The sequence below is a fragment of the Panthera uncia genome, chromosome B1 (assembly GCF_023721935.1).
Source record: "Panthera uncia isolate 11264 chromosome B1, Puncia_PCG_1.0, whole genome shotgun sequence".
Taxonomy (NCBI): domain Eukaryota; kingdom Metazoa; phylum Chordata; class Mammalia; order Carnivora; family Felidae; genus Panthera; species Panthera uncia.
This window is the reverse complement of record NC_064811.1, coordinates 147,710,942-147,855,120: the sequence shown is the minus strand read 5'-3', so window position 1 is coordinate 147,855,120 and position 144,179 is coordinate 147,710,942. Positions and strand designations below refer to the sequence as shown.

The window sequence follows — 144,179 nt, the reverse complement described above, 5'->3', positions numbered from 1 at the left end:
AAGAAAATATAGATTATCTATGAAACCTCCACATCAAGAGGAATTCCCTAAACAAAGAAATCAATTAAAAAATGATACATTAGGGGTGCTGGGTGGCTGGTCCATTAAGCATCTGACTTTGGCTCAGGTCATGATCTCACGGTTTGTGAGTTTGAGCCCCGCATCAGGCTTTATGCTGGCAGCTTAGAGCCTGGAGCCTGCTTTGGATTCTGTGTCTCCCTCTCTCTCTGCCCCTCATCCACTCATGTTCTGTCTCTCTCTCAAAAAAATAAAAGAAAAGAAAAGAAAAGAAAAGAAAAGAAAAGAAAAGAAAATATAATAAAATAAAATATAATATAATAAAATAAAATAATTAAAAAATGATACATTAAAGAGGATCCTTAGTAGCTTAGTGGTTAAGTTCCTGACTCTTGATTTCAGCTCAGCTCATGATCTCACAGTCATGGGATCCAGCCCTGCATTGGGGCTCTGTGCTGACAGTGCAGAGCCTGCTTGGAATTCTCTCTCTCTCTCCCTCCTCTCTCTCTCTCTCTCAAATAAATAAATGTTAAAAAAAAAGATACATTAAAAAATTCATCTCTAAATTTTCACATTATAGAATTAAAAGAAAAGCCAAAGCCTGGGAGAAGATGTTTGTGAACAGCAAAAGATTAGTATACTGAAATATAAAGAAATCAATAAGAAAAAGGAAATAATTTAATGGAAACATGTGTAGACAATATTTATATGGAATTCAAAAAATAGAAACCTGAAGCTCAACTAATAAACATATGAAAAAATACATTCAACTACTGTATCTTGGCATACTATTTAGCAATCATGCTTTTTGGTATTTACCCAAAGAAGTTGTAAATTTGTGTCTACACAAAAACTTGCACAGAGATGCTTTATAACAGATTCATTCATAGTTGCCAAAATTTGGAAGGAACCAAGATCCCCGTCAGTAGGTGAATGAATAAATAAATTGTGTTACACACAGAAGAAGGAATATTACTGAGCACTACAAAGAAATGAGCTATCAAACCATGAAATGATGAGGAGGAAACTTAAAAGCATATTACTAAGTGAAAAAAGCCAATCCGAAAAGGCTCTGTACTATATGATTCCAACTATATGACATTGAAGAAAAGGCAAATCCGTGGAAACAGTGAAAAGATCAGGTTTCCTGGGGTTGGGAGTAAGAGGCTGAATAGGCAAGGATTTTTAGGGCAGTGGAAATACTCTGTATGATACTATAATGATGGATGCATGTCATAATACATTTGTCCAAGCCCAAAGGATGTATAATATCAGGAGTAATCCTAATGTAAACCATGCATTTGGGGTGATTTTGATGTGTCAGTGTAGGTTCATCAGTCCTAACAAATGTACCTCTCCGGGAGATGATATTGACAATGGGGAGCCTTTACATGTGTACGGGTAAGGGATATATGGGAAATCTCTGTATCTTTTGCTCAAATTTTTGGAAACCTCTAACTTCCCTAAAAAAGTCTTTAGAAAATATATCTGTATATACACTGCCTAGAAATAAAAGTACAAATTACAACCACTATAGCATTTCACACTCCTCTCTAGAATGGCAATTGTTGAATCCCTGACAATGCCAAGTGTTACCAAAAAATGTGGAATTATAGAGCTCTTATCTGATGCCAGTTGAAGAATACCTGGGAAAAAAGATTTTAAGTCCAATTTGTCAAAATCTAGTTAGTTTGGAAATGTAATGCACCCTATAACTGAGGAAATTCCACCCAGGAAATATCTCCCACAGGTGCTCTTAGAACTGTGCACAGGAATCACGGAAAGGAAAGCTTGTATCAGCAGTGAGTGTAATAGCAAGGAGTTGGAAACGAGCTAAATGTCTAACAATGGAATGGATTAATATATTTTATTTTGGTGTGTGTGACTGTTCACCAGTAAAACAACAGTAAAACAGTGAAACAAATGGTCTAGTCCTTCGGGTATCAGTATGGTTGAGTCTTACACACACAGTATCAGGTTACAGAAAAAATACGATACAATTTCATTTAAATAAAGTTTAAAGATGTACAAAATTGTTATACATTTTTAGCGATACTTACCCATGTCATGATGCAACTCGGAGGGGGGAAACACAAACCACCTTGGCAGTATTGGTAAGGTATTGTTTCCCAAGCTGGATGATCAGGACATGGGAATTCACTGTATTATTTTCTATACTGTTTGGCATGTTTTATTTCATATTATTAACTTTCTCTCCGTTATATGTGTTGATATATCCAAAATATATATGCATACGTACATATTATTTTCATAATTTTTCTTTTAAATAAATGAAATTGTAAAAGGTCAACATTCTGATTTAAGTATCATCGCTACATGTTTAAACCAGAGAAGGATTCTGGCAATGGAACATGGAAATAAAACCTCCCCAGCCTTTAAATGATACTGCTCATTTTCTCTGTCTTTCAGATTTACCATCAGAGACAAATCTGGACACCTGATTCTTAGTTTTCCACTGTGCACTTATAATTACTACCAAACCTGTTATACTGAGGGGTTCAAAATGCACTGCCTAAAGCTTATTACTTAGTGACTTACTTTCTATATCATTTGCTCCGACTGATGGATCCTCTGAGAGTCAAGGACACTTTTCAAAAAATGAGATACTCAGGAATTCTCTGCTTGACCACTGGCTCCAGCCCGAGCCAGTCCTTCCGATCTTTCTCTTACCTCTGCTAACAGGAACTACATAGCCCTGGTTGCCATGCGGTCCTTCTCCACGATGTCAGTCATCAGCTCACCCGCCTTACATTTTACTGTGAGGTCTCTAGGAGCACGCTGAGTACCGGATGCTTGCTGGCTGTTCTAGTCCATACCGGGCCAGAAAAATTCATCATAATTCACTGAAACATACAGGGGAAGTCAAGCTGTTATTTTTCCTAGGAGATGTCCTATAAATGATAATCTCTTTTTCCAATAAAGTTTTTTAAGTGGAGGTTTCTTTCTTTCTTTTTTTTTCCCCCCTAACTGATTCAAGTATATTATGTTTCGATGAGTCATTCGGTCATTAGCAGTCCATATTTTCTGAACTGAACTGCGCGGTGAAACAGCCCATGCAAACCTACTTAGTACAGCTGGGATTTGTAGATGCATAATGGCACTCTCTGATGTCTCACTGTAGCATTATTATGTCATATTCTTCTATGCTGGAGGGCAAAAGTGACTTAGGTATTTTACTCTTTTTCATGATCAGGAAAATGGCAATGAGCCAGTTCTGTTAAGACACCTGAATCTATTACAAGTTTCCCAATTAATCCGAAGGAACAAGTTCGCCATGTGTGCAAATATTTAGCTGTTGTTGTGACTGGGCTTGGACAACTGTGTAGCTGTGTTTGCAACGTTTGAAAAAAGTATGGCATGTTCATAGAATGGACTAGTAGGCACCCATTTAAAATTACGTTTGAAAATAATATATACTAGTATGGAAATATATTCACAACAGACTAAGGGAAAGAAGTAGACCTCAAAGCAATATAATCTGGTTTTATATTTAAAAATAGCAATAATATGAAGTCAAAGAGACTTTTAAAATGGAGATGAGTAATTACCCCTGTGCTGTCGAAATTACAAACAACCTTTCTCTTAACTTTTCCTTATCTGTATCTTTCAATCATGTCCGAACAATTATATAGTATCTATGTAATAATAAACAAAGAAAGAAAAGAAATCCACTGGATTTAAAGCCACTTAAATTAAAATATGAAATGGCAGATTTAACCAGAAATCAAGCTTTGGTTTTTAAAGAGGGAAAAACACTTCAAAAACCGTGAAACTTCAATGTTATTTCTGCATTGAATACATGAAAAAATGCTGGTAGCTGAAAGCAAAATCACAAGGAAATTCTGTCAGCCTTTTGCAAAAGTAACATCAAGCTAGAGCCAGCTAAAGAAGGACTAGGAGAAATTAATCCTATCGAGGAGCTCCTAATTAACTTAAGGACCAAACTTCCTTATCAGTGAAAATTACCAACCAACCAGCCAGAAAAAGGTAAATCCAAAGACTTTGGCAAATTGCTTCAGCTGTTATCAATGGGATTGGCCCCTCGGGCATGCCTGAGATAAGGGTGGAGCCTTGGGCCTGAGAAAGAAGAGTGATGTGTCTCTTAGTCCTATAGAATTACTTGCATTCATTTTTAGTTCCTTGAGAATATATGGCCTGGGGCTCTGGGTGGCTCAGTCCATTAAAGGTCTGACTGGCACAGGTCAGGACCTCATGGTTCCTGAGTTCCAGCCCCGCTTGAGTCTCTGTGCTGACAGCTCAGAGCTTGGAGCCCGCTTCAGATTCTGTGTCTCCCTCTCTCTTTCTGTCCCTCCCCGGCTCACACTCTGTCTCTGTCTCAAAAATAAAAAAACACTAAAAAAAAAAAAAACCAAAAAACTTTAATAAAAATAAAAAAGAATACATGACCTTATCCAATGTACTCCATTACACATGTTAAAAATATTTATTATTAAAGTGATGAATCGCTAAATTCTACACCTGAAATTAACCTTACCCCGTATGTTAATTAACTGAAAGTTAAATAAAAACTTGAAAAAGGAAAAAAAATTATTATAATTTTTTTTTTTTAATTTCTTGGAATAAATGTTTCCTTCAGTGGGAAGAGATGAAGAATTCTTTGCAATAGTGGTTTGTGGGCACCTGGGTGTCTCAGTAGGTTAAACCTCTGACTCTTGATTTCTGCTCAGGTGATGATCCCAGAGTCACGGGATGGAGCAAGCACCACTCCACTCAGTTTGGTGCCTTCTTAAGATTCTCTCTCCCTCTCTAGAAATTAAAATAAATAAATAAATAAATAAATAAATAGACTAGTGGTTTGATATCAAAATGATTTGACATTTATGAAAATGAGGTTTGCCTTTCTTCTAGCACTTTTTTATTAATAGCACAGTCATCTAGGCATCTTGGAGTAGTATTAAAACCTTTACATATAAATATACTACTAGAATTATTTTTGAAATCTCTTTTTTTTTTTTTTGAAATCTGATCTTTTCTCAATTAGCTTTTGCAGTTTCTACTATAATAGTTTCTGGAAAGCCTCGAAGCTTCCAGTCACTCACCTTTGTTGGAGTAAATTTTGAAACACAAAACACCAATGGGATCCCGTCCCTCCCACCAAGTGTGCTTTTGAAAGAATTAGTTGGGTTCCCACTGTTACACCGGAAATTCTTAACCTTGCAGTGAGGTTGCAGATGTACTCACGCTACATACAGATACTTAAAAGAAAAGAAAAGAAAAGAAAAGAAAAGGAAAAGAAAAGGGAAGGAAAGGAAAGGAAAGGAAAGGAAAGAAGGAAAGGAAAGGAAAGGAAAAGAAGAGGAAAGACAAGAAAAGACAAAAGAACAGAGAAAAGAAAAGAAAAGAAAGAAAAGAAAAAAGAAAAAAGAAAAGAAAAGAAAAGAAAAGAAAAGAAAAGAGACAAAACCACTTTGTTTCCTAGTAATTGATCTGGTATTACTCAAAAGCTCTCATCCTAAAGGGCAGTAAAAGGAAAAGAATCTGAAGAGTCAAATGAGGGGAAATTTTGGAGCATGCCCATTTACACAGGTTCAGACTGTTTGGATGAGTCAACGAAATGCTAAACCTGAGTTCTATCTCCTGTCTTAACCTTCCTCCCAGGCAACAAGCAAGCTTATGGAGAAGTAGAGGTAACCCACGATATTCTGGGGGAAGTGGAGGGGAGTGGAAGGTAGTAAGGGGCTAAGGTTATCTGAAACTCCTCAGGATTCTTTGGATCCTGGCTGGTCTAGGCCATGAAGTGGCTATTCTGGGACCCTCCTCCTTGTCTCCCTGCTCCTCTGCCCCAGCATTGGGAATGCTACTGATCTTATTGACCGCTTTTACAGGTTTTTTGCTAGCCTCAATCCCCATACACTCAGTCCCCATATACTGTATCATCCTTTCTCCATTCTGGGCTCACCAGGCTCCCCAGCTCACTTAGCACTGTCTCATACTCTTAACATAGTATATGGATACTTCTGTGTCCCTTGCATGTCACATCCCACCCCCAGGCAGATGGGTGCCCTAGGCTGACATGTACACATGACATGACATGACATGTCATGACGTGTACCTGAAAGGGCTAAAGAGAAAGGTGCATTAATATTTTCCAAATTAGATCAATATATGATGTGTTCCCAGTCTACTCCTCTGGTCTCATCTGGCTGCATATAATTGTGGCCACACAGACATTTTGTTACTGTTTTTCCAACTTCCACTGCCTGTCAAAATGGAGTAAAGAATAACACGGACCAGCTTTACCCTCCCACCTTAAACAACCACAAAAATAGGTAAGATGCAAAACACTGGTTTACAGACATTGGACAACCAGAAACACTGGACTGTCATCCCTGAGAGAGAGGAAGCAAAGAAGGAGAGCCCTACATTTGTCCCAGCTTACTGCCTGGAGAGTTTCCAGGATGCAGCCCAGGGAGAAAGAGCCCAAAAGTTTCTCGGGTGCCCTGAGTGGACGAGGTGGAGCTGAGAGCTCTAGGTGGCCAAGGCAGCTGTGCGGGAGAGGAACGACTTACACAGAGAGACAGCTTCAGAGATCTGGAGGACCTTCCTTAAGTCTTCAGCTGAGTGCCGATTAGCACATGTATGTGAAGAAACTACCGATAACTAGAGAAAGAAACACACAGAAGGAACAGACACCACCCCTGGGGCTCACCCAAAGCTGGGAACGGGTCACGTGCCCACCGGCGAGAACAGAAAATCTCGTAACACAAGGGCCATTGGATTAAATACGCAAAAGATTATTGCCTTACTAGTTAGCCCTAGACTGAAGACTGTTCTGGTCCCACTAACAAACCTTGAAAAGGTAAAGTAAAGCTCTATACTCTTTCTAAGTAATGTAGTAGCCTCCTAGAACAAAATTCAAGAATATATAGAAAAGCAAAACTATCTAGCACTCAGCAAGGTAAAATTTACATTCTTTGCCTACAGTCAAGACTTACCAGATATACAATGCAAAAAAATACCTCCATGATGAGAAGAAAAATCAACCAATAGAAACAGACACCGAAATTACAGATTTTGGTAGATAAGAACATCAAATAGTATAATTATATGCCATGTGTTCAAGAAGCACTGAGCATGTAGGGACATGGAAGATCTCTTAATTTTTTTTTTTTTTAACATTTATTTATTTTTGAGACAGAGAGAGACAGAGCATGAGCAGGGGAGGGGCAGAGAGAGAGAGGGAGACACAGAATTGGAAGCAGGCTCCAGGCTCTGAGCCATCAGCCCAGAGCCTGACGCGGGGCTTGAACTCACAGACCGCGAGATCGTGACCTGAGCCGAAGTCAGATGCTCAACCGACTGAGCCACCCAGGCGCCCCGGAAGATCTTTTAAAAAGACTCAAATCAAACTGCTAGAGATGGAAACTGCGATTTCTGAGAATTGTCTGAACACAAACCCCTAACACATTCTGTTCCTCTTCCGGGAACACTCTTCCTCTCCCATTTTGTTGGCTAAAAGTTATTGTTACTCAGACTTCATCTCTATCATCACTCCTTAATGAAAATCTGCCTCATCTCCAAACTAGATCACATCCCATGGTTGGCTTCATGATGATACGAATCCAAATACCACCAAGTTACTCTCTTTATCTCAATATACTTTAGGAGATTATATTAAATATTATCGAGGCGATAATGTGATTAATCCCTGTCTCCATCTCCATCCCGAGAACCGTGCTGACGTGAGTCATGTTTGGTTTTGTTCATTATTGTCTCTAATGCTTAGCATAGTATTTGGCACATAAAAAAGATTTGACACTTGCAGAAAAGGGGAAGGGAGTTGGGGGTGACATGGGGGTGGGGAGGGTAGTGGAATCACCGAAGGAAAGGAGAAAGTCCATATCTTCAGAAATGTTTAAAAGCAGAAACATTATACATACGATAAAGTAAATCCAAAATTGGAGACAGTTTCAAATTTGACAGCTCAGATATACAAACCTCGATTGATGTACAAATCCTGTTAAGAAAAACACAAAGTGTTGCCTTTTCTTTAGCTATAGGACCCCAAAGATACACAGAATTAGATTTCTGGTTCAGACACAGATATCCCCAATCTTAAATTTTATAATAAATTGACCCTTGAACAACACGAGTTTGAACTGCATGGGTCCACTTACATGTGGATTTTTTTAATAAACGTATCTACGGTAAATGTATTTTCTCTGCTTTACGACTTTCTCAATAGCATTTTCTTTTTGCTAGCTACTTGATTGTAAGAATACAGTATTTAATACATATAACATATAAAATATGTGGCAATCAACTGTTAATGTTATCTGTAAGGCTTCTGGCCAACCGTAGGCTATTGTGGTTAACTTTGGGGGGAGAGTCAAAAGTTATATGTGGATTTTCAGCAACATCAGTGAGATACTCACAAGTACTAGATGTTCACTTGCTGCTTTGATTCTAATTGAGACCTCAGATGGTAGAGGAGAAATCTGATGGAGACTCTAAAATGAACCGTTTGCAGCAACAAAGTTGGAAAATTGGACCAACTCTATCCCTACTGATTGAGGGTGACAGAGGCCACAATCTCGGAATACCAGGCACACAGAGGAGCATGAGTTGTCCTGGGGCAATAAGAGATATGGACAGCTTTTCTCTTACACTGCTTCCCTAGGCGAATGCTTTCTTGAAAGATAATTTTAGTAGGCCTGATTGTTGTCAGAAATTGGTTTTCAGGAGATTATTTAAATTTCCTACTATCGTTCGTTGAATATTCAAATGGATGAGGTTAATTGATTTCAAGGTGCATTTTCTTTTGAGATAATGTAATGACTGCCAGTGTTGACTCTGCGGCTTAAAACGTGTGATTAACAGGATTCAAATGTTTAAGTGTTAACATTAAACATTTAAACATTTGAATTGGAAGTTAAAAATGTGTTTAAATTAGGCAAAGATAATTAATGTCCCGGTTAGCCCTGTATGTCCCCTAAGCAAAAAGGGCATCCATTAGCACCCTAAAATTCTACCTAAGTAGTCATCCAATTCTTTTAAAATGGGACAGTCACTTTGCTCTCTCTGTCATTTAAAAAGTACAGACTACCCCTGCTAGAAAAATGGGATCCTTCTCTTCTTCCCAAGCTATAAATCTGATGCAGGACTAGGAGTCCATGACTGTCATAATATATCTTCCTAGATTTTTCTCACGATAGGAAGATAAAATTGCTCATATCTGAAAAAGTAGTGTGTTGTGATGTATGTTGTGCAAAATCTGTACTCGTTGGGTGATGCTGTTATGCTAAGGTAATGAAGGTTACACTACACATCATTTCCACCCACAACCATCGACCAAAACTAGCCATAAGGCTCTGCATAATTGCAAAGAGGCTGAGAACTTTGAGCACCACAATCTCTAGTCCAATCCTCATCACATTCTTTAAGAATATGACACTTGAGAAGAGAAATGCCAGCAATTGTGTGTGTGTGTGTGTGTGTGTGTGTGTGTGTGTAAATGTTCATCTGCCCCTCTTAAATCACTTTCTTGTGGTGTCACAGAAACTGGGGGCTAGGTTTTTAAAAAATATATATTTTTTAACGTTTATTTATTTTTGAGAGAGAGAGACAGAGCACGAACAGGGGAGGGACAGAGAGAGGGAGAGGGAGACACAGTATCTGAAACAGGTTCCAGGCTCTGAGCTGTCAGCACAGAGTCTGACGCGGGGCTCAAACTCGGAACGGCAAGATCATGACCTATAGGACCCAAGTAGGACACTTAACTGACTAGCTCCAATAAGAGAAGAATAGTGCCTTGATGGTACTGTTAAAAGATAAACTGAGACTATTAACATTTTTTAAGAGTTTAAGTTTGAAGACAGCAAACTTAACGGATAAATGTGTGCCCTGACTGCTCCACTCTCCAGTCATACCCCTGTCTCTCTCCCTCTCTTTGGACCTCCCTATTCCCTGAGACACACAGTATTGAATTTAGGCCAACTAATAACCCTACAATGTATTGTACAACAAACCCTAAGTGCTCAAGTGAAAGGAGGAGTCATGCATCTCATACTTTAAATCAAAGCTAGAAATGATTGAGTTGAGTGGGGAAGGCATGTCAAAAGCCAAGATTGGCCCAGTAGTAATCAAATATGCCTCTTGTACAATGTTAGCCAAGCTGTGAATGCAAAGGAAAGGTTCTTTTTTTTTTTTTTTTTAACTTTACTTGTATGTTTCGAGAGACAGACAACACAAGTGGAGGGAGGGAGGGGCAGGGAGAGAAAGAATCCAAAGCAGGCTCCACACTATCAGTGGAGAGCCCAACACAGGACTCAGACTCACAAACCACAAGATCATGAGCTGAGCTGAAATCAAGAGTCAGTCCGTTAAGGGAGCCACCCAGGCGCCCTGCAAAGGAAAGGTTCTTGAAGGAAATTAGAACGGTTACTCCACTGAACACACAAATGTTAAAAAGGTGACACAACCTTATTGCTGGTCGGGAGATAGTTTGAGTGGTCTGCCTAGAAGATCAAACTAGGCACAACATTTCCATAAGTCAAGGTCTGCTCCAAAGCAAGGACCCAAATCTCTTCTCTTCGAGTCAGGCTACAGGGAGGTAAGGAAGCTGCAAAAGAAAAGTTTGAACTTTCAGTCAGCAGCCATCAGTATCGAGACACGACCCTCCACCAGCAAAAGATTATGACTCATGGAAACCTCAAATGTGGTTAGAAATTTTTAGAAATAAGCTATTTTTTAATTAAGGTATATAGTCGGCTTTTTTTTTAGACATAATACTATTGCACACTCAATAGATTGCAGTATAGTATAAATATAACTTTTTTTACAATTTTTTTAAACATTTATTCATTTTTGAGAACCAGAGAGACCGTGTGTGAGCAGGGAAGGGGAAGAGAGAGTGGGAGTCACAACATCTGAAGCAGGCTCCAGGCTCTGAGCTGTCAGCACAGAGCTGGACTAGGGGCTCAAACCCACTAACCTCGAGATCATGACCTGAGTCGAGGTTGGGCACTTAACTGACTGAGTTACCCAGGCGCCCCTAAACATAACTTTTATATGCACTGGGAAACCAAAAACTTCATTGACTCACTTTATTGAGGCCATCTGGAACCAAAGCCACAGTATCTCTGATGTATACCTGTTCACACTCCTTTCTTTTCACACTCCCTTTGTCTTCCCCCATTCTATCTTATACACTAATCTCTTCCAGTCCTGCAGAAATAGCTGCCTTTAACTTTGCTGCAGGTAAAGTGTGGGCAAAAAAGGGCTTTGAGTACAGTTTTGATACTACTTGTTAGTTACTAGATTTCTAGTAAGTCAAGGAAGTGATGTGGGAGATTCAGGGTTTGGTTTCTGGCAAGAAACTCCAATCCTATGACTCTTATTGGACTTAGGGGAGTAGAAACAGCATAAGCCCATAAGTCAATCTTGGGTCAAGCTGGAGAAGATTGGGTTATATCTAGAAAGAAGGGGGTGACAACGGGAACTGGAGGGGGTGAGGGAGTTTATTAAAGATGTTAATATCAGTAATAATATGATGATAACTTAAACTCATTAAAAACTCATAGGCCAAGTACATTTCTCCATAAAAACCCAGGACATCAACAAATACTTTAGAAACAATGGTAATATTTTAAAACATACATATCTGCAACTTCCAGAAAATGGTTTGAATGTGGACAGATTATTTTATTTTCCTGATTGTTCAATAAGCATTTGCTAGGGGCGCCTGGGTGGCTCAGTCGGTTAAGCGGCCGACTTCGGCTCAGGTCATGATCTCGCGGTCAGTGAGTTCAAGCCCCGCGTCGGGCTCTGTGCTGACAGCTCAGAGCCTGGAGCCTGCTTCAGATTCTGTGTCTCCCTCTCTCTGACCCTCCCCGTTCATGCTCTGTCTCTCTCTGTCTCAAAAATAATTAAACGTTAAAAAAAAATAATAATAAGCATTTGCTAAATAGTTTAAGACACGCACTTCCTTAGAAATCTCTTTTTTTAAAACAAAAACTGTTATATTCATTGGACAAAGTGATTTAAAATTCCAGGTATTGCCACAAATCATCTTTAAATAATTTTTTTTTTGCATGAGGTATTTTGATGCTGTGCTTTCTCATGGTATAAAAGGAAGGCTACTGGAGCCATTACTTCATTTTCAAAACTTACTGCAAAAGTATTTAACTGGAGGATGCCGAACTTGGTGGTAAGTTTTCTGGAAGTCACTGTGCTATTAACATCTGCCTCTTCCAGGCACTCCTAGTTACATCAGGAATCTCCAAACACAGTCAGCTTGTGGTCAATTTGCTTAAGTCAGTGATCTGCTCTAACACAGACGTCTGGAAGAAAGGACGTTCAACCAAGCTGGCATTCCAGGGAAGTTACCAGAAAGAATATCTTAATTGCTGATTAATTCAACCAAACTTGAATAGACACCCAAATTTTCTGTTATGTTCTCAGGATAAAACTGAGTAAGATATGGGCATCTGGGTGGCTCAGTCTGTTAAGTGTCCAACTCTTGATTTTGGCTCAGGTCATGATCTCACAGTTTGTGTCATCCAGCCCTACATTGGGCTCTGCACTGTCATGGAACCTGTTTGGGGTTCTCTCTCTGCCTCTCTCTCTGCCTCTCCCCCTTCCCCAAAAATAAATAATTTTTAAAAATGAGTAAGATACAGCTCTGTCCCTTGAATAACTGTTACTCTCATTGGAGACATTCAATCCAGAGGGGAAGAGCTATGATCCTTATAGCACACTCTAAATCAACTCTTGAAAACACTTTTAAGGAGCACAGTGCTGATTTTCCTACCGAGAGGCCACTGTTCTGTATTTCAATTTCTCCTAATGTATATATTGTATATTATATATATTATATATGTGTATATACACATGATATATACAATAATATATAATATATAATGATACAAATAATATATAATGTAATAATATTCTCCATATATATATATGTGTGTTTGTGTATATATATACACACACACACGTATACATATATATACATATATATGTGTATGTATATATATATGTGTGTGTGTGTGTGTATATATATATATATATACACACATATATATATGCTGTTATATCTTGTTTCCGTATCTTGGCTATTGTGCATAATGCTACAGTAAACATGGAAGTGAAGATGTCTTTTCAAGATACCAATTTAATTTCCTTTGCATATATATCCAGAAGGAGGATTGCTGGATCCTTCATACTGTTTCCCCCAGTGACTAGAATTTACATTCCCACCAACAGTGTCCAAGGGTTCTGAAAAGGACTAGGTCTTGAGGAAGACAAATCAGGGCCTAAAAATATGTTCTACCTTGGGGCGCCTGGGTGGCTCAGTCTGTTGAGCATCCAGCTTCGGCTCAGGTCATGATCTCACGGCTAGTGAGTTCAAGCCCTTTCGTCGGGCTCTGTGCTGACAGCTCAGAGCCTGGAGCCTGTTTTGGATTCTGTGTCTCCCTCTCTCTCTGCTCCTCCCCTGCTCATGCTGTCTCTCTCTGTCTCTCTCTCTCTCAAAAATAAACATATATATATATATATACATATATATATATATATATATATATATATTCTACCTGCTCCAAGCTGCGTGATCAAGGTCACCTCACCTTGCTAAATTCCTGTTTCCTTGTGTATAAAAGGAAATTTCATCACAGGGTTCTGAAGACTTGATGACAAAACCATTTTATAGTGCCTAGCACAATGTCAAGCACATACTAGTTATTAAAGCAATTTTGCATCTCTTTTTTCTGCTTCCTTGCCTGATTCTACAAAAGTTGTGAAATTGGTAGCACAGCTTGTCCACTAGCAAAAGTAAATGCACTTATTTGGTGTGTATAACCAAGCTCTTCTAAAAGGTTTGGGAAACATCCTACTCCAGCATATTCTAAGTCTCTGTTTTAATATTGGCATTAATAAAAATGAAGTGATTACCTCTTGCTACTTTGCTGAGACAACCGAGATGGGGATGAATATGATGTTTAAGACTCAATCTGAGCATTTAAAAATAGGTTCCATGTAAACAGTAAGTCATGGTAATCAGGTCACTTCTGTGGGCATGCTTAGAGGAGAAAGCTCTGACTTATCTATTACTATTCTAAAGCATAAATTACTGACGTCTGCAGTGAGATTAGTTCCAAAGGACCTCTTCTTTATAATGCAGTGGACAATTTCTTTTATGCAAAGATTCAGGCAATTTCTCAGGAATGTGCTGCTTTGGAGTACAGATGCTGAGCACATGAATCAAATTAACTCTTATAGTAAAACATTAATCTATTCCCCTTGGTGCTTTTCCCAAAAGTATTAAAAGGAAGTCACTTAGAAACTGTTTCTAGGAAATTCTAGAGACCAACTTCAAGAAACAAAATGCGACTTCCAATCACCTGGGCAAGGTCAAACAAAGCCTTTTTAAATTATGATGATATGTTACCCTATAAGGTTTAGTATATATTCATCTTCATAGAAAGTCATACCTAGATTCTGAGCCCCAGGACCACATTCTCTGACTGCCTGTCTGAAGATATCTGTATTACATATACCCTCTGAAAGATTCCCTTGAATCAAGGATAGATTTTTCAACTGGAAAAATCACAAGCAAAAAGACAAACAGAGAAATGTAGGGGTTGAGAGGCTAGGAATTGGAGAGAGTGAAGAGAAGTGAAAACCCTATTTATGCAAAATTATCAAGTGCCTTACTTAACATGTGTGAAGTTTTTAAGAAAAACAAACATGCTAAAAAGTATATACCCCCATGGATTCTTAAGAAATACTATTCATTATTCACCTCTCTTCATTAGCCTTGGTGACCCCAGAGAATTTTCTTCAGAAACGTTTTTTTAAATTTTTTTAATGTTTATTTATTTTTGAGAGACAGACAGACAGAACATGAGTTTGGGGGAGCGGGGCAGAGAGAGAGATGGAAACACAGTATCTGCAGCGACTGTCATCCGAGCCATCAGCCCAGAGCCCGACGCGGGGCTCGAACTCACAAACCGCGAGATCATGGCCTGAGCCGAAGTCAGACGCTCAACCAACTGAGCCACCCAGGCGCCCCATAAAAAACTTTTTAATTTCAAAATCCAGGATCATATTTATTATCAAAGCTGAGGAAAAAGTAGGTAGTGATAAACACTGACGAGGTGAGGACATTTTAATTGCTTTATCTCATTACCAAACGATTTGTGGTCAACTTACTCATATTATTCACGAATTAACTATTTTATTGCTGACTTACAGAACTACAGAGAAAATAAACAGTTTTATTCTTCTAGTGAAATATGTAACCGAACCAAAGCAGAGCTCATCTGCCCCACGTGCAGCAAGCCAATAAAAACTGACACCAAGATTTTGCAATGAAGAAAGGCAATTTATTAACAGGGTGCCACCCAGGAGAATGGGGAGCTAATGTTCAAAAATCTCAAATTCCCTGGAGGTTTGCAAGTGAGGGTTTTTAAGGGCAAATTTTGGGACAAGGGTTCCTCTGAGGAGGTTGTTGTCCTTAACTGGAGGCCCATGAGGTCATGTTAGCCGATGCTACTTAATAACTTCCGGTCCCATTTTGCCTGGTTCCCCATAGGTCAATTCCATCTCGAGGGACTTGGAATCTGAAAGATACCTTTATTTTTTATGTTGGAGATTTCATTAGGCCCGTCCGGTGATTATATCTTCAAGTACAGTGCTGATTAACTACTTATAAGCTAGTGGCGTCTCATTCCCACATGTTCCTGTAAATGATAATAAGCAAGCATTTCCCATCTTTTGAGCCCAGGCCTAGCTCTTCCTTGGCCAGTCCAGCCATGCCTGGTGGCGGTATGATCTCTACCGTGTATTCTTTCATGTGAACTGACAAGACGGGTGCTGGCCTCCAAAATAAACCTTACAGACATCCACTGTCCTCAGAAAGCTCATTTTGGAATTTACGGCAAAGATGATTTACTACGCCATGAAAATCAGAAGTCTTAAAGGTTGCTGATATGACTAAAGTAAATGAGAAAATATTAGATTTTCCCCTCTTCTAAGGCATTAATGTTAGCTCTTTATTTTAAAATAGCCCACCCTGAGAGTCTATTATGCCTCAGTATCTTGCATCCTCCCTGAGGATGTCTTGCTATAGACATTCCATTCCTCCCTCATTGTCTAGCATCCATAAGGGGTGCCAGCACTCAGGGGGTGCTTGGGTGACTCAGTCGGTTCGATAAACATTAAACGCATAAATAAAAAAAAAAAAAGGGCAGACTCAAAATAGAACCATTTGCTTGTAAAAATCATTATAATGCCTGACTCATGTGGAAATTTGTCTCAACTTGACTACGAATGTGCAAATGAGATTTTGAATGGGTCCCAAATCTAATATCCATCATTTCATTCCATTTAAAGGACACAATAGAACAGTAACATATGCAAATATGTTATACCTCAAATATGCAAATGCTTCAAAAATAGCCTTCATGACAATATATATTTAGATGAGATGTATAAATAAATTAACCTCAGTAATTAAGAAAACATAGGATCTCTTGGAGCTTGATATTAAGTCAATGTATCAATTTGCCCCTAGCAAGTAAATTTTACCGAAAATCCAGTAAGTGATACAGGGATTTTTTCTCAGCTTTAATAAGATAAACGATATAGGAGTATTTTGGGACTCTTGCGTGGCTCAGTCAGTTAAGCATCTAACTCGTGATTTCGGCTCATGTCATGATCTTGTGGTTCATGAGATAGAGCCCCTGGTCAGGCTCTGCACTGGGCATGAAACCTGCCTAAGATTTTTTTTCTCTCTCTCTCTCTTTGCCTTTTCCTCTTCCCTCCTCTGCTTGCTCTCTCACGTGCATGTTCTCTCTCTCTCTCTCAAAAAGAAAAAAAAGATATAGAGTATTTTGACATATGATCTTATAAAGTCAGCAGAATTTTTTCCTCTGCTTCATACACTGAATTGCTTTAATCTATAAATCTAGAAGAAGAAGGCTTTTTCCCAGATAAGAAATAAAGTACAGATGAAGTTTGTGAAATAATTAGTAGGCAGAAATAAAGGAGTTACTTAAAATTTCTGAAAGTCGTTAAGACTTTGAAGCAAAAATTCTTAATGCCATCACAGAGTTCAATGCCAAATGTTTTCTCTAAAATTGTTTGTTTCCATCCTAGACAGCCCAAGATTTATTTTACAGTTTTACTCGGCATGTGGTCGCTTGCAGTGTTGTATATTATAGGTTTTAACTTATAGCAACAGTAATTTCTTTAAATGAGTGGATTTGGAGCTTAAACCTTACTAATCACCAATAATGTCTATCATTATGGATTTTTTATTTGCTAAGAGCAGAACCAAACTTGTCCCTTAGTTTTTTCGAGTGAACAAAACCCCAAACCTCTACTGCCATCTAGTGGTTCCTCTGAATTTTTTCAAATAAAAGGATTCCTCACTGCATCAAGCCATGATTAACATTTTAAAAGGAACTTTCCCCTTTAAATTGCTAGAGTGTTTTAGGTCTTTTAATCTGAAGCAACTAAAAGCAAGAACTTTAAAAAATAAACTATACATGTCTATTATACGCACATTATTAGCAATAATGTTATTTTTACCATTACCGCGAAACGATAAATACAAGAATAGCCCATTTACATCTTGCTGTGTTTCACGTGCGAGTTCTTTAACGTTTTATTATGAAATAATCGAAAACTCGTATGCAAAAAGAGTATATAGATTCCCATGAAGCAACTGCCAAGCTTTTTTCAGGGTAGTTGGACCATTTTAGATTCTCACCAGCAATGTAGAAGCAATTCAGTTTGTCGGCATTCTTACCAGCATCTGCCGTTGTATTTTTTATTTCGGCCATTGTTATAGCTGCATTTCCTTAATACACACACATTAACGAATGATCCAGAACATCCTTGCATGTGCTTATTTGCCATATACATCTTCTCTTTGGAAAATGTTTGTTTATGTCCTTTGTCCATTTTCTTTTTTTTTTTTCTGTTGACTTGAGAATTCTTCATATCCTTTAGATGTAATTCCTTTGTCAGATATGGGGCTTGAAAATATTGCCTACTAGTGCATAACTGGTGTTTTTTATTCTTTTAACAGAGTCTTTCACAGAGTAAAAGTTTTTTTTTTTTTTTTCAACGTTTTTAATTTATTTTTGGGACAGAGAGAGACAGAGCATGAACGGGGGAGGGGCAGAGAGAGAGGGAGACACAGAATCGGAAACAGGCTCCAGGCTCTGAGCCATCAGCCCAGAGCCCGACGCGGGGCTCGAACTCACGGACCGCGAGATCGTGACCTGGCTGAAGTCGGACGCTTAACCGACTGCGCCACCCAGGCGCCCCTCACAGAGTAAACGTTTATTAGTTTGATGACATTCAATTTATCAAAATTGTAAATATTCCTTAAATGTTTATTTATTTTGAGAGAGAGAGAGCATATGAGCGGGGAGGCAGGGAGACAGACATGGGACTCAGTCTCACGAACGGGGAGATCATGACAAAATCACAGGTCTCACGCTTAACTGACTGAGCCACCCAGGCACCCCTATCAGATTGGGGCGCCTGGGTGGCTCAGTTGGTTGGGCATCTGACTTGAGCTCAGGTCATGATCTTGTATTCCATGAGTTCGAGTCCCATGTCTGGTTCTGTGCTGACCACTCAGAGCCTGAAGCCTGCTTTGGATTCTGCTCCTCCCCCGCTCATTCTCTGTCTCTCAAAATAAATAAATAAACACTAACAAAAATATACTTTTGATGGATCATGCTTTTGATGCCATGTCCAAATCCTAAGTTGAAGATGTTCTCCTTTGTCTCCTTTGCTTTTTTCCTGAATGTTTTATAGTTGCACATTTTGCATTTACATCTATATTTTAATTTTTGAATAATTGTGAGGTTTAGGTTGAGATCCATTTTTTAGGATGCCCACTGCTGCAGCACCATTTATTGAAAATTCTTCCATTGGATTTCTTCTGTACCTTTGTCAGAAATCAGTTGGATGTGTTCGTGTATAACATAGGATTTTTATTTTGCTTCATGTTAAACACATTGCCTGATGAATCTCGACAACAATCTTTTGATGAGGCTAATATAAAAATATCAATAAGAGATAATTTTGTAAAACTGAAAAAGAAAAGCTCAATAAAATTAAATGACTTAGCTAGGAAAACACGGAAAATTATTCAAAGTGAGGAACGGAATCTCGTATAATAGTCACGTACTAAGTTAAAGCCTAATTTTAAATGAAAAGCTGTATAACAAATCAGCAGAGAGCAGGGTCTTTGAAATGACCTCCATGGCTTAAATCCTAGGTAAGCTTTTTATCAGCTGTAGGACCTTGGGGCCCTAGTTACTAAACCTTTTAATCTGTGCATTTTGCATCTCCAAAATATAAATAATAATCCGCCTATCTCCTTGTGTGTCTATGGGCTAAGTTAACAGATGTAGAATACTTACAACAGTGCCTGACATATTAAGGATGCAATAAATGTCAGCTATCATTAATCGAATCTGATAAAATGTCTGATAATTCCAAGGAAAGATTGAATCAAACCTATCTTTTAATATAAAATATATTCATCCTAAATCTTAAGCAAGTTCCTAAATCCATTTCCTCACAGTAAAATGGGATTATTGTGAGGAACAAATGATCTAAAGTATTAGAAGAATGTATCACAGTGCTCGGATACATGGTATATAGTCCTTTAGTAAATACTATCTTTCTAAAATGTAAGATACAGGGACGCCTGAGTGGCTCAGTAGGTTAAGCATCCGACTTCCGCTCAGGTCATGATCTCACGGTTTGTGAGTTAAAGCCCCAATGTCAGGCTCTGTGCTGACAGATCGGAAACTGGAACCTGCTTCGGATTCTGTGTCTCCCTCTCTCTCTCTGCCCTTCCCCACTTGCACTCTGTCTCTGTCACTCTCTCTCACAAATAAATAAATATTAAAAAACTATTATTAAAAATAATAATAATAAAATAAAATATAAGATACAATTTGCTATATTTTATCATTATCAGTAATATCAAATGTTTCTGGAGCCTTTATATATATATATGTTTATATATATGTATATGTTTATATATATATATACACATACATATATATATGTATGTATGTATATACTCACACCCACAAGGGTTCAAAAGCAATAAAGGTGGTCCTTAAACTAGATTGCATCTTCCAGTACACAAGCACAACTAGGGCATACAAAATAAAAAGGGGAGGGAAGCTATTGATCTCAGTGACTTCTGAGACTAACCAGTCTCAATACCCATAATAAGCAAGGTAGTTTGAACGCTGGAGAATTCCAACACCAATGACTCTATCGACCCAGTATTTAAAGGGAGGGCCGACATTTAGCAAACTCATGAAAATTATGTTTCTCTGATATCCTAAGAGAAAGAAACACAGATTAAGGAAATCTGCTACAAAAGGACAGCAATTTGATCAACTTAATTAGCATACATGAGAATTGATTACTGACAAAGAAAATTCCAAGTGGGGCATTAAAGCACTATGGTTACTTATCTCTAGGAAGATAATGATCTCATTTGTAATATCCATTTATTGATATTTATTGATAAATATTGACAATCTTATTTTTCTTAATATATCACTATTTTGAAACCAAAGTAAAATAGGTTCCTTGTCTACTAAGTTCACAGATTCTCCTTTGAATATTCTGTGGCGAGTCAAATCCCTGACTCCCACCCCACTGCTATTTCCTGTCGACTCAGCGACTTGTGGCATATAGAGAGGGACACCTTGTTGATTCAGCCCATTTTACAGACTACAAATACCTCACTTGTCAGGTAGAAGTAGAGAAGCAGTTGGCTCAGAGAGGCCAACTGAACCTGTTACAAGCAAAGCCAAAGGCTACACAGGGAGGTAATTGCTGGCAAAAAAACAAACAAACAAACAAACAAACCAAGTTTAAGATTAAAAAAAAAAAAAAAGCTGGGCACCTGCAGTTGGCTAAGCATCTGACTTCAGCTCAGGTCACGACCTCACGGTTTGTGGGTTCGAGCCCCCCCTCAGGCTCCACGCTGACAGTGCAGGGCCTGCTAGGGATTCTTTCTCTCCCCCTCTCTCTCTGCCCCTCTCCCACTGTGCTCTCTCTCAAAATAAATAAATAAATCTTAAAAAAAGAAAAAAAAAACCTGTTCGGATTCAGGTCTGAAACTCAAAACTTCCTCTCGACTTCATGACGTCATTTTCTCCATACTATTTTCTTAGCCATTTTTGAAAAATAGTAACACTGTACTCTTTTTTCTCTTAATTACTCCATTGTGTATTTAATATTTTGAAGACAATAAATGTTAGAACTGAGATATATATATCTTTCTTTTCAGGGTTATGTCCATGTCTTCTCAAAAGAAAAAGTCTTCATAACAGAAACAAGACCTGAATAGTTCACTGAAGCTGAAGCATCTCTGGCTAAGGAGCAGGAAAGATAGCCTGCTCACTGGTGCGGTACAAATTCAGAACCATTCTGAAATTCTCCGGGAATGATCCAAAACATTCATGCATGTGTCTTTTGACCAGTGACAGCTTGTCTCTTTTTTCTCCTCCCGTGTAAATATCGTTCACAAACCCGAGGAAGTGTGATCATAACCAATCTGGAGGGAGCGCGGACATAGGAATGGAGTCCAAGATTGTCGTTACCCTATGGAAATGGAAGGGTGTTGTTCACTTTTGGCATTTTGAAAATAGCTCATAAAACAAGAGCATCTGTACAAAGCTTTATAGTGATCAGAGAATGTTCTCAATATTCTCACCTATATTATTTCCATAATCTAAATGTAAATGGCAAAGATATAATTGTAAAATTATCAGTAAAATTGACTGCATAGCAGGGCTTTTGGTTCTGTTTTGTTTTCTAGGGAGCTCTGAATAATCTTTGAAACAGAATTATCTTTCTCTCAGGTACCTTATGATTGTATGCATACAAAGAAAGAAAAAAAAAAGTGGAAAATTATATTAAAGTTAACCTAACAGATCCACTTATATGCAAATAACAACCAGTAGAGCAAAGTAAACTTCACTGGAAAATCTTACAACTCACGGCCAGCAAGCACTAAAATGTGAGGCAACTGAAGTACAAACGTATATTCTTAATCTGCTAAAGTAAGCAGTTCTGCTTTTCTGAGGAAGCTTACATTGCCTGAAGAATTGAGCTCTTATTAGCCCTTTTCTCTAGATAAAGCATCATATCGTGTATTTTTCTGTGATAAAGTATTAAGTGGTGTCAAGTCAGCTTAATGAGAAACAGTATTAGAAGTCTTAAGAAGAGAAAGAGAGGGGTGCCTGGGTGGCTCAGTTGGTTAAGCGTCCGACTTCAGCTCAGGTCGTGATCTCAGAGTTTGTGAGTTCAAGCCCCACGTCGGGCTCTGTGCTGACAGCTCAGAGCCTGGAGCCTGTTTCGGATTCTGTGTCTCCCTCTCTCTCTGACCCTCCCCTGCTCATGCTCTGTCTCTCTCTGTCTCAAAAATAAATAACACATTTAAAAAAAAAAAAAAAAGAAGAAGAAGAAGAAGAGAAAGAAAAAGGAACATTGGCAACGTCCAGAAGGTTCAGGAGAGGGGGTGGGGAGGAGTGAAACGGGTGAAGGGGCGTAAAGGTACACTGACAGCGAAGAGCGCTGAGTCATGTAGACAACTGTTGGGTCATTGTCTTGGAGACCTGCAACTATTATAGCACTGTATGTCAGTAAAACTGGAATTTTAGAAACTTAATTTACTAATTAAAAAAAGAGAAGGGTCAGAAGAATGTACTACTTAAACTCTGTGTTGAGACATAGGTAGAATTTGGATAGTTAAACTGATAGTAGCAAGCAAGACGTTTCATGTGAAGGGAAAGCCTGTCAGGGACACTCTCAGTAAACCAGCTTGAAAAACGTGGAATGATCATCCCCTTAGGGACAGATAGACATAAAGTTAGCGGGAGGCTAGACCAGCCAGCCAGAACCACAGGGTCCTGGACAAAGGTTAGGGGCCTAAAAGTTTATTTATCCTTTTGAAAATGAGAAATCATTGGTGGCTTTTAATAGGAAAATGACAGAATGAAAAGCACTGCTTGGGAAAATCAACCTAATACAGGAATGCAGTCTGCATTAGGGAGAGGCCAAGTGGAGGCTGGAGGACTAGTTAGGAAGCAGGAGGACCAGTCAGGAGGCTGTAGCAACAAGTCTCCCAGGTAGCAGTCAAGGCCTGACCTTCAGCAGTGGGCGTAGGAAGGCACGATGCTGACTGGGACAACCCTGAGAACTTACTACGTGCCAGCTACTGTCCAGAGTCATTGAATCCCCATAACAGCGCTGTGAGCCGGGCACTAAACAAACGGCCCCAGGTCAATGTACTAAGCATTTGACAGGTATATTACATCGAATACATCCACTGTACAATTACCTCCACAAGGGAAGCTTGGAGAAAGACCAAGGTGGAAAGAAAGAAGTCTTTTACCACCAGGGTATTTCGCATGGCCTTTGAGCGAATTCCAGACAGAGCTCAAAATTCCTGGAAAACTATGCCCACATTCCCTCTGTTGAGGCTGGTCCCTTCTCTGAATTACCCAAAGAAACGCTTCTTAGAAATTAAAAAAAAAAAAATAAATATATATATATATATATATATATATATATAGTAAATGTTTTGTTGTAAATATATTGAAAGAAGAATTCACACTGAAATTTCTAGAGGGCCTCAGTACTCAGACCTTGGCTCTCGTTCTTCACATTTGATGTACACAGGCCTCTGTCATTTGCCTCTTTTACTAATAAAGAAGTGAAGCCTCAAGAAGGCAAGCAGCTGATCCAAGGTCAGATTGCTATGTTATAGCGATCTGAACAAAATTACTGTCTTGTCAATTAAACCCCCGATTAAACCTAAGAGATACAACACTATCTCATGATATCTAAAGATGCCTTTATTTTTACTTAGTGAAAAATAAGAAAGATTATTGCTGTTAATTATGAACTGTCTCTACTGTTTTATACTTATTCTGCTATAAGTTCTTCTGAATACTAAAATGTCTTCTAAGATTCTATCATCAAACATTTATCTTTATCTGAAAGAATGGCTTTGATCTTCTTTCTCTGTATATCAACAGGATCGTTTTTCTGACTTTCATCATCACAAAGAGGCCTAGGCCTCTTTTAAAATCAATGCTGTCCATTTCATTGTCCATAAAGATGTTGCACCATTCTGGATTCTTCAAGACGTAAGGGGTAGAAACAACATAAGTACATTTCTTTCCCCATTTAAGCTTAAACCACACATCTTATGTATCTCTCTTTAGACAGTTTTTTTTTTTTTTTAAGCTTCTTTATTTTGAGAGAGACAACACAAGTATGGGAGGAGCAGAGATAGAGGAGCAGAGAGAAAATACCAAGCAGGCTCCATGCTGCCAGCACAGAGCCAGACGTGGGGCTTGAACTCATAAATCTGTGAGATCATGACATGAGCTGAAACCAAGAATCAGATGCTTAACCGCTCAACTGACTGAGCCACTCAGGCATCCCTAAACATTCAATTGTGTAGGCAATTTGAGCTCTACTTGTGCTAAAGGACAAAAAGAGTTCAATAGCAATGGATCATTCTTACCACGGTGAGAAGATAGAAAAGAAGTAGAAAAGAGCTAGTAAATTCATGTTATACAACATGAACCATAGAACCACGGTTCACAGAACCATGAATTTCTAACCGAAGAAAATTAGTGTATTTATCATACAGCAGAAACTGTTACAATTAATAAATGGAATTCATTGAAAAGCTAGGTTAAGTTTACACAAAATTGGAATGAGCCAATAGATTATGGACAAATGTGCCTGTAATAAAAGGAAAGAAAATCTGTCTCCAGTCATCACTTCACATTTGTTTGTGGTTTGTGAGATGCCTAAACCATGAGAGGACACAATTTCCTTAAAGGTTTACTTATGAAATAAATTCTCTGGTCTTAAAAACAAAATGATATTTTAAATAATTCTTTCAGATTTGAAAATGTTAAAGCTCAATCACTATGATTGCTTTGGAATAAAGTCTGCTCTATTTAAGAACACCATTGTAGTGCCTGGTGCATGGAAGGATGCTGAAGTAAACTGCTTTTGTTTTGACGGACGCATTGTAAAGGGACAAATTAATGATATCGAGAAACTCTTGGAGGTTTAGATGATTTGTTTTTAATATCTTGGGAGTTGTGTGTACAATGTAAAGCGGACTTTTTATTTTTAAATAAAGAACAAATATACTCCAAGTAATACTCTTACATCTTATTGAACCTTATTGCCAAGTTGATTGACCGTTTATGTTGGGATACGGTAGAAATTCTTGATGAACATGAGCACAAAACCATTTTCCCCATCTATATCTCTATCTGTGAAACAGTTTCACAGAATGAAAAGACCTGAACTTCTCCTTCATGCCACATCTAAAGTTTTACTGATCTGATACAAGACACAACAATTAACCTAAAACCTCAGACAGAATTGGTGTTGATGAGAAACCTATTGTATAATTGTACTAGCATATAAGGATCCATTGTAGAGCCTGCCATCTTACGGTATTTAACATCAGCCCCTCAAATGCTTTACTCAAATATTTTGCTCTGTAATGACTCCTCCCTGCCCCAAACCCATCTAATATGAACATGAATCAGTCAGGATACGTTGTCTGTCTCCTCTAAAGCATCTTCTGAGTGTGTTATGGAGCCTTCAGATGACACTGAAGCTGTACAACATTTTCCTGCAATGTCATCACATGACCACCCATAGGTAAAGGTTGCTTATGTTAGCAAGGCTTACACTATTGCAGCTGGCTCGGACTGGATTTGCTCTGAATGTGACCTTCTCCCTCACCTCCAATTTTAGTTACTGACAGTATCGGAGAAGGAATCAGGAACAGGAGCATAATTTCGTTGGAAGATCTCTGAGAAGAAGGGAGGAAGTGGCCAAAATGAAAGACACAATGTCACTGGGTGCAGGAAGAAACTTTTTCTCTGAATAAAATGTTTAGAAATGACACTTCACTTTGTAGTCAAAGTTGCAAAGAACACGACCCTGAAAACTTAAAACTACCTACATGAGAAGAATGATTCAAAAATAGTTTTATGGGGGGCCTGGGTGGCTCAGTTGGTTAAGTGTCCGACTTTGACTCAGGTCATGATCTCACAGTTCCTGGGTTCAAGCCCTGCATCGGGCTCTGTGCTGACAGCTCAGAGCCTGGAGCCTGCTTCAGATTCTGTGTCTCCCTCTCTCCCTGCCCCTTGCCCTCTCATGCTTTCTCTCTCTCTCTCTCAAAAGTAAATACATGTTAAAAAATTAAAAATAAATAAAAATAAATAGTTTTATAAGGCACCTCCATTTATTTATTTTTTTTTCAATATATGAAGTTTATTGTCAAATTGGTTTCCATACAACACCCAGTGCTCATCCCAACAGGTGCCCTCCTCAATACCCATCACCCACCCTCCTCTCCCTCCCACCCCCCATCAACCCTCAGTTTGTTCTCAGTTTTTAAGAGTCTCTTATGCTTTGGCTCTCTCCCACTCTAACCTCTTTTTTTTTTTTTTCCTTCCCCTCCCCCATGGGTTTCTGTTAAGTTTCTCAGGATCCACATAAGAGTGAAACCATATGGTATCTGTCTTTCTCCGTATGGCTTATTTCACTTAGCATCACATTCTCCAGTTCCATCCACGTTGCTACAAAGGGCCATATTTCATTCTTTCTCATTGCCACGTAGTATTCCATTGTGTATATAAACCACAATTTCTTTATCCATTCATCAGTTGATGGACATTTAGGCTCTTTTCTAATTTGGCTATTGTTGAGAGTGCTGCTATAAACATTGGGGTACAAGTGCCCCTATGCATCAGTACTCCTGTATCCCTTGGGTAAATTCCTAGCAGTGCTATTGCTGGGTCATAGGGTAGGTCTATTTTTAATTTTCTGAGGAACCTCCACACTGCTTTCCAGAGCGGCTGCACCAATTTGCATTCCCACCAACAGTGCAAGAGGGTTCCCGTTTCTCTACATCCTCTCCAGCATCTATAGTCTCCTGATTTCTTCATTTTGGCCACTCTGACTGGCGTGAGGTGATATCTGAGTGTGGTTTTGATTTGTATTTCCCTGATAAGGAGCGACGTTGAACATCTTTTCATGTGCCTGTTGGCCATCCGGATGTCTTCTTTAGAGAAGTGTCTATTCATGTTTTCTGCCCATTTCTTCATTGGGTTATTTGTTTTTCAGGTGTGGAGTTTGATGAGCTCTTTATAGATTTTGGATACTAGCCCTTTGTCCGATATGTCATTTGCAAATATCTTTTCCCATTCCGTTGGTTGCCTTTTAGTTTTGTTGGTTGTTTCCTTTGCTGTGCAGAAGCTTTTTATCTTCATAAGGTCCCAGTAATTCACTTTTGCTTTTAATTCCCTTGCCTTTGGGGATGTGCCGAGTAAGAGATTGCTACGGCTGAGGTCAGAGAGGTCTTTTCCTGCTTTCTCCTCTAAGGTTTTGATGGTTTCCTGTCTCACATTCAGGTCCTTTATCCACACATGCTGACGAGGTGCTACCACCTATCAACCTGGATGTGACACAGCTCCATTATTGTGTTCCTCAAAAACTGAACCAAAGCTTTTGTAAGCATACGTGATTTGACGGATGACTGGAGAGGTGGGGGACAAAAACACATCACTTATTACGCTGTCTTGTTCCCCAGGTTCATTGTTAGCCCTTACCACCTTAAGCTTCTCTCCTGGCTCTTTTTCTCTGCTTTTCTGTTTTGCTGAGTTGTCTCTTCTCTCATCCTCACCCCTTTGACTCAGTGCTTCCCCCCACCCCCATCCCCACCTCCTGTCCCTCTCAGTAGCAAAACAACACATTCCTTCCCTTACACCATGCTTAGCATCTTACTCCTTCTTCTGAAGGGACTAGCTGATAACCCTCTCAGCATTTATGAACATGTTTTCTGAACAGAAAGAGTTTGCAGAGAAGAATTCTGTACCGAACGTTAAGACAATATTCTCTAATTGTATAACATTATGTCTGTGTTTGAATTAGACACTACTTGATGTGATCATGTTGCGAATCACTGGGATGGAACCAATGACTTCTCCACAAGTTTACCTCATTTAATCCTCAGCACGTGCATAGGAGGAAAAACTTTTCCTCTGCCCTCTTAGGCTCAATGACTGGAAACCTGTGTGTTACCCTAACAATGGACAGATTAACAAGAAAAAGAGCATATGATTTGTATTGATGCTAATATTTTTACATGCATGGGGGCTTCACAGAAAAGAAGTGAGAAGCCCAAAGAAGCAGTTCGACTCAGGGACTTATGTATCATATTAACAAAGGCTAATGAACTCTGGAGAAGTGACTAGATAAAGGAAGAAGGTTTGGGGTTCTAAGGCTGATAAACCGTGTGGAAGTGACTAGAAGATATATGGGGGGAGCTAATGGCACATAAAGGATATTTTAGTAAGGATTAGATGTGTAGTCTGATCTTCCTGCAGTTCTCCATCTCTGGCGATAAGTGTTGCTCTCCTCATCGTGGTACAAAAGAGGGAAAAATTTATGCCCTGATTTTAGGTAGAAAGGGTAGGACAGAGGAAAGGACTCTTCTTACATTCACTGTTTCTCAATTACCTTCCAGTTAAAATAATTATGATAGGAAAAGATAGGATAAAATAGGCAGAGAAGGAAAGTTTAGGACTTGAGGTAGCTGGGTGGGGAAAAACACGGATTTGTAACAATGCTGGGAGTATCTGACAACAGCAACCGCCCCCCCCCAGGTGCAAGGTTGCTCTTAAGAACATAACAGACACCCCTTACCCCCCTCAGGTTCCTCTAAGGAATTTGACAAAAGACCTGACTAAAAATATGTAGATAAAATGTATGATCCGCAAGGAACAGTATGGCCATAGACAACCCCTCAAACAATGGAATTGAGCCAGTCAGGAATGGACAGCCCAGCACCTAGAGTTATCCATCCAATAAGGGTAGAACCTGAGAAGGAACAAGAGGGAAGAGAAGGGAGGGGGGCCACCAAAACAAGGACTCTTGCCTACAGTCTGGTGGGCATTCACTTTCAAATTTCCCCTCTCTGTAAAGAGAGCTTTCCTACTATTCTTACGTTCTAATCTTATACTTTGAATAAACATTTGACTGCTGCTCGTTTTGTGTCCATTGCGTCACTCTTCAAAGTGGAGAGACAAGGAACCCCGGGTACTGAGGTAAAAAACCCTGCAACATAATCACTATGCCAAAGTGGCATATTTTGGTAGCACACCCTGATCTCCTTCACAAATAAGTGAGGCATCTTTCTCCCCACTTTACAGATGAGGGCTCTAAGACAATGTTAGGAAACTTCCTCAACATGACTCTGTAGTAAGGGGGAAGCCTGTAAAAATAATCAGTTCTAGTGGTTCCTACTCACATATCTCACAATACTTTTTTTAAAAATTTTTAACGTTTATTTATTTTTGAGAGAGAGATAGAGTGCAAATGGAGATCAGGCAGAGAGAGACACACACACAGAATCTGAAGCAGGCTCCAGGTTGTGAGCTGTCAGCACAGAGCCCGACGCGGGGCTCGAACTCACAAGCTGTGAGATCATGACCTGAATGGAAGTCAGAGGTTTAACCAACTGAGCCACACAGGCACCCCTCACGATCCTTTTTTATATGACAACCAACAGTCACCACAGTTCTCTGAACATCTATAATCCACACATTTTTGAGACTTGACTACATACTATTTTGCATTTTTTCTTGTGAGCCTTTTCTCCCTGACAAGACAATTAGTTCTTCCAAGACCAGCACTAATTAGTGAATGTCTCCTCTCCTATCTCCAAGGTGAAAAACAATATTTAATAAACACGTTTAAATTTCTTTATGCTGACGTTACACTTCTGTGGATAACAGGATAAAGCCATCTTATACAGATCTTAGAATAAAGGTGGTTTTATTGATATCTTTAAACTACCAGGAACAGGATTAAAACAAGATGAAAAAACATTTGAGCAAATTATTTGGAAGTATCATCACTCAGGATTAACCTTTAGCAAAATGTTATGAAATGCAGTTTATGTACATAAGTCAGAAAATCCCATTTTCCTCTTAACAGTTTTTTGGGACATTCTGAGGAGTTCCTTTTTCCAAGGCTATCTTCTCTGATCCTTCTATCTGGAGCCTAGATGCATCTTGTAGCCCCTCACTCCAGCTATCCTTCTAACATGTTAGTCAAATCCAGACATTTCATTGAACAGGATTAGAAAGAAAGAAAAAGAAAGAACGAAAGAAAGAAAGAAAGAAAGAAAGAAAGAAAGAAAGAAAGACGGAGGGAGGGAGGGAGGGAAGGAGGGAGGAAGGAAAGAAGGAAGGAAGGAAATGTATTTAAGATAACAGCTGTAAATCTCTAATCATTCATGGTGGTATCTGATGTTGTTTCTTTTATTTATCTCTCCCTCTTGGGCTTTGAAAAGGAAAAGGAAAAAGAGGGAGTGTTTACTAAGAGAATGTTAGAGCTATTATATCAGTTAACTGAAACATTCTTTGGCTTTTATTATGTCTTTTATGTCCCCTCCCTCCAGTTAGGCTTAAAACCTTCTATTTCAGAATTTATCCTTTTTAGTGCACTTACAGGTTTAGACATCTTTCTCTACTCAGCTGTAATCTTTAGCACAATCAATTGTTTTTTCAAAAAATATCTGTGGAATAACCTCAGCCACAGCAATTTCTTGCTCAACATGTTTCTGAAGTCAAGGGAAATTAAAGCAAAAATGAACTATTGGGACCTCATCAAGATAAAAATCTTCTGCACTGCAAAGGAAACAATCCACATTACTAAAAGGCAACCGATGGAATGGGAGAAAATATTTGCAAATGACATATTGGATAAAGGGCTAGCATCTAAAATCTACAAAGAACTTACCAAACTCGACACCCAAAAAACAAATAATCCAATGAAGAAATGAGCAGAAAACATGAATAGACACTTTTCCAAAGAAGACATCCAACTGACACATGAAAAGATGCTCAATGTCACTCATTATCAGGGAAATACAAACCAAAACCACATTAAGATACCACCTCACACCAGTCAGAGTGGCTGAAATTAACAACTCAGGAAATAACAGCTGTTGGAGAGGATGTGGAGAAATGGGAACACTCTTGCACTGTTGGGAATACAAACTGGTGCAGCCACTCTGGAAAACATTGTGGAGGTTCCTCAAAAAATTAAAAACAGACCTACCTACAACCCAGCAATAGCACTACTAGGAATTTATCCAAAGGATACAGGAGTGCTGATTCATAGGGGCACATATACCCCAATGTTTATAGCGGCACTTTCAACAATAGCCAAAGTATGGAAAGAGCCCAAAAGTCCATCAACTGATGAATTGACAAAGAAGATGTGGTTTATATATACAACGGAATACTACTTGTCAATGACAAAGAATGAAATCCTGCCATTTGCAACACTATGGATGGAACTGGGAGGTATTATGCTAAGTGAAATAAGCCAGTCAGAGAAAGACAGCTATCTTATGTTTTCACTCATATGTGGAACTTGAGAAACTTAACAGAAGACCATGGGGGAAGGGAAGGGGAAAAAATGGTTTCAGAGAAGGAAGCAAGCCGTAGAGACTCTTAAATATAGAGAACAAACTGAGGGTTGATGGGGGAGGGGGAGAATGGGTGATGGGCATTGAGGAGGGCACTCGTTGGGATGAGCACCGGGTGTTGTATGTAAGCGATGAATCATGGGAATCTATCCCCAAAAGCAAGAGCACACTGTATACACTGTATGTGAGCCAACTTGACAATAAATTATATTTAAAAAAATATATCCGTGAAATAATGAATAACTATTAGTCCTATATTAATGAAATTATTGAAGGAAGTTCCTCAGTTTCCCTCTATAATTTATCCTGATATTCAGTCAAGGTAGTTGGTCCCATGAGGGAGACCATTATTAAGTTCCTTCAGAGAAGGAAATGTACTTTTTTCATCATTCTACAGGGCACCTGACAATGCCTTGGCCATTCGGATGCTCTGAGACATTCCCTACAACCAAGATCACAAGCAGCTCTCTTATCCACCTAGTTTTCCGAGCTAAATTGCAAGAGTCGCAGAGAGATGATGAAAACTGAAAGGCTGTTGGTTAGAACATTCACACACAGCTTCTGACAGCTCACGAGGCAGACCACACCCTCCAAACATCACTGCCCTCTCCAGAGGCTCAGCCAGCACTTTCCCGGGTGTTTAGGGAATCCCCCTGAGAGGACACTTGGGAAGAAACAAATTGGAACAAGATGCTGATGTTGGATTTGTTTATCATTGAGTTTGAGTACCTCTTTCCAATGCTGGAAAAGATAGCACGCTATAAGGCTAAGTACTCCTTCCTAGGACTTCTCTGGTAGATGACAAATTTCTTCCACACAGACAATTTTACAATCAGCCTAATCCTTACTTCTATGCTTTAAAGTACAGAAAGGTGGATTAATCTCCTGCCCTGGGATAATCATAATAGGTACACCAACATAATAGGCGAAATCTGGGACAAGTATTTGGATATGCTCCAAGAAGGCAAATTTATGGTAACTGGTTAACAACTTGTGGCCATTGGGAGAAGCTAAGGAGTTCAAGAAAAGAGACATATTGTAGGATGGAGTTCTTTCTGCCTTTAACATGGGGAGGAAGAGGATGCTTCAGAGCAGGAAAAAAAACACATATTATTATATGGCCTCAAGTGCACCATAACAGCAGATGGAGACATATGGGCAGCATATCGGCACCTCCAACAACTGGTCTCCAAATGTATCCTTTTCGTAGACACTGTGGCTCAAAAAGCTTTAGTTTTATGTATTTCTTTAAGAATAGATCCATTGTTATTATCTTGAAATGGAACATCAGAAACACATCAAGTTTATGTCTTTCACTTACCTGGAGTTCAAAGTGCTGTAGCAGCTCTGTTTCTTTTCTGTAAGAAACCGCTCCAGGTTGACCCCGAGTTTTCCGCATATGAAGTAAATTGAACAGTTAGGGGTTTACGAGATTTAGCGCATGAGCTGAATGTCTACATTAAGCACTGTGTCGAGTTGGAATTACTTGCTGTTGGAGAATGAACTGCTATAATAGTTCAGAGCAAACACTGAGTTTTGTCAAAAATCTGTCACTTTCAATGACAATGAAAATCACATTTAAGAAGTCACCCTGCTTCTGGCTTTGCAGATGCGGTTTTCTACGTATCATATAAAACGAATCTGTGGAAGTAATCAAGGAATATCAAATACCCAGTGATGAAATAAAAAGGTTATTTAAGAGTTATTAGTTGATTTTGTTTTGCTAGATATTAGTCAAAAACTGTTCCAACTTGTTTTATTGGTAATTAAAATACTCTATTGACTTTTTAATTTCACTTCTCTGCAACAAGGCACATGATTCTTTCTGTGAAAGTACGATTACCAGTTGAAACCGCATTAGGTTTTTAAGCTATTGAATTGAATTTGGTGCTTTGATGCGGTTAATTTACTAAACAGTTTAACGTCAAGCTCAGGGAACGTGAACACATTTGTCCGTAGCAGTAACAGAGCAAATAGCAGCTCCCGTTTTTTTGTGAACTACAATACATTTTCACACCTGGAGTGGCATAGCCTTTAAAAAAAACACAAATGTTCATCTTCATGAAGTAAATATGGAAAAAGGAGAGAGGGCTATCTTGTAGTGAAAGAGGCCATGAAACTGACTCCAGACCCCGAGGCAGTAGCAAGGAGGTCTCCTTTGCTCAATTCCTTCTCTTCACCCCCACCGTGCTCTTTTATGCGAGAAGGGCAGTCAGATTTTACAAACAAACAGGAGAGCGAATTGCAATCGCAGTACCTAAAGCAATAGGATTTTGGACAGTGGAGAGAAGTCACCTGGGAAATATTATATCCTTGTTGTCAGAATCTTGGGGTCACATAGGAAGTTGTATAAAGAGGCCTACTGGGACACGTGGATAAAGCAGGAATAGAAATAACATACGGTGAGAGCGTGAGAGGAATCAGTTTACCTCGCAAATAATTACTGTCATCTTGTGAACGCAGGTGGACAAAAAAAGCAATAGGAAACTGGTTACTCTGATACATGATAAAGACCTTTACACAGTTGCAATAGCTGCCAAGCTTCTCAATTACCATTCTGGTGCTGAGCACAAATATTTCATTTCAAAAATCTTTTTCCAACTGTCTTAAATCCTCTGTGTAAAGAGGAAGCAAAAAAGAAGAGAAAAACAGAAAACGGCAAGTTAAGCCACTAGGGGTACAAAGAGGAACACAACTTTGTCTGCATGTAGGAGGAATGCAGTCTTTGGAGGAAAATATTCTAGATAGGTAGACAGATGGGTGAATTAAAACAGAATGTGGAAAATACTATTACAGAGATGGGAACAAAATGCTCATGGAGGACGGGGCAGTCCTGTTTTTTGAGGGAAGTCAGGATTCTCACAGTATTTGAGACAGATATTAAAGACATAACAGCAATTTTCCAAGAAAAAAGGAAAAGGGGGCGCCTGACTGGCTCAGTTAAGCGTCAGACTCTTGGTTTCAGCTTGGGCCATGATCTCACAGTTCGTGAGTTCGGGCCCTCATTGGGCTCTGTGCTGGCAGTGCAGAGGCTGCTTGGGATTCTCTCTCTCTCTCTCTCTCTCTCTCTCTCTCTCTCCCTCTCTCTCCTATATCTCTCAAAATAAATAAACTTAAAAAAAAAAACAACTATTGAAGAGAAAAGGAAAATGTAAGTTTGGAATTCTGGCACAAAGAAGAGTCCCGAAGTCTGGCATTTGCAGGATGAGAGAGAAGGTCCATGAGAAACGAGCATGAAGTGCGTGAGAGATACAAATTCAGGAGAGACTCAAAGCCTGGTAGCCAGCAGGACAAAAAGGTTCTTCTCCCAGCCAGCGGAGGCAGTGGTTCAGAATCAGAAGTATCTGGAGGCGGGCTTGTCAAATCACAGATCACTGGACTAAAGAGTTTTGCTTTCAGTAGGTCTGGGGTAGGGTCCAAGACTTTGTTTTACCAACAAGTTCCCCACGGAGTGTTAATTCTGCTGATCCAGAGACCACCCTTTGAGATATAAGGAGACAAGGTGCTCTGATTTCATCCTGACGGCTATAGAGAGACAGTAAAGAGAGACAATGGAGAACTTTATTGGAAAGACATGGAAATCATTGCATTTGGTTTAAGGTGCAAGCTGTCACTAGGGTGTAGCAGTCTGGTAACAGGAAAATAAACTAAGTACTATTAAGTATTCTAATTGAGAGATAAATGAGAGCTCTCTGGCTGGTAGAAGCTGGAAGGAAGAGGAATGGCTAAGAAATATTTCTTAGGTAGAAGCAACAGGATTTGGCATCTTGGATTTGGGAGTTGAGAAAAAAGGAAATGAGGAATGTCTAAGTCAGTCCCGGCTCAGGAGAATAGGGCCATAATAGGGGCATCAACTGAAGCATCCAGTGGAAAACCCAGGAGCAGGTCTCAAGGAGGGGCAGTGTGACTTTTATTTCTGGAAATATTGCTTTATACATACTTTTAAAAACATCCCCTTACAGTGCTAGACTAAAACACAAATCCTTTTTAGTGCAGTGAAAACACGATATTATAAAAGATGGTTATATGTCACTTAGTTTTTGTCCAACCCATAGAATGTGCAACATCAAAAGTGAATTCTAAGTGTGCTATTCCAGTGAGTGACGTTGATCATGGGGAAGGCTGTGTATGGGTGGGGGCAGGGTGTGTGTGGGCAAACCCTGTACTTCCCTCTCAGTTTTGTCTTAAACTTAAAACTGCCTTTTAAAAAAATCTTAGGGGCACCTGAATGGCTCAGTCAGTAAGCATCAAACTCTTGATTTTGGCTCAGGTCAAGCTCTCACGGTTCATGGGATCGAGCCCCACATCGGGCTCTGCACTGACAGCCTGCTTGAAATTCTCTCTTTCTCTCTGCTCCTCCCCCCACTCTCAACATAAATGTATAAGGATTATTTTTAAGTCTTAAAAAAATCAAAAAGTTTTTACATATGGGAGTGACGTACCGTGACAAATGCTACTCAGAGGTTAAATAGGACACAGAACAAAAAGACTTTGGATTTGGCCTGCCAGAGGCCATTGTCTTCCCATAAAAAGTAGTTTTCCTCAATGAAGAGAAAATAAGCCAACTGTCATCCCTTGGGGAGTGTATAGGAGGGGGCACATCAAGTGTGACTGCACTCCTGCCCTCTTAAGAAATATGACAACAAACAAACGGGAGGATAGAGAAACTTGATGGAATGATTGGATCAGGAGAAATTGTGGGTGGTTGTTTGAGGGTAAGAAAGGGATTTTAGCATATTTGGAGGCAGATGCCAGTGAAAAGAAAAGATCCAAAATTCTTGAAATTAGATATAACTGATCAAGCAAGGCCCCTAAGTAGGCAGGAAGTATTAAGAGATGTCAGCCAAAGAATGTTCTTTTTTCTACTTTCTTCCATATTAGTAACAGCTAAATAATTATCCTTAATGACACATTCTGAGTAAGTGTTGGATGTGAATCTTGGTCTACAAGTTAAGTTGCACCTGATCTCTTCATTGTTTATAAATCAATTTAATTTCAGTCTCCCGGCCCTATTCCATTGGGCTGCTGTGAAACTTAGTCCCTCTGAGAATTTGTCCCTGCGCAACCCAGAGTTATGCTCTGGTTCTGGGGTCACATGAAATGACATCAGGGCTTCTGGTCATCTGCAACCATCCTTGCTCTTATCAGAGTTATCCCTTGACCTTGGCTGTGTGGCTCCTTCAGCTTTGCTAGATCTTAGCCATTCTTATACCTCCTTAAAAACTTACAGTAAGCCTGCTTCAGCTCCCGCCATGCCCCACCACCTGCCAGAAGGCTCTACAGTGCCCACCCCTTTGGGGAGTCTTGCCAGCTTTCCAGGTGCTGGCACAAGGAAGGCTATAGACCCTTCTGCTCTCAGGACCCACAAACCCCCTCCTATTCTCCCTCAGCTTTGGGGACCCTCTGTGTATTCTGGAGGAACATTCAATCCTGCATATTTTTTCAAGGCACTCTATCTCTGTCTTCAAATGACATCCCACCCTTCTCCTGCAAAACCCAATTCCTCTGAAAGTTTGAGGCTTTGAAGACATAAATGACAGAATGATTTGCAAATCAGCTTTGCTTTCTGTCCTGCCCCTAAACTGCATGAAAGGTTGGGATGAGGGGTGGGAGACAGAAAGAAAGCAGAAAGTATGGAGAGGGGGAATACTCACACACACACACACACACACACACACACACACATCATGGGCCAACATGTATACCACATTTACATTTATTGGCTCATTTAATCCTTATACAACCACACAAGAAAGACAGTATTATCTCCATTTTGGAAGTGAGAAAATTGAGGCTTAAGGAGATTATTTGTCCAGCTTTTAAAAAGTAGTGCATGGTAGAGATAAGAATCCAGCTAAATAAAATGTCATCCCCAGATCCATCCAACGAATCACTCCGCTAAACTTCTGTCTTTATTTTCTAAAGATAAAATAACGTGGACTTTTATACACATCTACTGAAACAGCAAGGGCCTCAGAAAGGTTTGCCTTTTATTTATAGTTATGTAGATTTTAAAGGCATGGATTAATGGGGGCACCCGGATGGCTCAGTCGGGTTGAGCATCCAGCTTCGGCTCAGGTCATGATCTCATGGTTGGTGAGTTTGAGCCCTGTGTTGGGTTCTGTGCTGACAGCTCAGAGCCTGCAGCCTGCTTTGGATTCTGTGTCTCCCTCTCTCTCTGCCCTTCCCCACTCTCTCTCTCCCTCTCAAAAATAAATAACCATTAAAAAAAATTAAAGGTACGGATTAACTGCATTTCCCAGCGAAATACACAAAAATGAACTTTACCATGAATATAATATCAAGTATTTGTTTGAAAATTATGATTTGGGGGCATCTGGGTGGCTCAGCTGGTTGAGTATCTGACTTTTAGGCTCAGGTCATGATCTCACGATTCGTGAGTTCGAGCCCCACGTGGGACTCAACTGCTATAAGCGGAAAGCCGGCTTCAGATACTCTATTCCTCTCTCTCTGCCCCTCCCCCAGGTTGCACACTCCCAAGAATTAAAAAAAAAAAAAAAATTACTGTCATTAGGCTTTTTGAGGATAGGCTTAATACTTATATCTCCCCCCAAATGCCTAACACATTTCCTGCAAAGAGTAAATAATATGTAGTAATTTATACTCCCACCTATAACTGTTTCTTGGCCGTTACTCACTAAGGCTCATACAGAGCTCAGGGAGCTACAGGTTGACATGGAGACGACAGACAAAATGTCCTGGGAAAGCAGCGTTCTTAATTACTTACTGCAAGGAAATGATGTGTTTGTCTTGAGACACTGTACTTTTTTATTTTAGGGGCACTCCCAAGAGTGTTACTGATTCATAGTGTGGTAGGGTAAGCAATCTGGTACCTATCCCCGCAAAAGGCAGGGATAAAGTGGGAAAACAGAAAAATCGTGATGACCCCTTCAAAAAGGAATTTGTATCCATGTATGTATATGTATATATGTATATGTATATGTATATGTATATGTATATGTATATACATATATATTTTTATTTCATACCCTTTTACTCAGTAATTCTACTTTTGAAAATTTAACCCTGATGATCTTTTGATGTATCAGCTTGGCAAAGCTCCAGTTCCCAGTTCTAATCTAGGTGTTGCTGTGAAGGGATTTTTTTTAGATGTGATTATAGTCCCTAATCATTTGAATGTAAGTAAAAAAGATTATCCTAGATAATTTGATTGGGCCTTATTCGGTTAAAAGGTCTGAAAGCAGCTGAGGCTTCCCAGATGAAGAAATTTTGCTTGCAGACTGGCAGTTTCAGTCCATTCCAGAGAGTTCCAGTCTGCCTTTCCTGATAGCCAGCCAGCTACAGATTCCACACTTGCCTGGAGCCTTCTACAATCACGTGAGCCAGTTTCTTACAGAAAGTCTTTTAATGTGATATCTCCTCCTGGTACTGTCTCTCTGGTTGGACCCTGACTGATCCTCTAAAAAGAAATAATCTGAAATTTGCGAAAGTTTCATGTAGTAAGATGTTCACTAGGCTATTTTTATAATAGCAAATTTAAATGTGCAATATGATGAGATTATCTACAGTAATTATGGTACAGTCAATGGATGGGTTTTAAGTTATATACATGAAATTTTGGTAACATTGTGGTAGGGTACCCTCCCTAAGGAGAGAAAAAAAAAAAAGAGAGAGAAAACTTCAAGTACCCCGGCTATGCGCCTAGTTGACAAGATCCCTCATACCTTGTAAACTGAGACTAAATCAGACTACATGTTTGTGCGTGTTACCATATATGGGAGACAAATAGAAAATGTATAAAAAACTATGCCACGTGGAGTTCAGTGCCGTTTTTTGGGTACGAACCCAACTGAGCGGTGCCGGCATGAATAAAGTTGTTTCCTGTTTCCTGGAAATTAAAAAGCCTCGGTGTCACGACCCTCTGTGCAAGAATACTGTTACAACATTGTAGGAAAAACATTAAAGTTTGAATGCAGGATATAAAGTGAATATAGAGGATGGTCACACTTAAGTAAAAATGCATCCAAAAAGAGCCTAATAGAAGGCTTATATTAGAAGTTGTCTCTGGGAGGTGGAATTATTTATTATATTTTAAACTGGAAAGAAAAGTAAATGTTAATTGTTAAAAAAAAAAAAGCTAGCAGTTTGTATTAATGCTGCACCTTCTTCAGAATTAAGGACATTTCCAAATATTCATAATTTTAAAACTACTGCTTTTAAATTCCTGGTGGTCTTTCTAAGAAATCTTGTGCCTTAATCAATCAATTAAAACAATGAATCAGGCTGTGCATGACTGGCTCATTCCACGGAGCATGCAACTCCCGATGTTGGGGTTGTGAGTTTGAGCCCTGCGTCAGGTGTGGAGATTATTTAAAAATAAAATATTTAGGGGCACCTGGGTGGCTCAGCTGGTTGAGCATCTGAGAGCTCAGGTAATGATCCCAGGGTTGTGGGATCAAGCCCTGCATTGGGCTCCATGCTGAGCATGGAGCCCACTTAAGATTCTCTCTCTCCCTCTGCCCCTCTCCCCGACTCGTGCTCTCTAAAAATAAAAAATAAAAATAATTAATTTAATTTAAAAATCTTAAAAAAAAAAAAGAACAATCAGAAAAGTAAGTACACAAAAAGCACAGGTAAGATAGTTATGATTCTGCTTAGTAAAAAGTTGTCTGGAATTAGATTTTGAGCTGGACATATTTCTATTGAAACGAACCATAATTTTAGCAGTTGTTATAAGGGGCATATGTTTTCACACTCACATTTGTTTCTATTCAGTAATAATATTACTGATGTGTCTCACAACCCCATCTGTGTGTGCTCCAACAGCTCTCTGCATATATATCTGGATCTATCTTCCTCTCTTAAGCCATCTTTGAAAATCAACAGTTTTTGTCAGAAAAGGAGTCGGGAAAAGGGAAAAAGATATAGGTGGGATCAGAGCTATAGACCCATGAGATTATTAAAGTAGTTAAACCCACCTGATATGTGTGTGTAGAACAAGGTATAAAATGAATTTTCTGTGTTCTAGGATTTGTCCAATGAGGATAACAACTCAGTGACATACCTTAGTCCTAGCTGACACATTTAGTTGTTTACCATCTAACTCATTATCACTTCTTAAACATATTTCATACATGTTTATGGACATGTATGAAATGGTATTTAAACATGACATTTAAATTTAAACAGACATTAAATGTAAAGGAGAGACCTATAAAACAAAACCCATTATTTTGTTATTTTATGTGTGTTTCATGTTGTATAAGTACCCATCTTTTCTTATATATCAGAAATACGTTTATTGCAAATATATTTATTGGGCAAGTATGTGTTTATAATAAGAAGAATATCTATATTTCAATAGGTCGAATTTAAATGTAAATTTTTACATTGGGGTGACTTGGTGGCTCAGTCAGTTAAGCAGCTGACGTTGGCTCAGGTCATGATCTCATGAGTTCTCTGGGGTTTGTGAGTTTGAACCTCGGATTAGGCTCTGCACTGTCAGTGCGGAGCCTGCTTGGGATTCTCTCTCTCTCTCTCCCTCTCTTCCCCAACCCCACTTGTGCTCTCTCTCTCAAAATATATAAACTTTAAGCAGTCAAATACACATATACATTAAAGGCATGAGAATGTGGATTCCAAAAACAGGATCAGGGGTATCTTTTTTGGCTTGCCTGGTGTCTCTAGACCATGGAGTGCCTCCAGATTTCCAGATCTGATGGGAGTCAACCTTTGGAAGCTTCTGAGATCATACGGCAGGGTTTAGGCTAGTGAGGTCCTCAAATGCATCTGCGTGCCTCCCTCCCCCAGCACCGCTGGAGGCACCAGCTCCTTTGAAAAAATATCCTGGGGAGATGTGCTCTTTAGCCAGCAACCCTGAACTCTATGAGATCATAATCATAATTTCATACAGAAATTTTGGAAGAAGTCAATAAACTTTGGCAATGTGCTGTGGGCATATGAGCTTGTTGGAGAAAACATGTAGTGATCGTGAAGAGGTGATGACAATTTGGGGTCCTCTTCTGAGGCATCTGTTTTCATTTATATTCAGTTGTTCATCTGCTAGTCATTCAGGAAGGTTTATTAGTAGCTTAGGCATATTTAAGCAGTTGAGTAGTTGAATCTACATAGAAAACTAATAGTTTTTGGTCAGAGATGATTAAGACAGAATACATTATATATATAATATATATACACACCATATACATACACACTACAGTAATAGTTCTTTTTTAATTGTAGACTTAGCATTTTTATTTGCACTAGAACACATTATGAATGATGTTGTGGTTCTAAGGCAAGTAGCCATTCAGTTGTTTGATTCACAGCCTAGAGTCCATTTGTTCTAAAGTTGTGTAGTCCTGTGCCACAGAAAAAAAATGTAGGCCTTTATCCTGGAACATCAGGTAAACTCATTCACATGTAAGGCATTCTTTTTATGTTAAGTCCAGTAAGCTTATTTTCTTAAATAGAATTCCAAATTTGTTTGGAAAAAAACACTTGGACCGTGGCACACTATACCTTTCGACCTCTATGACTACACTTTGACTCTTTTAATGGCTTCTCATTCATTCATCCACTCTTTTTTTTTTTTTTATGTTTTTTACTTTTGAGAGAGAGAGATGGAGTGTGAGCAGGGGAGGGGCAGAGACAGAGGGAGACACAGAATCGAAGCAGGGTCCAGGCTCTGAACTGTCGGCACAGAGCCCGACGCGGGGCTTGAACCCACAGACTGTGAGATCATGACCTGAGCCAAAGTCGGACACTTAACCGACTGAGCCACCCAGACGCCCCTCATTCATCCATTCTTAAGCAGAACCCCAAATGCCCAAGACATAAAAGAAAATCATTGGTAAATTAGACTTCATTAAAATGGAAAACATTTGCTCTTTAAAAAATGCTATTAAGAAAATGGAAAGGCAAGCCAAAAACTTGGAGAAAATATTCACAACACAGATGTCAGATGAAAGACATGTATCTAGAATATATACAGGCAAGTAACTTAAAAAAAAAAAATGTCAGACTGTTTGCCAAGGTGGTTATATAACACCTGCCAGCAGTGTATGAGTCTAGTTACTTATTAACTGTGTGATCTTTGGCAAGTAATGACAACTCTGACTCAGAAACAATGGTAGAATACAAAAATAATCACAACGAATCTCTTTCCAAGAAGTAGAGTCAGTCTCCCTTTGAACACTGCCCCCTGCCCACACTGCTACAATATTTGAAACCTGGTAGGACTTGTGACTTGCGTTGACCAACAGAACACACTAGAAATGAGGCTGTGCTAGTTCCAAGCCTGGGCCTCAAGAGATCTTACAGCTTCTACTCCGGAGCTTTGGGAACCCTGAGACTACCCCATGAACAAGCCCCAGCTTGCAGGCTGGGGAATGAGAAGCACTATAGAGAGGCTCTGTCTGCTGTCTCAGCTAAGGTCCTTATAGACCAGCTCTGACTCACCAATTGATCTCAAGGACCAGCTAGCAAAGCCCCGCCCAAATTGCTATCCACAGAACCAGGAGTTAAACTCTGGACTGATGTTTTATTTATTTATGTTTTCATTTGCTCATTTTTGAGAGTGAGCCAGACAGAGCGTGAGCAGGGGAGGGGCAGAGAGAGAGGGAGACACAGAACCTGAAGCAGCCTCCATGCTCTGAGCTGACAGCACAGAGCCTGTCACAGGGCTTGAACTCACCCACTGGGAAATCATGACCTGAGCTGAAATTGGACGATTAACCGACTGAGCCACCCAGGCTCCCCCTGGGTTGATGTTTTAAACCATTAACTTTGGAGGTAGATTCTTAATCACAATGGATAACTGATATGGACTTCTCATCATTAAGGTGGGACAACACAAATATCTCCCTGTTTGGATTATCGAGATTTAAATGAGATTCAGTCTATCAGAGTAAGTACTGGAGTATGTTAGCAATGATTAGTTTATTGTAATTTTAGATAAAGATGGTTTTGTGGGGAGGAGGCTTTTTCAAAAGGCTGCCACTGCACAGCAGCCTACTGTATTATCTGATAGCCTATAAAAGCTCCCATTTTGAAAAAATACATTATGAGCTAACTGGCTGAGAATGACTCTTCCTGACAAGAAGGGTGGAGATGCTTCTCTTCCAGATTATGGCTCTTACGTGTAAATACATGGTTGGCGCAGAGAGGAAGACACTTTATGGTTCTTCTTCCTACTGACCTACCAGCTCATAATCTTCTATCAAATCAAGCTTTTTGTCTTGTGTGGCATCAAGTTGAATCAAAGAGATGTCAGGGAATGATGTGGGAAAGGACAACTTAGAATTGATATGGTTAAAAGACAAGAGTTTCCAAGAGGAATACACGGAATGAGCTTGAGCAGAATATCTTGATTGTTGTTTCTATGTTAACTGGGACTTTTAGCTGCATTCCATCAAGTTACTGCAAACAATGATGCTCATCAGAATATAATATTTAGAATTTTATTCCAATGCATCTTTTCATGTCCCCGAGCCCAAAACTATAAAAGATATTTCTTAAATACATATTCTTAAAACTCTAAATGCTGATCAAATGTTTAGTCTTAGCATTTTTAATTTTCCTTTTTTTTTTTTTTGCATAATTTTTAAATTTTTACAAAGTTTTTCTCAGCAGTGAGTGCATTAACTGTTATACTAACAAGTGTTAATGTAGTTCCTGTCTTTTCCCGAAAGGACTATAAAACTGCAAGGCTTTTAGGATTTAAGGCATAGATATAAATATTCAACCCAGGTGTTTTTAAATCACCTTCCACAATCTCAAACGATGCTATACTTGAATAGCTCTGGCAGAATGTCTTAGAGTGTCTTCTGTTTGTATCTAGTTATGTTATATCCAGAAGAAATGCATACAATAAAGCAAAGCCTGCTGACATATTTATTTTTAGGATAGTTCTGTCATATGAACTTTATAAGCATATTTGAAAATCCAGCTGTGGAAAGGTATGCATACTAGATAAATGGCAGTTGGGCGTTTGCCAGACCACAAAGTTAAACTGTACGAAGCAAAGAAAATTCTAAACCAGTGTTAGAGCAATTCATTCTTTTAAGTTAAAATCTTCAATTAACCACCTAATTTCTGTCAATATCAATATAGCAATCTTTTTTATGCCAATTGAAAGTAAGAAAATATATTACAATGTTTTTCTGAAACACTCTTAACAGTGATGTCTTTTTTGGCTTTTAAAAGTCTTGTCTTATCTAAAGTGTTTCTATAAATATAAATGGCTTTTGTGCCCAGTGTAATCAATTTTCCATTTTCAGTAAATTCCAAAGAACTCAACCCTCCACAAGAAGTGTTGGCTCAACATCCTAGTGGATTGTTTCTATTAGCAAATGCATTATTTAGAGAGGAATGTCTCCATGTGTTCTAGACTTCAATTCTGGGAAGGCAAGAGGTTCAATCCTAAGCATTGTTTCCCTCCAATTAGAAAGAAAATTGCATTTATTCCCCCCAAATTAGATTCCTTGAGGCAGAATTTATGGATATGTTTAACTTGAATAACTTTCTCTTTAGAATCAGGCACACTATGATTCTAGTCCTGTGTGTGGAACAAACATCTGAACCCAAACACTAAGTAGTGGTGATTAATGCATACACTGCCTGGGATCTTTGGTTATTCAAATATGAGGCACATAAAATCTCTGTCACTTTGACACCCAAACCATTTGGGGAGATGTTTTCTGTCTTAAATACGGTCCTAAAAATAAAAGCGAATTTTTTTTTGATGGGAATGATGTGGAAAAAAATGTATGTTGGCAATTTTAGAAGTCAATAAATGCAATGAGTGGAGCTAAGGCCTGCAAGATCCGGCCTGTGGAATTGTGTTTGTAAGATGCAGTGATGCAGTTACTGCAGTGAATCGAAAGTGTTGCCCATGTTGCAGGTTCAAAGATTAGCAAATGCCGTCACCATCATTTTCCTTTCTTTCCATTGCCACAGGTTTTCCTGCTCCACTGAAATGAATGGCATGTTTTCGTGTAGAATGTATAATCAACACAAGAGTAGCGATGTGTCCTCGATATGAAGGCCTTATTTTCTCATTTCCTCCGCTTATGTGGAACATTCTGACCTTAGTGGGGCAACCAAACCTGCGAAGAACTGACTTTCCCTGCCCAGCTCTTTTGTCTGCTGCTTCCATTGCTAAGCTATGTTTTTAATTCCTACCTTGCTTACCCAATATTTTTGCCCCTTTTGCTATTCTGGAGATATAGGTATATATATGAAACACTTATGTGTAGATCTAATAAACAGTTAATAACACAGTGAGAGGAAACTAAGGATGGGTACTTTGGTACTTCTGTAATGTTCGAATTTTTCTCTAGTATCTTGTACTGACTTTGTAGATTTTTTTCCCCTTAACGTTGATACAAATATTGAAGTTAATGAAGCCCGTCTTCCTATTTTAAGAAATGCATTTTTCTAGCCTCCATAGTTCCCATTTACGATGATAATAAAGAAACATTAAAGCTATTGACCCATATTAAGAGAATGGATGAAGGGTTATCAGCAGAGGTTTCAACAAATGGCTGGCAAATGGAAATCAGGTGAGAGTGCTGCCTGGGCAGGAGGAAGGAAAAAGCCCTAGGCTGGGGTGTACCCACTCAGAAAACTGGAGCTGAGAAGGGAGTCAGCTTTTCAGGCAGAATTCTGGAGAACCTCTAGACTTAGTAAATGAGCTCCAAAAAACTTCAGAGTATGGCAAGGAAAGAAAGACACGGGATCTGAGAGATAAGGATTAAATGCCGGAGGAAGGCCAAGGAAAACTCTAATGAATGGAATGGAGTAAGTCTAGAGAGCAGCCAGCACAGGTTGGAATGAGAGGGGAGAGTACTCCATGTGGGGAGATTCTAGGAAGAAAATGCAAAATGATACATTAATATAGGATATCAACATATGAGTAGGGTAGGTAGATAGTAATTAGCGTGCTCTTGTCCCTCTTCCATAATAAGTAGGCATAAGATAATGCCTAAAGTAGACCAAACGAACAAAAAACGTAACTATATTTAGAAATACATAGGCACCAGCAGAAATAGTTAAAATGTTCAGAGATTTTTCCTCTGGGAAAAAGGTGAGGAGCCATGGGGATAAGAAACCTCCATAAATTATCTTATTTTAATAAAAGAATTAGTAATAAATGTAATGATAATATGATTTATGTACTAATTAGTAGATTTATAAATGAAAATATTTAATTGTGAGTTTACACTTGAACAAAAATTCCTATAGACAAGTATAACTTGTATAGACATAAAGTTGGAAATAGATACCAACCACCCTAATCACTGTTACCCTCAAAATACTTCCTAAAGAAAGAATAATACATATAATCAAAGATTTCCATGTAGAGGTGTTTATCACGGCATTAATTTTTTTAGGAACTTTACAAATCAGCAAAACACACAGTAGAGACAATTATTTAAAGGATTGTGGTGTTGTGCCCGGCATGTTGAAGAAGGTCAAGTGTTTGTTGAACTTTTAAAAGACAATATTTTGTAGCTATTAAAATCCAGACGGTGCATTTGGAAACATATTCTATGATGTGGGGAAAGCCAGGGAGTTTCACGAAAAAATAAAAATTATGTCTAAATTATATAACATTTTTTAATAACACATACAATCCACATAAATACACACATAGAAAAAAGTAAAAGGAAAAAGGTACACGAAAACCTTAACAACGGTTATTTCCTTGTTATGAATTTAGTACAAATTTGCTCTTTGTACTTTTAAAATCTGTCCAAATGAAAATGTTATTTTTAACATCTTGAAAAATGAACATGTGATCTATATTCAGAATAAAAACAAAAGATTGTATATTCTTATATAGTCATTTTATAGGAAGTATGAAAGTTAAGCTATAATAAGTATTATCTAAAAAATTCAAGTTTACATATTCTTTCTGACCTAAGGGTAGAGGAAGTTATTTGTAACTCATCCAAACTCATCTTTAAAAATTTAACAGGATAGTCCAGTAGTCTATTTTTACCATAAATCTATCTTAGGCAAGAATGTTGATAACCTGAAGGTTAACATATATTCATTAGCATTTTTTTACAAAGTCAGAACAACATAATCCAAACAGTCTTATCCTTTTTTCAAACCTAAAAAAAAGAAAGAAAGAAAGAAAAAAAAACACATGAAATACCTTTTGAACTTTTTCCCTTCAGTTTCTCATAGCATAACATTTTTAGTTCTCATGAGTAAAGTACATTCTTTAAGCTATAAAGTGTGAGAACGTTATCCTGGAAGCAAAATGTTATTGTTAAACCACCGGATATATTTTAGCATTGACCATTTCATAACTTTGAAGATATACCAAAACAATTAAAAAACATGTGTCCTTCAACTTTAGCTTTCACAACTTAAAAATCAACTAAGACTATACTATGAGGCTAAGAACTTCTGAAAATTCTTACGATTTTCTTATGATTCTTATGATTAACTCTTGTAATTTTTGTGTGTTTTAGCAAAGTGCTTTCCTGTGTATGTTCCCATTCATCCTAATTCACCTTCCTAATGAAATGGCAAAGTACATAATTGCCATTACTTTTTACATTCCAATTTTAGATGGTAATGGTTTGTCATAAATTTTTCTATGTGATTTCAGATTTTAAAAAACCACTTTAATTTATATCGTTAAAGGATATTTTGGTCCAGGAAAACCCAGAGCAATTGATACTGTCTATGTAAAATTCAAGTAGCTTGAGTTGTATAATATACAGTATAAAATCTTTTACGTGTGTCAAGTGTTATGGTTAAAAATCATAGTTATTGAATAGTTCTTCTTTGCCATGAGAAAAGAATTAAAGAAATAAGTTTGATTTTTCCTAAAAATTACACACAATTTTCTGGATATAACATTGTACTCACACGGCCTCTAATAATCGCGGCAGTATATTGGTTCACGCAAATTTAAAGTCCACAGATCTGGCTTTCGAAGAAGCTTCCTCCAGCAATTCACATACTGTTTTTAGCATTGTGCCCTTTAAGATACTGTCTTCTTTGGGTTCACATGGCAGCTTATCCTCAGGCGTAAATAAGTATCAGCTCCAGACTGGAATCCTCACACTATGTTGTACAGAGTAAGAGAGAGAGCCTCTGCTGGTAGCTAATATAGAAAATGAAAGGGGCGCCTGGGTGGCTGAGTCGGTGAAGCGGCTGACTTCAGCTCAGGTCATGATCTCACGGTTCGTGGGTTCGAGCCCCGCGTCGGGGCTCTGTGCTGACAGCTCAGAGCCTGGAGGCTGCTTCGATTCTGTGACTCCGCCTCTCTCTGCCCCTCCTCCACTCACACTCTGTCTCTCTCTGTCTCTCAAAAATAAATAATAAAAATGTAAAAAAAAAAAAAAATTAAAAAAAAAGAAAAAGAAAGAGGTTTCTCTTTCTCAAAAAGAACAAACTCTTTGCCCACAGTTGGGTTACCTGTTCACCTGTCAGTTAGTGTCTGAGAATAAGTAGAAGGGGTTAAAACGTTAAGTGGGCCCACACCTGGATTCATGTCACTTAAAATTACACGCCTCAGAAAGGGAAGGCATTGTTGCCCATTAGGAAATTTGGGTGAAGTCTCCAAAGGAAGAGAAGTGTGAGAGTGCACGGCAAGTAAGTGTCTACTCTACCCATCACAACTGTATAGATTATTTTGTATTAATAATTGTTATACTTCCTCACTTTTCAGACAAAACAACCAAAATAAAAACCAATTCTATTGTCCTTAACTCCATGACCAAAGTGAACAATGTAACATGTTTTTGACTTGAAAATAGGTCCTGGATTGACGAATTCACAAAGTCTGCTTTTTCGTATCATTGGAAGAACAGAGAAGACAGGGAGTCCCATGACAGATCAGAAACCGCTTTAGGTAGTACTAAGAAAAAGAATTGTATTTGAGTCCCTTAGGATAACTTTATGAAACTTCTGCCAGAAAATTATGATTTATGCAGAAACTGAATCATTGTTTGCAGTAGACATTGCACTAAATTCATATCAGTCGCATATAAACAAGCCCAAACAAATCAACATATGTAATTTTCTAGAATTAGAGGTGGGAGATTATTTATCCTATTGGACCCATTTAAAGACATGGCTCTTCAGTGATTTTTCACAAGAGTACTGTCAACATTCTTTGTCATCCATCTGAGACAGAAACATCGTTTTCCTTATCCAGCCACTCATCAATTCTTTGATTCTATTTCTTCAGTATTTCTCTTTCCCGTCTCCCCTTTGTCTCCAATACTAATTCTTAACCATAAGCCCCTCTCTCTCCTGGACAGTGTGACAGGTCCCTAACAAGTCCTTTTGCTTCTACCTTTGTCATCTTCTAATTCCCTTTCTAAAACTCACTCCCCGCCCCCCACCTTGGGGAATCTTGGTAAAATGAAATTCTAGGCCCCATGACTTGCCATTGTTTCACAAGGTCAAAGCTCCTTAGGATGATACAGTAAATTCTACCTCTCCAGTTTCATTTCTCACTAATGGCTGCTACCATTTTTTTTTGACAATTTCATGTAATACTACTATGAATACTATGGATATTCTTATATAGCCTTTAAGTACCTGTGAGAATTTATTTAAGGTGTATGCCACAGTGTGGTATTGCTAATTCTCAAGATAACGCACATCTTTACCTCTATGAGATTTTGCCAAAGTATTTGCAAAGCAGTTGTACTGATTTGTATTCCTACCAAAAGTGATTAAGACCTCCTGTTGACTATAATCTTATCAAAACTTAATATTGGTTTTTTTCAATTTTATGAATCTAAAGGGTAACTCAGAGTATATCTTCATGTGTGTACTGCTCATTCAGGATTCCTTTTCTCAAGATTCCTATTGTTTTTTGTACCCTTTTCTATTGGATCTATTCATGTATTTATAGGTGTTCTTTGTATAGGCTGAATACTAACCTGTTTGTTATTTCTACTGAAACTTCATCTTTGCTTTATCATCTCACATTTTCACTTGATGGACGAAATATTTTTAAGAAATTCTCGAATTTTTAGTGATGAAATCGCACAGGAATAAATCACACAAAAAATTAAAAATGGAGAATAAAGTATCAGCTGAGATTATGGGGGATAAGTGGTTAGAGGCCCTGGGGTTCCTCTGGGAACTTTCCTGTTTTCTACCAAATCCCTGAAGTAACTGCTGGAATCTCCAAAAAGTACATGGGCCCAGTTTGAGAACGAGGGCCCTGAAGCAAATTTCTCTGTACAGAGAAAAAAACCAAGGCTCAGAGAGCGTGAACTAAGTGCCCCAGGAACCCTAATAGTGGCCTTTCAACCAATGCCATCAGGAAGGAAAAGGTGGGGAAAGGAAGGAAATAGGCTGGAGCGTCAAGGGCATTCAGGTGGTGACCTTGATCTTAGAGGCTTTGTCCTCCACAGGTGTGCAAACTGAGGGCTTCAGGCAGTATTCCCTCATCCCTGACCTTGTACCCTTGGCATCCAGACTGCCAGCTCACTTCTCAATCTCACTGGCTTCACTGTGGATATAATATCAACGAAGGAATTTGAGCCCTGGAACCATTTTCTAAATGACTCTGTTGGGGAAAACCATGGCTGGCAGAGCAGAAAGGATAGATAAGGACAGTGTAGAAAACATGGGTGTGGAATGATCCAGCCATTCTCCATGACTGGCAGTTTGAAACCTTTTGCCAGGTGAGGCTGAAAGGCTTTCCAGGTTCCATGTGAAAAAGGACACCATTTCCAGTTCATATAAAGCAACTGAACAGCTTTCGGGAGGCTTGACAGCACATGCTCCTTGTTGACCGTGTTTTGTCCCTATGAACATCTAAATTACCTGAGAGACACAAGGAGTGTCGGTTTTAGAGCTGTTAAACCTCTGTAACATTGACATTTTCTCAGGTTCAGGGAGTCGTCCCTCAGTCTACGCACCGCGTCTTTGTGGCCAGGTGTCCAGTGGGTTGGCAGGGTGGATTGTCACTGGCAATCCTGCATTGGCAGGGTGGCTCATTGTCATGAGCCACACCATGGGGGCACACAGTGGCCTTCGCACCGGTGCCTGGTTCTCAAGAGCGTTCAGGATTGGAATTCCCACATGGCTACAATTTAGCTGTTTTCCTCTCCTTGGTGAGATTTCTGGGCCTCCGCACATCTAAGGTTTCCTTTACTCATCAAATCAATTACCTTTCATGCTTAAGCCAGTGTATGTCAAGCTACCCGTGCAATAGATACGGGATGCTGAAAATAGCTTCAAGTACCTTCCATTCTGACATATTTGCAGGGCTAACTGCCATGTGAGCAACCAATCCTCCAGGAAGACACCGTCTTTCCTAATTCAAGTATTTAGCATTAATGTCAAATTTGTTTTTTGTCTTTTACGGTTTGTGCATTTCTGTTTTAATCACTATTTCCCTACCCCAATGTCATAAAGCTGTTGTATATCGGCGCTTCTCCCTAGGCATATTTTTTTAAATGTAGATTTAGCTCAAAGGTGATGTTGATACTGTTGTTTACAGACCTTTCTCTTCTATTTTCATATTTGTCTTTGATCTACTTGAAGATGTTTGTGAACGGTGTAAAAACAGGCTGTAAATGCATTTTCCCTTATATCGGTAGCCGTGTATCCCTACAACTATTTACTCTATAATCCATCCTTTCCCCACCGATGAGTAACACAATATTCGTCATATATCTTATTCTATATAGACAGTCTGTCTGGGGGCTCTCTGCTCTAATAGCCAACTGCCCTACAATTGTTTAAGAATTCTAATTACTGTTATAATTACTACAGTTTTATAATATTTTCAAATATCTTACAGGATAAATTGATAACCCATTTTTCCTCAAAATTGTCTTAGTTATCTTTGAGGGCTTTTCTGTCTTAATTTTTATGATCTTAAATTCTGGAGGGAAAAACTGAAGATTTTGGTTGGAATTGTGATGAAATTGTAAACTGGGGGAGAATGGACAATCTTTATGGAATATTCCTAGCATGATGATGGTAGGTCTCTCCATTAATTTAGGTTTTCTTTGTTTTTATTTTACATCAGCTTTATAATTTTCTACATGAAGTTCATATACATCTTTATTACACTTGTTACTATGTACTATATTATCTACTCCTTTTCTATGTATATGTATATATATGTATGTATCTATATTTAACAAAAATCTCCATGAAAAAAAATAAATAAAAAAGAAAATCTCCATGGCTCTACTGAGATAAAATTAAGTTTTGCATATAGATGTAATACCCCCAATCCACCAAATGCTATTATTTATAAAAATTTGTCTAATTTTGTTTTTTTCTACATAGCCCTTCTCATTGCTGAAAATTAGTGGTAAAGAGAAATCTTAAGTAAAAAGTAGAGTAAAAAGGCAGATTCTGTAAAGAACCAAAGATAAAAATGACAGACTTCTCATCAGAAATAATGCAAACCAAACAGTAGAGAGGCATCTTCAAATTGCTGAAAAAACAAACCTGTTTACCTAAAACTACATACCTGGAAAAAAAACATCTTTTGAAAATGAAAGTGAAAGAAAGTCTTTTTCAGAATCGATCAGTAGCAAACTAGTGAGAAAAGTTAAAGAAACTCTTTCAGACAGAAGGAAAACGATAAGAGGAGAAAATGTGGCTCTACATAAAAAGCAACCAGAAATGGTAAAAATGTGGACATCTATGACTTTTAAAAATTATTTAAACCTCTTTAAAAAAGAAGGAATTGTCAGAGCCTGGGTGGCTCTGTCCCGTTAAGCGTCCGACTTTGGCTCAGGTCATGATCTTACAACTCATGAGTGTGAGCCCCGCATCGGGCTCTGTGCTGACTGCTCAGAGCCTGGAGCCTGCTTCAGATGCTGTGTGTGTCTCTCTCTCTCTGCCCCTTCCCCGCTCACGCTCTGTCTCTCTCTCCTTCAAAAACAAACATTAAAAATAAGTAAATAAAAAAAAAAGGAATGGTCAAAGCAAACTTATTGGCAATGTTTTGTGGAGTTTATGCCACATTTAGAAGTAAAATATAACAAAACCTTGAGAAGGAATGGAAGGATGTTATAATCTTGTTATGACCTACTTGAACTAGTGCATACTTATTAGAAGGTAGCCTGCAACAAGTCAGAGATGTATACTGCAAACCTAAGAGCAACCACACACACACACACACATGCACACACACACACACACACACATACACATACACACACACAACACACAACACACACACACAAAGTATATTTATAAGCCAATGAAAGAGACAAAATAGAAACATAAAAGATTCAATTAGTGCAAAATAATGCTGGAAAAGAAGCCAGAACAACAAAAAAGGAACTAAGAACAAATGGGAAACAGAAAACAAATAAGAAAGTGGTAGATTTTAAGCCCACCCATATCCATCATCCAATTAAATGTAACTGACCCAAACACTCCAGGGATTTTCAGATTGGACAAAAAAACGACCAAATTGTATATTACCTTCAGGGAGCCCACTTTAAATACACCCATAGATACACTAAAAGATGGGAAATAATTACTATACGACACTTTGTAAAAAAAAAAAGCTGGAGTGGCTATATTAATATCAAAGTAGATTTCAGGAGGATATTCCTAGATAAACAGGGCCAATTTATAATGATAAAGGAGTGAATTTGTCATGAGGAAACAGTCAATGTTTATACATCTAACAACTGACTCCAAATACATGATAGAACTAAAAAAAAATTTTTTTTGTAGCCTCCAACAATTTATAGTTGCAGATCTCAGCCACCCTTCTCTCAATAACTAAAATACATCAATTGGATGTTATTAATGTTCAAAACTTCCGCATTGTGAGGGTAACATCCCTGACGTTATGGGGATGGCCCAACAGATGACCCCTGATACAGGGCAGGTGAGATCAACAGCAGTTTTAAGTTACATGTACTCACAGCCTATGGGAGGGGAACACTGCGTGCCATGCAGGGCCACATGGCAGTAACATTTGGAATCAGTGAACAATTAGGGGCTGTGGGAAGTAAGCTTTGTAGCATTATGAGGGGGGGTGTGCCTCCCGGTTGCTGCATAAGGATGCGATTAATTCTGTGTCTTCTGTGAATAATTCTGTGTCTGGCACGAAACTGAAACCTGCTGCTCAGGGATAAGCAAGAATTGTGCCTGGTCTCCCGGGGAAGGAGGGCTGTTTGGCTAGGGAACCTATGCGTGGCCGCAGGATGGGTTGGGTGTGGTTAGGCCATGTGAGGCCCTCCCCATTTTGCCAGATGCCACGACAGCACCTACTTTCGGCCTTTCAGCCTTTCATGGCACACACCCACTAAAAGGTTGACGGAACCAAGTGTTGGTGAGGATGCTGAGAAATGGAACTCCTAAATCGCTGGTGCGAAAAGTAGCAGGGTACAGCCGTTTTGGAAAGCAGTGAAGCAGTTGCTCATCAAGTTAAACATAACTTTATCGTGTGACTCAGCTATCGCGCCTAGGTATTTACCCAAGAGAAATGAAAATGTGTCTTCCAGCAAAGACTTGTATTGAAATGTCTGAGCAACTTTGTTCATAATGCCCCCAAACTGGAAATAACCATCAACAGATGACACAATACAGAAATCGTGGTATTTCCACATAATAAAATAATCCACTCAGCAATACGAAGGGAATGGACTACTAATACACACAATATGGATGGATCTCAAAAGCCAAATAGTATAGGATTACATTTACATGAAATTCTGGAAATGGCAGAATTAAAATAACAAAATGCAGATTAGTGGTTGCTAGGGACGAAGGATAGAGGGAGAGGATTAACTAACTACAAAGAGTCATGTTCTGTATCTTGATTAGAGTGATGGCTACAAGAATATATACATTTGTCAAAGCTTAAAATTGGTGAATTTTGTTGTATTTAAATTATTCCATAATAAGACTGATGAAAAAAACATGAGGGAAAAAACCCTCCAGGCCTTAGGTTTCTACTATCAGCAAATTACCTCAGGGCAGCTGCTATTTTTGGCAAGTTCAAGACTACATTTCTGCTTCCTCTTGTCCCACTGGAATTTCTTCTAATTTCTTGTGATATTTCTTGTTATTTTCTGTTGACTCTGATTTATTGATTTTTTTAAATATCTTGTCTGCCATATTGCTACAAGCAGAAATCTCATTTTCTTTCAAAATCCACTGGTTTTTATGAGATCTATGTACTTTTTTTGTGCAAAATTTCCTCACTTTTTTAACAGGAGAAACTCCTATCAAGGCTAAAAAATATCAATGCTTAACATGGAGAATGATTTTAAAAGTTCGCAGCTTGGAAATTAATGCTACGTGCTATTTCCCACTTTTAAATGCATTATCTATCAGATACAAAAATGTAATATATGTAAATAACGAGCCGATTTAAAATTGAAATGAAGATGTTGAATTGAGCAATCAGTAAAAGTTGACTACAAAATTTGTATTATCACGTAATACGGGGGCTAGGGGAGATCTGTGTGTTGATCTATCAAACCACAAAATAAACTGAGAATGTCCTATGTGCCAGGCATTCAGCTAAGTGTGGGAGGGTACGTCAGTAAACAAGACTCAGGATGTCTTCTCACATGTAGCTTCCGGTATGGCAGGGAGGACAGACTTTATGCAACAACTGTCAACAACGGTTTTTATAATGTACAAATTGAAATGAAAAAATCCAGGTGCTTTAATATGTAATGGCAAGCCTAAGCTATGTTAGGCAGCAAGGGAAAGTTAACTGGAGGAAGTCAGGTTTGATCTGAAACCATGGGGTAAGTAGAAGTTGGCTAGATGCGGTACGGAGGGTAAGAAACAATGACTGGGGAATAAGCAGCATTTCAGGTGAATGGACCAGTATAAGGTCATCGTAAGTCCAACACGTTCAAAAACTGAAAAAGCAGTTTTTGAAGAGGGAAAATGGAACATAACACAATAATTCAAAACATGTTGCAGAATTGAGAAAAAGATAAATGGACTACTGCGATGCTTTTATTAAAGTCTTCAACTGTGGCGGGTATTTTAGTTTTCTAGTTTGAATGTCAACAGACTAACCATCAGCACTCGAAAACACAAATCAGATTCTAGACTAGTAAATTCAGGCTTACTGAAATGATGAGGCTGAGGGCGAACATTCTGATTGGGTCAAGTTTATGAATGCCTAATGGTTTCTGCCTTCCTCTCCTTTTGGTCTACTCAGACCTAATCCATCTATTGATACCGTTTCCTAAACATATTTTTTGAAATATAAGATGCATTTTTCCTCCCTCATTTTAAAACTTCTCAAATTGGGTTGTATGTAACAATTTTTTTTTTTAAGTTTGTAAGACCATTTATCCCTGAATTATAATTTAAATGTAAAATATGGATTCCCAAAATCATTTTCCAGGTTTTCCAAAAGGTGACTTTAGGACATAATACTGAAAAGTTAATATGTATGCAGAAGAGGATTGCTTTTTACACTTTGGGCAATATAATTAAGACAAAAAACCGGGAAATTTCTCAGCATACACACAGATATTTCAAGGATAGAAGATATTGTTATGAACTGTGCATGCTTAGTGAAGAATCATTTCTGATGAGACACCAAACATTAATTTGTACAGTTTACACCTAATTTTGGAAAAAGAATGTTTTAACTCCTAGTTATACGTAATTCAACTGAATAAAGTAAAAAAAAAACAACTAAATGCATTAAAAACCCTAAACTATCCATTCAAAAGGGAAAAGAGTCCAAGATACTGAACATGGGTTGTAAAAAGTTATATTTAAAGCAATTCAAAAGAATCTGTATTTAAAAGTTTAGACTCAAATGTTTAATAATAAACAATTATTGGAGTCTAAGCTCTAAGCAAGAGGTATGTAAAGGTAAACTAGTGCTTCTCAAATTTAAGGCACCTACAAATTACTTTGGGTTCTTGTGCCATATAAATCTGATTCAGCAGATCAGGTAAGTGGCTTCAGATTTTGTATTTTTAGTAAGATTCCAGTCCAGGACCAGCTAGGTAATGTATCAAACCAAACATTAATGTATTAATGTATCTCCCACCACGCAGATACTAAATTGGAGATTATCTTTAAGTAAGATCAATTTATTTTTTTTAATTTTTTTTATTTATTTATTTTTAGAGAGAGAGAGAGAGAGGGAGGAACAGAGGATCCTAAGTGGGCTCTCTGCTGTCAGCACAGAGCCCGATGTGGGGCTCGAACCCACAAACTGCGAGATCATGACCCGAGCCGAAGTCGGACGCTTAACCAAATGAGCGCCCAGGCGCCCCAAGTAAGATCAATTTAAATCAAATTTAAGATAGTCTTAAATTAGAAGAAATACATTTTCTTTCAATCCCATTATTTCCCTCCATCTCCAGTCATCATAAACCGAGTCACCCTTATTATGTCTTTCGTAGATTACTGTCACGGCCTCCTAAATGGTTTCTCTGCCTCTAGCCTTGGCACCTTACTCATTCTCCATAATACAGCACTAAAATGCTCGGAGTCCCATCTGGTTAGATATTCTGCTACTTACCTTTTCACTAAATGCAAACTGCCCCTGGGGCCTGTATGAAGAGACCTCTAACCACCATTCCCTCCTCCCACACCTCATGACACACACTCATTAAGCTAGTTTTGGTGAATTTCCTTCAAATGACCTTCCTCTCAAGACCTTTGTTTATGCCAGCCCTTTTGCTTAAATCATCCCTGGCTACCCCTCATTCATCCCTTAGGACTTAGGTCGACAGCATTTTAGAAGCTTTCTCTCTACCCCACATTAGTCAGATGCATCATGCTTCTCTTTAGGTACTTACTCTTAGGTACTTACTAGATACTGTCATTACTTATTTTAACTGTCTTTTCCTGCTCAGGCTTTTAGTGTATTGAGAACAGGAACCATGTTCATCTTGTTCTCTGCTTATGGTCAGCGCCTGGCACACTGACCTACACCCAGTAAACAACTGAATCAGCTTTCATTCTAAATACCTCATTAACATAGAAACAAACTATGATGACCCTTTTCTAGAACACATGCTGATTAGATCCTCCATCAATACGTGTCTTCCACTGTGTGGATATAGCAGGACTGACCAGACTGCAACTTTCAACTTGATAAAATCTTACTTATCTGGAAACCTTGATTATAACTTATAACTTCATTATAATTTGATATTCACTCAGCCAACAAATAATTACTACGTACCACTTAGCTCGTAATAAATAAGCAAACAAACGATCAAATGCTAGGTACTAGGGGGAAATAAACATTGGAAGAAAGATGGAAAACCAAAAGACAGAACGGACACTAAAGTCATATAAGCAACTAATAACTACAAAATCGGTGTACAAATCAAAATTATAAACATGGCACTAAAGCAACAAAGAGGAGCATGTGCTTTGGGTTCTGCAGTTGATAAAAGGCTTTTTAAGGAAGGTACAGTGTCTTAGAAGAGAAGCAGAAATTTGCCAAATGGAAGGAAAGCCATTTTCAGCCAAAGAAACTGTTCAAAAGCACGAGTGAAGAGAGTACTGTGTATATAGACTACAGAATTGGAGGAGAGGACTCCGGAAATGTAGATGAGACCTCAAAGAAAAAGATCTTCGCTGTCCAGGGTAAGAAGGGCTTTGCTCAGTAGGAGGAAGAGAAACTTCAGCATAGCATAATCAAAGGAACAATTCAGAAAAGCAGTGTGGCTACACTGAGGGAGGAAGGCTGTAAGCGGGGGGGTCCATGAAGAGCGCCAGCACTAACCAGAAGAGGGAATGCAGTGGCAATGGGAAAAGAGGTACAAGGATTAAGAGGATACAGGACTCCGAGTGGGAGGTTAGGAGTAGTAATCTCTGGCTGAGTGAGATTCTGTTTTGTTTCTTGAGAGCAGCTGTCACTAAAACACACCAAAAACAAGCCACCCGTATTAAAATTTAGAGATGGTAATGTGTGTTTCTTCACCAGAGTGGGGGATGAGGAAAATGGAAAGTGAGCCAGTAGCAATGGTCTAAAAAATGATCAAATCCTGGCACCACTCTAATTCAAATGAATTGTTTTCCATTTATAACAATCAGTAACCAGCCCATAGTTTATCCATTTTTCATAAACATCCTAACAGGCATACATTCTTAGAGAAACTCAGAAGTTTCAGAAACGGCAAAATAGAAAAAGAAGTAGAAATACCATCTAGTAAGGATCCAGAAAGAAAGCACCTCGTTGGGGTAAATTTTACCGATACAGCACGTGAGAAGCTGTACGAGTAGGTGAGGCATGTGCGGTCCAATCCATAGGGACAGTCAAAAGAGGTTTCAAAAAAACAGGTATAAAATAACTCTAGTGCATATGTACAAGTGTCTTTCAGGATTTCAACACCAAAGTAACTGAAGAGCTCAACCCAATTTATACGTTTGGGGATACTTATTAAGTTCTCTGTTCTTAACTTTAAAATGTTGAACACTTTGCATTTAAAATCTTCTTTAAAAACTCAAATTAAACTTTTCTATTAGTGATTTAGGGCTTGAGAGAGAAAAGTAAGACGTGCTATATACATAGTCCCTATTCCTACAAGTATTAGGTATAAATAACAATCATTATCAAACTAACATGAATTGTAGCCACCACCTCCCCAAATAAATTTGTCTCCATGTTGCTCCTGCTGTCAGTTCTGGTTTTCCTGCTTCCTTCACTCGGAACAGTATAAGAAACCTGACATTTTCACTAGAAACATTAAAAGTCAAGGGACACAACAATTAAACTTTTAATTTTGTAGTTTAACTTTAAAGTTTCACACTACTCCACCTCTTCACCTTCTAAACAACCTGCAGCTGAAAGAAAGGACAGAAGAATCTGGGGACCGTTAAAAAGTAAAAATTAAATCTATCATGTTGTTATTTGAGCTCTGAAAGTGTTGCAGTTTGTAAAATTGACAAGGTTCTTTAATTTTTAATGCTTCCCCAAGTGCCTGTCAATTATATAAAGCCATGAGTACTGAATGGCGTAAAACACAGTTCCAAGTTTTATTTTTTAGTGAGTATATTTATTCCATGTTAAAACATCACATTAAAAATGCTACAATAAAATGAACAAAAAATATGGAACTTTTTCCAACTTATTAATCCTTATCTTTGCCTAGGATTTTCACACAGCTGATGTTACTTTTCTTTAATCTATTCTGACTAGTACCTTCCCTTACTCATTCTTTACAGTGTTCCTATATAATCTTCATCCAGACCAGCACAAGCTGCAGATGCCTCTGTTGGTAGTAAAATAAATACTTCTCATCCGGGTTATGGGAGAATTAAGGGGATGGAGTTAGTGAAAATTCCAATTAAGGGTTTCATAACATAGCTCCAAATAATCTCTCCAGGATTCTCCTTTCTTACTTTCTCAAGACCCTCAAATTAATCAAAAGGGGTTTAAGGTTACAAGCTACTAACCAAATTGTTTGAGAGAAAACTGTAATAAGAGTAAAATAACAATTTGGCTATCACTTCAATAACTTCAAAGTCAAATTAGCTTTGTTTTCCACAAAAACTATGTCGTCAGGGTAGTATAAGTGTAAATGTATAGTGTTATTACGAGTTGACTTTTTTAGTTTTTGTTTCACGTTGTTAAACAAAAATATTTTTAAGATTGGATTCCAAATTTCTACTTGATAATATAAAACAACTTTTACTACATTTTCAATAGTTCCTTATACTTATAGTATATTTGCATATACTATATGCAAATTAGGATTAAAGAAGTTTCAAATCATCTAATTGTTATGAACAGCTGACTCTTGAACAACAAGGGTGTTGGGGAAGTCTACCCTCTACGCAATCAAAAATCTGCATATAACTTTGGATTCCTCAAAAACTTATCTACTAACAGCCTGCTGTAGACCAGAATTCTTCCCAATAACTTAATGCTATGCAACACATTTTTTTTTTTAGGTTATAGGTATCACACACTGTATTGCAATAAGAAAAGAAAATGTCATTAAGAAAATCATAAGGAAAAGAATATACATTTACAGTACTGTGCTGTAAAAAATCCATGTTAAAATGGATCTGGGCAGTTTCAGGCAGTTCACACCTATGTTGTATAAGGGTCTACTGTATATGTATGCTATACAAAACAAAAGGACAGGGAGGGAAGAAAGAGACAAAGAGAAAAGGGAACATTTTTTTCTTCTGTTTTAAACAAGAAAACTTGAAAAAGGTTTTTTTTTTTTTTAATTGGAATTGAGTTTCTCAAAAGAGGAAATATAAAGTATGTTTTATGGGAAATCACTTGTTTTAATAAAAGGTAAAATACTGATATATGAACCACAAGGTGGTGCTATAATTCCATGTTGGTACTGATATTTTAGAATATAAAAGCAGTATTTTTTCTTTTATGACTGTAATATCTTGAGTTTTATAAATCTTTTATAATTGAAAAATATAGCTAATTGGATTCATCAATTCTAGAGATATCTAGTTAATACAATTTTTTAAAGTTGTAGGCTAACTTTAAAAATTCTTAAAGTCTAATAACTATGTACTAGAATACTAAAAATACTTAAAAGTTATTTCCACAGAGAATTTTAACGAAACAATATTTCACGTGACAACTATCAAATTGAACATATAGACTATAAACAGATGAACAAATAAAATCTAATTAGATAATCTAAATAATAATAAAAAAGAAAAAATACTCCTTTTTTCCTTCAAAATAATGTAGTCAATTTTCTTACAGATTACCCAGGGCTATTATTACACTTTTTAATTTATAGAGATAAAAAAAGATAATTTCTCTAGTAATTTCAAGTGAATTTCATTTTTTCTCTTGGTTTAACTTCATCTAAGACCTTTTCTCTCTCTAGAAAAATATATAACTTCCCATCACCTAAAAAACCCAAAAAGACCTTACTGTGTACCTTGTAATACTGGATGGCCACCATCTGTGTCTGCGCTGCTGGTCTTAAAATGTGTTATGGAATAGAGCACTAAAATACTCAACACATTTCTCATGGTGAACTTTCTGACCTATTTCCAAACACAAAAGGAGAATCATACCCTGACTTTCTCAGTGTTAACTGAAAATGTACTGCTGCTTTTTGATTAACATTAAAATTATATTTTTATTTAATTTGCAATGAGCATTTTTGATTTTTCATTACAACATATTAGTCAGTACAGATGGCAAGATGGTATGCACGAGAGCCTCCTGGGTACAATATGCAAGTCCCAGCTGGAGTGTTTCCAACAGGATGTAAACCATGGTCCACAAGCCTCTACTTTAAAAAACATATTACTTAGCACACTGCCAACAAATGTCAACACAAAAATACAGTGCTATAATGACTTCACTCTGTAAAAGACACGTACTGGCATGTAAGTTTTCCTTAAAAAAGTAAAATACAGTAAAGCAGTGTAATCGTAGCATAAAAATATTTAAGTATTTACTCAATATCGAAAAAAACTCATATACCAAATGGAATTCAAAAATTCTTCATAAAAATATTGCAGTATGTTAAATTTATAGAAAATCCTTAAAATATACAACATGTACAGTAGCCAAAGTCCTAGAGAAGTTCACGCAGAAAATTCTATAATTAGTGATTTGGACATTTCAGTAACTCTGCAGTTTCTTCAAACCTGAAATATAACAAATAAATAATATGTTAAGTAAAAAAAAAAGCCATAATGAGGCACAGGATTTAAGTGGCTGAAAATTATGCTTTTGAGCCCAAAATAAATTTCAGTACTTTTCTTATTTACAGGTATAAAAGATAAATTAAGTATATACCATGGCCAGAGGGGAGAAATACCACTAAAGTCAATTTTGAGTCTTTAATTCTTAGAGCATGAGTTATTTTAGTACTTATGAAATTTCAAAGCAATATAGTCCCCTGAAGTAGGATGCTGCATAATCATCTTACACAAGTTCATTTCATATTTCCTTTCAACTGCTTTTACTATTTCATATTCATACAAGACACAAGTATCATTTTTAGTATTATTTTACCAATAACTGAAAGACTAGCAATACTTTAACAATACTTAAAATGTCTCCAAACCATCCACCTACATATATTTAATATTTTGATAAATCAGTTATCAAAGGTAGATAATACTTTTGATTAACTTCAACCAGAAATATCTCTGCACTGTTTAATCCTACAATTAATTCCATTAACAATGTTTTACATCACTTGTTGGAAACCAAAATAGTGACTCATCTCACAAACACATAACTGTAGGGGAATTTATTATCCACTGGAGTCCTGAAGGAAATTCCACACCTGATTGAGAGACCTTTAAGGTTTGAAACACATATGCACTTTCTATATATACTGTAATCCAATACAACTCCCTACAGAGAAATGAATTTCTGTTCCCCCTTTCTGTTACTTACATTTTTTTCATCCTTTCCATTTTCTGGATTGTTGTTTCCTTTAATTTAAAAAGCAACAAATTTAGGCGATTTCTCAAAGTAAACCATCATCAAAGATGGACCGTGAACATATAAAACAGTCTAAAACATTGCATTAAGTACTGTTTACTTATCATAAAGAATTTTTACGAGAGATTAAGATTTACAGTTTCACTATTTTTCTTGCCAATGCATCTACAACCAAATCTAGTGCTTGTTTATTCTCCTGCCCTTAGAAAGGAAATCATCTAAACAGTTGCCAGTTTTTCTTACCTCTGAATTCTCTTTCAGACCACAGTAACAAACCATTGGGGTTCTGGGAATTGAATCTGATGACACTGTACTATAACCAGAGGATAGAGGAACACTCGTTTGCCTCTCCTCTTTGCCTTTTCTATCTGTGGAGAAATTAATATTCAGGTTATCTTCACAGTGCAGTCACATCTAAAAATTTTATTTGTAAATGGAAGAAAAACAGATATTTTAATATAAAATGGCTACTGGTATTGACCCAGATAAATTGTTATTATTCTTTTAAGATTATACCTAGAGATCTAGATGTTAAAAACTGGCCAGTAAATATTATAAAAGGTACTACTATCTTTATCCTGATAGTCCTGATAGCAAGTAGGCAAGCTCATAATTTATTTTTAAGTACCAGCTACTGACTCATGAATATTCTTTTCTGAAGATGGTTGCAACTATTACTAATGCTGAGTATACTTTTGAAAAATCAATAAAGATTCCATCCTAAGTTAACCTGTATGGAAAAAACAATGCCTAAAATTCAGGGTTTAAAGATTTTTTTTTTTCTAAAGAAGTGAACAACTTTCCACCTCGTACACTGATACCATTCATGCGACAAAATGATGGCAAATCTTTCCTATGACTAAATCAAATATAGAACATCACTTATAAGACATGCTACTATTAAATCAATCCCATTAGCCCTATGTTTTAGTCAAGATACATATGACCGCAAAATCAAGGCCAGAAAAAAAAAAAATAAGCACCCATTTAAACTGGTTTATATGAAGACAGTTTTATTGTAAGCCTACATAGACAACCTCAATTAGGGAAAAGGTATTACCACCTGAAGACTGAAACAACTGGAAAGACTTCTACTTTCATTTCACACAGAGCCAGTCTCTTTTGTCTACTTTTCTCACCTATTTACTCCATACATCTGCTTACTTATCAGCATGAACTTGGAAGAAAAAGGCCAGCCTAGCCCAGGCTCAACATCTTGACTGACTCGGTATCCTAATTCCAAATTCCCAAGGGAGAAAAAATGCTCTGGCTCAACACCTTTTGAATTGGCATTCCCTGGATTAGGTGTTTACTCCTGATTCAGTTGGTCAAGCTCAGGGATCAAGATCACATAGTACAATTTTGAAGATTATCTATACCCAGCTCTTTTAACAGGGGCTTTTGGCAATAGGTAATTTCAAGGAATAACCTGAAACTAGGCAGGAACTATATCTACCATTCCCTAATCTTGTATCATTTTCCATGGATAGAGATGAGTGTCCTTGGAAAGAGCTGAACATTTTTTAAGCTGTTCAAAAATAATGAGGTTTTAAGTCCTAGGACAGGAAATAAGCGGGAAGACAGAATGGAAACTGAATGGAAGGTGAAGGAACAGCTTTCTGCTCTGCTCTCTGGGGCCTAGACTTGGAAGTATCTATCTAGCCTTCAAGAGTATATACCTCACAATGGGAAAAAGCTGGTATTAGGCAGGCTATGGAGGCTATTGGGAAAGCCACATAGGGCATTCCAGAGATTACAGAATGGGACATATACAGAACACAAGCCATATTTTAATAGCCAGATCAATGAAGTGTGTATTACTTTCTGTGATGATTTTTCCTATTGCTTTCCTAAGTCTTTAGTATACAGTCTTCGTTGTTTAAACATAATGGCTTTTAACTGTGCTATGGGAAGTTGAGAAAAGATTTGGCAACTAAGTTCAGGTTGGAAAAGATGGGGTGCCTGGGTGGCTCAGTTGGTTGAGCGTCCAACTTCAGCTCAGGTCATGATCTCACAGTTCGTGAGTTCAAGCCCCATGTCGCGCTCTGTGCAGACAGCTCACAGTGGAGCCTACTTCAGATTCTGTGTCTCCCTCTCTCTCTGCTCCTCCCCCACTTGTGCTCTGTCTCTGTCTCTCTCAAAAATAAATAAACTTAAAAAAAAAATTAAGCTCAGGATGGAAAAGAAAGGGAAGAGTAGTAGTCCCTAGGGCAATTATTGTTTACAGTTTCAGAGTCATTGCCAATAGATCTCTATGAAGAAAGGGGATCTGTAAGATCTAGATTTTCTAGCCAACTTCCCATGACCTTTAATCTTTAACTGACAACTTTGGAGAATTACCTTACTGCATTAAGAGAACTAGTTAGGTCCTTTGCCATTTAACTATACAGGTATCTCCCGCTCATCAAAAGTTCACATTATGCCACTTTGCTTTTAAAGAAGATCCACATTAGTGCCTGTTTTTGCCAACCAAAAGAAATCAAGGAGGATTTTCACTTTTTTTGAATAAAGGCAAAAAAATGAAAATAGCATTCAGCACTTGTTTCACAGCAAGTTATTTTAGAGGCATCACACACCTGGAGCAGCGAGAGTGGCCCGCAAAGCTCCTTCCCTGGGAGTTACACTCAGCATCTCAGCATCAAGCCGCCATAGCTTTGAACTGTTTCTGTGAGCAACCGCTTTATCGGGACTTATTTTGTGCATCCATTGGCAAGATGTGTCCTAAGGCATCAAAAAAGCCTACAAAAAGTTATTTTTGAGGTGTGGGAATGCTCAAAATATTTTCCCTATAAATTCATGGTACTACTTTGCTTTATGCATTTAGGCTTATGAAAGGTTTCATGTTAATGCTCCTCTTTCCAATAGCAGGGAAAACTAATTTGTAAACCAGTCCTTCCCAATCAAGGGAAAATATGTCCGATTGATTTTTGGATATTTTGTCTTAAGTATCTCATACATAATTTCATATTTTCAAAAGTGAATCCATTTTTCCCCAACTTTCTCCTTAATTCTCTACTAAAGAATACAGACTATGTACCCAATCACACAAGTCAAATACAAGTGGTCCGTTTTGACTTTTTCTCTCTCTTTCACCACAACTTCTATCAGCAATCAAGAGCTATCAATTCTAACAACTAAGTAATTTTTTTCTTAATCCTTACTATCATAGCCTTAGCAGACACCCTCATTATTCTGAAATAAAGGATCTGAAAGACGCTTCAAATTACCGCCCTTTCCTGTGTTACTTTCCTATAATGAATCACTTTTCCGTTTTAAGATGATTTCTCTGAAATATAAATCTGATTGTATTTACTTTGCTAAAAACCTATGACCCCATATAAACTCCATGATTTTATCTTTCTACTCTTCTGTTTCAACTTCCTTCATATGCCCACATGTACCCTTCCTTCTAGTCATACTGGATCCATACACTTGTGACACTATGACTTTATTAATTTTTTTCTTATGAGGAAAAAGGCACAAAAAAAGCAAAGCAAAAAACAAAGAGCGTTCATGGTCATGGCCTATCCAATAATTAACAACCAGGTCACTGTATCCCCAACTGAACATAATTATTTATGTTCATAGAAAACCATCATATGAGGTCACTTCATTACCTTGATGAAACAAAACAAGACCAACTCTGTCATGTCTGAATACAGACAAGGACACCATGTAAGCAGCAAACACACAAAGGACCAGCTATAGTGCTCTCCCGACTAATATCAAGTACTTCTTTTCCACTGAAAATTTCAGCATTCATTCTTATCATCACTCATCAAAGTGTTCCCGCTTCCTAACAGAACACAAACTAGAAGAACGCTCATTTTAAACAGTCTCCAAAATCTCCCAGTGTAAGCGCAATCCTTATAATAAAAGCCTCTCCTCACTGATTTTTTACCAAACACAGAGACGCCTTACAGCCCCCCATGGAAACACTATTTCTAATAAAGGGAAAACAAATCTGAAACTTCTCAAAAACCATTCCCAACTTAACATAATCCTAAAATGAGATTGGTGAATTATTGCTCTCAACTTCCAAGTGAAATCAAACTCTCTGGTTCCATGTAGCATGCATATTTAAAGGACAAAGTGTAAGAATTTATAAACTTAACTCTTTTAACTGATCACTGTTAGATTACAAACTTCTTGAGACCAGATATTTATCTTGTTCATAATCTACAACCCATTTCAGATGATGGCCTATCTGCCTATCACTCTAAGTCTTACTACATTGGCTTATGTTTGGTTATGTGTTAACTCAATGGGTTAAAGGTAGGTCTGTAAAAATGTTAATAAAATTATAATTGTGAACATGCAAAACCAAACTTGCAAAAGGCAAGCGTTTGCAAATAGCAGGCATTCAATACTCTTACACTACATACAAAACTGAACTCCATTATATACAGATATTGGAGCTAGAAGTACAGACCTAATTTCTGTCTGCTATGCAGATCATAAGGTAAAGATCCTGACCTCAAAGATCTCAGAGTTGAGCTTTAACATTTGCTGAATAAATGAATGAATGATAAATTTGAAGAGGAAACATTTACCAAACCTGAAATCTGTAGTCTAATAAATTTATTGCCTGAAATAACACTTCAAATCATTATATAGTAACCTAATCATTGAAACTGTCCTGCCATAAAACTGACATGTATACTAAATATGTAGTAGTTAAGAGAAAACTTCAGAGCCAAGTTCCCCAGATTAAAATATGCTCCATTATTCAATTGCTGTGTGGTCTTTGGCGTATTTATTTAATCTCTCTGTACCTCAGTTTCCTCTTCTGTAAAATATGGATAATTACAGTACTTGAATGTTTGAGAATTAAATTTGTTAATACAGCAGTTAAGGACAGTGTCAGGTACATAGTACTATAATGTTGGTGTTGTTATACACAGTAGCTGAAAGATTTAATGATATTAAGCATCCACAGATTTTAAAATGTTTTTTTGTTATGAATTCTCAGTTGGACAAAATATCTCTTCTGCAAATATGATTTAATTATTAGCATAAGATAAAATCTAGAACTTTGTCTATTCAAAAAGTATAATAAAAAAATAAAAGCTATCACCGAAAAAAAGCCCAGAAATATTAGCTTTGCTGCTCAGTCACAATGAAAATGTCAGTAATCCAGTGGAAGTAAGTGATATGGAGAAGACATTATCATCATTTAACTGATTAAATTCAAGAGGCTTGTAATACATTACAGGTTACTGACAAATGTTTTTTTTACTTATGTTATTTACAGAGGTGGAAGCTATCATAAGTTTAAATTAAAAACTCTGGAGTTCCATGTTTATTCTAGAGCATTTAGCAATTAAAAGAGTAAAATAAAATGCCTCTATAAAAGTTTGCAATTTTGTACACGGGACTTTATTCAACCACTACCTCGCGTAAGATATGTAAACCGGCTTTATTAAGCAATCCTTGGCTTCAGTAGTCCATAATTTCAATACTGTCTTTTTTCCTAGGAAATTTGCAGCTTCTAAAAAATAAGGCTTGGGACTATTAAAATTATCAAATACCTATAAAAATCATCTTCCTGAAAACTCTTTACCTTACCACCAATACCACTGCCATAATATTACAACTTACCAGAATTCAGAATATCCAAGTCATTACTGGATTCATAGTCTTCATTCACTTGACCAAAGTTTATATATTCATCATTCTGGAATAATATAATTTAGTATTTAGAATAAAATGAAAAGCGTTCTCATTTTATATTCTTACTATTCTATACTATATTCTTACTATTACTATTCTTACTATTAAGCATAAAAGATAACAAGATAAATGTTTAAATTTTAATTGTTTGTAAAGCAATACATAAATACCACTATGAATATTAAATAACCTTTCAAATGTGGAAGCAGAGGTAACATTCTTGAATCAACTAACTTTACTGTCAGGAAGGAAAGATAGACTAGAACCAGGAATTGAAATCCTAAGCAAATCAAAACAAATTTCTCAGACTTCATAAGGCAATGGCAAAGTTGGTAACTGTTTCCAGGAAATTTATAACTTGTAAATAAGAAAAGGAAGTCATAATTTTAATTGTTCCTGTTCTGTCCACTTTTTTCTTTTCACTATAAAAATAGGACCTTTGTACAATTAAAGAATATAATTTCAAGCTCTTCATAAAAATCAAACATTATCGTACCTTTTTTTAAATGCTTACAGTATCAACAGCTCTAAAAGCTGAACCTACAGAGGCTTGCCAGATTATCTCAGTTGCTAAAGAGAAAAACAATAACCACAATAGCAGCAACAAAATGGGCTACATCTAAATAGGGCCTCATTTCAACTAAACACTTTCCCATTACCTAAATATTCTTTCAGTTTTTCTAAAAGAATACACACTTAACAATGTATCTGAGATATCCCATAAATGTTAAAGATAGGAAATACCTTTTTAGACAAAAGCATTTCTGTTTCAAGAAGAGTGACACGACTTAGAAGATTAGCCCAGGTTTTTTCATTTACCATCACTTTTCCTTTCATTTTTTCTTCCAAAGAGTCTAATCTACTCTCTACCAAAGTCAGTTTCTTAAGTTTTTCTTGGCATTCAGCAAGCATAGTCTGTAGTGCAGTAATCTCATGATTAATTTTAATATCCTAAAATGATTAGAAAGGTTAAAAATTGTATTAGACAGACTGAAATTGTTTTTAAAATCAATGTATTTCCATTTCCACGGCGTTATTTCAATAGTTATAACAGGCATACGGCATGAGAGTTAAAAGACTATGATCTATACAGGCAGAATGCTCAGACACTGAAACTACCTCTTCTGAGATGTGTGACCTTGGTGTTTCAATTTATATACAAACATGTGTGTGTGTTTGTGTGTGTGTGTGTTTGTATGTGTGTGTATATATACACATATATGTGTATATATACATATATATATCTCCAAGAGTTTGTACTTCATATAGTTCATCTGAAGATTAATTCTGCATGAAGCTATTAGAAAAGCACCTGGTAGTATAATAAAACTACCACTAACTAGCTATTTGTAACAGCACCCAGCACAAAGCTAAGAGGGAATGACCAAAATATGATAGTGCTTTGAAACTGTTCAGTTTGCTATTAACAGGAAATCAGCCTAATGACCATGTGGTAGTTTTTATAAATGCCAATTATAAACTGCGGTGTATAGAAGTTACAAGAAATAAAAGATAGAAAAGGAAGTCAGCAGAGCAGTATAGATAAGACACTATAAGAAGGTCTGTGGCAATAAAGTAATAGAAAAGGTATTCTAAAAGTAAGAGAAGAAGATAGCAAGGTCCCAAAAAAGGAAATAAAATGGCAGGAGGGAGTGTGTACCAGTTTTTTCCATTCTTTAATGAGAGGGATAGATGATACAGAACCTTCACTGTACAAAGCAGTGTATTTCTGTCTCTAACCAGACTTTAAATTCCTTGAAGCAAAGTACTGTCTCTTATTCATCTTTGCATTACCCATAACACCTGGCCCTGTACCCTAAACATAAGCAGCAAATAGTATCTGTTGAATTATAAACAGTAGACTTACTTATTCTTAAATAAAGTGTTGTGTCATAAGTAATAATGCAAAAAGCTAGAGATATTCCAAAGTTTAGGTGCTGAAGTAATCATGTACATCAAAGTAAGAAATACAGGCATCTGTTAAGGAAGTCCAAAATTCTTACTTGTTGTTCAGACTTGATTTCAGGGAACTTTACTTCAGGAACCTTTATTTCAGTAGTCTTTAAGTCACACACATCAAATGCTCCACTAACATCTGTTACTGTACTTCTCGTATCTTCAGGAATGTCAACACCATCTTCATTATACAGGTGACGGATCACCACAGCTTTTGTCTGCATAGAGAAAAATATGTCAGAGCTGCTTCAATGTTCTCCTCATACAATTATTTTCAACATATACATAATTTTGCAGAAGAAATACCTTATCTTCCGTTTAAAATTTATGAAAGTTTAAATTATAACAGTAAGGTATATATCAAACATTGATTAAACTGTTAATATTACTAATATTTTATGATGATGAAATTGCAGTTATTATTTTTGGAGCATTCTTACATAATAGAAAAATTGAAGTAACTATTTAATAATGTCTGGGATTTGATTCATACTGTTTCAGAATTGGGGGGAAGATGTTGGAAAAGTGGTTATAATAAAGATGAAACAAGACTAACAAGGGGTCGATAATTTGCTGATAGTGGGAATTGGTACTTTTATAAATGTTTGAAACATTCCATAATAGGTTGCCACATAATTCACATAAATAATCAAGAATTGGCTCCGTGAGTAGGACCCATTACAATTTTTTTCTATTAAACAAACCAGAAAATATCAGCTCTTCAGCTAACAATTCAAAATTAATAATGACAAAAGTCCTGAGAATAAGGCATTAGGTCAAACTATGCATTCAGACAAGACTCTCCTGCCTACTTCCTTTACCTTAGACTGCATATGCACTATAAAAATATATAATGTAACACAGAATTCACAAATCATACTCTACAGAAGGAACTGGGAAAAGAGATAATTTGTTTTAGTACTGACTTAATCTCTAACTGTAAACAAAGGAATGTACTTACTGATTCCAACTTTTAATATTAAAATTTCTGATAAAGATCCGATGCAATTGATTAAAACTTGACTAATAACAAACAATACTTTAAGAAAAACAAGTCTAAAATGCCATGAAATTTTGCACCTTTCCTTGTTAGGACAATATATATTACTACTCAGCCCCAAAACTGAAATAGAAAATTGAAAAATACATTTAGTTATATCAGCTTATATTTAGTAAGTGCTTATAGTGCCTGTACTAAGAACAGGAAGGTTAAAAAAAAAAAAAAAAAAAAAAGCAGTATAGGGACACCAGGGTGGCTCAGTTAAGTGTCCAACTCTTGGTTTCGGCGCAGGTGATGACCCCACAATTAGTGAGACTGAGCACTGGGTCAGGGTTTGTGCTGAACATGGAGCCTGCTTGGGATTCTCTTGGTGCCAGCTTGGGATTCTGCCCTCTCCCTCTGCCCCTCCACCACTTGCATGCACTCTTTCAAAATAAATAAAAAAAACATTTTTAAAAAAGGTGTAAGAAATTTCTTGTTTATATTAATTCTTATATATTGGGGAAAGATACTAGATATAAACCACTTAAAAATTAGAAAATCATATAAAACTAACAAGAGTTAGGTAAGAAAAGTTATTGATAGGAGGCGCCTGGGTGTCTCAGTCGGTTAAGCATCCGACTTCAGCTCAGGTCATGATCTCACAGTCCGTGAGTTCAAGCCCCGCGTCGGGCTCTGTGCTGACAGCTCAGAGCCTGGAGCCTGCTTCAGATTCTGTGTCTCCCTCTCTCTCTCTGCCCCTTCCCTGCTCATGCTCTGTCTGTCTCAAAAATAAATAAAAACGTTAAAAAAAAAAAAAAAAGAAAAGTTATTGATATAAGAATGCTTTTCCTACAGTAAAATGTCATTATCTGTTATAGAGGCATAAAAGTAGCTTTTTAATAGATTGTTAGAACTCAAGTACATTGTACTAGGAAGAAATAATTCTCTGGATTTTACTTCCACCAGAAACTATTCACATCCTTTATCTAATTGCATGTTGATTATTTATCTGATATTCTATGCTTTAATCTCAGAAATGGTTTGCCCCAAAAGGAAGATTGGTAAAAGTATACTGATCATTATAAAGTAATACCTTGAACTCAATTTCTCTTGGAGATAGAAAAGCTATCCCTAAATGCATGGGACTCATTAAGCCACAAATGCTCAGAGGAGACAAGGGTAGGTAAATATTTACTAACAAAGAGAAAATATTAAAACTTACCCAAAACCAGATTATAGATTTAGAGACTATCAATCACTGGATAATATACACTCATGGTACAGAGATAGGAATTCATGCAAATGAATTATCATAATGTATCACTATAACTAATGGTATGTTCCTCATACATTTCCATGTTTTAGGAAGACTAGATACATAAATAAGAGTACATGTCATGACCACATTATACAACCTTCCCAAATCATCGCTATTCTATCTGGGAAATGAGGCAGATTTAGGAAATAGAAATGTAAAAACAAACCTTGTTCATTTTACATTTCTATTTTATATGAGGACTGTTCTCCAGGTAATATACAGTATACATTGTCAAAACTCCTTAACCAAATCTGACTAAAAATGTTTTACCAGCTACTAGTCAGAAAAGTGAATCTTGTACATTTGATTAATTAGGTAGATAAATCTTTAACACCTACGTATTTTCTTAGTATCTTCCTACCTTTCCTGAAGTCATAAATCTGCCAGTGATATCAATGCCAATGGATTCTGTAGATGTCTTCTCAGTGCTTGAAGAAGGTTCTGACTTAACAGAACTGATTTTCTTTCTTTGTTGTGATGGAATCTAAAAAAAAAAAAAGAAAAAAAAAAAGTACTGAGACTAAATGTACGTGAAAGCTGACATTAAAATTATATTTAAATTACATTATTTGAATTTTCATATATGAAATATGACTGCCAAATAATAAATCTAATGAGATATGTCTCCTGAAAACTAAAAAGTAAGGAAAACGCATTATGTTTGAACTGTTACCTTAGCTAGTAGCTCAAAGTCACAAATTTGTAAAAACAAATGACCAGTATTTAATAAACAGGTCCATCTGACTCCAAAGAATGATCTCTTTTTTTTTTTTTTTTTTTAATTTAAATTCAAGTTACTTAGCATACAGTGTAGTCTTGGCCTCAGGAATACAACCCAGTGATTCATCTCTTACATACGTCACCCAGAGCTCATCCCAAAAAGTGCCCTCCTTAATGCCCACCATTCATTTAACTTACTGCCTCACAACGTACCTCCCCTCCAGCAACCCTCAGTTGGAGTCTCTCTTTTTCAAAAAAAAGTTTATTTATTCTGAGAGACAGAAAGAGCGAGTGGGGGAGAGGCAGAGAGAGAGAATTCCATACAGGCTCTATTAGTGCAGAGCCTGACGTGGGGTTTGAACTCATGGAACTGTCAGATCATGACCTGCACCAAAGTTAAATGCTTAACCAACTAAGCCACACAGGTGCCTCGGAAGTGACCCGTATTTAAAGCAAACATCAGGCATAAGGTTGCCTAAATCTGTGAACAATGCAGTAATTGTACTTATGTGTTAGTTGGCTATCTAGAGTACTGAATTTGTCCGCTAAAATACCAGGCAACTTAGAGTAAGTTAAAATCTATTAATAAAATTACCTTCTCAAAACTACTCAATTCCTTGTGCTTTTTCATCACACAATTCAAAATATCACAAACAATTTGGATTTTCCATTCTGCAAACCCACACTGGAGAAACTGCTTTTTTGTCAAAACTGGTTTATAATTAAATTGATCACGAAGAAGCTGTAAAGAGGAAATAGATAAAAATCCAAAATGATAAATGGTCACCTGGTCAGGAATGTAATACCATCTTCAAGAAGGAGGATCAAGGCATTAGATGGAGGTACTAAAGAGATTTGTAGGCATGGTGGTAGTCAGAACCAGGTAGGAGGTATCCAGGTAGAAATGGGCAGCTAGGAAGTAGCAGAGAATAGATGCATGTCCAGGGAGATAACAAAATACAGTCAATGATCAAAAGGTTCAAATATCCTCATAGGTACTAGAAAAACTCCTTAACTTAGTAGAAAATAAAGAATGCCATACCAGATGTTAGAAAACAACAGTTGTTTAGTTGTTATTTGTTTAGTTCTTCCACTATATGATTTCTTAGGTCAGTAGGCCTCTCAGTTCCAATGTTTCATTTGTAAAATGAGAGAAACAGACTAACTAGACCACCAATTTTCAAAGCCTATGCTCTAGAACCCTAGGATTTCTTAGAAGTGCCTCTTAGTCTTTCAAGGAAGCTGCTGGTGTTAGAGGCAAAGACAGGGAAGATTAAACAGAGACTCTACACATAGAAAAGATCCCATGTCATTAAATGTAAACTCTCAAAAAAAACAAAAACAAAAACAAAAACAACTTGATCTGATAAATGGGTTTTATTATTTTAACAACAGTTTGAGATAACCACTGCTTGAGTAAAAATTAGTAATGATCAGAAGGAATTTTTTAATCATGAGATTAAGTTCAGTCCCAATATAGTACAAGTATAGACACTAGACTAGATAGAAGATATGGTCCCAGACGTCAAGGAACATGAAATCTCAAAGCTATAGTTCTTTCTTACTAACAACTAAGTTACTCATAATTCTACAAACCACAAAATTTACTCAACAGTCACATTTCTAACTTATGCCAACATGCCAAATTTTACTAAAATTTGATATAAAAAGAGTAAATGGTAACCACAGGCAAATGTTTACCAACTGCAATTTATTAGATTATAAAACATAAAGGGGACTTAAATTATATTTTGATTATAATAGGAACTGTCTAAATGAGAAATGCATATGAAAATACTGTCAACTGTATGTGCTGTACATATATTTAAGGAGTTATTATAAAACATTAATCTTAAAAAAATCATTATGACTTCTGAAATAATGTTTCATACAATCAAGTACCTTGTAGACAGTATCTATAAAGCGTAAGTCATTCTTCGCTATGAGCTCTATATTGGATTCCATCAGAAGTTCTGCTACATAAGGTGAGTATGAGGTAAGGGAATAGCTGATGATGGGCAAAGATGCAGTTGTATCTCCCTTTACCAAACTATTAGGAAGAAAAAGAAAAAGTTTTAAGGAGCATAATTCCACAAAGTTAGATAGAAAGGGAAATAAGATGCCGATAATTTGTAAGTTAACGTTATAGCCAAACAATTAGGAGATACACAAAAGTCTTTTGATTCCATCTCCTACTCTAAATCAGTATAGCCAGATTGCTATGAAATAATAGCTTATTTAACTTATTAGTTAGCATTTCAGTCATAGTACGGTCTATTCACCACAGTATTTGATGTTCCAAAGCTTAGCCTTATTTGATCAGTCCATTTTCTCTGATTAAACAAATGTACCACCTTATAGTGCTCCAGTACACTTTACAGTTTGGCAAACACTTGTTACATTACCTCATTTGCTCTTTACAATAAACCTGCAAAGGTAAAATATTATGAATTTTAAATTATAGAGAGGAAAATAGGGCTAGAAACTGTAACTGGGCTAATCAGTTTGCATCTTCCATTTATATCAAGCTCATTAGAAATCTGTGCCTTAGATTACGTTAATTCTTCCAGTCTAGAAAAGTATCCCATTCTTTTGTACTTGTCTGTTATTCACTATGAATTATTTGTCAAGTTTCAAGCCATCCATAAAGCCATCCTCAACTTTCTGATCCAGACTGATCTCTTCCAGAATGAGTCCCAGGGTATTCAGTGTTTGATGCCTCAGGTTTTGTCTTGTACTGTTTTCTAATTGTCTACACATATGGGCATTATTTTCTCAATGTGAAATACCTTCACTGATTCTGCCACAACAAAGCAAGGAGGTATTTGTTCAATTATCCAGTTACATCTGTTCAACTGAAGTAAAAATGTGCTTACACAAAACTTGTTTTTCCACAAAATTCAAGACATAAAATTCCCCATCATCACCCAATTTTTTTTAAGAAGGCAGAGAACAAGTACATATTAAAATTACATTTTATTTTTCAGTACAAATATAAATCCTCTTTTATATTTACAGGTATAATAATATTTTACCCAATGATAAAACTGCTGGCAATATTGTCTGTTAGTTCAAAACAGGAAATGAGAACAATACTTTTGAACAGCAAAATCTGTCCATTTTATGCATGTTATGACTAGAAGACAGCCAGGTATACATTTAATACCTCTTGTTTTTTGGTTGTTTTTGAAAGTTCATTTTACTTTGAAAGAGAGAGCAAGGGTGGGGGGGGGGGGGGAGAGAGAGAGAGAGAGAGAGAGAGAGAGAGAGAGAGAGAGAATCCCAAGCAGACTCCACACTGTTAGCACAGAGCCTAACATAGTCCTCGATCTCACAAACCATGAGATAATGACCCGAGCTAAGACTAAGCGTCAGACACTTAACTGATTGAGCCACCCAGGTACCCCCAATACCTCTTGTTTTAACTCAAAAATCTTTGTTATCTAGTTTCTGAGAACTTTGATTAGACACTGTGAGAAAACATATTACAAGTTGGCATACTGGCCCCCCCAAAAAATCAGATGCTGAGAGAAAACATTTTCAAAAAATGGATAAGAAATAGAAAGAATCAAAATATGTGTGGGGGGAGTGTGTATGAGTGTGAGGGGGGCAATCTGAATAAGCAGCAGCAAGCAGTGTTATCAATCTCAATAGACTCTGCAGAGTTACTACGTTGTGAAATAGTCTAAAAGCAATTGTTCTTAATGATACTCCTGAGACAGAAAATCAAATGTTTAAATGCTATACTCAAAAGACAGAAGAATTATCAGTATATTTTAGAAGTATTCCTATCCAAAATGTGTCTTCAAATGATGCTTAAAAGTAGTAGGAAGAAAACTTGGCTACTCAAACTGGTTAAATCCCAGGAAGACTAGATTTCCCTGTTTAAGGAACCAAGACATGATTAGTACATACTATGGGACACCTTCTGTTTCTCACACAGAAGGGCTATAATAGGTCATCAGAACTCAACTTTCTCCCCACTCTCCTCACTATCCTTTCAAATGTAGCCATCTCTTGGAGTTAACTCTCCCCAGTGTCCAACAGAACATTCATTCTTGTATGTAAAGCACATTACTCCAGGATTCTCTTTTTTATTGTTTTAACCAAGTTTCACTCCACTCCTTGAACATATACCTAATCTGGACTTGTCCACTGTCATTGAATAAATGTCTAATTACCTGCTAATATGTACCAGGCACAATTCTAGATATGGGGATACTGCAGCAAACAAAACAAAGTACCGGACTTCAGTTGTATCCTAGTGGGGAATATTTTTTTAATTTTTTTAATGTTTATTTATTTTTGAGAAAGAGAGAGAGCATGGGGGGTGGGGGGTAAAGACAGAGAGGGAGTTACAGAAACCGAGGCAGGCTCCAGGCTCTGAGCTGTCAGCACAGAGCCGGACATGGGGCTCTAACTCACGAATCATGAGATCATGACCAGAGCAGAGGTAGGACACTTAAATGACTGAGCCACCCAGGCACTCCCAGTGGGGAATATTTTTAATCAATAATCCCAGATAAGAAGAAAAAGGAAATATGGGACAGAAGATGACAAGAGTACCATTAGGTTAGCATGAATATAGAAGGAATGCATGTTGCTACATTTACAAAGGAAAGCAGTCATATTGGAAAAGCAGAAACTAAAGCAAAAGTTTCAAAGTGGGGTCTATTAAATGAGTTAGCTTGGTAACAATCTTTGAGCATGGTGTAAGTTCTCATAAGCAATCTATTAACTAAAATCTTCCAAATCAAAAAGAAATATCATCCAACCCAAAATGTGAGAGGATAGATACTGTATAATTAATGAAATCCATTATATTATTTTTTATGAATTTAAAAGTTCTACAGAAACCATGCCTTATACTGGGGTATATATTGTGGTTCTACTTCTAAGAACATATTTTAAATCTCTTGAGTTAGATACAATTTTTCATTAATTCATACTTAGTGAAAAAAAAACCTCCTGTAGTTACTTGCTGTCTAAAATATTTTAAATATTACAGGGAAAATTTTCAATTGACCCAGATAAAACCTGTCTATTTAAATACCTCCCCAATGTCAAATCTTACCTCAAGTCATTGCCAAAAAGAACACAAATAACTTTGATACATAGCTTACCCTACACAATCCACTTCTTTAGGATAATTTAGCGAGCGAAGCACTTGTTCTAAGTTCCGTAAGCTTCTTTTTAAGTCACCAGTTGCCATTATTTAACATCACATTCAGCTCCAGCTTTTGAAATGATCTGATTTTTCACCTAAAATTAAAAATCCATAAAATGCTGGTTAGGTCTGTCTATTTCTGAATCTTCTATTTTATTTGCATCCCTTATAGGAACTAACCATATTTATCTTAGCTATTTCCCTACTAACTTGACTTCCCTACTGGGCTAGTACTGTCTTCTATTGACAGTATAGTATTCCTGAATCTAAGATATGCTTTTACCCTAAATATTTTTTCCTTACAAAAAATGTTTGCCTTATGTTCATGTTTTTAAAATATGTCCCATGAGGGACACCTGGGGGGCGCAGTTGGTTAAGCGTCCGACTTCGGCTCAGGTCATGATCTCACAGTCCGTGAGTTCAAGCCCCGTGTCAGGCTCTGTGCTGATAGCTCAGAGCCTGGAGCCTGCTTCAGATGCTGTGTCTCCCTCTGTCTCTGCCCCTCCCCTGCTCATGCTCTGTCTCTCTCTGTCTCAAAAATAAATAAAAACATTAAAAAAATAAAATAAAATATGTCCCATGATACTCTACCAAATACTGTATTTTGAACAAAGTGCCATTTGGGAGGAAACATGAACTTGAGATAATCTCCAGAAGTGACTATTTTAGATGCTTATAAAGGTTACATTTGAAAAACCCATAAAAAATGGAGACAAGGGAATTTAGCACAGATTTAGTCATTATTCCTAGGGCTTTGACCTCACATAGTCGCCAATAGGATGCTTTGTTTAAAAAATAAAATGACAAGTTAAAAAAGATTCAGGATTCGGCTGGTAAAATATGGCAGATTAAGTGCATGTTATCTTCATTTCTTTTCTTTCAACACTACTAAAATGAAAGTAAATGATTAAAAGCCATGTATACTCACCAGGGCAAAATGAACTAGAGGGGATTCCACATGACAGAAGTACTAACAAAATTTTGAAAGACTGAAAGCAGATGAAGGAGTGATAACCAACCTAGCAGAGCAGAAACAGGCTAATCCTATCTATTTACAAGGAAACCAACAGCAGCAAGATAGTTTTAGAAATAAGGGGCCCTTAAATGCTTAAGAAAGGCTAAGGGATAAGGCCAAGGGGGTTGAAACATGGATGATAATTTGAAAGTCCATGTAAGGAGCTGCTAAAGCTAGAATTTTACTCCCCCTGCCCTCCCATAATTTGTTCAGGTGAGCAACTACCTGTTTCCCTGGGTTTAGCAATGACTTAGTATCAGAGCACAATCAATAAAGTTTTAAAAAATGGTAAGTTGTACTTCATTAAAATTTAAAACTTCTGTTCTATAAAAGACATTATTAGCAAATGAAAAGATAGTCCACAGACTAGCAGAGAATATTTACAAAACAAATACTGAATAAAAGAAGTGTTTCCAAAATATACAAAGAACTCTTATAAGAGTAAGAAAACACCCAGTTAAAAAATAGGCCAAATAGCTGAATATACATATCACCAAAGATTATATACAGATGACAATAAGCATGTAAGAAAACACACTCAGTATTACATATCATTAGGTGACTGCACATTAAAAAAAAAAAAAAAAGATACCAATATACACCTATTATAATGGCTATAATCCAAAAAACTGGTGATACCAAATGCTTATGAAGAAACAAAAGAGACTCACTTATTGTTATCATTTAGTCATTTTGGAAGACAGTTCAGCAGATATAAAACTAAATGTAGTCTTACCATACAATCAGCAATCATGTTAACAAAGTTTTCACCAAATAGAATTGAAAACACAGGTACATATAACATCCTGCACCTGAATGTTTATGGCAGCTCTATTCATAATCACCAAAAAATGAAAGCAGCCAAGATGTCCATCAATAAGTGAATGGATGAAAAATGTGGTACATCCATACAATGGGATATTTATTCAGCAATAAAAATAAATGAGCCATAAAACCACAAAAAGATATGGATGGACCTTAATGCATCTTTCTAAGTGAAAGAAACCATCTGAAAAAGCTACACACTGTATGAGTTTAATTATATGGCATTCTGGAAAAGACAAAACTATAGTGAAAATAAAGACTATAGAGATCAGTGGTTTCCAAGGATTCAGAAGGAAGAACACAAGTTTGAATAAGTAAATACAGGGGAATTCTTTAGGATAGTGAAACTATTCTGTATTATACTGTAATGGTAGATACATGACATTATGCTTTTGTCAAAACCTATAAAACTTTATAGCACAAAGAGAACCCTAATGTATATGACCTTAAAAAAACATGCAAAAGCTATGAAACCCCAGGAAAGGATGCAGACTGTGACGAGAAAATCAAACTATATTACCAATGTGTGAAACCACTTCATAGAAGGCATTGGATGGAAAAGGTGCTAACTTTGGAAATGAGTGGAGCTTGAGAGACTAAAGACAAAATCAACTGCATGTAAACACTCTACTCTAGTTTATAAGATGTTCCCCAAGGACTTATGAGGTAATTCTGATACTTCTATGCATATACACTGGAATTGAAAAATTAAGTAAATAGATGGTAGAATAGGAGTCTGGTTTCTCACTGCTGGAGTGGGAATTTACAGATTAGCAAGGAGAGGAGACTAGAATGAGCCATGCTTACCTAATGGATTAGTTGGAAACATCAGTATGATGAACTCATGCTTGAAACATCAGTACGATGAACTCATGTTTAGCTTTACATAGATACAGATAGTTATATATTGAAGTATTTCAAGACAGCTTAGCATACACATTTCGTTTCTCTGCCAGCGGGAAGTGATTGAAAGCAACAACTCTCCAGCAGTAAAGAGCACACCTAGCATTCAGGTCTTGGTGTGTAACATTGTTCTCCAGTAAAAGGAACCAGGACTCCCTGGAGAAATGGTGAATTCTAAGACTGGGACAGAAAATCTGTAAGATAAGCCTGAAACTTTATGTAGTTCCAGAAAGTAAGAAAGTATACACAAAACAAATCAATCCCAAATTGGTGGGGTATGCCAAAGGGACACAGGAGACAAATGAAACAGTTCCCAGTGGTCAAAGGTGAAACTCTTTGAAAGACAAAAGTAATTTAATAATACTGGATTAAATGCAAAGTATGAGCAACACAAAAATTGAATTACTACACTTCAATGCATCAACAAATAAAGGACAAAAGTGTTATTTAAATACATGTGGAATAGGCATTTCATAAAATTCAACATTCACTAATGATATAATACTTAGGACGTTAAGAATAGAAGAGAACTGCCTGCATTTGATAAAGTGTATCTACAAAAAAAAAAAAATACAAGAAGAAATAAAAGGAATAAAGACTAAAAAGGAAGAAATAAAAATATCACTATTCACAGATGACATAATTGTATATAAAAAAATACAAAAAATAAGTGAATTTAGGATGATTGCTGGGTACAAGGCCAATATATAAAAACCAGTTGTATGTCTCTATATTCCTCAGTTAAAAAATTTATTTTAAAAGTTATATGTGTAGAAATCAAGTAGCCACAAACATCACAAGCATGTGACTAAGTCTAGAATAGATGTATAAGACCTCAAAACAAAAAAACATAAAACTTTATTCAGATATATTAAAGAGGCCCTGAATAGAAAACTATATACTTGTTTAAGGATTGGAAGACTCAATAAATTGATCCACAGGTTCAATGCATTCTACCACCCCCACCCCCACTGAAAAAAAAGTATCTAAAGGATTTTTTGGTAGACACTGATTTGAAAATGTATATAGAAGTGCATAAGGTAAAGGATAACTAACACAATCTTGAAAAAAATCAAAATTGGAGGACTAACCACTGGATAGCAAGACTCATTGTATAACTTAAATTTGAATTCGTGAAAATATGTACAAATAGAACAATGGAATGGAAGACTCCAGAAAAATGACCATGCATTTATTGACACTAGAATTATGACAAAGTTGATTCTTAAGAAGCTATGAAGAAAGGATGGTCCTTTTCCATAAATGGTTCTCTGTCAACTTAATATCCTGATAGAGTAAATAAATCTTGACCTCTTGATGTAAATGGTACTTCACATCTTTTACAAATTAATTCCAGGTTTGTTGAAGATCTAAACATAAAATGTAAGACAACTAGGCTTGCTGGAGATCACAGAGGAGAATATCTTTGATCTTCAGATAGAGAAAGATTTCTTATCTTAATGACTATTAAAATGAACCTCATTAAAATTAGCAACTCTGTTCATCAAAAGACATCCTTGAGCGTGGAAAGACAAACTATTGAGAGAAAGTGATGTTGTGGATAATGTAAAACCAACAAAAAGATGTGTATCTAAAATATGTAAAGAATTCCCTTCAGAGCAATAAGAAAAAGAAAGACAACTCAATAGTAAAAAAGGAAGGAGACCTGAACAGGAACTTTACGAAAGAGTAAATGTGAAAAAAACATTCAGTCACATTTATCATTAGGAAATAACCAAAGGAAGCCCAAAATGTGGAGCTCTAGAACATTTGAAACACAGTGCTGGGAAAGGGTAAATTGGTACCACTACCTAGGAAAACTTAATGGTGATATCTACTAAAGTTGACATATACTGGGACTATGAAATAGGAATAAAACTCCAGAAAATATATGTTACAAACAGTATGTGTGTGTGTGTATATATATATATATATATATGTATATATATATATATATATATGCACCAACAGACTAAAACAGTATTTGAGATTTTAAATAAAATAGGTCATTTTTGTAAATCTCAAAGAAAATATCACGTAATTATATTTTTAAATGACTCATTGCATACTTGTAGGGCTTTCATTAGATTCTCAAAAAACATTCCCAAAAGAGACTCATAAAATAAATAAATGTATGGTAGGTAAGTAAATGTTTATGAACCTTTGCTAGAAAGCGCTAAAAGGCTTCTAAACTGTAAGTAGTCAATCAGTAAGGCAAAGGTCAATAAAGCACTTAAAAATATCTATTTGTAACTGACCATGGTCATTTCATAGAAGGAAAATATATAACAATACCTTGAAAAATGAATCCTCTGGAAATGAAGCTCCTTTAAAATGAAGTCATTACATTAAAAACAAAACAGAACAATTTATAAATCAGGCAGAGATAGTATAATCTTCCCCCTCCCCGCCAGTCAACAGTCCAGCAGTTGCCCAGGATACAAATCATCTCCTTACACACTTTCTCTGTTATCTATGCATAACTATATTTGCAAAATCCTAAATTTAGTAGGTTTTCTATTTTAAGCCCCTAGCCACACAATTCTGTCCCCTTTTCTCCCCTCTTTAGGAACACAGTAACTTCCTGTTGCAAGACTCCTCTCCTTTAGCAACATGGTAAATAAGATGTTTTTGAATACAATTTTATACACTCACACTTGGATTTCAGTTTGTGTTTTCCAGCCAATCAATTACTTCTAAATATTTCAATTTTTAGGCAGAGGGAATTTCAGGTACCATCAAATGAGAGATAACTAGAAAAAGAGGAAGTGATCCTGAAATCACATTATACAAAATACTGGCCAAGAAAATAAACCTTATTTAACATCTTTTAGGATGACCTGGGGATAAATAGATATAGGGAAGCAGTAAGAGAGATGACTTCCAAAGTCCAGCCTTTACTTTCCTGGGACAGAGGAAGTGGTAACTAATCTGCTTGTAACTGCAAAAAAACAAATAAACAAACAAAAAAACCACATTCTTAGGTACTGTATAGGCCAGAATATTATTGCATTAAGTCCCAGACCCACCTATTTTAATATGATTCTTCTCCTGGTAACTTTTCCTCTAAGACATTCTATAACTTTAATATAAATATATCTCTTTTCAAAAACTTCCTTTAATTCTTCTAGATGTATATTCCATCTTTCTACTACATGCAACTTTGCTTTATTTAACACTTTGTGGTATCTTTCCTTTCTCTGAAGTCCTGGAACATATCAATGTCTCATATTATTTCTACCACCGATAATGGAATTTCTGACAACAAAGTATGTCCTTGGAACACATCCTCTTCAGTACCAGCAGAATAAATATTTTGAAGAAGAGTAAGATACAAGTACAGGTTGGATCTGTAGGTGAAGGAGATAAGTAATAAAACGGGATAGAAAAAATACAGGGATAAAAAATTGTATTACACACACAAAAAAATCACAGCTACTGCTATACATTGTCATGAAAGACTGCTAAATCTTTCATTTATAAAATTTATAAAATTATAAAATTTTCATTTATAAAAATGAAAAACACTAAAATTAGGGTATTAAAAGAAGCCAATCTACAACTTAATCACAGTTTAGTATAGTACTTTCAGAAATGGAAAATAACTTACTTTTTAAAAAACTGATTAACATTTTAAACTTATAACTCTTAACAAAAGAAATTAACAGAAAGGATCTATTACTCTGCTATTGTAGTATAAATTCAATCTTTAAGATGGAATCAATGTTGCTTCCTCCAGAGAGTTTCTCTACAAGTCATATCTGCCCAACAACTACATTTATGGGGGGGAAGGTGATGAAGGCATCGATGGCAGTTTAGGATTTTTAATCTAGTTTACCCGCATTGTTCTCACAGGTGTTAAGTGATGCCTCCCAATGGAATGCCATTGAACTCAGTGATTTTTGTTCAGAATGAACAAGTACACTGACTTTAACAATCATGGTCCATGGCTAAGAGTTTGTGACATAGCTTACAACACTAGGTAGTATCTAAAACCGTGAATCAAAAATAAAAGGAGGAGTACATGTGAGGAAAAGCTAGGTTTATGAAATTTTAGCAAAAGATATTAAGGGAAACGCTGCTCTACAACAGGGAGAAAGATCTGGAAAAGGGAAAACACTTAAGAAAACAGAAAAACAGGCAGTACGGAACAAGAATAGAGCTCTGTAGGACTGCTGTGTTCACAGCTAAAACTGTCAGAACGTTTGTGGGTTATTTTAGCAAAATAGCTACCCATAATTTCGGAATCAAATGCCAAGACTGATATTTTCACTGAGGGGAAAAAAATCGGAAGTTGCCTAGAAAGATACGGAAACCCAGGGAAATGCGAGCAAAGAAAACTCAACTACCTTCACCTCTCTTCTAGCCAGCCCTTCGGAGGAGTGGGATCAGAGTTCGGTGGTTCTGAAAGAACGAATCAGTCTGTAACTTCCCAGCCCAGACCCTAAACTGTAACCAAACCTGAGAGAATTAGCTTCCGCGATTCTTCCAACTTCGCGGTTTATCATAAGGGTATGCCAGTTGAGTATATAAGCAAGGGGTCTCCTCCCTCCATTTGATTTAAAAGGATGAAAACGCAGACCTGGTCATTCGCTCCCGCCCGTGGTTTCGGTCAAGGCAGCAGGAGAGAGGCTTCCCCTGCTTAACCTGGGGCGCAGCCTCGCCAGCAGCCGCCAAGCAAACAAGTGGGCCCCGACGGCCTCTGGCCCCGCACAGCAAGGACAGAGGGAGGTAGCATATGCGACCAGAGGTAGCCAGTGGAGCCCAGACTCCAGCAACGCGTCGCTGTGTCCCGACGCCGGCACCGAGGCGCACCCTTCGCGACGACCGTTTGTATTTAAACAGTGGGTCGCGGCGCGCCACGCGCCCGGCCAGCCCTTCAAAGCGGCAGGCTCCTAAGTGCTTCACGATTCCTCGCTGCAGATTCCACACTACTTTTGTCCAGACCCCTGAGGTGACTGACTCTGCAGAGGGGCTTTTCAACGGCCAGTCCGATCCCAAGTTACGGATTAAAAGTTTGTCTAGCGTTCAAGCTCAGAGGGGCTCGGGCTGCTAAGCGAGAAACAGGGAATCTATAGCGAATCATAAACATCGGGGATAAAAATGCTTCTTCTTTAAGGCTCAGAACCCGAACGTCACTTCCGGCAACAATAGGAAACGTCAAAAGTCGGGCAGTCAGCAGCTCTGGCTGCTACAGCTTGAGGCGAGCTGAGTCCAGAGGAATCCTGTGCTGCTTCTGATATCCTCACTGCTGTCACCACTATCGGCGCGAACAAGTGAAGTTTGAACCGGCTTCTCCATGGCCCGGGCACCGGTTCCCGGCTGAGCCATTTTCTTTGTGACTAAAAAAAGCCCCCGCCCAGAGACCGATTCGTCGCGGCGGCGGTGGGGATCGCAGGTCGTTCAGGTACAAGCATCAGCCTAGATATGTCAGAGCTCTTTCCTCTCTTCTTTGCATACCCTTACTTTTCTTCTCGGAAATAGACAACGGGTGCTTGCCAGTTGGCAGAAACTTGCCAACCAGCGAGACTTTGGGACCAATAGCTGTGCAGAGCATTTAGAGTGACAGCTGTGATGGCTTATTAAAATGTGGAATCTGTATCAGGAGGCGGGAGTAGGTGGTAGGTGTGTTCCTTGTGTTTCTAGGCCACTGGAGTGTAGGTGAACTTGGGACCCCAGGTGATGCGGCCTCATTATGAAATAAAGGCAAGAAATGGCAAGGAATCCTCTTTCTAGCCCAAGTGTTGCTTTTCAAACAGTGGTTTCTTGATGCATAGGTACCATTTTCGGTTCTTTACTTACTTTTCAGTAATAAGAATGCAAACACTTTTTAGTTAAGGTTATGATGGATTTGCCAGTTGCTTCAGCAGTCAAACTTGTATTATAAATCTGGCATATTTTTTAATCTATCTCTTGTTTGTGACTGGGGTCTACTCTCTTACGGTGAGCGTTCCAATGAAATATTGTTAGGTGAAAATACATAAATTAATTCCAATCCTCAATGAAGTTTTTGTTCTTGTTTTTAGGATCTGTATGTATTAGTAATTTAATAACTGAGTCTACTTATTTTTTTAAAATTGAACTTTTATTTTCATGGATCCTAGATGTTTCTCTCCAATACAATATATCATGATCTTTATTACTGCAAAGTGAAGCTAATTTATGTTTTGCATTTGAGCTTTCCTTTTAATATTTGGAGTTTAGCAACCGTATTTATGAGATAGGAGGTTTTTAAACCCCCCAAGAAAATGGTTTACAAAAGTGAGCAGATCTGAGAATGAAGAAAAAAAAATTTATTCTGTTTTTCAAGTTGAGTAAGAAACTTGCCATTTTTATTCACTTTAACTTGATATTTTGTCTGATGAGATACTGTATTAGTTATCCATTGCTGAGTGACAAATTACTCAAATTCAGCAGCTTAAAACCACAAACATTGATTATCTCACAGTTTTTGTGGGTCAGAAACTTGGTTACAGCTTGGTGGAGAGCCTCTGACTCAAGGTCTTTCATGAGTTTGTAGTCAGGCTATAGGTGGGGATTGGTCTTATCTGAAAGCTTCTCTCAGGGGTAGAAGGATCCGCTTCCACGCTTCCACGTGCACTCACATGGTTGTTTACAGACCTAGGTTCTCCACCACATAGAGAGTACAATAGAGAGTCTTTTGTCAGTAGTCTTTTATAACCTAATCTCTGAAGTGGTATTTCATCACCATTGCCACATTGTAATAGAAGTGACATAGTAAATCCAACCAAAAGTCAATGTAGAGAGGAATATATGAGGGCACCAGTTCCAGGATGCAAGGGTCTTTGGGGGCTATCCTCAAGACTGCCTAACACAGACAGCCTGGCTGATAACTTTTAAGAGTTAATGGATGGGCGGGGGGCAGGGTGCCTGCGTGGGTCAGTCGGTTAAGCTTCTTCTGACTTTGGCTCAGGTCCTGATCTCGCGGTTTGTGAGTTGGAGCCCCAGGTTAGGCTCCGGGCTGGCTCAGAGCCTGGAGCCTACTTCAAATTCTGTCTCTCACCCTCTCTGCCCCTCTCCTGCTTGTGTTCTGTCTGTCTGTCTCTCTCTCAAAAGTAAACAAACATTAAAAATGTAAGCGTTAATAGATGGAAATAACTGAGCAAAAATGCATCCAAGTGAAATGCAGTCAGAGGAGAGATGTCAACTTGTAAAGAAATTTGGGCAAGCATTACCTCTCTGCAAAAAGTTGGGCTTTTGTTTGTTTTTTGTCTTTTGGTCCTTCTAATTATCTGAAGAGGGGCCTACTATTTTTCTTGGGAAATTCTGCCTGAGGGCCAATGTGTGTGAGAGGAATGTTTGTATTTTTAGGGTCTACATGAGCAGAGCATATCACAGCTGGAGATTGTGTACTCTTTACCCATTACCATCTTATATAGTTGAAACCGTATCAAAATACATGTGAGCAAAGATAGCTCTCAAGGAGGAAAGAAGGTAGGAAAAGCTAGAGGTGTGCTTTTCTGGTATAGAAAGAATGCAAGTCGGTGGCCCTCTTTATGATGGTGGAAGATCAAGTAAGGATAGGAGAGGGGAATCTGAGAATAGAAGTGTACTTTGCAGGTCTGTTTTTCAGCATTATTAGGTGGCAGGTACCTCCTTCTATCAGCATTTCCTGGCTGTGCACCACCAGCACAGATTGTGTCAATGAATCGCATAAGCTTATTAGGAATGAAAGGTGCAGGCTTTCAGGGTTTGTTGTGACACTCTGTTGGCTGTGATCTGCTGTAAAAGTGCCTGTGCTCCTTCCAGGTTTGAAAGATGTTGTAAATCCTTACCCGCTCGTAAAGTGTAATTCAGGTTTATCTTCTATACCTTAAGTGTTTCACAGTAGCCTAAATGTGTCAATTCTCAAATTACAAGTTTGGCTTTTAAATTGGGATTCTCTGTCAGGCTAGTATTTCATTTATAGTAGGTTACAGCCAGTTAACTAATGTGATGTTGGGCCCTTAGATATATGCAAAATTTTAAACAGACGCTTGAGAAAATAATACAGTTGAAACGCTTCCACCCACAAAATACCCTATAGTAATAACTGCTAAATACGCTGAAACAGCCATTATAATTTCTTGTATGTGATCAATTTAATAGGGATTTTTTTATGTGTTTACTGTGCTTTTATATAGGTTAAAAGATAGTCATTTTCCTTACTTCACAGTGTAAAATAAAACCATTGAGTCACCAAGAGATTATCTTCTTTGATCGCAGTGCATTGAAATTACTGAAACGTCTGGTTTTATAGTTCAGTACTTAACCAAGTTGGGTACAACTGTCTTTTTTCTGTATTTTGATTCAAATTTGGAAACTGAGGCTAATCCCTTGGCTGGCCTGTGATAATGCATCAAGATCATTAATACTGAAGTCCGAAATACATCTAACTCATATTGCTTTTTCATTAAATTACTTAATAATTTTAAAATGACTTTAATGAAATATAGCTACTTCTAGAAATTGCTATTCCTTATTTGTTTTTTCCTCATCACTTTGTTTTTCTGACAAATTTATCGACATAGATTCTATAATAAAATTAAAACATCTTGGCTTGAATAATTTACATCGTACTTGTGGCACATACTTTAGTGACAGAGATGAAAAAAGATTTGTGGTTTCAGGTTTAGGCATTAGGGAGTTTAGCTCTGTGTTCATGTGTTAGTCAGGAATAGATTCCATAAGATTTCATAAGCTCTTTGAATGAAGAAACAAGATTTTAGTTAGTGAGCCGTATTAGGAGAATCCCTATCTGCCCATACTGAGTAGTGATTTGTAGAAGTCATGAACACAGGGGAAAAGAATGGAAAGAACAGATGCTTAGACACACACACTCTATCACCTCTTCATTTTATTTTATTTTTTAGGATTTTTTTCTCATTGTCAGAGAAAAAAAATTTTTTCTCATCTCTATGTCTCAGAATCATAGAATTTTATAGCTGAAAGAGACCTTAGGGATCGATCATCAGGTTCAAAACTCTTGTTTTACAGGTGAGGAAACTGAGACCTCGAATTTAAGTGACTTTCCCAATACAGCTAATAAAGAGAAGGAGCCCAAATAAATCTATATTTTCTGTCTGTCTCTTTTCATTACTGGATATTTTCTCACCTCATTTCTGTCTTTCCTTGTATTCTGGCTGCCCTCAATATTTTGATTTCTTGTTTTATTTGTCTACAGGCAATTCAGTGAGAATTAGTTTTTGTTTTGTTATTTTAATTCCTCAACTGTCATAGCAATGGACATTTTGGTCCGTGGGCACAGAGCATGGTGTGCCCCAAGGAGGTGGGTTGAGATATGCTGCTATGGCAGTTGCTGATTTTCAGTGGGCTTGAGTAAATAGTGCGGTTACGTCAGAAACAGCGTAATTAACAACAATGCTGATGAGGAGTGTAATAATTCTTTTTGTTTAAAAGTTAAAACAGGTGAGGTATGATAAATGTATTTTATTTAAAGGTTAAAATAAAACAGTGGAACATTTCTTACAAAACAAGCCAAAGAAATTAAATAAAGCTAAAATTCTCAGCTTTTTTTGGTCACATTTAAATGACACATTTTAATTTTTAGATTTGTTTAGATGCCGTTTGGTGGCCCTCATTATAGAATCAAATTAAAGAACTGGAAAAAAGCTTCAGAAACCAAAGTGATATTGTAAATCTTTTTGAATTAAAAAAAAACAACTACAAATGGTATGCCTTTTAGTAACAAAAACTGCTCTTGCAGACCAGATCTTTAAATTTAATGAGTGTGGGTTTTTTTTTTTTTTTAATGTGTTTAACGTACCTTGTGACCTCTTAATACTTAGCTATTTCCCTTTTCTTAGAAAGACCTCCTTGTGGACCTACCCTTCTTTCCCTCAATCGTTGCCATTCAGTTTTAGGGATGTGATTTTGGTTATCACATTTTTTTTTTCTTCTCTTTTTTTTCTTTTGTTTTTTTTAAATTTCTCCACCCAGTGTGTTCTGAACTACTTTGGTGGTCCATTCTTTTGGAAGTGGAGAAATAAATGCTGGGCTGCCACTTGATTCTAAATGTCTTAGAGAAAATATTTTCTCACAGAATTTCTGATGTTCTTATGCCATTGAGTAGTATCACATGATATCATTGAAGGATAAATGATAACATAATCAGAAAACCTAAAATAATCAAATTCTAGTTGTTACTATCTAATTGAAGAATACCGAAAATTTCTAAGAAGATAAAAGTGAATTTCCTCATCTTTAAGTCATAATAAGATTAACATTTTCGGACTAACTTTTCTGGTATAACATTTTAAATCTTTATCTGAGATAGGAAATCTCTCATTTCTGAATTCCACTATTCAGATGTTTAGGAATTATTGAGGAAAACTAACTTTCTATGGTGAGTTATTTGAATGAGATTATTTATATGTCAATCATCACAAACCAGTGATTCACAGTGTTTTCTCAGGAAGAAATTTATGGAATTGGTTTGCTTCAAACCAAAGTATTTAAAGAAGTAGGCGTTTTTGATGCCTCCAGACTCATTTCTGTTTTTCCCATCTCCCACCGTGTATTTTCTACCTAAATGGTATGTAAGCCATTCTTTATTACGTGGAGTTATCTCCACAGCATGTGGAATGTTTACTGCCATGGAATTACTAAACGTACTAATTCATTTACCTTTTTCTTATAGAATAGTATTTCATTTGATGTTTGTTACATAGGGATGTTTTGATTAAAGCTGCTTAACATTTTACAGATAAGCTGTATATTAGATATAGCAACAGCTATTACTAAAATAAATTACTCTTACTTTTTGTGGAAATACTCTTTTGAAAAGAGAACAAGACATTACAAATACAGTCAGTCAAGAATACTGTCTGTTTTAGAAATGTAGCCATCTACTAGACTAGAAAAGTATTACGGTTCTCATACCCTGTACTAAGTTGGTGACTAATATAGTTGATGATTAATTTATTCTGGCTTCTTGGTGGAAGTGCCATTGTGCTCTGTTTTGACTGAAACTGTATTTCATTTGGTAAAAATGAGAAAATTACATCTAAAATCATGTCAGAAAAGTATTGCTATTTCTGTAATCTTTGCATTAGAAAAAGGTCAGGATCTACATACTGCTTTACCAATTAAAAGATGCTTTTATGTCATAGATATATATATATATAGATAGATAGATAGATAGATAGATAGATATATCTGTCTCATCAATTAAGACTTAAAGCAATCCTGTAAAATAGACAGGAGTGATTTCCCATATTTTATAGGAAACAGAAGCTCACAAACCTTGTTTGAAATATCTAAAGTCATACGACATATGGCATAATTGGAGCTGTAACTTTAAATTCACTTTCCATTGTAACAGTGTCAAGAAAACTTACACATTTCTCTCAGGCAGACATCATATAGCCTACATTCTCCAATCTCAGCATAATAAAACCCAAAGTTTAAAACCCAAAGAGGCCTAAACACTTATTTTTTTAAAATAAGCTTTTCCAAATAACCCATCAATACATAATAAAAGTATGTATTATTATTAATGTCACCATTATTATTTTAATAGAAACAAGGATTTTTAAGAATATAAGAGATGTAGGGGCACCTGGGTGGCTCAGTCGGTTGAGCATCCAACTTCGGCTCAGGTCATGATCTCATGGCTCATGAGTTAGAGCCCCAATGTCAGGCTCTGTACTGACAACTCGGAGCCTGGACCCTGCTTCAGATTCTGTGTCTCCCTCTCTCTCTGCCCCCTCCCACTCACTCTCTCTCTCAAAAATAAATAAAAATATTTAAAATTTTTTTTAAATATTAAAAAAAGAATATAAGAGGTTTAAACAAAACTTACTCTGATTTTTAAAATCATAGTATTTAATACTTATTATTAAAATCTTCTTAGTAAATTATCAGTATTTCTATATATTAGAAATAAGCTTATTTGAAGCAATCCGAATTAAGTTTATGTACTTTGATTTTTAATAAGTAATTATACCAGTTTTCTCTTTAATGTATTTTGCATTTCCATATTTATTAGATCAAAGAGGAGACACACAAATACCAGTTCTTTAGCATTTATACCTTTGCCCAATTATTTTTTTTTATTTTTTTTAATGTTTATTTACTTTTGAGAGAGACAGAACATGAGCAGGGGGAGAGGCAGAGAGACAGGGAGATATAGAATCCAAAGCAGGCTCCAGGTGCCAAGCTCTCAGAAGCAGAGAGAGCAACACGGGGATCGAACCCACAAACCGCAAGATCATGACCTGAGCCAAAGCAGGACGCTTAACTGACTGGGCCACCCAGGTTCCACTTCCCAATTATGTTCTATCCAATTATTGATGCATCCTATGTAAATAGTCAGAACATAGGATTTATATCTTTCAGGATTTGTATTCCTTGATCATGTCTTCTTTTGACCCATATAGGAAGTTCCATGAAGTCAGAGATGATTCATAGGTTATAGATTTTTAATGATTAGTTGAATTTCCCGAAATTTAACATAGTTACTATTTGTCAAATGACGCTAGACTTGCTGCGTCCTCTGTCATTCTCTTTAGAGCAGGCATTAGAGTTTCTCTCTGATTCTTTTTTTAAACCAGTTTACTGCTTTATCATTCACATATCAAAATTCACCCATTGTAAGTGTACAATTTTACCCTCCCCCTTTTTTGAGGTGATTGTGGATGCACGTGCAGTTGCAGGAAGTATACAGAGAGATCTTTGGTACACCTTAGCAGGTTTCCACGGATGGGGACATTTTGCAAAACTGTAATCTATCACAACCCAGACATTGATATGAATACAGTCTGTCAATCTTATTCATATAACCCCAGTTTTATTTTCACTCCCATGTGTAAATAGGTATATGAAATTATTCACAGGTTCGACTATCCAGCACCACAGCCAAGATACTGAACAGTTCAAGCACCACAGGGATTCCTCATGCTGCCCTTTTATGGTTAGACCCACTCCCTCCTGGGTAATGATATATTGAATGTGTCACCATCTGCTTACATGCCATTTGTTATATCCTCTTTGGCAAAATATCTGTTGCTTCTTTTTAAATTGAATTTTTTTTTTATTGTTTTGAGAGTTGTTTATGTATTCTAGATAGTGGTCCTTTGTCAGAATGTAGTTTTCAAATATTTTCTCTCAGTCTCTACACAGCTTGTGTTTTCATCTTCTTTACATAGGGCTTCAAAGAGCAAGAGTTCTTGATTATAGAGATATATTTTATCAGTTTTTACTCTTACGGAGTTTTACTCTTATGGATCATCCTTTTGATGTCAAGTATGAGAACTCTGCCTAATCCTAGATCCTTAAGATCTCCTTCTATGAATTTTTCTAAAAGTTTTACAATTGTACACTTTACATTTAACTCTGTGATCCAATTTGAGTTAATTTTTAAAAGATACGTGAAGTTTAAGTCAAGGTTCATCTAATTCAGTTTTTTATCATTGCATGCCACGCATCCATTTGTTCACTCAAAATATTTACTGAGCACTTTATAGGGATAAGGCACTGTATTTGGTACTGGATTTATACATGTAGCCTATTGATTGCAATCAATTCCTCGTCTTAGTACTTAAACTCAGTTCCTACTTTGCATGGTACCGTTGTAACTGAAATGTGCATATTAGAGCTTTTCACAGTCCCATGGTCACTGTTAATAGTTAGCACAATGTTGTACAAAGCAAGGACTGCCTATATACAGGCCTACCTCGGAGATATTGAGGGTTTGACTCTGGACCACAATAAACTGAATACCACAATAAAGCAAATCAAAGGAATTTTTTTTGTTTCTCAATGCATATAAAAGTTATGTTTATACTCTACTGTAGTCTATTACAGTGTGCAATAGTATTATGTCTAAAAAATGTGCACACCTTAGCTACAAGATATTTTATTGCTAAAAGATGCTAACCATCACGTGAGCTTTCAGTGACTCATATTCACTGATCACAGATGATAATGAAAAAGTTTGAAGTGTTGCAAGAATTGCTAAAATGTGACACAAAGTGCACAAATGCTGTCGGGGGGGGGGGGGGGGGAAATGGCATTGATGCACTTGCTTGATGCAGGTTTGCATCAGTCCTTCAATCTGTAGAAAACTAAGTATCTGCCAAGTGCAGTGAAACAGAGCATGATAAAACAAGGTATGTATACATTTTTAAATATTTATTTCTTTTACTATATATAATATGATAAATGTGAAAAATAGCACAGTGTAATAGGTTGTTCCAAAGGTATTGTCTTAACGAACATGTTTGAATAAATATTAGTATTCCGTAATTAAGAAATACGCTTAAAAATATGAATCTCAACAATTGTAACATTAACTTTAAAGATCTAATGAATTACCATGCTATTCACAAAGTACTTTAAAATTTAAATTACTGGTGATTGCTGATGTTCTAGAGATCTATAGTAGAAATTTCCTCTTATTAATTGACAGATTTATTTTGTCATGCTACCAGAAGTGACTTTGACATGTTGAATCTTCCTATGGAGTCTTAAAGTTTTCATTTCTAGAAACATTGATGATGATTAAAGATGATGGTAGTGTTTAACTGCCAAAAAAGTATCTCTGTTACCACTGACTGATGACTAAGTACTTGGCCTTAATTGTCAAACTTTGTTTTTATATATAGTGTTTCAATCTAAGCAAAGTTAGAATCTTTTTCTTACTTTATATATTCACCTAGCAAAGGTAAATGGCATCTCTCCCAATTTCTCAGATCCTAAATTAATGAAATTCAGAAGCAGGACTATAACCACTCACTAATTAAATCCAAAATAATCAGGTTAATTTGAAATGGAAAAAGCAACGTATGATTATCATTTAAAGAAGTTTGAAAGATGGCCACGAAACTACCTGTTACTCTGAATTAGGTTCTTTAAATGTTATCCCCTGTAAGTCCCATGGGATAAGAATTATCCATTATCTTACTGATGAGGAAAATGAGGACCACAGTCTATAGGTGAATCAGATTCTGTGTTGGAGTTTTAACCAGATCTGTTTTCTCATCAAAGCCTGTGAGAAAAACCGCAGCCGGAAACAACAATGGAGGTAATAAGCAGTAACAGGAAAAAGAGATGAGAGCCAGCGCCGAAGAAACAGATGGGAGATTGCCTTTGCCATCTGTGGGCTCTAACGGTTCTGGGCATAAGGTTTGGTGGTTGAGAATAAAAGCTTTGGACTCACATAGACCTAAGCTTGAATCCTAAATTTTACATTCGCCAGCTATGAGATCTTGGGCAAAGATGTTTAACCTCTCTGGGTCATAGTTCCTCAGCTACAAAATTAGAATAATAATCTCTACCTGTTGTGGTTGTTGTGAGGATTAAAATGAGGTAACATAGAAAAGCTTTAACAGAGTATTTAGCATAGAGAAAGTACTAAATAAATGTTTCATGGTATAAAAACAATATTATGTTTAATATTTATATTATTGAATATTATCCACATAATGTTATGTACAGAAGGAGAGAACACAGCCATGAATGCCAAGTCTTAAAGATGAACACAAAAAGAGTTAAAAGGGGCGTTTCTTTCTACTTTCTTTCAAACATTTTCTCCATCCTTTAAAATAAAACTTTTTGTCAAAAATGGCACATCCGTTTTGATGTTTTCCTTGACAGGAGTCTCCTACTACTGTTAATCCATAATGCTGGGCATTTATCTCCTGATTAGTGGTTTTCAGTCTGTATTACAGTAAACTCCAGAGCAGTAATTTTAAACCGAGTGCATATCAAACCAAGAGTTTTTTTCAAATTGACATGCCTGGATTCCACACCAAATTTCTGTTTACGGAGATAGACGTTACTATTTTTCTGAACCATCTGAGACTAAGTTACGTATGGGATGCCTGAAGTGTGTTTCCAAAGAACAATAATATACTGTGACAGAGCCACTGCACAGTTATCAAATTCAGGAACTTTAACAGTGATATGATATTTGATCCAATCTTTAGTCCATGTGTTTAGTCTTTCGGTTATCCGAATAATGTTCCTGAACTGTTCCTCAGCCTTTCTTTGACTTCATAGCATTTGTGAAGGGAAAAGTCCTATCATTTTCGAGACTCCATTTGGTTTCCTCTGATAGTCCTCATGGTTAGCTGCAGTTTATACATACATTTTTGTCAGGAATACTGCACAATTGATTCTGTGTCCTTCTCAGAGTATTGGGGCCAGAGGCACATGATATAATTTGTCTCCTGTTGATAAATGTTAATTTTGGTCATTTGGTTATATACTGTCTTGATAATTTTTTTTGTAATTTAGGAGTCATATGTGAGGAATCCTGGGAAACACTATAAATATTCCATTCTTTATCAAATTCCAGATACAGCATCCACTCATAATCTTTGCCAGAATTATTTTTCCTATGATGCTTGTGAGATGATTCTTCTTTTTTTTTTTTTAATTTTTTTTTTCAATTTTTTTTTTCAATGTTTTTTATTTATTTTTGGGACAGAGAAAGACAGAGCATGAACGGGGGAGGGGCAGAGAGAGAGGGAGACACAGAATCGGAAACAGGCTCCAGGCTCTGAGCCATCAGCCCAGAGCCCGACGCGGGGCTCGAACTCACGGACCGCGAGATCGTGACCTGGCTGAAGTCGGAGGCTTAACCGACTGCGCCACCCAGGCGCCCCAGTGAGATGATTCTTCTAATACCCCTGTATTCCTTTTATCTGTATAACATTTTTCTGTAAAGAAGAGCTTTTTGTCTCCTTTATTTATATGTTTATTTATTATCAATGTAAACACATAGATTCTTTTTGTTATATGATGGATTATAATCCATTAGTGTGCTTATTATTTGGATGCTCAAATTTTCATATGGGTTGGCCAATAGGAGCTTTTTCACATCCGCTCCTAATATTTCTTTTGATATTATTCCATTGCATTTGTTTTGTGTTGATTATCTTCTAGCTCACTGGACATTCATAATCTGCATTTAAGAAACACTGCTTTAGGATTTTCTGGGTAGCCCTTGAGGATGTCCCAAGTGGACTGGAAAGGTTAAAGTTGGGAGAAAGATGTACCCTTCTGCCATATTTATAAAATGCAGAACTTCAGTGGGTTCCTTCTGTAAGCCAACTCTCAAATATGTAATATGTAGAGTTTATGATTTTATTTATTAGATCAAGATTAAAGTTAACTTTTAACTCTTGTTGAAGAGTCACTGGGTAAAATAAGGAAAATAAGCCAAGTGATCATTGTGCAAATGCTTCAGCATTTGAATATGATTCAATGATTAATGATTGAATGTTAGATCTTTGAGACAATAAAAAGTTGATTTGTAGATGTATGCACCTATATAAAGTTGGTGGCCCTTGCTTTGGGATGATTGGTTTGATAGCCATTATGTTGGGCTGCTTCTAAATGTTACAAGGGGAATCTTTTCTCTAGGGTTCAGTTTCTTTAGAAGAAACACTTCTTCATTTAACCCGGATAAGGGAAAGGGGTTGGAGTAGATGCCTAATCATTCAAGACACTTGTTGCATGTGTGTTGAAGGATAGCTTCTGTTGTCTGTTGTTCCATTTTACTTCTTAATAAGATTGTAAAGGGGCTAATTTTTGTCAATATTGTGGAAGGAAGGAAACAGTGACCCAGTGATCCCTTGATTTTTGTTCCTCATTTTACTCTGAATTAATTCCTTACTTATGCTGTGCTTTGGACCCTCAAAAGTCTTTTGAAGATTCTGCAGGATAGATAAGCTTCTGTTTAACCCCATGCACTATTCCATACTATCTTTCTCCTTCCTCTTCATGGCTTCACTAGTAACCACTACTCCTTCCAATGTCATGTTACAGAAATCTGTTCAAATGTTTTGTTCACTCAACAGCCTGTTTTCCTTCTCTTTCAGGTTTTTAAATTTCTCTTTTTTATTTCCTCTCATTTTAATAGGAAGGAAAAGTGATAAATATACGTATTCATGCTTAAACTTTTAACAAGATGCTAGGAATTGACCATAAAAGATTTTTCCAAAAATGAGTTAGAACATTCTTTCTTTTATCTACTATCCAATTGATATCTCACAAACCATGTTAATGAGATGACACCCTACCATATATATTTATCCTGCTTAAAACCTGTTTCTGAAACCATATTAGCAGGCATCAAAATAGTGTTAGAGTTGAGAATACTAAAATCAAGCAATGTAATACCAAAAAAACTTTTTTTTTGGAAGGAAAAGCAACATATATACATAATAACCGTGGATGTAACATGCCTAAAATGTTGTCAGGTAGAGGTGCAACAGATGATTTAGAGGTGATAGTGGCTATTTTCTCTATAAATGGACCTTTGGCTAAGCAAGAAGTTTTATTCATGCTTATTGCTCAATATTTATCAAAGACTATTTTTGAAAAATGCCGGAATCTTCCTAAAGTAATGTTAATTTCCATTTATTTTATTCCAACTACTGTGCCACGGTAGCATAGGACTTTAGGAACACAAAGTTAAATTTGAAGTGTAAGATAATAAACAAAAATAGGAAATTCTTATGCATGCAATTAAATTAATAAAACGGTTGACTCTTTCAGCTAATGTGACATATTTATCCACAGTACCACTGAGTGTTCAAAGCGGCTCAGGTTGGTTACCCATCCCATAACCAGTAGTGCCAGGCTTCTGAGTTTTCTGTCCACCTGAGACATTTGCATGTATATGAACTCATGTACATGAGTACATCTGCAAATAGTGGAGAATTGAACATAAATCTTTGGCCCTTACATGAAAACTGTATGTAATAGCTCTGAGATGTAAGGAGCATTACTTGACCACTGTATTAAAATAATCAAAATTAATTAATTTGATAGCTATGTTTGCATAATTTCAGGAAAAATGAGATTCTTGAATAATATCCACTTGCATGTTTGGCCATTGCTTCATTTGAGAGTCTTCATCCAATTTAAAAAGGAGTTCTGGGATTTATTTTATTTTGCATTGACCATTTTCTGTAAAATGTAAATTCACACTTACTAAATAGTATCTAAATCTCTGCTTTTAAGTGTCAATTTTATTATCATTCTGAAAAATAAGACACTATAGCATCCGATTTACCTTGATTTTTTTTCCTATAATTTTTTCTCTTTTCTAAAAGGAAGAACTTCAATTTTGAAATCTTGTATGGAATTTTTATCAGTATAATTTCTCCTGTAACCTATGTAATTATGGCATTTTTATTTCCATCAGATGGTAAATAATGAAGCACTGTTTCTACCTTTGGAGACCAAGAGAAAATATCTTTGGTTTCATTTTGAAGGTCCTTAGAAAAAATCTTCTAAGTCTCCTGAACATGATAAACTTTACAGAAAATAAATTCAAATCTGGAGGAAAAGGCATGGGACCTCTTCAACAGTATTACAGCAATTTCCTAACTTGCAGATTTTGTATCTGTGATTTCTCCTACTTGCTAAAATTTATTTTTTGATCCCCCAAATCAAGACTCCTGGCACTGTCACAGTCATTCTCAGACAGGTACAGACCTGTAGAAAATTTGCATCTGTGAGGTGCTGTTCCCAGCTAAGGTTAAATTAAGGCAATGCTCTGTTTTCCTGTTGTAGCTCTGATATTATAAACAAGTGTCCTTTTTGTGATCTGTATAGTGGCACATTTGTACGTTTTTGTCCTTTTGTGTTGATGATTTCACTGTTGAAAATGCCCCCCATAATTGCTACTCATGTGCTGGGTAGTGTTCCTAACTGTAAAAAGGCTGTGATGGTGCTTTATAGAGAAAATGCCTGTGTTAGATGAGCTCTGATCAGGTTTGGTGAGTTCAATCTTAGTGAATCAACAATGTATATTAAACAAGATGTCTTTAAACAGAAACATGCATAAAGCAAGATTATGTATTCATCAGTTGGCAAAAATGCAGCCAGAGGCTGTAGTAACCTAACGGCATATATCTGCTAGGAACAATGGTTTAGTATTTGCTAATTCACTGTATGCAGTGACTTTATCCCACCAAACTACCACAAATTACAAGAATTGACCATATTTCTTTTATTTGTACATAGAATAGACTAACTATGCTCTTAAGAGTGCTGTTTCCTAGGAGTAAGTATCTATATTTCTCAACCTGTTTTGAGAGAATAAAATTATCAGCAGTGATTTCATCACAAAATCTATATTTATACCCAAACTATTTATTTCAAATACACAGACTACTTTGGTGGTTAATTTTTTTCAATTTTAAACTCTTTGTATATTCAGTAATCCCACTGTGCAACTTGATATTTTTTAGACTGAATTGGCACAAATGACAGAGTATTGTATCTTTTATGATGCTTTTTAAATTGTGAAAATCTTTATACTAACATTTATTAAAACTTTAAGACAAATCTGAATATTTTGTACTTTGAAGTCAGTCCAGATAACTATTTTCAGGAATTTGACATCATGTAAGACCCCAGCGTGAAGCTATCATATTTTATATCTCTTTTAGCACCAAATGTTGACAGATTACTAATAATAACACAAGGACCTGTTTCAGGCCTTGTTAGTGGCACTATCATAAGGCATGCCGAGGTTTGAAATTGTTTAGTGGACACAACACAGTCTTCTTTGTTTTTCAGGTTTGGGTTTACTTGGTTGGTTGGTTGGTTGGTTTGGTCATCAATATAAACAACTGCATTTATGAGGGAAAGAATAACCATGGCCGAAATATGAAGTAACTAAAAGAGATGAAGAATAGTGTGCATCAGCATGAACAAATGAGTTTATTAAGCAGGCATAACATCTGGACAACTGAAGTGCCATTAAATAAGTTTGGCCAAAGTGCTCATCAATTTCACTTTATGAAAATCTTTTCACAACAAACTGATAGCTGATATTTTCTTGATTTTAGCTGTGGAATGAACTTTATAAGCATTATCTCATTCAATACAATGATCTTTTGAACTATAGATATTACTATTATGTAATATGCAAATGATCACATACATATAAAGAAGCTAAAGCTTAGAATAGTCAAGTATATTCCCCCAAGGTCCTCTGTAAGTAATAACTAGTGGAGTCCAGATTTTAAACTCAGGTCTGTTCAGTTTCAGAGTCCACAACATTGTGTTCCCTCCATGACTCAGTTCACAGCTTCTGCAATGGATATCGTGTTGTTTTGAGAGTTTTAGCACTTTTCTGACAGTCCACCCACATTCCACATCTCTGTTATCCTAAGGAAGATGGGGAATGGGGATGGAACTCTATAAACACCCTTTCCTTTCTCCAAAGCATAAATTTATGATATGAATCTTCCCCAAGTGGTTTATCGTTTTATGTTCTTTCCCAGTATGAAGAACTGCCCCTAAAAGAAAGGGACATTCCAAGAGGGCAATTTGTGGCATTATTCAGTAGGAGAATAGAAAATGCAGTTTCCTTTGTCTGAATTATGCTTATATGAGCCTCAAATTTCAACCCCCAACCCAAGAGCCAGCTGCTAGCTTTACCTCTTTCTACCTGCCGGATGCTTTCTGAATCACATTATCCAGTGCTCAATTTAAGCGATCCCCATTAAAGTCCAGAGCCTAGGGAAATCACCCTGATTCTGTGTTCCCTAGCAACATCCCTGAGACTAACAACAGCTGCTTAACAGCTGCTTAACCAGAAAGATGCTGTAGGGAAAATACACAGAAATTGGTATTAAATGCCTTAAATCTTGAGATTTCAAACATTGTAGTTACCATGTTGTATTATTTATGTTTAGTGGTACAAAAGCAAAAGAGAAAAATAAATGTAAGTAATCATCAAAAAGGATAAGATATGCTAAATGACCTTGGCAGGCAACATGATTTTAGATATTTTCTTGCTAAGATAAACAGAAATAGCCATGATGGAAATAAAATACCTTTCTTTATGATTTTGAGTCATTTTGAAACATTTGAACATTTTGAAATGTTATGGTTGTCAAGATTAAGTTATGCTTACGTTGTTGTATGGCATGGCATACTTAAACATTAACTAAAATTAAAATTCCTTACAAATTTTGTTGATATTCTTTATTTTTCTGTGTTAATCATATTTATTCTCTGTAGTTTGCCTTTTCCAGAATGTCAAATTATTGGAATCGTACATTATGTAGCCTTTTCAGATCATTTTCTTCCACTTAGTGATACGCATTTAAGTTTCCTCCCTGTCTTTTTATGGCTTTGTAGTTCATTTCTTTTAGTCCTAAACATTTCAGTGTATGGATGTACCACAGTTTATGCACTCACCTTGGTTGCTTACAAGTTTTGATAATTGTGAGTACAGATGTTATAGACATTTGTGTGAAGGTTTTTATGTGTACATAAATTTTCAACATATTTGGGTGAATACCAAGGATCACAAATGCTGGGTCATATGGTAAAAGCATGTTTTGTAAGAAACTGCCAAAGTGACTGTCCCATTTTGCATTCCCACATCTTTGCCTGCATTTGGTGTTGTCAGTGTTTTGGATTTCAAGTATTCTAATATGTATGGTATTTACTATCTCATTGTTTTGATTTGAGATTGTAGAATAACATGTGGGGTGTCTTTTTATATGCTTATTTGCTATCTATATATCTTTTTTTTGGTGAGGTATCTGTTGAGATTTTTTGCAAATTTTTGCATGGGCTGTTTTCTTATTGTTGACTTTAAAGTTCTTTGTATACCAGTACTTTGTTAGATAACTGTTTTGTAAATATTTTCTGCAGCTCTGGAGCTTGTCTGTTCAATCTCTTAAGAGCCTATATAAAAAATACAAATTTGGGGTGCGTGGGTGACTCGGTTGGGTGTCCGACTTCGGCTCAGGTCATGGTCTTGCGGTTTGTGGGTTCAAGCCCCGCGTCAGGCTCTGTGCTGACGGCGGAGCCTGGAGCCTGCTTTGGACTCTGTGTCTCCTTCTCTCTCTGCCCCTCCCCAACCTGTGCTCTGTCTCTCTATGTCTCTCAAAAAATAAGTAAATGTAAAAAAAAAAAAAAATTAAAAAAAATACAAATTTAATTATTATATTCTAATCACCAATTTAAGCACTACCGTTATTGTCGTGTGTGTTATGGGGATAAAAGATTATTTTTTGTGGTTTCTTTGTAAATAAATCTCCCCACGTTTGAAAATTATTAATATGTCCCTTCTCTTTGTACCCCTCATTCCTTTATACCTTAAGCTGTTGGGGTTGCAAGCAGTCAACTGTAAGGAGGAAGAGTGAAAAATTATCCTGGACTATTTTTCTGTTTTGATCAATGAGTAACCTATTACAGTGTCCATTATCTAAATAATAGCCAATAACTCAGTAAACATAAATGTGGATCATGTCTCTTTAAATCCTGAAAAAATATCTTTGACATTCTTTGAAATTCTATTCAATTTTCAAATTCCTAAGAATTTTCAAAATTTCTATTCACCCGTGGTGTTTTTCTTTCTTTCTTTTTCTGTTAATTCTCATTGTAAACAGCTCATTAAAACTATTTTAAGGTTACATGATGCTATGAAAGTTACTTTAATGACTTTATATGAAAAATAGTTTTTTCTCCCAATTTTTAAATTGCATGCACATACATATATATTAGCAACCAACTTGGGTTTGTAAAACAAGAATATTTTGGAAAAGAGATCATGGAATATTTGTGTTAGTTAAAAGCTCTTCCTGATTTCATTTTTCTCAATAAATTTATTAGCCTGGGAGAAGTTACTTATTTTGAAGCCAAGATCAAATAGGAAGCCTAGGCCAGTAGTTTCCTAATATTTGTATAGTGGCAGTCCAATATTTCTAACAGATAAATGTAGAGCCGCTCTGGTTTGGAGGTCAAGTGAAGGTAGAGGAGGCCCGGGGCACATCTTCTTCTTCTCCTACCTTTTTCCAGGTGCCTCTGAGGAATCCATGGGTCTGTCTGGAGAAGAACTGGAAAATCAGTTTAAATTCTGATTTTTATTTAAAGAAACAACAAAACCAAATAGTCATTACTAAGCTATTTATCACGGAGTTCTAGGTGTCTAATTTATAAGGTTTCTGAATTAGACTTCAGGGCCTATGTTACATTTTATTACAGTCTACAACTTAAGTGTAGACTGGCAAGAATTAAAGGAAAAGCCTGTTTCACAGCTGTTATGCATCTGGGAGTTTGGTTAAAAGGGGCTAGCTTAGCTTAGCCCGAGTTGTGATAAAAAGCAGGGTCTAGAGGCCTTTTAACTAAAGTCCTGTGCTCTGATCAGAGCTGCATTTAATACTGGCCCATAAGTCCACATAATTATAATTTGTAAGAGTCTTTAGGACATCAGTAACTTTTAAATCTCACCATGTGAAAAATGATTATGTCACCTGTGGACTTTAAAAGCAGCTAGCAAACTGGGATAAAGGTGATTTGATATCGAATCAAATATTTCTGCAACTTTCTCTGTCGAAGTTTTGTACTTAGGAGGTTCCAGCTCTTCTTTGTAATCTACTACTCCTTTTAACATGCTTTAATGAGGAAGGCTAATTCTGGTAAATTAGTGCTTCGGGTCAGAGTTAACCTTCTTAATACATTCTGGCTTTCTCCCAGGCTTGCAGATGGGTCAGGGGCTGTGGAGAGTGGCCAGAAACCAGCAGCTACAGCACGAAGGTTACAGTGAGCAAGGCTACCTCAGCAGAGAGCAGAGCAGGAGGATGGCTGCCAGCAGCATTTCTAACACCAGTCATCGGAAACAGGTCCAAGGAGGCATCGATATATATCACCTCTTGAAGGCACGGAAATCTAAAGAACAGGAAGGATTCATTAATTTGGAAATGTTGCCCCCCGAGCTAAGCTTTACCATCTTGTCCTACCTGAATGCGACTGACCTCTGCTTAGCTTCATGTGTTTGGCAGGACCTTGCAAATGATGAACTTCTCTGGCAAGGGTGAGTTCAACCTAACACATTTGATTCAAGCATCTCTAAACACAACCGTGCTTGCATGTTCTCTTTGTAATGGATGTATATGTATTATGAAGTATTTCTTTTAAACCTGGTTTGTAGTTTGGCCCTTTATTAAAATCTGGAAAGACAATGGAGTTATCATCACAGTCAGGTTTGGTAGTGGGAAAAGGACAGTTTAAAAGAAAATTTTACAGTTAGAAGTAACCAGTCAGGAGGTGGCAGTTATTGTAAATCAGAAATGACCAGTTTAATCTAAAAATACAAGCTGTTGCGGTGCCCGACTGGGTCAGTCAGTAGCGCATGCCCCGCGTCGGGCTCTGTGCTGACAGCTCGGAGCCTGGAGCCTGCTTCAGAATCTGTGTCTCCCTCTCTCTGCCCCTCCCCTGCTCATGCTGTGTCTCTCTCACTCTCAAAAAGAAACACAAAAAAATTTCTTTTAAAGAAAAAAACCCCATGGGTAAATAGAAATTTTGAAAATCTCGGGGTTGTAAGTGGATGTAGAGATTACCTTAAAAATTAAAAAATCTAAAACTTACAAATTAAGTGAGAATTTATAATCCAAAATTTAGAGTGTTTACGTCCCTGGTATAGTTTGTGCTTCCTGTATGAAGATTGTGTGTTTACTTATTTACGTATTTCCTCTATCATAGGTGCTCGCTAACATGAACTTTAAATGTTTCATCTACTTTTTATTTTTTCTAACCAATATTTCATCAATGAAGTAGTCAGATAGTAGAAGGCAAGGAGATAATCTCCTTGCTGAAGTGAGGGTAGATGATAGAAATTATAGCAGTGATTATATCAGTTTAAATTTAACCTATAAATTTAAGAATGTTTGGAGTAGAATCTGTTTTATGGAACTGACATTACTCCTTACATAGCATCATATACTTGGGTGTGAAAATGTTACCAAACCTAAAAGAATCATTGGCTATTGAGCTTTCTAGCATTTTTTACTAAGGTTCATTTAAGTCTCATTCTTTTCTTTTTTTCTTTCTTTAAGTCTCATTTTTTAATGGGACTTTAATTATGTAAAACATATCTGAAAACAAAGGTCTTTTTGTGACTATAAAAAATTTCTAAATGAAAACGAAAATCTAATGAGAGAATTAATAAATTATCCAAATAGTCAAGCTTTAATAAAAAGGCATTACCAACAATGGCATTTCTAATAGAGGCTTTCTCATGCTACAAAATTACAGTATTATATAATTTCTCAGCCTCTACATAGATAAAAATCATCAGCATCATCTTATTCTCTCATCGTCGTGTTATAGTTTAGGTACTGTGGACGTAAGAGGAAATTCTATTAATTCGTAGTGTTTAAATTATAGTTATTAATTCCCTAACTGGCAAAAAAAACAAATAAAAATACTTTAAAACTGGCTCATTATTTATTTAAAATTTCTTTTCTGCATTTTAGTATTCCTAGCAATCTTAATGTGTAATTCTGTATATGAACTTTGAAAAAAAAAAAAGTTTATTTCTAAGCTTATCTGAATTCAATCAGAATGTATTCTTCATCTGGGATTTAAATCTGGTGTTCTTTTCTGGAAGAAGTGCTTCCTTTATTCTTACCACATTGTTATGCCTGTTTTTATGACACTTGGATTTTTGTTTCCTAGTGATAAATTGCTTCAATTTTAAATTAAAGGCTACCTTAATTTTATTTTAACTTTGGATGTGTGGAATACTTAATATTGAAAGGTTCTGTTACATAGCTCAGTAATAAAGGTCAAAAGCTAGAGGATTAAAGAAGCTGCTAAAATATTGATAATCTTCTGAAGTTCCTAAATTCACTATTTTAGAATCAGTGACTACGTTTGGTTGCTAAAAATAATGCAAGGATATAAATGACCTATTAAGAAGTTACTGTCATATTAAATTGCATATTTTACCCACTATCCTCACAATTTTGATGTTACAGGTTGAAACAGTAACTTTTTCTTTTTAACTTGTACATTATATGTGTGACAAGAAGTTTGAGCCAAAAATCAATTGAATGTCAGAAAATGAAAGTATTTTAATGTCTGTTACTAAAAGTAGGTGTTTTTGAGCACACAAAATCCGATAATTTTGAGATAGTCATTAAAAGTGCACTAAAATAGAATTTCAGTATTCTGTGTGTCTCTAGAGTAATGCACTTAGATTTCATGATCTATGGCATATATCCAGAATGTCTGGGCATTGTAATTATATAAAACTTTAGCTTTAAAATAACCAGTAACTAATCTTTGCACAGAGTTGGACACAACTATCCCAGTCCTCAAAAATAGTGTGTTTTGATATGAACTATTTGCATTTTAGGTTTCATAGAATTTTTAAACAATCGTGTTATTGTGATAGTAAAGAAATAGTATTTTGAAGCGGGATCTTAAGCAGCTAAGCTTAATGACACACACAACTATGTCTGTTCTGAAGCTATAGCATTATAATTTCTATGTTTAGTTTGCCTGCTATCACTATATGTATTAAAAAAAAAAAAAAAAAAGGTTCTCTCCCTACCTAGCAATCTTTACCCCCACACAATTTTACTTTGTAACGGAGACATAGCAACTTAATCCTGTTTAGTTGTTTTGATTAAGATTGCTAACTCTGGAGTAAAACTCCTTGGATTCAAATCAACTTTTTAATCTCTTACTGTGTCTGTGTTTCTTTACCTTGAAAACTAACATCATAGCATTGTTGTAAAGATTAAGCAAGTTAATACTATTTCAATGTTTTAAATAGTGCCTGGCATCTACTAAGCACTCTGTAAATGTTATAAATAAATATCTGTCATTGCTATTATTAGCAATAGGTTATATTTAACTTCAGATAAAACTCATGAATATTAATCTTTATAACTCAGAATCTTTATCAGAATCGCCACATTGAAGGCATTTGTCAATCATACCCTATAGGCAAACAAACAAGTACAGAAGTTAACATTTTCAACATTAGAGCTATAAATTACAATTTTATTGTATGTTACTTTTATAGCGTGTATATACATATTTAACTTGCATAGTAATGTTTTCTCATCTGATTTCATCTTATAGGTTGTGTAAATCCACATGGGGTCACTGTTCCATATATAATAAGAACCCACCTCTAGGATTTTCTTTCAGAAAATTGTATATGCAGTTGGATGAAGGCAGCCTCACCTTTAATGCCAACCCAGAGGAGGTAAGTGGAGAACTTGAATATTTATAATAGTTGAACTTGATTACCACCTTGTCTCAGCTTTGCTGCAATATGATATAATAAACTTGCAAGTAAAGTAACAGGTCGTTGAATGTTTGAAGCTATTTAATTACCTCTTATTGTAATATATTAGAATGATCAAAATGTGAAAACAGTGCTTTCACTGATTTTTTCCCCTACTTTCATTTTGCTATCATTCTAGAAAATTTCAAATTCTCGGAAATTTTTTTTTTCTCAGAAATGTTTAAATGTCTATTAGACTTATTCTTAGAAATATAATGGAGGGGCTCCTGGGCCGCTCAGTTGGTTAAGCATCCGACTCTTGATTTCGGCTCAGGTCATCATCTCAACAGTTGTGAGATCGAGCCCCGCGTTGGGCTCTGTACTGACAGTGCAAAGCCTGCTTGGGGTTCTCTCTCTCTCCATCTCTCTCTGCCTCTCCCCATGTTGGCACTCTCCCTCTTTCTCTCAAAATAAATAAACATTAAAAAAAAAAAAGAAATATAATGGAAATTACACAGCACTCAGAACTACTGCTTCTAGGTGACTTATTTTCTGTGGAATAAAATAACTGGCAGTGATATTAATTAAAATTTTCAAAAACCAACTTTTTTTCATCTCTTGTAGGGGTATTAAGAACTATTTAAATCATGTAGCCAAATAACTTTTTATACACTTTAAAAAAATTTTTTTTAAGTTTATTTATTTTGAGAGAAGCAGAGACAGCACAAGTGGAGGAGGGCGAGAGAGAGAGGAAATGAGAGAGAATCCCAAGCAGGTGTCATGCTGCCAGTGCAGAGCCTGACACAGGACTTGAACCCATGACACCATGATAACATGACCTGACCTGAATCCGAGTCAGACGCTTAACCAACTGAGCTGCCCAGGTGCCCTGCAGCAAAATATTTTTAAAAATATCTTAACTTTTGCTATGTTAGAATTAGAAAAATGTTTCTCCCCCATGCACAATATTTTAATATTGGACAAAAATACTGATTTTATAAATGTGCTTATCATAATACAAATGACATGTTTTTAAAGTTTATTTTGAGAGAGAGAAAGAGAGCAGGGGAGGGGCTGAGAGAGGATGGGATAGAGAATACCAAGCAGGCTCCGCGCTGTAAATGCAGAGCCCGACATAGAACTCAATCTCATGAACCAAACCGTGAGATCATGACCTGAGTCAAAATCAAGAATGGGATGCTCAACCGACCAAGCCACCCAGGTGCCCCAATGCAAATGACATTTTTTTTTTTTAATTTTTTTTTTTTTTAACGTTTATTTACTTTTGAGACAGAGAGAGACAGAGCGTGAGCAGGGGAGGGGCAGAGAGAGAGGGAGACACAGAATCCGAAACAGGCTCCAGGCTCTGAGCTGTCAGCACAGAGCCCGACGCGGGGCTCGAACCCACGGACTGTGAGATCATGACCTGAGCCGAAGTCGGACGCTTAACCGACCAAGCCACCCAGGCGCCCCAACATTTTTAATATTAAATTGATTTTCACTTATTACAAGCGATTTCTTAAATTTTTCTTGTACACAAGTAAAAAATATAACACCATGCATACATTATCAGTTATGTCTTAGCACCACAAATATAACAAAACATATGTATTATAAAGCCTGATATAAATATTTAAATTAAGAAATTTGTTCTCACTACTGTTTGTTTCGACTTTTCAGTGAATAGAGGACTCTTAATTTAGAAGGCAAATGAATGGATAAACTAAACTATCATAAATTTAGGTTTTGTAACTTGGCCCTTAATTGCAATTTTGTTCTGATGCATTTTATCATAAAATACATGTTTTTACTTTATTTTTGGTCAAATCCAAGTTCTCTTCCATCTAAATGTATAGCAATAGTGAGCCTGTCACTTTTTGATTGTGCTCTATGGCATAGCTACTGTGTACGAGAGATTCTTCTATACTGACATGTTTGAAGAATGTCATAGTTTCAGAGACTTCATTATTCCTGTTTGTTCAAATTAGACATTACTTGTAGCTAACTAAAATAGTTCTTATGACGAACTTTATAATAAGATACACATTTTGCATTAATCTCTTAAGTTTAATCGAATGATGATTGCTGGAGAACTGAGGCAGAATAGTACATAAGGATGACGAAAGGCAGCTAACACCAGCGCCAACCCTTTATGTCCAATTTATCAAGGCATTCTGGTTCCTGTCATGAATTATGCTGATAATGAGTAAAACTGTCATCTCCAATTCATATCACTTGCAAATGTTACATTCTAAGGGAAATATAACTTGGTAAGTACTGAGTTTTAGATTTACAAAGTCAGAAAAGTTGGATGTAACTGCTGATGTTGATTATGGTAAGTAGTCATGCCTTGCTAAAGGAGTATCAATTTTTAAAACAAATTATAAACCATCATTTTTATGCAAAGATTAAACCATAGATAGACCCTCATATAGTAGACTATGATATCGATAGTTTTAAATATCTAAATTGGAAAAGCTAGATGTCAAAATATGTTTCCATCTTTGCAGCTACATATATCAGACTACAGAGTTCTTGTTACACCTCCTCTACTGTGTTTGGAGGGGTGGGCAGAGAAAATAGGGTAAAATTAAAAGACCTCTTTTTATCTCACAAAACTTAAAAAAAAAATTTTTAAGTCGAATGTTTACTAAGAGAGGGGATTGAAGTTATTAGGTAAAATAAGATTTTAGATCTTCAGATTTTACTTATCCATCCTACCTTCCATTATTATTGAGAGTTGGCTGTATTTTCTTTTTCTTCATTCCCTTGCCTGATATCCTGGAGCATTCCAGAAGTATTGAATTCACTATTCTGAAAGGGGCACATAGTACCAGGAGGCATAGAGCTGAACCTTTCAGAGTGACTCATGGTTCCAGAATTCTGATTCTATGCTTTTATGAACATCAGTAACTTAGCATGTGTTGCCTGATAGCAAAATAGAATCCCATCTTTATCAGAATGCACCCAGGTTGTAAATAGACAAAGAAGGACATTGAAATATACTTGTAGATACAGAGAAATGAGGGAAAGTATTTTAATGACTATAATCTTTATTTCATTGACTAATATACACAATATCAACTTGGTTGTTTATCTGAGTCAAGCCTTCAGAATTGGAATCATGTAATTCAAAGAGTTATCCTAATAGATATTTTTATATAGAATTATCTGTATGAGTCATACTTTTAGCCAGGTCTTAGAATGACTCTTGCCAAGTTTTTTGAGTGCTAGAAATCAGAAAGTACTTTCTGGATGTTTTTTTCTGCCCTCATTGGAGCACTGTCATGAAATGTGTTATTTTGGGTTCATTTAAGCCTGAGAAGTAAATTAGTTTTGATGATATGTTTAAGTATGTGTTGTTTATTGTTAGTACCTGAGATATGATGTGTGTAATTATTCAGTGTTATAAAAACTCTACTTTTCCATAATTTCTAGTTCTGTACTTATCATTTTGATAACAAGCATCATTAAAATATTATAAAAATAAGAATACTTACAGCCACAGGGAACAAGATTCTCCAAAGGACATCGTTCATGTCACGGATATGGGTAACCAAACTCCACAGCAACTGCTGGCAGTGGCTCATGGGGTGGGGGAGAACATCTGCACAGTTTGTGGTACGATTATCTAGCACGCTGCTGTTATCTGCATGACATTGTGATCTCAGCTGTATGTAAAGTCTTGATCTTGTGCATGAGCTTGTGTACTTTGTGGCAGGTGACCACATTCTAGTAAAGGAATGTGCTGAAAACCATCCATTATGTTAGGCTGTTTTCCCCCTGCATGTACAAGTTACGTGTGTTGATTTTATTCTGCTAGCAGTATTATAATAAAGTAATTTTTTCTTATCCCCCAATTAGCTATATTCCTTGAGCTCCATTTAGTATGAAACATTTTCTTGACTTAGCAAACATGATTTAATTTCAAGATATTATAGGTTTTATTTTTGCTTGTGTAAGCATGTTTTTAAAAAGTCTTTTATATTCTCATTGGGGTCAGGGAAAAGTAGTCTTTTTTGTAACTATACAAGCACATTTTCTTTGTGTTCATAAAGGATGGCCCACAAGCATACAATTTTATGCATAGTTATTCGTGATGTGGGGTAGATAGAGTCTATTATGAGAAGAAATATTTTAAATTTGACCTGTGTACACATTTTAGAGGGAAATGCATAAGCAGTTTATTTTAAAGATAATGATTCTTTTTGTTGTTTGTCCAGCTAAAATATAAACAGGAAATTGTAGTTCTCCATTATATAAAGGAACTCAGAAGTTTGTACTCAGATATTAAATCTTAGTTTTTGCTCTAATATACAGCAACAAAATGCTCATTACCATTACTTCATAGCATAGCAACAATGATGAAAATTATTTTTATTCCTAAGGATAGAAAACCCTATCAGAAATTGGTGTCATCAGAATGTACAGATAAGCATTTCCCAAATGTATTCTTTGGAATAATTGTTCCACAGGATAATAGATAATCAAAAGAGTTCCCCAATCTAATAAATGACATGTTATGACTAGCTGGCTTATTTAAAGAATAACTTTTCAGAGCCTTTATTATATTTATATACAGTTTGAATATGAAAGAGGAAGTTATTGTATACAGTATTATTCAAATTTATCTGAAATAGTGGCTTTTGGAGTTTTTTGTTGTTTGGTTTTTTGATAAAATAACATTTGAGGGGACTCGTTCTGTACATGCTAGTATAGATTATCGGTAATCTTACTATGTGTAAATAAATATGTGTTTCTAACTGGATAGACACCTAGCTTGAATAATTGAAATGCCCTCTTGTTCACTGACAGTTAATCTGATACCTATTTTACTTGTAATCCTCTCTCTTTTTGAAAGTCTATGAATCTATATCTGTTCTCTTTTGTTTGATAGTATTATAAAAAAAAAAAAACCTTAAAACTGAGAGTTGTGTCTTGAAAGATTGAGAGATTTATCTATGTTCTGGATTTTGGTTGTCATCTAATATGTTAAAGAAAATGTTACTTTGGAAAATAAGGGCAGGACAACAAACCTGATAGGCATATTGAATTCAAATATTCATATATGATATGAGCAGTTATCCCACAGTTATTTCCATGATACACTGACCATATCATGGACTCTCAAGGTGTGTTTACTTTTGCCTTCTTTTGATAAAAAGTTGTCCACCACCACTCAAAACATTACATGCTCATATGAAAGTATCCTCACCACAAAGAGCACAAAGAAATTCTCTTCAAATTCCTTACGCTTATTAGGAAGAAAACTATCCTTTCAGGTGCCTTCAGTGTACTTCTGTTGATTCCTAATGGACATACTGAATCACGGGAACATTCCTAGACCAGTTAGGAACAGAATAGAAGGGATTGCATGATTGGCTTAGAGTTAATCATGACTGAGCAACCGTGGCTAAAATTCTAAAGACAAGGAAAAGACTGAGATTGCTTTGGGCTAGGTCTCCAAGCACCCGCAACATTAGTTTTACTAGTGAGCCACTTGTAAAATTTGTTATTCTGCCTCTATTATTTCTGGGCTCTACTGGTTTAGAAGTCTTACCCAAAGGAAGAGTATTGATAAGAGGCACAACAATTCAAATCGGTTGCTGAGACGACCTTCTTGCCACTTTAGGTCCTCCTACCACTGAGCAAAGAAGATACCCTTCCCCCCAAAAAATGAGGATCAGTAATTATTCTGTGGTTGAAGTAATTAAGCCTAATTATCAGTGGGAAATAGTTTCCCCCACAAAGTGGGGAAAACAGAAGGATATAAGTGGAACTCAGGAGATGTCTTCAAATTCCTTTTACTACTGCTATATCCTATTGTAAAAGTAATTTTTAAAAAAATCACACTAACCCTATATGGGGAAGGTTGAAATCACATCACTTAGACTACTCGCTAGGTAAAGAATTTGAGCCAGCTGAAAGGATTGATCCATTTTCAGCCTCAGAAGTTGAATACAGATGATTCCAAAACCATCATGTTAATTTTATTTCCCTTGGCTCTCATGGCATCCATGCAATTCAGTTCTGGCCTGTAAATTGGAGGAAATATGTGCAGAGAAAATTTTAAGTTTCAAAAAGAGACAAAAAAAAAAAAGTAGTACTGTGGAGTATCTATGTGTATGTGTACATACCTGTCCGTGTGTATACTTCTGGCACTAATATATGAGCATATAATGACGGGAACGGAAGCAGCCATCTTGCAGCCATGAGGGCTATTAATAACAGTGCTAGTAGCACATTAGGAAGAAAGAATTGGGTCCATGAGGCTAACAACTGTGGAGCCAAAATACTTTACAATTTGTTTGTTACACAAGGCAACAAATCCTTTACGGTTTTGAATTGGGACTCCTGTTGCTTGCAGTCCAAAGGATTCCACTGCATCGTCATCACCGCCATCATCGCCCAGACCCATTAAGAGTTTTATATGTAATCCTGAACAAATTATTTTTATAAAAATAAACAATACTAATTTTCATTAGCAAATTAATTTTATCCCCGTTTTGCTGATGAGAATTTAGTCAGAGCAAAGGAGCTAGTTGACACTGAGAGGCATCCCTCACTGAATATAGCTTAGAAAGCTTTCTCCTCTATTGGAATGATTTACCCAAAACAGCTAAAATATTCATGCTGATTGGCAAAACCCCTTCCCCTTGATTAGCATTAGAGTCAAAGTGAAAAACTATGCCTCACAGACACTAAATATTATCCTCTGGCTAGATAATTATGACTAGTCAGGTTGTACTGAACTGGAAGCCATTTACTTTTTTGCGGGCAACGTGGCATGTGTATAGGTACGTATCAATATATCTGTTTTTAATCTGATCAATCATGTGTTATATTTAAGAAGGTAACGTTATCCTATGTCATTCAGGTCAATACCCTGCCCTGACCATAACATATCTTGGCTACCCTCCCATTCCTTTGTCTTCAGGAGTCCTTGGAGTACCTGCTATAGAATCACTCCATAGAATTACATGGACTCAGGGTAAACCTTTTAGAAGCTTCATAGGGAAATAAATTTCCCAGCCCCTTTTGTCTTAATGTAATTGAAAGAGAGATTCAGACCTAGAGTATCCTATAGTTTATTCATCAGGCAAACCACCTGATGCATTTTGCTTTTGTTTTCTATAGTTATCACAGGGGATATTGTTATTTCATTTAGTGTGAATTATCTAAGGGAAAAGTAAACAAAAATTAGTGGAAAATGTATTGATCTAGGACCTTTAAACCAGAAGAAAGAATAAAGTTAGAATATTTTAGTACCACAGCACCCATACTACAAACTCTTAAATTTTAAAATGTGCAAAGCTAAAATGAGCAAAAATTTTTCTTTGTTTGAATTTTACTTTTGTTGCCAATTTAGATAAATATATCTGGAAAGTTTACAATATTGTGTTAATATTTTAAGAACATTTCAAAGATAAATCTGTTTACCTCTTACTTCCTTACCATGTCCTGACAACCTCAATAACCTCCATGTTCTTTGTTATTTGATGTGTCCACAGTTTCAGTGAAACTTGACAACACTTTCTAGATCTAAGTTCTCAATCTTAATGTCCAAAGTAGTTGTCTCTCCTACACGTCTTATCTGAATTTAGCAATTGCTAACACCAATGTCACTCTACAGTATGAATTCTTTATCTGAAACCTAAAAAACAATATATCCTCAGTTCTTGGATGTCTTCAGTTGTAGAGCATCCTTTGAAATATTGGAGTATAAAAGAAACACTACATTAAATGCAAAAGTTTGAACCAAAACTATAGTATACATTTATTCTTAATGTTATATAACATTTTCATGTCATAAAATTTTTGAAGATGCTTTTATTATAAAAGTGATAAGATCATTGTAACCACTTGTGGCCATTTGTTAGCAGGTAAATATAGAATCATAGTGACTGTTGCTTTTTATTATTTGTACTGGTGACTCTGACTTTTGAGAGTTTACAACGTGAGGCATTTCAAAGTATACTGGAGTTTTGATCCAACTCATAGGTTTTTGTGGTGGTTATCTTCTTTTCTTTTTTAACTTCAGTTTAATTATGTAATCCTTAAAAGTTTATAGCTTCTCTTGAAAGCCAGCTAGAGGCCTTGTACAGATTCATTCATTTTAAAAATACTTATTAAGTATCTCTCTAGTTACTAATTATATGACTTTGACCTTGGCAAATTATTTAATGTCTGCACTCCAGTTTCCCCGTACATAAAATGGGGACAATAATATTACATATGTCATGGTGTTACTGTGAATATTAAATGAAATAATAAATGTTAAATACTGCCTCTAAGTGCTTCCCAAAATGTAGGTTTCATTTATACTAGAGGTACAACCATAACAACTTACACTGTCAGGAGCCAAGTACTGCTGTAAACTGTGAGGTTCTTCCTCTCTTGGAACTTTTGGATTCTAGTAGATAGATATTTGACACCTGAGTAATGGCCCTTCATAATGTATGTATTGGTCACACCAACATCTCCTAGCTTTAAATGGTAATACCATTTGCCTTTAATATCATTTCCTAGTATGGGATGAACAATCTTTTGCATATACAGTAACCTTTGTGCCAGTGGTGATACTTAGTGTAATGGTTTTTTTAGGACATTTTACACAATAATTAGGTGTCCAATATTATGTTTAAATTAAAACATGTGTCGTGGCTGAATATCGTGATGAATAGATACTTTACTTACATGAGTAAGTACACACATGTGCTGGCAATAAAAGTACCATTTAAATTCCAGCTTGGTTCTCTGCTTGTCTACTCTTAAGATACGAGGTTTTTCTTAATGTGTATTTCAAAATTGTTTCAGAGCCGTCAAAATATATTTATAAATGTACATGTGAGAATCTAGGTAATATGAGAAAAGTGCTTCTTATTTACCAAAGTGGAGTTTGTCATTTAAATATATACATATACACACATATATTACTGCGAATGCAATATTTACATGTAGTTTTTATAAAGTGGGGATTTAAATTAGCCAACGTTAGTATTCAAATGGATCACTTTCTCATTAGTTTGAGTTGTTATTAATTGTACCTTAATCTAATAGAGTTTTATTTCCAGATTTTGATTAGAATGCTTTCTTTTTCTGATTTACAAACAGTTTCGTGAAAGAAGGGGCTTTTCCCAAAAGCTGAAGCTTACGTCAGCTACCAGCAACTTGTCAATAATATTAGCTATTAGTACTTACTTATCATTTAAGAATTACCTTCATGTTCTTCACCTTATTTACTTATCCCTGTCATGAGAGTGATACTTTTGGAGACTACTAGAACTCAGTGTGATTCTTTTTCTGTTTGAGTGTATTAGAATTAATTAATAGGAACTTTTAATTGTTATTTAAAACCTAGATAATGACATTTATGTTATTTTGTCTGATGTCATTGCTTTCTCTCCTGTGAAAAAGAAGCGCAAGGATCTGTCTTACATTTCTCCTCCATTTTCCCTGGACTCCATTAGAAGTATTTTCCATTTTTGTTTTGATTTTCTTTGAACTGCCCCTCCTTTATGTAAGATTTCCTTTTGACATCTTTTGGCTGCAAATAATTTAGGGTATATATATATGACTATTCTTAGCAGTTCATCAACATTGTGCACTTCGATGTATGGAAAAGTCCTCCATAAATTTGTTCCAGGAAGCTGAAATCCAATCCAATTTCATTCCATATTCCATACTTAAAAAAATGAATAGTATGATTCTTCATTATTCTCTAGAATCTTTTATTCTGAGCAATTTCAGTAAGGAATTGGCTGCAATATATCAGCATTTTCTCTTCACGCCTATCACTTCCTCCACATAAGCATGGACAATGTGTGCTCTGTTTTTCCTAGGGAAGAGATAAGACAAATCTGCAGTTCAGATTTCAAACTGACATCAAAATTATCTTCACATTTCTTTCCCACTTGTCATTACCTCCTTTCCTCTTATTTATAGCTAAGTCATACAGAGGCTTTCTGTGAATAGCCTACTTACAGGCACCTCAGTAAGAGGTAAACTTCATTTACTACTCTTATAATCTTTTCATATAGAACAACTTTAACAACTTGAGCCTAGTTTTTACTTTAGTCTTTGAATCTAGTAACTAGATTAGGAATAATGATTATAATATGTATAAATAGACTAAATTATAATGAATAAATGAAATAACATTACATTTCTAAAGTACATGTGGTAAGTCCGTGTTACAACAGAGGAGAGTGGTGTGGATACTTCCAGAAGAAAACACTGCAAAAGTTAGTGGGTAAAATGAAGTGAAATGACACAATAAAAACATTGATACCTAGTCTTAAAATGTGCTCATTAGGTAATCTTCTGCATTTGTTTTGCTGCAGCTAAAAAGCACCGTGTTGATTTATTACTTGAACAGTATATATGCCCAAATGAATCTCACCTGTTCAAGTTCTATGTGGGTTTTTTCCCCCTTAATTATAAAGTGAATACATATTCTCTGATTAAATATGGAGAGTGAGAACTGCTGATTGAACAAAAATTAGTAGGTTTTATATTTTGCTTCAGTGATCCTGAAAGTACTGTAAAAAAAGAAGAAATAATATCAGAGCAGTCGTCTGAACCATTGTTGCTGTTTTCTAGCAAGACAGTGGGGTACTCCATGTGACCTATGGAGGGCTGCCCCTCTGAACTAATTATTTTTACTATCCAGAAAATAACCATCCATAATAGTTTTTGTATCTCAATTTTTACATTACTTTTAATGCAAAAGGATGACATTTCAATTGCTCGTTTCACTGAGATTAAAATGCATATATGAATATTATTATGTCAATTCTTACTGAAAGAAAAAGTAGAAATCTAGATTGAACTCTCTGTCTTATAAAAATTTATTGTTAAAATTTAAGGATCAGTATTTTAAAAGTCCTCTAATAAAGTCCTCTAAAAAAATTAAATGCAGTGTCCGTTTTGCTTTCCATTATATAATTATATTAACATTATATTATGCTGTAAGGACAGATTTATTGCCTGAAAAGTAGTAGCCATGGCAAATTTGAGCAAAGGCAAATTTGAGCAAAATTAGCTAGAACCCATCTTTTTTCTAAATTTCTTTATTAGGCTGTTCTGAAGGATACAAGGGTACCCCTTACTTTGTCACAATTTTGCTATATACACGATTGTTTTTATTGATACAGGCTGCTACACGATGTTTCTGCCAAGCGTCTATGCAAATAGCCAGTACTGTCGGTACCAGTAGTCAGTGTTTGGTTTTTTAAATTAAGACTTTATAATTTTTTAAGTCAGTTTTAGGTGTGTAACAAGAGTTGGTTCTTTTGCATTTGGCTTTGCATACCTAGTGTTTTAGAATTCACTCTGTTCCTAAATGTATGATTTCTGACCCTGAACATAAGTATGATAGATTTGGCTTTTGAAGTACACCATGGATAATGACTTTAATCGATAAGTAAGGCTTTATTTAAAAGGGGAGAGAAAACGTGGGTATCGATGTAATAGAAGAAATGAAACAAAGTAAAGGTATCTTAAAATGAATTCTGTGAAAAGAGCCATTCTTACAGTCATAACATAGATAAATTACATAGGTGACTAAGCCCCAACACATCGTTTTCTTCATTTTGAATTCCTTCTTAATATTGGCGTAAGCTGTCTATTCATGATTTCTTGAATTGTTTGTTTGCCTCCTAAACAAATTACATCAAAACAGCTCACTACTCTAATTTGACTGTAAATCTTGGGGCTGTCATTTGTATAACCATTTTTAGTGACATATTCTGTGCTGTCTACTTTACAAAATTTCTTAATTGTTCTCTCTTGGATTACTGTAAACATGCGTTCTATTAAAGAAAACGTAACATGAATTGACATTCATGTCACCTGGGTTCTTGCTGCCGCCTGGTGCTCCTTTTGTTTATTCCCTGTTGTGCCTGAACCGTTGTAGATAGACATCTTCAGCACTTCACTGGGAGATCCAATTCAGCTCTCTTTTCCAACTCTTTCTAGATGGTTCGTCCACCCGAAGAAGAAAACCAATATGCACTCTGCTTTTTGCCTTTATCACTTTCTTAACGTAACCTGTCTCCTAACCTTACTACTGCCCTGTCCTCCAGGCTCAGAAAGCATTATCAACTCCCTGTGTCTGCTTTTGGTCCAAGATTTTTCTTTCCTTCTTCTGATCAGCTTCGTTATTTCCCATTATTCTATCTTCTGTCTCACTTTTTTGTTCCTTTGCTTTTTCCATCTTTATGGTCTTTGCCTCCCGTTGGTTTCGAATTTCGGTTACCGTATTTTTTACTTCGGCCTGGTTTTAAGCTCTTTTATCACTGTGGTAAGGCACTCCCTGATGTCTTCTGTGCTTTTCTCAAGGCCAGCTAGCAATCTTATGACTGTTACTTTAAATCCTGGATGAGGCATGTTACTCGGATCTGTTTCAATTAGATCCCTGGCTGTGACCATTTCTTGTTCTTTCTTTTGGGATAAATTCCTCCATCTTGGCATTTTGTCTAGGTCTCTCTCTTCTTCTGCGTGTTAGGAAAGCTGTTATGTTTCCTGCTGCTGAGAGTAATGGTTTTATGAAGAAGACACCGTACGATGTCCAGGGCCTGGCGCTTCAGGAAGTGTCTTCGGAGCATGTTGTGTGTACTCCGCAGCTGTGTTACGTCCGCTCTATCCCTCAGGCCGGTCCTCCTCTGCAGGGATTCTTCTTTCCTCCAGTGGGGAGTGTTTAGACCTCGGCCAGCATGGCGAGTTGTAACTTTTTTCAGTCCTTTCCCCTGCTCCTCTTTTCTCTACCTTGCTACTCCCATTATCTCCTCCTGCTCCTTACATCAATCTTTTACTCACTCTGCTGGTTCCCTTTCTTTCTTTCTTCTTCGACGTGCATGGGTCAAGATTTTCTTGAAAAACCGTGTTTCCCTTATTGACCTTTAACGTTGCCGTTTATTTTTCCCATCTTTATACTAATAAATTTTTCAGGTGAGTGGGCTATCAGTTTCTTTACCTTGAGCTCATTCCTTAGCTTTCTTCTTAGACTTGAGTCCCCATTACTCTGAGGAAAGAGACTTTGAAAGGTACTACTTTCTCTTTCTTTTCTCCCTGTCACCAAATCCATTACCCTCTTTCCACGTGTTCATCTCTTTGAGCTCCCTAAAAGAAAAAGGAAACCAGCCTTGTTTTATGCCAGACACTTTCAAATCTTCACAATAGCCACTTAAATAAGATTTTTACTGATTAGGAAACCGAGGTTCCAAAAGTTTGCGTAAATTATGTTCACAAGATCATGAAATGGCAGGGCTATGATTTGGTCTCTCTTGGAACAACTAGGCTCTTTCTCTTTCTGTACTATGGAATTGCACTGTATACCCCTTTCTTTACATTTCAAAGACTTTTACCCCCGGGACATTATTGTATCCCTGCGTTATTCATTACCTACTCCTTTACCGATTCTTCTTATTCAGGATCCTTAATCTGTACCTTCAACCCTCACTCACTTTTTTCATTATCTTATTACATTGCCAACTGCTTCCTCTGCCTTTCTAGTTGTACCTATCATCACCTGAAATTCAACATTTCAAAGTCCACACTCATTACTCTTTCCTTTAATTCAGCACTGTCTATAAACTGTGGAGTTTTTTGTTTTGTTTTTTTACCCCTGTCAGGCATTTCCCTTTTCATCTAAGCCAGAAACATCAGTTACCTTTATCTTTCACTTTTCATTATTCATTGGCGCATGGTTCCATGTGCTCTCACTTCTCATTTTTATATATATAGCACATGGATTTTGTATATATATGTGTATATATATGCATATATGTGTGTGTATATATACACACATATAGATGTGTGTATATATATGTGTATATATATATATGTATATATATACATATGATTTTAGAATAGAATATTTCCTTTGCATTTCTGTTGCTTTTTCCACATGTTTAAGCCTGGACAATTGTAGTAGCCTACTGTCTAATTTCCATTTTATTACTTATTTATATTACTGTCAAATTTATATTGCAGGCCATTGCTTCATAATGTTAAAGTCTTCAGAGGCTTCCAGTTACATATAGGGTAGAAAATACACTTTATACCCTAAAACTCAGCCCCATTTCTCCTATAGTCTGATTCCAGACTTGCTCTGAAGTCCAAGATAGTTCGCCTGTTTTTTTGAAAATAGTCTGATTTTGGGGCGCCTGGATGGCTCAGTTGGTTAAGCAGCCGACTTCGGCTCAGGTCATGATCTTGCGGTCCGTGAGTTCAAGCCCCGCGTCAGGCTCTGTGCTGACAGCTCAGAGCCTGGAGCCTGTTTCAGATTCTGTGTCTCCCTCTCGCTGACCCTCCCCTGTTCATACTCTGTCTCTCTCTGTCTCAAAAATAAATAAAAACGTTAAAAAAAAAATTGAAAATAGTCTGATTTTTTTTTTTTTTAATCTTCTAATGCTTTGGCTCATATGATAGAATATCGACTAAAATATTCCTCTCCAGTGTTCTTCTCATTCTGGGCTATGTAAACCCCAACCATTCCTTCAGAGTAGATATTCCAGGAAACATGATTCAAATACCCTTTCCTACAGTGATTTTTTGTTTAATTGAACTACTGAAATGCTTATTTTTCATACCAGTTCATTTAGGCCTTAGTTGACTGTCTTGTGTCATTGATTTGTCACACATGCCTAGTGTGGTTATTTGTGTACCTGTCTCATCTCCCCAGATAAACTTTAAATTTGCTTAATGCAAAACTTTCATACTTTTCAGTGTCTGTCACTGAATACCTTGCATATTTACCATTTGCTTAATACATTGTAAATGAAGATGTAGATGTAAATGAAGATGTAATTTTAATAGGTTTGTTTTGATTCAGTGTTTCAGAAATGCTTTTAAAGAAGATGCATAGCTATCTATATGAATATATACACATACACACAGACATACATATGTCAGTTTTACAAACTAGTCTCTGGGTATTCATCTTTATATTTAAATTTAAAGTTAAATGGATACTTTAAAAGAAATCACATTACGAAGGAATTTAGGATTTGTAATATGAATATGATTTATGTTTATGATTTTCTGGAGAAATATGAATCCTAATGTCTATATGCAATCTATCTTCATAATAAGAATTTTATTTATCCCCCTGTAACTTTCCTTTAAAAAATTTTTTTAACGTTTATTTATTATTGAGAGACAGACAGAGACAGAGCATGATCATGGGAGGGGCAGAGAGAAGGGGAGACACAGAATCTGAAGCAGGCTCCAGGCTCTGAGCTGTTAGCACAGAACCTGACGCAGGGCTTGAACCCACAAACTACGAGATCATGACCTGAGCTGAAGTCAGAGGCTTAACCGACTGAGCCATCCAGGCATCCCACTGTAACTTTCCTTTAATACCATTCATTAAATAAAATCCATTTTGGTCAATAGTTTTCTTCCAGATGACAGAAACTTCCCTTTATGCTATGGAGCCAATTCATGAAAGGACTGACTCCGTCATGATTTATCTTTGAGTTATACAGCAACAAAAATTAAATTAACCAAATGACAAACTATTAGCCTTGAACAGCTATAGCTCAGAAGCACGATCTTCCTTACATGGCACAAGCCTGCCTCCTTATTACTGACATTTAGTAACCATACTCCTACATCATCTAAAATAGGATTTCTAACCTGAAGTTCTTAGATGGGCTTCAGGCATAAATACATATATATATATGTATGTACGTACGTATATATGTGTGTATATATATATATATATATATATATATACGTACGTACATACATATATGGGCTTCTGAGTGGCTCAGTGGGTTACGCATTTGACTTTGGCTCAGGTCATGATCTCACAGTTTGTGAGTTCAAGCCCCACATAGGGCTCTGTGCTGACAGCTCAGAAACTGCTTCTGATCCTCTGTCTTCCTCTCTCTCTGTCCCTGTCCCTTTTTCTCTTTCACGCAAACACACTTTCTCTCTTTTAAAACAAAATGTTTTAAAATGTGTGTGTGCATTATTCTGGGAAGACGTTCTATAACTTTCATCAGCTTAAGATCTTCACTGAAATTACAGGGTCTATCTTTTTTCCTTATGATAAAGCCTTTCAGGTGTCTTAATCTTAAACTTCTTTCCTAAGTATCTTTTTTAGGCCTAATATCCCTAGATGCCTCAACTCTTCATTATCTAACAGGACTTCTAGACCCTTCAACAATCTTATCAGGTCTTGATTTCCTTTATCCAGATAAGTTCTAGTTTATCAATATGGCCCATAAAATGTGACATCCAGAATCAGACACTTTTATAGTGAATTATGTAGACAGTAGTGAGCTACAGACTTCTTTTTTTTTCTGGAAACTATGTTAATATAAACTAACATTAATGTTCATGATTTGCTTTGTGAGACACCACATACGTAGCTCACCCTGCTGAGAGCTCTAGTCCTGAAAAGTAACTAACATGCTATGTGGTCTGAAGGGAACTCTCTGTACCATTCTTCTAAAACTATATTGAAAATAAAAAAAAAAAATAGTTATACCACTTATTAAACAAATGTACAGTTATTCAACAGGTCTCATACTATGTTTTCTTTTGTGGTTCCATGCTTACATAATAAGATAGGAATTCGAATGGTTGCTAGCTTGCTTATTGAAGAAAATTATAATCTGTCTCATGCCTTTTCCCATTTCACATCCCTTGACCCTTCAGTCTGATAGCCCTTCTAAAGTAATCTTCCTTTCCAGAGGAATCCCAGGCTTGAAAACTGATGCCTCCTCTCCTCATAAAACCAACAGAGTTGGCTTATTTCAGGTTGTGTCCCTAGTTTTCAGGCTTCGGTTTAAAACTGACTGAGTTCATGCCTACTCCTCTGTATATGGTTGATTTTGGAGACTTCAACATTCTTAAAACATGTGTTCCTTAAAAAAGGAAATTGTCAACAGCATATTTTTAGGATCTCACATGAGGTAAATACCAATGTTCATTTATAACTAAGAAGCATTAACTGATGTTAAAATGCACATATCATATAATTAGAGAATTATGTACTATTTAATGGATCATGCAGTGTTTTTTAATATTTTATATCATTTTAAAAAGAACTAGTTTTACATGTCCTAAATATTGGCTTACAAGTAGGTATAAATAAAGAACCTATTACATAATATTTAGTTGGCATTCCTCTTTGAATCACTTAGATTAAAATTAAGCACTGGTAATACTTCTGAAAAATTGCTATTCTTTTAAGTGGAGGAATTTTGGAAAGAAATCAAACCTGGAAACTTTTGCTAAATAGATCATTTAAAACATACAGTCAACTCTCGATTATTCAAACTAATGGAGGAAAGGATGGAACAAGCATTAATATTTCTTTAGTTCCTGCCCCTCAGATAACTGCCGAGAGCTTCATTCCAAATTCTTGGGCTTTCCATCTTGACCATGTTACATTTCCTAGCCGTGTATCTACGATGCAGTCTGAAATGTGGCTTACAATTGAGTTGACACGAACATCTCATGTTAGATTCTGCTTTTATATACATTTCTTTAAATCGGTGCTTTAGCACTGCCTTTTACTATTAAAATTCACATGAGAAACTGATAACATTGCCATTAGGATATTATCCTGATGGCTCATAAACTTAGTTTTATATTAAAAAATCTTTTGTTTGAATTACAACTTACAGATAATTATAACCTTTCAAAAGCATTACCTCATGGTATCAAATTGCTTTTTAATTTTTTTAATATAAAAATTTTATGAGACTTTTTATTTTGAAGAGTCTTTTATAAAAATTCCTTCAACTTTTTGAATTCTTAATGGGTGCAATATTTCTGAGTACTATATGTAAGTGTTTGTAAAAGGGAAGAAATGCTGAAGGAATTTATGTGTGAAAACAGTATGTTGTGTGTATATAATACATCATTTTCTCTACTAATTAACTGCACACAGTGTGCTATTATCCAGACATAAGTATTCATGGGAACGCATGTATCTGGATAACTACGAGTTGAAATAAACACACCTGCCTTTTATTTCAATAACTGCACATTCAAATCCACATAAGGTATTTATTTGAATGTGACCTCCACATACATGAGAGAACATTGGCTTCAGTGTTCTATTTTTTTGTTGATGTTTTGTTGTTGTTGATTTAAATCTAAAATAGGTACAGACTGTGGATAATGCTTCTCTGGAAAACTTTGCATGCAGGGAAAAGGAAATTCAAAGATAAATCCTATGAAAAACCATTGAAACTGTTTTGTTTTATTGTATTTTGCCTCACTATGTATTGAAGCTAAATTCTTGTAGAATGTAGCAGTGCTTAAAGCCAAAGTATGTGTACAGACCCTAAACCCACCTGGAATTGTGCCTACTTTAAGTTGAATAATGTATTTTTTTTTTAATTTTTGGTTTTCGGTTTGTAGAATCTTATCTCAAGTTATTCCCTTGAATAGTGTATTAGAGCATGTCTTTAAGAAATCATGTTTTCTGTTAGGCAGTGGAAGTGTTTGTTAAAAGGCTTAAAGTCTATAGCGTAGTTTCCCCTTGCCCCCACCATTTACGCCATATTTCCGTAAAGTTAGTTTTAACTGACATGAGCCAGAAAATTGAATTAGGATTTCTTTGGGAGTCTTAACTTTGAATTTCCTACTTTTCATTGCATGTAAACTATCAACCACAAGTAATAGTTTTTCAGTTCAAGTTCTAGCTTGTATTTTGCATGTTAAAGCTATAAAAAGTCTATTAATGCTGGAAAGAATTTATGGCTATTGTTCTGCTATCGCCTGATTGTTAAAATTTATAAATAAAGACCGACTTTATTTATGTAAACTTGTCTTTCTGCCATAGGGAGTGAACTACTTTATGTCCAAGGGTATCCTAGATGATTCACCAAAGGAAATAGCAAAGTTTATCTTCTGTACAAGAACACTAAATTGGAAAAAACTGAGAATCTATCTTGATGAAAGGTAAAAAAAAAAAAAAAAAAAAAAAAAATTAAGTCTTCTTTAGAATTAGCTAAGTAATGTTTTTGATGAGTTAAGCTTTTCTTTAAAAACTATACCGCATAGCAGTCATCTAGTTGAGAAATTTCTCTCGCAGCTATTTATAACTACCATGCAGCCTAAAAGCAGACAAACAGTATGTGAACCGATGGCTTTTTTTTTTTAATGTTTTTTTATTTATTTTTGAGAGAGAGAGACAGCGAGCGAGCACAAGTGGGAAAGGGGCAGAGAGAGAGGGAGACACAGAATCCAAAGCAGGTTCCAGGCTCTGAGCTGTCAGCACGGAGCCTGACGAACATGGCTTTGTTCTAATAAAATTTTGTTTACAAAACAGGTAGTGGGCCCTATTTGGACCACTAGCTATAATTTGCTTATCCCTACCATAAACAATTGATAGAAATTAAAGATGATGATCATACAATCATGATTGAGTTCAACAAGAGTTGAAGCATATTATACCAAAGTGTGACTATTAGAATGCCATTGATAAAAAATACTTATAATTATATATGTACACACATATACTTACACAAGTATTTATATAGTTGTAAATAATCTAAATGTTCATAAGTAGAAAGAAGGGTACTGTGGAGCCATTAAAAAGAATGCTTTAGATCTGTGTGTAAAGATATAGAAAGATATAGAAAGCTGTTCACAATATACCATATGAACTAGGAAAAGCAAATACTAGAAAAATATATAGTACATGTTGACATTTTTAAGTCCACATAAATAGTTATCACCTCTGGTGGTGTGGACTGGTATGGAAAGTGAAAACTCTTAATCATTTTCATAGTTAAAAGCATAAAGAATTTTGTTCTTATTTGGATTTAGTCAAGAAGATGCTTGAAAAGAAGCTGTCCCTTCTAATGTTGCTAAATTTATTTTTTCTTCATTGTATAATTAGAATTTCTAGTTTCAGTTGCTTTATAATAACCCATTCACAAAAGATTTTAAAATTAGTGTCTTAAATAATCATAATCGGATTTTTTAATTTTAAGGATTATGTATTACTTTGTAGGATTAGCTGATCTCATAATCAGTAACAAAGTATTTTCATCCAAACAGATGACGATTTATGAGTGCTTATCATTTTCTTAGTAGAGAGATGGTAATTAAAGCTGTATCTTTTTCTTTTTCCACTAGGAGAGATGTCTTGGATGACCTTGTAACATTACATAATTTTAGAAATCAATTCTTGCCCAATGCACTGAGAGAATTTTTTCGTCATATCCATGCCCCCGAAGAGCGTGGGGAGTATCTTGAAACTCTCATAACAAAGTTCTCACATAGATTCTGTGCTTGCAACCCCGATTTAATGCGAGAACTTGGCCTTAGTCCTGGTAAGAATAAATATAGTGAATTCCTTCCATCTCCCTTCCTGCCTCCAGGTAAAAATAGTAGTATATGAGACATTTTTTCTCACCGTGGGGAAAGATAGTTTGAGTAATTATAAATAACTTCTCTTAGTACTTGTAGCAATCACTAAATATACAGAACACTACATTTATGTGAGCTTAGAGGAATAGTTTGTTATAACTGTCCTTCATATGTAGTAAACATATCATTTTATTTTTTTAAGTTTATTTATTTATTTTGAGAGAGAGAGAGCAAGCAAGCAGGGGAGAGGCAGAGAGAGAGGGAGAGAGAGAGAATCTCATGCAGACTCCTCATTGTCAACGCGGAGCCCGAAGCAGGCTTGAACTCACGAACTATGAGATCATGACCTGAGCCGAGACCAAGAGTCGGATGCTTACCTGACTGAGCCACCCAGGCGCCCCTAAACATACAGTTTTAGAAAGAAAATGAGACTTAGGTATAAATTCTTTAAAATGATTCTGGCCTGAGCATTGCATATTATTATTAATTTAACTAAAAACTTGAGAAATCATTTTTAAAGCTTTTCATAGTTCACATATTACATAGGTAACACCTAGAACTTTTCTACTAAAATTTAATTTTAATATAACGAATCTTTATCATCTGTGTCTGAGTATATGTCTGTGTGTGTGTGCAGTATAGGCCAAGTATCCTGCATATTTTTTCATTTGACTGAGCTTTACTTATCTCTTCATATCAACAACTTTATCATGCTTATCTTATTAAGTGGCGATTACAAAACATTCGCCCATCATGAAATTTGGTGAAAATGCTTTTACAAGGCGTACTATTTAACTTAGCTTTCTTGAGATTGCAGGATTCTGTAATAAAAACACTATAGTAGTAGCAAGTACTTGTAGCAAATAATACTAGCAAGTATCTTGAGGCTTGTTACTTTTTTGATAGGAAGCATCAAATACTGCCTTAGGCATATAAAGTCATTTTGTTATTGTCTCCTGCTGCTCAGGTTTAGCAATCTTTTTCCCTAGAAATTTACATTCTAATCTTGATTTCTTTAAATGGTGACAAGTTTTGCATTATAGGGTGCCTTGGGGACCACATTTTCCAAAGCAGCTAATAATTTGAGGTGTTTCTTTTTAATTCCAGATGCTGTCTATGTACTGTGCTACTCTTTGATTCTACTTTCCATTGACCTCACTAGCCCTCACGTGAAGAATAAGATGTCAAAAAGAGAATTTATTCGAAATACCCGTCGTGCTGCTCAAAACATTAGTGAAGATTTTGTAGGGCATCTTTATGACAACATCTACCTTATTGGCCACGTGGCTGCGTAAAAGCACAATGGCTAGGACTTCCACTATTAACTTCAAACTAAAGTTACCCAAGGACTTATTTAGCAGTTATGGGGGTTACATTAGTGCTGGTCATCCTGGCCTCTGTATACAATCAAGCTTGAGTGTATACCTTTTTTTTTCCTTTTACTCTTTTCTTTTTTAGTAATTTCCTTGGGGAGCTAAAGGATTTTGCAGAATTTTTCTTAATTTTGCTTATCATGTTTTGCACAAAGCAGAGCCATTGTCTGACACAGCTGTTTAAGAATGTTAAACTGACATTATACTCCAAGGGATGGTATATTTGTGCATTAGATTTGCTTGAAAAACTATTCGTTTTCATTCTTTTTAAAAATACCATGTAATGTGTACATATTTAATGAAAGAGATTTATAATCATAATTATTTTATTGTAAAGATTTTAACTAAAGCCTTTCCTTTTCTCTCAAACTGAGTTCTGAAATTTATTTGATTCTGATCTGAGCTTTTTACTGTCTTCATAAAAGTTGGATCTGACTTGGATGAAAACCAATACCAGTTTGTCTTTCCTTTGAACTTTGAAAAGAGTATTTATTGTTTTGTTGCTAGTAACAAGCAAAACAGGCACTTATTTTTATAATATAAATTCATCACTTGACTTTCCATTTTTAAAAGTTTCCTCATTTGTCATGTTTTAGTCTTGTCTCAATAAGTCCTTTAAGCCATTTGAGATAGCAAAATGTATTAAATCTAAGATTTACATACATAGGAACAGAATGTTATTAGAACATATCTGATGTCATTTGTCAAATTTTACCATTCTCTTAACTTGATAATTTGTGTTTAGAACCAGTTGAGTAAGGGATGTTGTGAATGAATAAAGTTTCTTTATTCATTCATTCATTCAATAAATATTTACCAAGGGCCTTCCGTGTATTAAACACTGTGCTAGGTAGTAGTGATACCTAGACATGGACCCTGCCTTCATAGATGTTACATGACTAGTAACAAAAGGAAAAATACAGCTTCGTGGAGAGCAAATGAAGAATAGCTTAACTAATAATTATTTAATTATGAACCACTTGGCATTGAAATGTAAAGACTAGTATATTTATATGGTAAGTCAGAAGTTTCCTGGAAATACTAAGTGCTAAGTGAAAAGCATCAGCTTTGAAATGAGACATTATGTGATGGGTCGAACTCTAGTCTGGGGGAGGGGGGAGCTTGGAGGGGCAGAAACTTGGGCTGGAGGTGTACAATCCTGGCTTCTTTAGAGATCTGATCCTAAGTAAATAGCGGTCTGGTAACATCTCAACTACAGTGATGTCCTACAGAATTTTCAGCGACACGACATAAGGTGATCAAACAATGTCAGAAGTCAATGGGACTTTTAGACTGGGAGTAAACAAGTTCTCAGATCTTGAGGCAAGTATCTACGTTTTCACATGTGCATAATTTCAAACTCCATGACAATCCTTTCTAATTTTAACGTCAAAACTAATGTATGGAAAAGTTTCTAAAGACACTAATGATAACATTATTGTTTCTATTTTCCAGTGAATGGCAGGCATCTTGCCCTCTCTAGCTCCCCCTATCTTGTCTTTTTTTTTTTTTTTTTTCTATCCCCAACTCTCCCTTACCATTAGGTCCTTTCTACATCTCTGTTTTAGCTTTACTCTCTCTTTTCTTTCCTTCTATTTCTTCTTCTTCTTTTTTGTATCTTCCATTTCCCAACTTTTTCCCTTTTCCTGGTTTATTTTCTCCACCCTGACCTGATTACCTGATTATAAATGTGGGCCGGCAATATGCTTTTTTTTTTTTTTTTAACATTTTCTTTGAAATTTTTCAAACGTATAAAAAAGATGCATAAAATGCCTGTATAACCACTGTGTAGATTCTACAATTACATTGTAATTGTACTCACTTTACCACATATTTGTATATCCCCCTGTCCATCAATCAACCCATCTTATTGTTTTGATACAGGTAATCCCAAGTTTCAGACATCAGTACACTTCATTCCTAAAGCCTTCAACTTGTATATTGTTAGCTAGAGAGCTACCTTGTTTAAAGTTTTTTCTTTATAGGTAAAATTTACATTCAATGAAATGCATAAATCTTAGGGACATGAATCCATGAATCTTCATAAATGCATATACGTGAGTAAACCAAGCATGTATCAAGATAAGCAACTTTATGCAACCTGTTTATAGGTAATATTTGCACCCTTCACATAAAGTATAAAAACCTTGTAACCACATACAGTGTTTACCCCATTCTTCCATTTGTTGTCTTACAGTTGTCATATGTGTTACATAGAGTGTATGTTATAAACTCCACAATATGATAGTTTGCTTTGAGTAGTCGTATGCATTGTAAACAAAAAAAAAAAAAAAAAAACCCTCCTTCATATTTACACACATTTTCATTTCGAATGCTTTTATTCCATCCCGAAAATCTAAGTTTCCTTGTAGTATCATTTATGTCAGCCTGAAAAATTTTAACATCTATTACAGTTCAGATCTCCTGCCGATTTATCATAGTTTTCTTTTACATGAAAATGCCTTTATTTTGTTTTTCTTTTTGAAGAATGCTTTTGCTGAATATATAATTCTGTGTTGACAGTTTCTTCCCCTGCCCCCTTTGATACTTTAAAGCTATTCCTCTACTGTCTTCTGGTTTCCTCCGTTTCCATTAAGAAGCCAGTGTAGGGGCACCTGGGTGGCTCAGTTGGTTAAGTGACCGACTTGGGCTCAGGACATGATCTCGCGGTTTGTGAGTCCGAGACCCGCGCCAGGCTCTGTGCTGACAGCTTATACAGAGCCTGGACCCTGCTTCTGATTCTGTGTCTCCCCCTCCCTCTGCCCCTCCAGTGCTCGTGCTCTGTCTCTCTCTGTCTCTCAATAATAAGTAAACATTAAAAAAAAAAAAGTCGAATGTATTCAACGTGTTTTCTCCCTGTGGGTATAATAATGCCATTTTCCTCTCACGGTTTTATTTTGTCACATATTTTTCTGCCTCATTTTCTCTCCTCTCCTTTACACATGTGCTAGAACTTTTGATATCATCTCACAGATTTTTTATCTTTTTTTTCTTCTCCAACTGGATTATTTCTCTTGATCTATATTCTAGGTCACTGACTCTTCTGTAATCGTCCTTCTTTGAAGCCCATTCAATCAACTTTTTTTCTCTTAATCATGATGTTTCTTGGTTCTAGAAATTCCTTCTGGTTTTTTATAATTTACATTTCTGTACCGAGATTTCCTGTCTTCGTTTACTACAAGCACATCTTCCCTTACAACCTTGAACATAGTTAAATAGCAGCTTTAAATCTTTATCTGCTCATTTCATCCTTTTGACTGTCTCTTCTTTTGAGAATAGATTGTATTTTCCTGTTTGTTCAATATGTTAGTAATTTAGTTTTTGTCCTGGACACGGTGAATAAAATATGGTGAAACCCTGGATTATGATATATTTCTCCAAATAACTTTTTTTTTTTTTTTAAGCTGGGAGTTAACTGGCAGAGCTTAGTTGCAAGCTCTCACTCCCCTGAAGTTGGTGGCAGCTCAGATATCAGTTTACTTCTTTAACCTGGCATCTTTTTTTGTCTGTACAGACTTCAGAGAGAAGCCAGAGTTTGGGGCACAGTTCCACACAGAAATCAGGGCCCTCTCTGGTTCTTTTCTTGCCATTATTTCTTTCTTAATTTTCTAGCAACTGCTATTGCCCCAAACTCTGTCCCCTGGTTCTTCAAGTCAGTGAAACCATAGGCTATGATGCAGACTGGGGACTCACCCTCATGCAGAAAGTATAAAAATGGGAAAACTCATCCAATGCCGCCATCTTCCAAGAATTCTCTGCTCTGTAGGATCAGCCTGTATTGGATTGCTTTCCATAACTTTCAGGTAGTGGATTTCCATATTTTGTCCAGAGTTTGTGGTTTTATCTGTTCAAGGAAGAGCTATTTGGCCATCGTTTGAAGTAGAACCCTCTTTGATTGGGCAGTATTCTTTTCAATACTTTTTAATCCTTTTAAAAATGATGTTATTATTGATGGAGAACACAAGCAGGGAAGGGGCAGAGGGAGAGGGAGAATCTTAAACAGGCTCCAGGCCCAGCATGAACCATGAGATCATGACCTGAGCCAAAATCAAAAGTTGGACGCTTAACCAACTGAGCCACCTTGGTGCCTTTTTTCTTCTATACTTACTGAATAGGGATTTATCCCTGGCATTTTAAAACATAAGTATGTTTAAATGCTCTAGTAAAGAAAAACTATCATAAGAAATGTTTACTGAATGCTTAACTCAATTAGAAATTCAGTGTTTTCCAGGGGAAGTCCCACTGGCTTTTGGGGAAGGATATTCATTATGGGAGACTGCTCCCTATAGCATAAGAAAGACATCAACATTCCTGGATTTTGCCTGCTAGATGCCAGTTCCATCCCTCAGTAATTGTGACGTACAAATAATGTTCCCCACGTATTTCCAAGTGCGTGAAGTTGGGAACTGGTGGACCTTCTTTCTGATAAAACAAGTTTACCTTTGTAAAACACAAACTCCTTATGGTACATCTGTTTAAAGTCTTTGAGTGTCTCCGTTTCTACAAAACTTCTGTACAACCTGGCCTCAGCTTATCTTTTTTTAATTTTTTTTTTCAACGTTTTTAATTTATTTTTGGGACAGAGAGAGACAGAGCATGAACGGGGGAGGGGCAGAGAGAGAGGGAGACACAGAATCGGAAACAGGCTCCAGGCTCCGAGCCGTCAGCCCAGAGCCTGACGCGGGGCTCGAACTCACGGACCGCGAGATCGTGACCTGGCTGAAGTCGGACGCTTAACCGACTGCGCCACCCAGGCACCCCAGCTTATCTTTTTTTAAAGCCTCATCTCCAACATTCCTCAAATGTGGTCTGGTCTGTCTTTGCCTTTTACAAGCTGTTCTTTCTGAGATATCCTTCTCTCGCCTCTATATCTAAAGTTCCCCTACTCATCATCTAAGATCCACCTCAAATAGAAGTTATTCATCAAAGCTCTCAAATACTACCTTTCTATTATAAGGCCTGAACTAGGTAAGTGGCAGAGGATTTAGAAAGGATGAAGGAATAAATTTAAAAAATACTGAAAATTGACAGGATTTAGTGATTTTGGAGGAAGATTTTTGATTTAAGGGTCTGGCTGTCCGCTATCAAAGGTGTAGCTGCTAAGAGAAGCAACCAGTGGAATGAAATGGAACAGATGAAGATCCCAACTTTTGGATATTTTGTATTTGAAAGCATCAATAGAATGTTGATCGCAGCTGGAGAATAAGACTAGAGTTTCAAAAACTCAGGGCTGGATATGTAAGTTTGGGGGGCATATTAGCATGTAAAATGTGTTCGAAGTGAAGTATTGGAGAAAACTCTAAGAAGTTTGAGTAGAGAGAAGCATTTGGAAAAATGGCATTATAGGTTTTGGTAGAGGAAAAGAGGGTTTGTGAAGACGATAGAAGGACCAGAGAAGAATGGTATCCCAAGAGCTAGGGCAGTGGAGTTTCAAGAAGGTTGTTGAGCTTGCGTTTGGTGCAGCCCAACCAAGTAGTTTTTTTTTCCCATCTACACTCAAGCCTCTTTGAGTCCACCTTTTCCACTTGAGGCTGAGCTCTTTAGTTAGTAGCAGTGCTAATGGCTTTTATATGGTCTCTGACCAAATATCCTCTTGCCTGGTGTGTAATCTGAGCTCTTCTGAAACCCACAAGAGTACATATGGTCCACTGCAACTCAGGCCTGTCTACACCTTCCATCCCCACTAAGGGCTGTGCTGTTTCAAGCCCGGAACACACCATATCAACGGGGTACTGCTAGTGCATTTTTCCTACACACAATCACCAGTTATGTTTTCTAATATACAGATTTTTTTTTTTTTTAAGAAAGGAAGGCAAGGAAAAAATGCTTAAAACCTTTGAGTCCTCCAAATTTATCATCAACAGGATTTTTCGTAAGTACATTTTAACACTCTCTAATCTCGATGAACCCTGTATTTTCACCTTTCCATTAATTTTGCTCTGTTTTCTTCTGGAAAGCGTGTAACCTCTCCCTCACATTTACCTGTTGAAATGTTATTTGTCCCTCAAAGTCCTCTTAGACTCTTTCCCCTCCAGAGACAATTCTTGCAAGTGGAAATTTGATTCTTATATCTCCCTCAGTACCTAACACAGACCTTGGCCCAGAACAGTTCCTCAATAAATCCAACTGAATTATCTTAGATCTGGTTTAGTTTCTACATAAACACATAAAAAGATGGCTTTGCTATGCCCGTTTAACAAATAGATATTTGGAGCTTTCAGTTGTATGCAATTTATAAATTGGAATATATTAGAGCTCTTCAAAGTATTTAAAACCACAAATTCAACTATGTATTCTAGATATATATTCATTTCTAGAGGGCTTCTAATTTTAAATATTTCAATGAATTGCAATAAGATTGTCTTTTTTTTTTCAACTTCAAGAGTTTAAGTCATTGAACTTGCCTACATGGAGCTTTGACATTTTTTACAATAGTATAAATACGGTGCTCCATGAGAGTAAGCTTATTCAAAAGTCAACATTTAAAATAATAACTTGTTTATTGTAATTGGAGTCTGTTTTCCTGTGTTTAAAGTGAACTTCTTAAATAACGCTGTTCACTGCCTACTTTCTTTGGAAGCATTCATAATTGAATACGTCCACTGTGGGAAGCCATCCTAAGGAAATAATCCAAAATAGGGAAAGGGCAGTACTTACACCATTAGTTCTGTCATTGTTTTTAATTTAAGAAAAAAAAAAAAAAAAGGAGCTAACTGTGGAATGCCCAAAACTTGGGGCTGTTAAAACAAATAACTAGAAGATATTTGAGTGCACAGCATATCTCAGAACCTATGCTAGCCACTGGTCAAGTAGACCAAAATACATCCTTACCGTGTATTACTGTGCAGCTATGATGTTTATGAATAATATGTGAAAGCATTATAAATAATGATGAATACCAAAAGAATATGAAATTATATGTATATGTGTTCATATATATGTGCGCGCACACACACATTAAGTTACGGTGTAAAACACTGAAAAAAATCTATGAATGGAAAAAGACTGGAATAAAATATATCAAAATATGGATAATGCTTTTTTTTTCTTATTTCCTCTTTCAAATAGTATTAAGGATCATATATTTTAGATAGAACTAAAGAAATTCATTGAACTGTCCAGAAGATAAAGATAAATGGTGTCCCTAAGTCAACTAGTATAGTTTCCCCTCAAAATGTTTCCATGTATTTTTACTCAAAATTTGTTTTATTTTTAAAAGACACTTGGTTGATCTGTTAAATCATTTCTGGACAAATGTTTTGTTTTCAAGCTTAGAAAAGTGGATTGTTTTATATTATTTTTGTCTCATCGAATTAAAGACCAACAAGAGAAAGATCCCAAATCTTTACCGGGAAAATTTTCATTTGCTTAAAAAAAAGAAAAGAAAAGAAAAGAAAAGAAAAAGGCTTTCTTCTCAGCATGGTCGGACAGGAAGGTTGGATTTAATTTAAAATGATTAATGAGATTTTGTCAGGCTCCTTGACTTTACCACCGCTGCAGTTTGTCAGTGCAACAACCTGGGAAGCCGGGACGCCACTCTGTCGCCCAAAACCACTCTCCCGGGAAGAAATTAACTGGCGAACCTAGTGTCAGGTACACGTCAGTGGCGTTGTCTTTTGGGTATTGACAGTTTAAAAGTCTGAATCAGAAATATGTAAGTTCTGGGGACGCACGTCCCTGAGATACGGTTTTCACTCTCTTTGCAAGTGGCTACTCACTTTTTCAATATGTGAGCTGTTGATGCTTTCCAAAGGGAACCTTTTTTTTTTTTTAATGTTTCTTTTTTTTTCTTTTTTTTCAATATATGAAATTTATTGTCAAATTGGTTTCCATACAACACCCAGTGCTCATCCCAAATGGTGCCCTCCTCAATACCCATCACCCACCCTCCCCTCCCTCCCACCCCCCATCAACCCAAAGGGAACCTTTTTAAGCCAACCTCTTTACTAATGTCTCTCCTCCCGGATTTGTTTTAAAAATGAAGATAAACAAGAATTGTAGGATCTCAGGTTACGTGCTGTTTTCTTCGTTGGTTGGTTGGTTTTTAAGAATTAAGGTGAAGTGTTTTTTGAAAAATGAAATAATTTTTCACTTTTGGAAAATACTTCTTAGCCATCGGCTTGACCCAATTTTATAATCAAGTTTTTAAATTAAGTTGAAAGGTTGTGATCTGACTTAACCCACCCTTTTATACTTACTTATGTGCTTATGTTTAAAAATACAATGATCAGCTAAAACCAAGCCACTGAACATGGTTAGTTATTAGATGGTAAATGCAATGTGTAGTTTTGCTTTGGTGTTTAACTGCAAAAGAAAGCAATGCCAGACTTTACTGTCTTATGTAAAAGCCTGTCTGAAAGAGTTCAGGCAAAAGGAATTTCTTCCAATGAAAGCATAGTGAAGGTTTGAGAGTATGAGAGACACCTGAAGACTACCTTTGTAATAATTTAATATAATGCATATTTGCCAATTTTTATCGAAGCAAAACATGAACGAAGAATGCTTTCACGTTAAATGATTTCAGAGGAGTCATCTCTTCTGAGCTGTGAATTAGGCAACCTGAGGAGAGAGACACTCTGACCAGCACCAGACTTGCAATGAATCGGCTTGTGCTTCTGCTGGGGGCAGCCAGAGAAAAAGCACAGAAGAGTGGACACATCTAGAAAAGTTTATCAAGGCCGCTGCTCTTACTAAGAGGATAATAAAAAGGGCAAAACAGAGTAGCTGTGTGTATATACCTGCACACTCTCATATCACATCGCTCTGCAGTGAGTATCTTCCAAAGCAAATGTCATTTTCAGTCCTGAGGCCATGAGATCATTTATTGCATCTCTAAAATTCTCAAAAATTATATACGCCATTTTTAATATGTGTCCATTTTTGTGTTATTGAAATTTAGCAGCTTCATTACGGGTTTTCTCTAAAAATGGACTGCAGTATCCAATGTAGGTAATCATATTTATGAAGGAATTCAGTTATTCATTTCATTTCACTTTGGAGAGATTTGTTTTTACTACATACCTCAAAATATATATACATATTTTCTCCTTCCCTTAATCTTCAACAAAGAAAATAATACACAGTATTTTCCAAATGCCATTCAAAAAAGATTATGGCCCTTGTCAATAATAAGCCAGAAAAATGAAAAACTCTTGAGTGAGGTCAAGCTCAGATTAGATTAGTTGAAATCCAATGCCTTTGGAACAGTGTTCCCAGGGTAGCATTTATTACCATGATGAATTTGTTGGTTCTGGGTCTGGTTCTCAGCCTCAGAAATGTGGTTTTATCAACAGACCTCAAGCAAATGCATTCTCCATGGCATTGATTTTTCAATCTAGAACTGAAGGAAATGCTGCAATGATAACTTACTGAATATGAGTTCTCTTTACTAGCCTACAGAAAGTTGATTGATGATCATGGACTCAGAGCGACAGAAGTTACCGGAATCAAACACTTTATGTATCATATCAAACAGCATAGCCAAATGCATCACTCTCTCGATAGAGATGATTGTCGCACATTTAAAATTTGATAGCTTAAGTCACTTTGCACTACGTACGGCCGACAGTTGGTTCCATTTTCCTTTTTATTTTATACTGTTCAGGGGAGCGATGTTTTGCCCTAGCCTTCCTCACCAGTTTCCCTTTTCATTGACTCAAAATGTTTCTCATACTTTTTCTTTTTTTCAAGCTTTTATTTAAATTCCAGTTAGTTAAGATACAGTGTAGTATTAGTTTCAGATGTACAATTTACTTTCTAATACTTTCAATGACTATTACATCAACTTATTTAAAACTTTCATATATCTGATCATGTTACAGGAATGGCCTAAAGTCATTCTGAAGCATTTTGCGCTTTTCTCACCATTTAAGGGAAATCTCATTTCTCACATATTCAAGTTCACTGTACCTTCCTTCCCCCTCCTCTCCTCCCCAGTACCTAATTTGGGGCATTATATTACATTACAGTGAAGTTTTAATTTAAATATTCAAGTAAGCCTTTAAAGACAGCTCATTTTGTGCAAGGAAGGAATTAACTAGGTGCTAGGAAGGAGAGAAAAATGAAGAAAACTGTCCCTTATGATCAAAGTCTTCAGTGGAGGAAGGCAATGATAATCCATACAGTTCTGTAATACTTCATATATAACACCACAGTTTGGCAGAGGTCTGCAGAAGTTATGAGACTTTTGGAGGTTCGCGGGAACATTTACAGGGATCAAGAGAGGCTGACCTCCAAGTACATCTTGTATATTATTAACTTCAATGAACAGAAGAAAATGTGTTAAAAGATCTTTAAAAAAAAAAAAAGTAGCAGTTTAGAAAGAGTGAACAATTAACACTCACTGGCTGAGTGTGAAGGATGAATATTACTTCAGTAAGTATCATGCTGGGTGGGGGAGGGGGACAGCATGATCAAAGGCATGGAAACATAAACGTGTAGGAGGGACACAGAATGGCCACTAATCTGCTGGAACTGGATGGCAGGGTGCGAGCAGTGAGTTAGCAGCAAAGAGGACCGGAAAATACAGATTGGAGAAAGTAAGCTAAAATAGAGAGTCGGCACTTTATTTCTGTAGGCAATTGGAAAGTCTCGTGAAGAACGGTATCATTTCTGATCCCTAATTCAGGAAGATCTTTCGAAAGCCAGTCTAAACTATGAAGTCGAAATGCAACAGAACGCGGTACATTCCAGGCAATCAGTGACGAGGCCACTGTAACCATGCAAGTGAAATATGGTGGATGGCTGACCTTCAGCGTCGTGGGGCTGGGGAGGGAGGAAAGATTTGGGAGACATTTTGAAAGCAAACCACCTTGGGGAGCTACCAGCTGTTGGATGTAAGAGGAAAGAGGTAAAAATTACTCCAAATAGTCTGAAGAAGGTATTGCTGTTACAGATAGATGGACACAAACCAAGGACACGTTTGCTTGGGCTGGGGGTAAAGTGGTGATTAGAGGAAGAGAATGAATTCCCTTTTGCTCGGATTTAAAGTACATAGAGGACAGTTATGTGAATTATTATTCAGCAGTTAGTTTGGAAATGCAATATAATGCAGAGCTCAGAGATAAAAGCTGAGCTAATATTTTGGGAGAGTCCTCAACATAAAAAATGTAGAAGAGGGGCGCTTGGGTGGCTCAGTCGGTTGAGCATCTGACTTCGGCTCAGGTCACCATCTCACTGTCTGGTGAGTTCAAGCCCCACGTCTGGCTCTGTGCTGGGCTCTGTGCTGGTAGCTCAGAGCCTGGAGCCTGTTTCAGATTCTGTGTCTCCCTCTCTCTGCCCCTCCCCCACTCATGCTCTGTCTGTCTGTCAAAAATAAACATTAAAAAAATTGTTTGATGTAGAAGAAATAGCAGCATAAATACACATATTGTCATGATCACTTACACAGTGCATAAAAAATTGTAGGATCTAAATAAATAGTTGTTGAAGGAACTCGGAGATTGATAAGTATTCTCAAACCACATATCCAAAAACCTCTTAGTACTTTAATAAAATGCCTTGGATATAAAAAAAAATTCATCCTGTTTCAATTTTAAAAATCTTTCACAGTACAATTTTAGAATTAAATAACTGCCTGTTCAGAAAATCTTCCTCTTACCTGTCCATGTCCTTGCTAGGACATGAGGTGTCCTATTTATCAACTATTCTTTGTAAATTGATAGACTGTAATTGGTCCTATAATTGGAATTATCAAAACTAAATTATCAAAACTAAAATTATCCTATACCAAATTAAATCTTGTACTGCTGATTAAGACCCATACAAATCCTCCCCTAGCCCCCACCTGAATATTTCTCAGAATCCCTAGAAACTCTGGTTCATTGTTTTCACACCTCACTGAGGTTAAGGGCTCCAAGGCATCTTCTAGGTTATGCCTTCTTGCCCTCATTTCTTCACCAGGA

The 144,179-nt window shown here is 36.5% G+C and overlaps 2 protein-coding genes across 5 annotated transcripts; one reads left to right on the top strand and one right to left on the bottom strand.

The window, feature by feature from the left end:
• Nucleotides 1-60,529: 60,529 nt before the first annotated feature.
• CEP44 (centrosomal protein 44) lies at nucleotides 60,530-87,684 on the bottom strand. 4 transcript variants are annotated; one of them, XM_049631342.1, is made up of 13 exons: nucleotides 87,113-87,684; nucleotides 85,560-85,880; nucleotides 84,826-84,857; nucleotides 79,744-79,882; nucleotides 76,523-76,670; nucleotides 75,216-75,362; nucleotides 74,262-74,384; nucleotides 71,648-71,818; nucleotides 70,389-70,595; nucleotides 69,573-69,648; nucleotides 64,215-64,339; nucleotides 63,924-63,961; nucleotides 60,530-63,163 (listed from the first exon to the last, which is right to left on the bottom strand). In XM_049631342.1, exons 4-13 carry the CDS (start codon nucleotides 79,830-79,832, stop codon nucleotides 63,121-63,123), a joined length of 1,167 nt encoding a protein of 388 aa, XP_049487299.1. In that variant the 5' UTR covers nucleotides 79,833-79,882; nucleotides 84,826-84,857; nucleotides 85,560-85,880; nucleotides 87,113-87,684; the 3' UTR covers nucleotides 60,530-63,120. The 4 variants fall into 4 exon arrangements, with proteins under 4 accessions (XP_049487299.1, XP_049487300.1, XP_049487301.1 ...); XM_049631343.1 differs by lacking the exon at nucleotides 87,113-87,684 and having other exon boundaries at nucleotides 85,772-86,510; XM_049631344.1 differs by lacking the exons at nucleotides 84,826-84,857; nucleotides 85,560-85,880.
• Nucleotides 87,685-87,687: 3 nt separating this feature from the next.
• On the top strand, nucleotides 87,688-132,645 carry FBXO8 (F-box protein 8). Its single transcript, XM_049631346.1, has 6 exons — nucleotides 87,688-87,937; nucleotides 107,014-107,350; nucleotides 110,410-110,536; nucleotides 129,369-129,487; nucleotides 130,670-130,866; nucleotides 132,011-132,645. The coding sequence occupies exons 2-6, from the start codon at nucleotides 107,022-107,024 to the stop codon at nucleotides 132,196-132,198; spliced, it is 960 nt and encodes a 319-aa protein (XP_049487303.1). The 5' UTR covers nucleotides 87,688-87,937; nucleotides 107,014-107,021; the 3' UTR covers nucleotides 132,199-132,645.
• The last annotated feature ends 11,534 nt before the right edge of the window (nucleotides 132,646-144,179 follow it).

Bases quoted from the DNA above. Each gene is read 5' to 3' on its own strand.
- CEP44 (XM_049631342.1), bottom strand. From the start codon at position 79,832: ATGGCAACTGGTGACTTAAAAAGAAGCTTACGGAACTTAGAACAAGTG. The intron at 69,649-70,388 runs GTATTTCCTATC...ATATTATTCCAG, and splicing joins AAATGCTTTTGTCTAAAAAG to AATGATGAATATATAAACTT. The intron at 63,962-64,214 runs GTAAGAAAAACT...TTTAAATTAAAG, and splicing joins GTCTGAAAGAGAATTCAGAG to GAAACAACAATCCAGAAAAT.
- FBXO8 (XM_049631346.1), top strand. From the start codon at position 107,022: ATGGGTCAGGGGCTGTGGAGAGTGGCCAGAAACCAGCAGCTACAGCAC. The intron at 107,351-110,409 runs GTGAGTTCAACC...TTCATCTTATAG, and splicing joins GATGAACTTCTCTGGCAAGG to GTTGTGTAAATCCACATGGG. The intron at 130,867-132,010 runs GTAAGAATAAAT...TTTTAATTCCAG, and splicing joins AGAACTTGGCCTTAGTCCTG to ATGCTGTCTATGTACTGTGC.